This window comes from Leguminivora glycinivorella, chromosome 3 (assembly GCF_023078275.1).
Source record: "Leguminivora glycinivorella isolate SPB_JAAS2020 chromosome 3, LegGlyc_1.1, whole genome shotgun sequence".
Classification (NCBI taxonomy): domain Eukaryota; kingdom Metazoa; phylum Arthropoda; class Insecta; order Lepidoptera; family Tortricidae; genus Leguminivora; species Leguminivora glycinivorella.
In genome coordinates this window covers 22,711,396-22,830,437 of record NC_062973.1, presented here as the reverse complement: position 1 = coordinate 22,830,437, position 119,042 = coordinate 22,711,396, and the positions used below count along the sequence as shown (strand labels likewise).

The following is a 119,042-nucleotide window of genomic DNA, read 5'->3' as shown; positions in this document are numbered from 1 at the left end:
GCGAATGAGCTTTCAAACAGTACAGAAACTATGTAAATATAAACATATAGTACAGTCGAGTTCATAAATATGTGAACATTTCTTCACCTTAACTCATTGCAATAAATTAAATAATGTATACACATAATTTATGAACTCGACTCTAAGTAAACTTTCTTAAAAACGCGCACATTCTGTGGCTAAAAGTATGGAAACTTTTTTCAATGTGTTTTAATTTGTTCCATAATTAATATTACTATCACTGCACCTTATAAAACAAAAAGTCCCCCGCCGCATCTTTTTGCGTGTATGTGTTCGCAATAAACTGAAAAACCACTGAACGGATTTTAATGCGGTTTTCACTTATCACGGATAATGTACTATAACCATTTTTACGCTTTTCTCCACGTGCGAAGCCGAGGCGGGTCGCTAGTATGATATAAATATAAAGTAATAAAGGTATCTTGTGTAATCTACTGAATCTGCTGTTGCACGATATTGCCATATTATGGCGGCACGTAGGAAAATACCATAGCTACTATAAATAAATAGGTACATTCTCTACTATTGTAAATATTAAACTTTTAGGAATGAATACGCCATACTCTGCCTGAAACAGATCAATCTTCGTATCCACTCCGGCGTATAATAATAGACGTGGCCATGACTTTATAAATGGTATTAAAAGGTTGAAAAATTGCCATTGGGCGTTTGGGCATGACGTGAGTTATACATAGGTACATGGACTGTTGTCTGGTCAATTGTGGTGTGGCGCGGAAAATTAGGCGTTTAAGCTACATATGAAATCTCCTTCTTCTTCCTCCTACCCTTATCCCACGTTATGTGGGGTCGGTACAACACGTCTTCCTCTTCCATTCTCCTCTATCTCTCGTCATCTCATCACTCCTTTCTTTCTCATGTCCTCTTTCACACAATCCATCCATCGTTGTTTGGGTTTACCCCTCCCTCTCCATCCATCAACATTCATCTCCAACATTTTTTTGCCTATATGACACTCATCCCTCCTCATTACATATATTAACCCTTAAATGCATGATTTTGGCTTTTAACGCGAAATTTAAATATATGAAATATATATTTGATAGACAATGGTTTTCTGACTCTGGGAAAGAAATTAACATCGATTTTAATACTGAGTCACTGTTAGAAGTTAAATAGGCTAAAGCATATTTATACAAATATGTAATTGGTAAATTTTATATGAAAAGTTTTACTACTACATATTAGAAAGGTACCTACACTATTTGTGAAACCCCTATGGTAAAATATTCAAACTTAAAATAATTACTAACTCTGAAAAAATCAGCCTAAATCACATACTCAAAATCGCCATAATCCTGTTTTTTACACTTTTCCGCCATTTCATCTTAATACTTAAATTATAAATCATAATACTATTAAGTTTTTTCATTATTTATTAAATACTGATAAACAATGAACAATAATTAAGTAATAAATGTGATTTTGGATACCAATTTTTTTTTAAATGTATGATGTATTTGCATCATTATATCTTTGATGACGCTTGATAGCTACATATTAAACCAAGGGCCATCAAAGATATGATGCATATACATATACATCATCATGCATTTAAGGGTTGAGTGGTGACGAGTCAAGAATTTCACGTCCCTCCCTCCAGTGGATGTCGACTGGTGTGAATGAACTAGCAAACGATCAATGTAATATCACAATTTCGTTTTTTTTTTCAACCAGTTTAAGAGTGGCACTGAAACCTAATTAGTCTCGTGCTCTGCCTACCCATTTTGGAAATAAAGGAGTGAGACATTGAACTGACTTCAACAGACTACTGAAAAAAAATAAAAAATAAAAATATAAATATTGGGGACACCTTACACAGATCAACTTAGCCCCAAACTAAGCAAAGCTTGTACTATGGGTGCTAAGCGACGATATACATACTTAAATAGATAAATACATACTTATATACATTGAAAACATCCATGACTCAGGAACAAATATCAGTGCTCATCACACAAATAAATGCCCTTACCGGGATTCGAACCCAGGACCGCGGCTTAGCAGGCAGGGTCACTACCGACTGAGCCAGACCGGTCGTCACTGAGCCAGACCGGTCGTCAAAAAATGAATGAATGATGGAAAAGTTTTTTCAGAAGATTTGTGAAATCATTTCTCACGTTTATTTGACATATATTAGTTCGCTGGATATACTGGAGTTGTAATTAGTTCATACTGAAACCAGGTGTATGCAAAACGTAGCTGAAATTGGAATTTGTAATAGGTAATTGCTTAATAATTCAGAAGTTAAAAACCTCAGAACTAATTTAAATCTGGTTGCAATCAGAAAAATGTTTGGTTTTGTGAATCGAGAACTTAATAACGAATAATTTGGATAGTTTTGACACTTACGATTAGTATTGCTATTATGAATGTTTTATTTTAAGCATTGTTCGAATCGGACGGTAAGATTCGGATTGGATTGAAATAAAACATAGGCCTTAACGATTAGTGTCCTATCGGAATGCTATCTTATTTTAAGTGTTGTTTGAATCGGACGGTAAGATTCGGATCGGATTGGATTGAAATAGAACACAGGCCTTATTTACCATCAATGTCTAATAAATCCCAATGTTTTATATTTCTTGGTCTAAGGCAGTTTTCTTGTTTTACGACGTTATAAAATAAACGAGGCGTTTCTTTCAAATAACTAACTTCATCTCTGTGCTATCAGAGCCCATACCATGACCTGACGTTTTCGTATACTACTCGAACACGAATGGCGAAACAGCGGCGGCATAAATGTCATAATAAAATTACCTACATTATTTTATCATGACATTTTTTGGTTTTAGTACGAGTATCATACAGAGTATGCAACGGCTTGAAGCGCTGTTCATTGTCTCATACAATTAATGTAATTTTCGGTAACGTTTACACTATCGAGAGACGTACTCTAAATTTAAAACTTGTGGTAGAGACTTAATTGTTATTGTATAATGATTTAGGAGAGATATTATTGGGAGTACTTTGTTTTTATTAACTATAAAAAAGTTTCGCTGTAAATCTGTGTTTTATTGTAGAAATCATTTTTGAACCGATGTACCTTTCTATGCCGATTTTTATGTTTGATGAAATTAGAAAAGATTGTGCGTAGGTATGTAGCGACTTAAGCCTTTATTAGGACTATTAATCATTTATTAGATAAAACTTTTAGTGTACAAAGATGGATGTCACATTCTTAGTGACCATAGAATAACACAAGAAAATATTAGGTGTCTTATGAATTTGGTAAAAATAATACCTTTTGGGTCAACCTAACAAAAAGTAGGTTTATTTATTTAGTATGTAGATTTGAAATCTGCTTGCGTCCTAGCTGCCGCAATATTCAAATTAAAAAAAATATGAAAACGCAACCGCCGAATTTTCCGAGAGCTGTGGGAAACCAGTAAAATTTTAATCTTAGTCCTGAACGACATCAATTCAGTGCGACACAAAAATATCGCGTCGCGCGTCATCGCCGAAAGTGAAACAAAACATTTATGTTGGAAACTATCGTCTAAAATTGTTTGCTTTGGTAGTTAACTGTTTTTAATTGCTTTAGAACTGGGGCACAGATTTGTCAGCAGAGTCAGCACTCAGCAGCACTGATTTGTGACAGCATGTTTAACATTGTGTAATTTCGCGTGTAAGAGAATTTGAGGTAAGTGCGTCATTTGGCATAAATGCCTCTTTTCAAGATATTTTATAAACAGAACCAGAACATTATAAAAATATTTATAACAACCAACTATGTTCAATATATTCAATTTATAATCACCGAACTTTTAAAGCTACAACCTACGAGTAGTTATTATTATTTATTTATTTACATACATGTTTGCTAGAAATTTTCAAAGAACATCTCTCACCTGACCTTATAAAAATGCCTGAATATATGCGAACCAAAATTAAGTTAACAATTTACACGTGACACAAATAGCTATAACTTCCTTTGACAAGGGAATTATGAAATACAGTTGACGAAGGACCCTCGGGTCAATAGGTGGATCATGAACCCCAACCTGACCCTTTAGCACAACTTGACGTGTCGCGCACAACTTGATAGATCGAGTATAGACGCGCGCGACAAGACAAGTTGGTTAGAAAGTGACAGGTACATAAGGAAATATCGTCCTCGAAACAGCCTAAGTTTCTAAGCCTTGAAAGAGCTTCTTTGAAAATTACCACAAACATCAAATATTATTGTCTTCGGCTACCGTGATATTTGCTCATGAAATTCAAACTTGGGAAACTGATCTTATCGCTGATAATAAATTTTTCTACTTTAAGATTATAGGTAGGTAAAGTAATATTATAAAGTACTAACGATATAGATCGAGTCATTCATGGTGACATTGGTGACGCGCTGATGTCAAATTTCACCTTATATTACACGATAAGACCAGCACGGGAAGCATGGTCGCGCGATAGACGATGAAATATCAGGCCGTCCCTATCGCACTTACAAATAGTGCGATAGGGCGTCCTACCCGTCATGACGTACGGGGCCGACGACGCCTGCTATCGCTTATCGTCTATCGCGCGCGGGATCGAATCAGAAATGAGGTTATCCGGCAGAGAACCAGTGATCGACATAGCCCACCGTATAAGTATTAGTATTTAGTAGTAATAAGAGTAATATTAAGTTGGTAATAATTATTAATGACTATACCAGTAGACTTCATCCCGTTGTAGTAAGGACTACTATGCTTTCATTATGGTAGAACTACGAACACATAAAATATCTCCGGGATTTCGCTGAAAGCTGAAGTTGAAATACGACTTTTTGAACAAACATCCACGATGAGCAACAAACGCCAGTGTGTTTGCTTTGAGAATTGAGATTTTTCATTTCCACGACGTCAAAAGGATTAGATACTATAAAAATAAAAGAGTGAAAATAATTGACTAGACATAAATATACGAGTATCCCATATCATTCCTCGGGAATTAAAACAAAAACTATATCCAATAAGAGTTTTGAATGATTCACGGTTATTTTCATTAGACTTATACTGACCGGGATATAGACCGTGATTACCTTTGCAACTGCGTCGAAATATCGGGAGCTCGACAAAAATCAAATAGGTAATCATGCACGGTCTAAGTATATCCCAGTCAGTATAAGTCTAATGAAAAACTATAATTATCCATTTTAAAATTATCCATTTCGGCTCGGAATTTTAAGTATGAAAAGCTACAATGAAACTTTTTAAAGGAAAAACATGGCAGCTCAGCTGTTTGGAATTTAGCCATTTAATATTCATTCGAGAGGTTTTGCTCCAACGATTTTGAATATTTCAAATTCTCCGATACAATTTTTTTGTCAATAAAATGGACCTGATATTTTAATACGTAATGAATTTTTATATTAAATTACCGGAGCTCGTTCGATTCAAGGTTTGTCGGTTTCTGAAGATAATTCAATTTAGTTAAAGGAACGTATTTATATTTAAGTTAAATATCTTCTTTAATGTTTAAATCAAGTTATTATTTATTTTGAACGTCAAATTTATTCGGCTTATTTTACATCCAACTTTCAATTTCGAAGTTGCGGCTTATATCACGACTAAAAAACAACACATACCTACATAATAATTATTAGGGGACATACCTTACAGAAATCGCTCTCTTTGCATAAAAAACCGGCCAAGAGCGTGTCGGGCCACGCTCAGTGTAGGGTTCCGTAGTTTTTCGTATTTTTATCAAAAACTACTGAACCTATCAAGTTCAAAACAATTTTCCTAGAAAGTCTTTATAAAGTTCTACTTTTGTGATTTTTTTTATATTTTTTAAACATATGGTTCAAAAGTTAGAGGGGGGGGGGGGACGCACTTTTTTTTCCTTTAGGAGTGATTATTTCCAAAAATATTGATATTATCAAAAAACGATCTTAGTAAACCCTTATTCATTTTTAAATACCTATCCAACAATATATCACACGTTGGGGTTGGAATGAAAAAAAAATATCAGCCCCCACTTTACATGTATGGGGGGTATCCTAATAAAACATTTTTTTCCATTTTTTATTTTTGCACTTTGTTGGCGTGATTGATATACATATTGGTACCAAATTTTAGCTTTCTAGTGTTTACGGTTACTGAGATTATCCGCGGACGGACGGACGGACGGACGGACAGACAGACATGGCGAAACTATAAGGGTTCCTAGTTGACTACGGAACCCTAAAAACAGTTATGTACAGTACATATGACTCGGAAACAAATATCTGTGGAGTTCATAAATATATTTATGAACACATATTTATGAACTCGACTGTACATAAACTGTGTCTGTCTGTCTGTCTGTGTGTGTGTCTGTCTGTGGTATCGTAGCTCCCGAACGGATGAACAGACTTAGATTTAGTTTTTTTTGTCTGAAAGCTGAGGTAGTCGGGAGTGTTCTTAGCCATGTTTCATGAAAATCGGTCTACTAAAATTAAAAAAAATAAATAAATAAATCGTTTATTCTCAAAATAAACCCTTTTTTAATTACATTAAATCTTCTGCCAAACTGCAGGACAGTTTGTTGGCAGAGGGGACTCCCTTACATAATCTAAGTGGGTAGAACTATCTAAGTAAGTTTACGCTAGGTACAGTTTTGATGTATTGCTTACAGAAAGTTTTAACTTCAAATTATCTATGAAAATAACTATCTAAGTGGATAAATTCTAGGTACAGCTTTGATTTACATTTTACAGTAATTTCAACTTTAGTTTTTCTAAGAGAAAGTTTTTCATTTTAATTTTAAACATACGCAGTGACTTACATTCCTTTATATTATTAGGCAACTCATTATACAATTTGGGGATTAAGTACTTCCTACTTCTTTTTCCATAATAATTATAACCACACGACGGGATTAGCAATACGTTTTTAGTACTATTTCTTGTTAATATAGAATTATTTTTGTAGATTTTAAATTCATCATTGTTGAACTGATCTAAGGCCAGCAACATCCCTACCTCCTCATGAACCGGCAGCATACGACACTCCACAAATAATTCCTCATAGTCACCTTTTTTACACCGCATTTTAGTTTTGCTATCCACTAATAGCTTCATAAAGCGTATCTGTAATGATTTAACCCTGTCGAGATAGGTTTTAAATGTCCTTCCATAGCATGCCAGTCCATAAGAAAGCAGGGAGTTAGCCAGCGCGTAATATACTGTGTACATTGTGGCCCTATCCAATACATATTTTAACTGTGTAAGTTTTACTAGCACTAGTCTTAATTTTTCACATAATTTATTTATATGATTGCTCCAAGAAAAGTTGTGATCTATTAATAAACCCAAATACTTGTACTCTAATACAACCTCAATGTTCTCACACTGGCAGTTGTAATACTCACTATGCAGACATTCATATGAGTGGCCTATTATGCGGGGCGGTCGGCTTACTTGCCTACTGTATGGAGATCGCACGTGCATACATTTAGTTTTGCTTATGTTGATGACAATCCCATTATCGTGCGCCCACTTAATAATGTTAGTAAAATCCTCCTGTATTTTATTTTCTATTGCAGACAAATCTTTATCCGCATACAGTAGACAAGTATCGTCCGCGTACATATATATATTACAGTTTTGTACCACATTACACATGCTGTTTACATGCATGGTATAGCCGACGGGACCGAACACTGAGCCGGTCGGGACGCCACAAGCGACGCGCGCGGGCGCCCCGCGCACGCCGTCAACCACCGTCTGGAGGGTTCTGTCCGCGAGGTATGCGCGCAGCCACCTGTTTAACGGCCCCGCGACACCACACTCCTCTATAGCTTGAAGCAGTTGGTGGTGCCCTAAAGTGTCAAATGCTTTTTTGAAGTCTATGTACACCACCACCACCTGCTTCCGCTGTCCCAGACACTCGTTGACGTCGTCCGCGAACTGCGCCAGCGCCGTCGCCGTGCTCCGCCCTCGCCGGAAACCATGCTGCGAGTTACTTATAATATTATTTCGTTCTAAGAAAGTACTTATTTGCCCAACTATATATTTTTCAACAATCTTATTAACTACGGAGAGTATCGCTATGGGCCTATAATTAGAGTATTCACAATGAGATCCATGTTTATATATAGGACGTATTAACGCAGCTTTTAGAGTACTCGGATATACCCCCTTCTCCACACACAGATTAATAAATAACGCTAATACCTTACTTAACTCTTGTTTTACTGATTTAATATCCTTTAATCGTATTTTATCCAGTCCAGGTGACTTATCAGTACTTAAGCTATTTATAATTTTTATTATGGCCTCTGGACAGGCTTTTTTATATCTTAGTGATACCTCACTACATTTAGTATATTGCGATCTAGTCAAAAACTTATAATCACACTCATGTTTAATATTTAGGATTTCTTCCGTGAAGGTTTCAGAGAATTTATTACATATTACATCAGTTGCCTCTATTCTGCCTAAATACCTTAAGATAATCGAATCTACACTAACTTTATCTCGCCCCGTCCATGCATTTATTTTTGACCAGATCTTTCTTATGTTCTTATTACATTTTAAAATTTCTTCTTTTCTGTACTTATTCTTAGCTTTGAATATATATTTATTAACCCTGTTTCTATATTTATTGTACTGTAATCTTAAATTCATATCATTTGGCTTTAATTTCCATTTTTTGAACAATTTATCTCTTAAACTAATCATACATTTAATTTTTTTAGTTATCCAAGGTTTGTTCTGCCTTTTTTTGCGAACGGGAATCTTAACTTCAGATTTATTATAAATACTGGAAAAAAGTCCACACATTTTGTCGTATAGTTCTAGAGGGCATTTACAGTTCAGTAGGTCTATCCACGGTACACTGGCTAGCTCCTCCGCCACTGTGTCCTCACACAATCGAGTAATATAAGGCTGCTTACCAGTTCTGTCACACTCCGAGGTGTTCACGAGACTTAGTCCTATCGGGTAGTGGTCCGATAACTTACTTGTGATCACATACGAACTTGTAGCACGTAGGGTACGGACCCATGCGTGGTCAATGCACGTTCGCGTTACACTATTTCCGTAAACTTCCTCTCGCGTTACGTCCTTAATAGCACATTGCATACCTAACTCACTCATGTTATTACAATAGACACTGACAGCACTTCCTAAACCGGTTTCACTTATCAGGTTAATATTCGTATCGCCTAAAAACAGCACTTCACTGGTTGCGGGCAGACTAGACAAGAATTGATGTATTTCCTCGAGGAACCCCATTTTATTTGTTTTCGGCGGTCTGTAGATAATAACTATGTGTATCACTTTTCCATTTTGAGTGAGCTGCCCGTGCAGGCCTTCACAGTAATTGTTTTTTATTAGCTGAGCTGTGAAACTGTATTTTTTCTTCACATATAGCAGCACTCCGCCGCCTCTGGTATTTTCCCGTGTGCTTATGTATGAGTCATAACCCTCTAGTCTATACATGGATAGTTCATTCTCCTTTATATTTATCTCTGTTAGTGCAATTATATCCATTTTCTCGCTATACATATTCTGCAGGAACTCATCAAAATTTTTCCTTAGGGATCGTATGTTTAGGTGAAAAACATTTAGGTTATTTTCCAGTAGCTCTCTCTGCCACTGGTAAACACTTTCATATTTTGTGTATATTATTCCACTCTCAATATGATTTGTTTGGTCTTCGAATAGGAATGTTATGGGTAACCTGATAATATCAATCGTTGGAAGCGGTAGGTATTATTCAGCTTCCTCATTTTGCGCCGTGTACTTGCCTATGTCAGAAAGCGAGCGTATAACACGTATTCTGGTGTCGTGAGGTCCTCCCTCCTCATCAATACCCTTCCGTTTTGAACCCATATATATTTAAATTGCGGCTTTAACTCGTTTTTTGCGGTCCACAGTAGGTTTCGAGTGTAGTTTGTTAGGTCCTCATTGACATAAATACGACGGCCATCTCCATTTCCAAACACATCATCATTTTTTAGCGTGTGGGTTTTCCTTGTTGCTAACCACTGGTTGCGGGCATCGTGCGTTGCCAGCTTGATCACGATCGGGCGCGGCTTCTCCGTGCTCGCAACGTCGCGTTGTTTGTTAGCGACCGCCTTAGCGTGTTTTGCGCCTACCCATTTTATTTCACAAATTTTTCCGTGATCCATGCCCAGCTGGTCTGCTATCTTTTTTACAGAACTATCCAGATTTCTATCCTCAATCCCATGCAGTCCGTACAGCTCAACATTGTTTTCCTTCTCTTTCGTTTCTAAATAAGCCACTCTTTCTTCCAGCGCCCTGTTGCAAATAGAGTTTGCATTATCCGACGGGTTTTTAATATTCGAATAATTCGGATAATACAATTTTTATTATTCGAATATTCGAATAATCGGATAATTTCGGATAATTTATGAAATGGAACAAAATTAATGTTCCAGGTGCGTATAAGCGTGGAATTGATAACGACTGAGATAGATGAGTGCCATAATGCGAAATTGACCTACATATTTTATTTATTTTTTGCGTAAATCAGCAAACTGTAGAAATTAAAACACACCTAGCTCTCTATGTTTAGTTCTATGACTAGAATCTTGCAATCAGATAGTGAGCTGTTGATATACGACAGTTAGTAGTAGTGATTAGTTAGGTGTTAGGTATAAGGAGAAGTTTTTCTGACAACACCTTTACCTTGGAAATGGATGGTAGAGAGGATGGCTGGTATAGAGTGGAACGTGAAACAACATCATTGGATATGATGATGGTTATAGGGCTATACAGCGTTGTCATATTATCCGAACCGATATCGGATGTAGGAAGGATGTCAAAGGAAAAAATCAAAGATGGCGCCTTGAATGATTTCGAGAATGTATAGGAGTCAGTCCTTCACTCGATATCGGATCAGATACTTATCTTAAATCTGCGGGGGCCCTTCCGGATACATTTCGACCCATCGGGATCTTTTGTGCAATTACCCCCTTCGATCCTAAGATGAAGGCAGCTATTCAGGAGCTTTTCGACCATCTCCACGTATCGGATGATGAGGCTCATGGGTAGCTCTCTGAAGTCCTTTGGTACTAGGTAGCCTGCTCCAAAGTTCTTCATTCTTTGTCTGGCGAGGGCGTGACATTCACACATTAGATGTCTGACGGTCTCTTCCTCTTCGCCACACATGCGACAATCAGTGTTGTCAGCGTGTCCCATCTTGGCCAAAATTCCTTTGATCCCGTAATGGCCTGTGAACACCCCCGTTATAATTTGCAGTTGTCTGTTGTCTAGCTTTCCTAGCTTTTTGCTCCACCCAGAGTCTACCCTCTGCATAAAGAGCTTTGAATGCTTCAGGCCTACCAGGGCATCCCACTCTTTTTGGTGATTAGATAGATAGCCGTTTTAATGGTTCCTCGTGAAAGGCCCACAAAAGGTTCCGGACCTATGAAGTTATCTTCAGATCCGGCCTTGGCAAGTTCATCAGCATTTTCATTGCCAATGAAGCCTTCGTGCCCCGGTATCCATACCAGTTGCACCCTGTTTTGCCTTCCAAGCTTGTTAAGAGCTCGGATGCCGTTTAATACCAGTCTAGAGTCAACTCTGGGCGATGTGAAGGGTTTGACTGCCGCCTGACTGTCGCTGAGTATATAGATATTCTTCCCTTGGGTTTGTCTAACTATATTCTCATGTACACAGGCAATTATTGCATATGTCTCGGCTTGGAAGACAGTGCCATAATTGCCCATGCTGATACTACCACTGTAGTCATTTGCATAAATGCCTACGCCCGTACCAGATGCTACCTTGGACCGGATCGGATACTTAATATAAAAAGTTGAAAACTCTCTTCGTAGGCTCTAAACAAAAGCGTACTGGTTAGGGTCTTAGAACAGGAATGAGCAAAGATATAGGTACTCGTGCAAAACAGACTAATCAAAAAAAAAAGAGAAGACCAATTAGTCGAAGACACTTCTTATCCAGGGGTGGATCATTTTAGACCTTAGTTGCACAGTGGCTGGTACCAAAGAGTAAGTAAATTCTTTATTGTAGTACCAACATAAAATATACAAGACATCAAATTTAAAAGAATGAAGAAGGAGGAGGAACAAAGGCGAACTTATTTAAAAATTCAAATCCAAAACGCCTCAAATTGCTTGGCAGCGATTTGATGGGTTTTAGTTTCCAAGCTGATCAGTAGATCGACTAAGATTTCGAAGTATAAGTAGTAATTAGACCGATTTTTGTGTATGCATGTAACATGTAACTAAGGACTTAAAAGGAAAATACCTTATATTTCTTGTGAAGTGGAGGGAATTCTGGCGTACTAAATTGCTATGGAACTGATAACAGCTAAATTCGGAGTAAGGCGCTAAATTTCAATTTCAAAAAAACAAGGGACCAGGAAATCTAGGTATAAATCTCCCTTATTAAGTACGGTTTTACAGATAACTTCACGTTAGCTATTAGCAGTAATGAAAGTAGATTGGGGTAACGTTTTCATATAAAAAAAATAATAATAAATATTTGCCTAGAAAAGCTAGAATGAAATAATATTAGTTTGATTTTTTTTTTTTTTTTTTTTTTATTTATTTATTTAGAACACAAACAGTCACATAAACAAATGAGTTGGTGTACTACAATGTAGGTACTAAGTAATTTGGATAAAAAAAGACCTGGAGGTTCATTACTGAATATAAAGATTGTTAACATACTAACAAAATTAGGTATGTAAGCTAATAGGTAAGCAAAAGAAATCATGAACAGTAGGTAATACTTAAGAAGTTTTACAGTCATTAGACTAAATACATTTTCTTTACTACGATCGGATACAATTATAATTAATTTAGTTAGAGGAGGTAAATATTAGTTACTCATATTAAACCGAACAAAAATGTACACTTAGGTTTTTTATTTGTAATACTAGTGTTAAGTCTAAATCTAAAACACTTTTCGCTTGAGTAAACTTTCAAACTACACAAAGAAGTGTTAAAAGGATAAAAAAGAAGTAATGAAGTGATGTAAGAAGTGTTAAAGGATTTTGAAGATAAATAGGTGTTAACTTGTTAGCAATAACATTATCCGTATTAAGAATTGATCGAAATTGGTTTCAGTGACGTCTATCTATTAAATATATTACTTATAAATAAAAAGTAATGTTTATAGAAATTACCCGTTTATCCGGATAATTTCACTTGGATTATTCGAATATTTTCGGATAAAAATATTGGCGGATATTCGAATAATTCGGATATTCGAATATCCGGATTGCAAACCCTAGTTGCAAACCTCCAGGTGCACGTTTTGATGCTCCAGAGCCTTTATCTTTTTGTCGCTTATCACCTTCCCTTCGATTAACTCCTGGTACTTGGCAGCATAGAAGCTGACGTCGTCTGAGATCTCTTCCAGTGTTTTCTTCATGTTAAATACTACTTCAAGTTTCTCGTTGACCGCTGCAAGTAACTTCTCCGGTGTAGCCTTTGCCATCTCTAGGCTTATAGAATGGCTGGCCTTAGGAGTCTGCGTCTGCGAGTCTTGGCATTCATCACAAAACTGCGTTTTCAGGAATCCCTTTATTTTCTCGGCACATTTCTTGTGATAAGCTCCTTCACAGGGTCCTTTGCACTTCGCCGAGGCCAGGCGACCTATAGACACCTCACAGAGTTTACACAAAACCATTGCGTTGTACCGAGACGATTTAATAACACGGAAGTACTGATAACGTAAACAATGCACCGTTATATGCGCTAGCGCACACGTGGACGCGTCCGCTCGGCGGGAGCTCGACCGGCTGACTGATACTACTATGTCGCGGTCGGGGGTTTTTTCAAAATTTTAATTTTGTAGTTAGATTATTTTTACCGGGATTTGAAGTCAGGACAATCGGCCTCGCAGTCACTACACTGACTGGTAACCCCTGCGAAGTAAATCAGACCGGTCGTAGAACTCGTAGAATAATATATACCTACCTACACATGGCTGATCGTATGTGTCGTTTCAACCAAATAATATAATTGAATTACTACTTTTAAGCATAATAAAGACAATCCCACTAATAGTAATTCTAGATCGATAGGCATTCTATAGTAACTATAACTTAGTAACTTAGGTTATCTGTACACGTATTCACAATGTCCGGCAATTGGCAACCGTCTTGCAATTTCCTCCAGAATCTACAGAGACCATACTGCAATACGTCATGTGGTCATCTAAATATTCCATGTGTGCTTCAATCATAAAATAGGTTATATTTTAGTAATATCCAGTTTGTTTATTTAGTCACCTACAAAATTTTGCGATTGGAATATACAGGTCCTATTGAAGAACCTATACCTACTATGGGCATACCTAAATCCCTAAAGCGCAAAAATATCTTCACTGTCCTATAGAAACTGTCAAGGTCAGACCCCCAAAATGTATGTAATGAATTGACACAGAAGTGGAAGCACGTCAGCTACGTTCTTGACGCAATTCAGACGAAAGTCGCATTTTTGCTTCGGCTCATTCGTCCGAACTTAATAGGCACTTTCAGGCGTTCGGAGACAAAGTGCCGGTGTAATTGCATTTGTCCCCTCGACTTATGGGCCAATTCAAACGTGCACTGACATCAGAACGATATCTCAATGATATTGTGGCGACCACTTACATTTGCCTTTATAAAATGCAACAACAACACTGAAGTTGGATTTACATCACACTTGGCTAAGAACTATCCCGACAAATTCAGTTTTCAAACAAAAGAAATGAAATCTGAATCGGTTCATCCGTTCGAAAGCTATGATGCCACAGACAGACAGACACGTCAAACTTATAACTCCCCGTCGTTTTTGCGTCGGGGCTTAAAAACTAGAGATAAAGAAAAACACGTGTAATATAAAAATTGTCCAACCAGCAATGTAGACATAAACAGTAATATGTAAATAAGTTCTTATTTCATACACGGTTGTTACTAATAGTGCTCCTACAATGTCAATGCCATCGCGCTGTCCCTGTCACACAATGTTATATAACATTTATAACAGCCAGTGTGGGAACACCATTAATGTTCCTGTCACCATTTCATCGCACTCCCAAAATGTCATTTAGTAGTGCGTCTCACTTGTGTCACAAGCAAGCACGAGCGAAATGCGCGATATTTGAATGATATCATTTTGATGTCATAATGACATCATATATATTCGAACTGGCCTGTTAGTAGCGGTAGGGGGTACCACGCGTAATGTGTGGAATCTGTTGCGGAATTTCCAGCAGAAACTATTGTTGCTATTTATTTGATTTTGGGCCTCAAGTATCGCGAAAAACAAAGTTGGCATCTTTCTTCTACAACATTTATTACGCATAGTTTGACGACCGGTCTGGCCTAGTCGGTATTGTCGGTAGTGACCCCGCCTGCCGATGGTCGGGTGTGGTCCGAATCCCGGTAAAGACATATATATGTCTGTTGAACACAGATATTTTGTTTCTGGGTCATATAATCATGGATGTTATCATTCGCTTAACCTCTGAGACTATCACAGCCTTTTTTTTTTTATACGACGTCGGTGGCAAACAGGTATACGGCCCGCCTGATGGAAAGCGGTCACCGCAACCTATGGACGCCCGCAACTCAAGGGGTGTCACGTGCGCGTTGCCGACCCATTAGAAACTTGTACACTCCTTTTTTGAAGGACCCCATACTGTAGTTCATCGGGAATAGGTACCTCGACAGGGAGCTCATTCCACAGCCGGAGCGTTCGTGGCTTCGCCTTTGGCTTGACTGCAAACAATTTCACTTGAATGCCAATGTTTGCTATACGAGTAATCTAAGACTTCGAGCTCAGTTCTTAGAAAATGTATCTCTCCTAATCGTTCCCTCGTGTAAGGATCTTGAACACAATCACAGTTAAAAGCCGTAACACAGTAACAGCCTTTGGAAAATCTATTCATGTTTACGGTATTTGTAGTTCAGTAAAGTTGAAATTAAATCTGCTAGTGACACGTTACTCTGCTCTTCGTCTGCTATAATTAAGTGAAACAAACACCTAAGTACTTGTAAAGTAATCAAATCAGAAGCAGAATGTTATGGCTTATCTGTTTACAATTTTGAATACATTGCCGGCGTAACCGGATGGCAATCGTCGACACCAAGGGCCGAAATGCAGTCTGGCTCTGTCGCGCCTAGAGATGGGTAGTGAGTAAATACTCAAGAGTAAATATCGAGTAAATACTCAGTATTTACTCAAAATACCCGTATTTACTCAAATTGGTGGGTATAAACTATTTCGCGTGCTGAAATGGAAATACAAATTAGAAATATTGGTGTATTTTGTTATCGGCTACTAAGTTAAGTAATCAAATTTATATGAATTTTATTTTAAAGACGTGCTCTCCATACATGTAACTATTTTTCACAAAAATAAAATTCAGAAATTACCAGTGTATTATATATCATCTGATAGGTCTTTAAAAATTAATTGAATGTTTCTAAAAAAGTTTTTTAATAATATGAACAGTTTTGGAATAAAACGATAATTAAGGCCGAAATAATGTTTATACCTTTATAACTTTCGAATTCTTTGTTGGAAAAATATCCAGAAACCGTCAAATTATTGGCCATATAATACAAAATACAAAACTAGTACTTTAAACTTCACCAGCTGAGCCATTTTTGAGTTTTCTTTAGAAAACCCTTAATAAAAGGTCGTAAGTGCCACATTAACAATCACTTCCGAACGTCATGCTGTTATCTAGAACATCAATTTCATTTAAGTCTCATACTTTTACTGTAAATACCTGCTTTTTTAAAACAAAACTGCTAACTAAACATTATCACTATTTTTTTCTTACAATGATTACCTCTTTTTCGACAAACTAAGACTCCCATAAGCTTCTAATAATATAAATCTCATTTAAACATGTCCACACAGTTAAAATAAACACGACTAAGTACTTAAATCTCATTTTTTAAATTATTTTTAGGTAACAGTTTCTACTCACCCAAATGAGTAAATACGAGTATTTACTCGGTGCTTTGAGTAAATTACGGGTAAATACTCAGTATTTACTCACCCCTACCCATCTCTAGTCGCGCCAATACGCAAGAGCGGTAGGGATAGATATCTACGAAGCAGATATTATCGTGAGCGTTTGTGCATTTGGCTACGTACCCTGTAGTTCTACCATCATTTTGAAGTTTTAGAATACGTTACTCTATAGCTTAAACGTCATGAAACATCTATGTAACTTTAGGTTCTAGTAAACAACCGTTTGGGGCGCTGTTCACTTTCTCCATACCATTAGTTATGTAATTTTCCTTCCTATCGAGTAACGTACTAGAATCAGCGATTGTGAATACTAAAATATAATATCAAAGCACTCACAAGTCAAGTACCTATTCTAAAATGTCAAAAACGCACATTCTCTAGATTCTGTTTTTTTTATTGTGATTTTCGCCCGTAAATCTGTCACACCCACGTCACAAAGGCCTGACTCATTAAATTTTATGTACGTTCCTAATTTCATTCTGTAATCAGCCGTCGTTGTGTCAACGCTGTGGCATTTATATAAAAACAGCCAGAAAAGCACGTAAACATAATGATAATAACACCTGTGGCATATTTCACAACAGTGACAATTGTCACCCGACAGTGACACTTCCCGTACGTTGCCTGTCCAACAAGGAAATATTGATGCTGAGTAAGGCCAGCACGGGAAGCATGGTCCCGCGATAGACGATAAAATATCAGGCCGTCCCTATCGCACTTACAAATAGTGCGATAGGGACGGCTTGCTATTTTATCACTTATCGCGCGGCCATAATTGCCTGCCTGATTTAGACGACGTGCGAACTGGCATGCGATTTTAGTTACATTGCGGGCTGTTGAGGTAACATACAATTTTGCACAGCCATTTGTACCGCAATGTAATAAAACTCGTATGCGAGTTCTCGTACCGTCTAAATGGGCCCTAAGGCCTGATTTAGACGACGTGCGAACTCGCATGCGATCTTAGTTACATTGCGGGCTGTTGAGGTTTCATAAAATTTTGGACAGCGATCAAAAAGCGCAATGTAATAAAACTCATATGCGAGTTCTCGTGCCATCTAAATGGGCCCTAACAATGTTACTTACTCTTATCAAACCAGAAATAAGCACAGAATTGTCATTGTCAAATGCCAATGTCACTATGGTGAAGTAGCCCACTTACAATGAAGTATTTGTAAGAATTTTTATTTCGTTTCATACACAAATTTTATCAAAAAATTGCGGTAACGTAATTAGTTATTTGTTATACAAGGGGGCAAAGTTGTATTTTAACGCCGAGTGTGGAATTGAAAAACGAGCAAGTGAAAGGATTCTATAGTTGAACCACGAGCGAAGCGAGTGGTTCGAGAATAAAATCCTGAACTTGCCAGTTTTTTAACACACGAGAAGTAAAATATATTTGCACCCGAGTGTAACACAAAACTTTTCCCCTCACTGTAGCGAGGAAACTACAACGCAAAAAATGCGTTTATCACTGCTTCCAGTAGTTCCACAGGTGGTAAATCATCTTTATTACGAGATTCACCTAATTTTATCAATTTTACAGCAGTTAATTTGACTTTATTCAAGGTCAAATTACTTTACCCACTAGTGGATAAAATGCGTTTTTACCCGCTGGTATTAAAGGACAAAACACGTGTTTCCGGGCTAGTGAGGGGAAAAATAACTTTCTATCTTTATGGCTTTGAAATCCTTTGAATTCAAATTCACGTGGTTGCTGGCCCCGGCTAATTTTTCATCTCATTTTCATATGACCTGCAGGTCATGAGTTCTTGTCATTAGGCTTTTTACGCTCATCAATATGTGATACCAAAATTCCTGAGACTCCAAGAAGTTCCAGCCATTGTGCCAACTATCCGTCGTTATGTACGAAATAATTTCTCTTTACCAGCATATATGTAGGTATTCATCTTTAACCCCCGACGCAAAAACGACGGGGTGTTATAAGTTTGACGTGTCTGTCTGTCTGTCTATCTGTCTGTCTGTTTGTCTGTCTGTCTGTCTGTGTGTGTGTCTGTCTGTGGCACCGTAGCTCCCGAACGGATGAACCGATTTAGATTTAGTTTTTTTTGTCTGAAAGCTGAGTTAGTCGGGAGTGTTCTTAGCCATGTTTCATGAAAATCGGTCAACTATGTCGCGGTCGGGGGTTTTTTCAAAATTTCAATTTTTTAAATTCACAGACACGTGGTACTCGGAAGGGTGCAAACGATTGGTATCTTGCCTCGCACCTCAATTGTCTTTAATCAACGCATCAGCATCAACCAGATTGAGCTAGCGTTAGCTGACAGGCGCTCAAGCTCACGGTCAAGGTCGTATCAAAACACAAAATATCAAACCATAAACAGAATCAGTCTAATGTAACCCTTTCATCGCAAGTTCAATAACAGTAGTTATAAAGTATACAGTGCGAAGATTAAAGCAGTGCGCGTCGGAAAACTTCGTCTATCTTTGGCACAGGCGGCGTAAGAAAAACAAACTACTGCTATAGCTTTCCGGTGAAGGAAAATTAATAGGAATTTTAATTTTGTATTATTTCTACCTAAGGTACAATACAATATAAATGGTTTATTCGCAGTAATATGGTTACAAAATGGTCTTATATACTAGACTAGCTTTTACCCGCGGCTTCGCCCGCGTAATAAAAGTATTCTTATTGAAACGTTTACAAAAAAATAAGATTTTCATTTGGATCCGTAGGTTTCTTTGTAGGTACATCTGTCCGCGATTATTTCGATTAAGGTAAAACGGGGCAATTCTCGACTGGGGGGGCATTGTAACTGATCTATTTGCTGTATTTACACTGCTTTTTGGCTGACTGTACCTTACACATATTGTACTATTGTTTTAAAAGAAATTCTTGCAATGATTGTAGAATTGTTACACAGCGACCACAGCGTAGGTAGTAGGTACGAATATGTATGTATTTTACCTATATAAATATTATAAAGCCAGTATCTCGACGCTATGGTCGGTAGGGTAAAAAGTACTTCCTTGCATTATCGCTTACAATTTTTTCCATTTTGCTTATACTTATTGCAAATGTAAACATATAAAAGGCAAGAAAACAACGATCTTCTTACAGCACATTGGTTATCACGGATGCAGGATACGCCGATGCCTACTTACTAATCCCTTCCCGCTGAGCCACCTGCATTTTACACTGCCTAGATAGCGATTGCCGTAATTTCTTATATATCTCTATCCTTGTCCCCGTCCCCATCCCCGTCCCGTCCCTGTCCCCGTCCCTCCCCTATCCCTATCCCTATCCCTATCCCTATCCCTATCCCTATCCCTATCGCTATCGCTAGAAATTATCATGCTAGGAGGTGAACTTTGAAAAATCCTTCCTGTAAGGAACTTCCGTGTCAAAATCTTGAACCAGAAGTAAAATTCTTTATATTTTCCACGTTCTACAATATAATTCTTCTTACAACTTTCAGGCGTGTTTTCTTCTTTTATATATATTTTTGATATTTAAACGAATTTTTATACGTCGCGTGTCTCGGGGCGCGCAAAGGGCGTCCGCGCCACGCCACCTGAGTGTAAACAGTCAAGAATCCAAAATTCTTTTACGTCTTATACTTAACATGCAACTTACTAACTAATGTCTTAATAATAAGAGTCTTCATTGTAAGCGAAGAACTCGTTTACTGAGTAAAATACTCTAAGCTCTTTGTATTGTAAGGTATTCATGAAATAGTGACGATGGTAACGCAGTTTTTTTTTGTACATATTTTTTTGACATTAAAATTTGTATGTTGCAAAATAAATGAAGTTCTTGTATGATTGTACCTACCCTTCTTCTTCTTCTTCCTCCTACCCTTATCCCACGTTATGTGGGGTCGGTACAACACGTCTTCCTCATCCATTCTCCTCACATCTTTCTTTCTCATATCCTCTCTTACACAATCCATCCATCCATCCATTGTATGATGTTATCCATACTAATATTATAAATGCGAAAGTAACTCTGTCTGTCTGTCTGTCTGTCTGTCTGTCTGTTACGCTTTCCCGCTTGAACCACGCAACCGATTTTGATGAAATGACAATCTTTAGACCCTGAGACAGAACATAGGCTACTTTTTATTTCGAAAAAAAGGGATGAAGGGGTTGAAAAAGTGGTTGAAAGTTTGTATGGGATTTCTTAATTTTAAATGATAAAACCATGAAACTTTATATTTTAGCACTTGATAAGAAATCATTAAACATATATTTAAAGTCACATACAGGTCGAACGCGATTAATTAACATTATTTTCACCTTTAAAATAAACATGGTGGGAAATAAACATTAACTAAAAGCGGGTAGATTATATTTATTTGTCTACCCCGAACATTTATATAAATTAATATCGGGTAGTTTTGTGTTGTTTACATGTCCGGTGACATTTTGCTGGGACGTCAGTCTTCCGCGACCACGGCCAGTGCAACCTGGCCGAAACGTTGGGAAAAAAGGTAAAAATTATGTTAATTAATCGCGTTCGACCTGTATGTGACTTTAAATATGTGTACAAAGCGCGAGAACTTAAAGTGTTATATCATTAAACATCTTGATAAGGGATAGAGATAGGGATAGGGATAGCGATAGGGATAGCGATAGGGAAAGCGATAGGGATAGCGATAGGGATAGGGATAGCGATAGCGATAGCGTTAGCGATACGGATACGGATACGGATAATATGGGTATCGTTAGAGGGATACGGATAATCGGTCGGCGGTCTCTTACAATCAAAGTGCTCTAAGACGATCGTTGTTTGCTTGCTTGAAGATTACGTTTGCGATAAGTATAAGCAAAATGTAAAAAATTGTAAGGGATAATAGAAAAAAGTACTTTTTACCCACCGATCATAGTGTCGAAATACGGGCTATGTGGGATGTTTATAAAGGTTTCCCCAGCGTATATAGAATTACCTACGCTGTGGTCGATGTGTAATATTTCTACAATCATTGCAAGCAAAAGTATTATGTGCAATCGAAATAATCGCAGATAAATATACCTACAGAGAAACCTACGGTCCCTACGGATCCAAATGAAAATCTTAATGAATACTTTTATTACGCGGGCGAAGCCGCGGGTAAAAGCTAGTGTATGATATAAAAAAAAAAAATTAGTATAAAGAAACTGAACTATGTAATTACGACAAAGACCTGAGTTAACTATTCGAACGGTATTGGATTACTCCTCTTTCCTTCTATTTATTCTTAGATTATTATCAAACGGTACGAGTATTAGGATATTGGTTTTCTTTGTATAGGTTACCATGACAATGACAACACACTGATAATATCCAGAGAATAATTTTTCGAGTTGTCCTCTTGCATCAGTTGATCAAAGTTAGAGATAAATAGAACAGTCCCTTTAGCTTTCTTTTGGAAATTATTAACTTTTAAGTTGAATTACTAACATAGTTTTAAGGTTTAGTTGTTGGGTTTTTAATGATTCGAAATAAAACATGTCGGAGACAGACCGGATATTGGCACGGACAGTCAATTGTAGCGCAGCGCGCGAAGAGTTGCAGCTGGACAGCTGACGTCACAACCAACCAGTTGTCCACCCAACGAGTTGTCCCCACTTCGTGCGCTAGGACGGAGCCGGGATACCTGAGACCCAGCACTCTCTGGCGGACCACGCTAGAGACAAGAAATCTTAGAGCTACCTCGGAACTGTCCACGCTATAATTGTTCTAAATCAAGTGGTTTACCTATCAGTTAGTGTAAAATTGAAAGTGTGTAAAATAAATCGTTGATTACTATCGTCGTCGTCTTAATCCTCGATGACCCAGCAACACCCTGATGTCTGAAAATGGTGCCAATCCTGACCAAAGCCTAAAGTAAATGGCGATAACTACCAACCAACTACAGATTTCGTTAGTGATAGTTTTATAAGACCAGAAATTATAGTTTGATAGTTAACATAAAGCACAGACCAACCCCTATAGACATCCATTACAAGACGACTCGCGGTCGCCAGCCTTCCTAGTATTTGCACTGATATAAGCGCGGGCGCTCGCCGTGCCCGATCAGTAGCGACCAAGTAACAGACCCGAAAGCAGCGCGTGTTTTTCGCAGTAAAAAAATTGAAAAAGGGTATTTTGATGTCTTAAAGATGTCCACTTGTAGTGTGAAATGGTTTGGAAAGGTAACAAGAAGCTCAAATTTAAAAACAGACGTCATTACATTCCACATAAAAGTCATATTTATAATTTATTCAGAGCCGGCATAGGTCAACTTACATTGGCCACTTACGCGTCAGTAGAGGGACAGTCCCTTTCATCTGGCGCGACTGCCCGCCGTCCTTGAAACAGCCAATCACAGCGCGCTTAACACATTCCCCGCCCGCTCCTCACACCCCTGGCACTGGTGACTCGTATCGCGAACAAAATATACAAGATTGCTACTCTATAGGAGGTTCTCTGTGACATAAAGATAAAAAAACTGTAGGTATAAAAGTATGAACTACCTTGCAAATTTTAATATTTCGTACTTTAGAAAACAAACATATTCCAGAAAAAAAAATTCTGTGACAGACGGACAGACAGACGCTCGAGTGATCCTATAAGGATTCCGTTTTCCCTTTTTGAGGTACGGTAAAACTACAAGTTAAAATATTTTCTATGAAAGTAATTTAATTTGTTCTTAGAGCGGTAAAAACTTATTTTTTTCAGTTTTTTTTTTTCAAGACAAAAGAAAACTTTTTTTTTGCAACTCTAAGCAAAAGTGGTAATAGTTGAATGAAAACTTGGTCAGGGAAATTTTCTTAAATGGTCATGGAAAGTCAGGGAAAAGTCAGGGATTTTTTTTTGGGTTTAGTAGTGGACACCCTGACTACAACTCGCTCACTAATAATATAAGAAAAACTCAAGCATCTTTTTTCTTGATCCCACATTTGCACGGGCTATCTTGTGAGCGTTTTTATGGACGGATGAACCTATTCCACGCCAAAAGGCGAATGATCGTTTTACTATGTTTACCTTCGTCGTAAACATATGTTTATGAAACGCGCCTGACCGACTTTCAACTCGGAGAAACATAGGATTGAGATTTAGTCTAAACTTTTTCAAGACCGTGTGAAAACATTTTGAAATATTTAATATAACATTGTTAGTTTCAGGTCAGTTGGGTTTCCAGTTTCACATTGTTTTCGGTGTTTTTCTATCATCCTAAAATATGATTGAGCGATGTTTAGTAACGGAACAAAGTAGGGGAAAATCTCACACATTTTATAGATTATAAAAATACAGGATTATACTATACCTACATATATTTAACTACCTTTTTCCCGCGGCTTCGCCCGCGTACTAAAAGTAGTCTTATTCAAACGTTGAACTTTTGATACCCATTTCACCCCCTTAGGATGTGAATTTAAAAAAATATTTCTTAGTGCTCCTCTACACCTTATAAGGAACCTACGTGCCAAATTTGGAATCTCTAGGACCAGAGGTTTTCGCTGTGCGTTGATATGTCATTCAGTCAGTCATTAAGTCTGAGTGGTAAAATAAAACCGCTTCTTGTGCGCATTTTCTTGAGATTATCTTTTAGAACTAGTTTTACATTTTTAAGCTGAAAGGAGGAAAAATATTCAAGAAAATGTCATAATTTGGAAAATTGGGTTGATCCGCTTATTAAAAGCCTTACATAAAAGGAGATGAAAGCTAAATTGATTTAATAGCTTAAGCTATCCTTAGAGATGAGCAAAAAGTGGACCGGACCGCAAAGGCATGCATTTCCTTGTGTATTTTGAAGAGCCCTATTTATATCAAAAAATACTTTTTACAATTGTAATCATATTTTACTACGACGTTGAAAATAACTCATACTTTTTATGACATGGTGGCAAACAAGCAAGCGGTCTGCCTGTTGATTAACAGTCACCGTAGCCTATAGACGCTATGGATGTGAAACTAAATGATTATCGTACTTGAGATGATATTAGTGATGCGCCGTTCCCTATAAAATTCTCCAAGTAGTAAATATTTCCTATCAAGGGAAATTTCCTTCCATGAGGAATATATTTGGAGAACTTTCCCGGGAACAGCACAACGGTCAGCGATGCATCTCATTCACCAAGATGATCTTCAGTGTCGTATCAAAATAATTTCAAAGCATTATTATTAATTTGTTTTTTATCATGCAGAAACGTCTGTGAGGGATGCATTACAAATTGCTTTTCTGAATGTCCAAAACCGACCTGCAGGAATTCAAGGCTAAATGATTATTGCTAACCATTTCTTTTCTTACGCTTCAATACCGTTATCATAACTGTCAAGAAAATGCCCATACCTATACCATATATATATATAATATATATATATATTTATTTTATATAGGAAACTAGCCTAATGGCTAGTTTCGAAAAATAAAGCACCCCGTAATTAGAAGAAAAACATGGACAGTAGTTATGGTTAAACATAATTTATATTTAATAAGTCAAAGAGAAAGATATAAAGTAAATGAACTGACCGTGACGTTACTCCTCAGTATTTCATAGTAATTCCATATTAGCAAATCGTTTTGACATTTCTTAAAAAGAAGCTGATTTGACTAGTAGGAAACTAGCCTATACAACCCTTTGTACTTGCACGTATTAGTTCCACCCCAGTCCCCCTGTTTCTACTATACGTCATCTCCAATATGTTTTATTGCATCACTTGATACGTCTTGCGACCCGATACTTTCATTACTGGAGTTGTGAACTCAAGGACCTTATTCAGAAACGAAAATTGAATTTCAATTCGTATGCGTAGGTACACAATCATGATATGTTTGTCATTATGAATAATTGGTTCAGTCTAGTAAATAAATAACCACTATAGAAAAAATGACATGGATGATATTTTTATTCCCAAATCAAAATGCTAATCAAGATGCATACTCGGTACGTAATTGGCTGGTTGAGTTATTAAAGGACCTCGCTAAAAATTGTTTGTTCAATACTTACGTTATGGAATGTCAAATTTATCTATTAAATACTCAATGAACTTTATTTACATGAACATATTTACATAATTATATAAGAAACTAAGACTAAACTTAAAAGCTAGCTAATGTCTAAAATAGGCCCTTGAGGCATTGTACCAAGGATACTGGCGACATTTCCTCGCTGTATCGCAATGCTGATACGTTGAGCGAGGAAGTCGCCAGCTCTTCGGTCACCAGTTACCTCAACCAGACGCTTCGCGATTTCTGTGAACAACTTGTTCGCGCTGGGGCCCCATGGACCTAGAGTTTCTACACCAAAGGGTACAAAAAGGTATTCTTTGCCAAGACTTTTGTATTTATTACGTTTCAAAATTTCGGCACTTTCTGCCGCTGCGCCCGCTTTTATCTTGGTCCGTTGGAGGTGAGACGGTGCCAATGTGTCTACGCTGGTAGCATCCCACACTAACATTCGTCCCATACTCCAAGGGACCAAGGACACTCCATCAGGCCTCTTGCCATCATCTCTGATTATGCCAGTCGGCTCAAGGAGAGCAGGCACATTGATGGTTGCAAGGGACCGACGGATAATATCATTAAGCGACGCATGTCTCGAAAAATACTTATATGTGCCATAATCTGGGTAAAGGGACCTTACTGTCGATGGCACTTACGGCGTTATGGATGTTCATAACTAGCTTTTACCCGCGGCTTCGCCCGCGTAATAAAAGTATTCTTATTGAAACGTTTACAAAAATAAGATTTTCATTTGGATCCGTGTACAAATACGACGCCGCGGGACGTAAAGGCCGGTTCACACGTATTAAGTTGTCAAGTAATTAACTAAATTTTAACTTAATTTTAAGCGACTTAAAGCGTGTAAACAATCAATTTAGTAATAAGTTACAAGTTAATATTTAGCGTGCACTTAAGCAAGTAAATTAGAATTTTGTCTATTTTTCGGTTAAGTAGGTGGGCGTGAACTACCACTTGATACGTTTGGACAGGCACGACTTAGTTAAATATTAGTTAATTGTATAAGTTTGGCGAAGTGGTTGCGATCTTATGTTCGTGAGTTATCTTTTTTGAAAAATGTCGAAGTGGTCGGAAGACACTACGTACAGTGAAGTTTATTGAAGAATAATTATGTTAAAGAAAGTTGCACTAGCGCCATATTAATTCCTTCTGATTATCCAGTTTCTCACCCAGTATCGTGGGTGCTCTCGTTTCCCTGTCTATTTCATCCTTCAGTTCGTCTAAAACCTCGCTGAATACGAATTTAATTACTGAATGAATGACTTGAAAGCGCTGTTGATCGTCCATTTCGAGATGACTAAAGAGCTTAGCTGTTTACGACGTGTAAACGCTTACTTAAAAACGCTTACTTAAGTCGCTTAAAATTAAGTTAAAATTTAGTTAATTACTTGACAACTTAATACGTGTGAACCGGCCTTAAGCGCCATCGACAATAAATATTATCTACGCATAATACAGAAATACGCATTATGCTGCAAACATATCTGACCCCTTCTGGGTACAAAACATAGTCATAGAATCGTGTAAATAAATTAAAGTCTCTCAAATGAGAATAAGCTAGAGACGCACACTAGAGAATAAGCCCCCGAGGCATCATAAGAACCCACAGGAAACATCCGCCCTTGAAGCAGTAAGCGATCAGTAACGATATCTAATTAAAAGTTGTCAAAGGACTTACCATATTTGCTCCACCGCCTAATCTTCCAGATTAAACACTAAGATACTTAATAAATATTTTAATCACTAACAACCTTGTAACTTTTCAAAGTTCGTTAAAATAGTTGGACTTGACTTCAAAGTTCATAATTGATCCATTTTAATTTAATAATTTTCTGTTGCATCTATAATATAGTAAATTCAGATATATCTCAAGCTTCAGCGTAGTGAAGCGAGCGTTCTCGGCCGCAGCTGAAATAACACTGAACGGGCCGCTACTACAATCTATATTAATTCAATATCTACAGTGTTTCCATTTCCGCTTGAGGCTGGAAACATAATGGAAATGTCTGTAAATAACCGGTAATGGAATAAAAGCATGGCTCTAGGTTAGGATGCCGACATGTTCAATGGAAAGCAATGTTTTCCGAATCTGAGATAAGACGAGCTTTTAGATTATAATGCAATGTGCGCATCAAATCAAAACTAGGTAGGGCATTTAGTAATGGTGAATACTGATTGATTGGTATAATAATATGCTTCTGTCCAAGACTTCTGGCCCGATTCGAACTTTATTGTACAACAAATATTATATTTGGATACGAAGTGGATTGGATAGTCAGTGACAAAAATTACATTTTTGTTTGAAAAAAAAAACGTCAGTTTGGACTGTGACAGATCGGTATTACCTAAGTATATCCCAATGCCAGTCGACCTAAAAATATCAACATCCTTTAATTTAGCGAGATAAGAAAAGAAAAGCAATTTGGTTCAATAAGATAAAAGAAGCCAAAATTTAATCCAGGAATAATCTTTGTAGAATTTCATTTCTATTGCGCTGTAAAGAAAAATTCTATCGTTATCTTTTAAATAAATGTAATTCTAGTCCGTGTTTGTAATTTTATAAAGTAACTACTTAGCTGTTGCCCACGAAGTCGTTCGCGTGGATCCATTTCCCAAAATAAGGTTATTTCCCGATACTTAAGAGGTAACAGGAGCGATAATGCTAAAGTGGAAAAGTGATTTTAATTCCTACTCTTGATACTGACTGACAAATGTGCGTTAAGGACATCTCAGATGAAAAATATTGCGAAATAGTACATTACATCAGAGGCCGGGAAAATGAGGATTTCCGGCCAAGTGGGTATATACGGATAGGGATACGAGGCCGGGAATCCGTTTTCACGCCGAGGCATGTATAGTGCTTTTCTCAAACATACAATGAAATAAAAAAAAATGCTCTAAAGGACAATATTTTATAAAAAAAAGTTACTTTGCAGGCCTAGGCCTAAAAAATAATATGAAATCCCTTTACAGTCCTCTCGAGTTGTTGCGCCCAAAAAGCGATACTTCCCAGCCCATTTTAAGGAACGTAAAGACAATATTTCATTGCATGTTTCGTTTTCTTTCAACCCCTTATTTGCCAAGAGTGGCACTGAAGCTTTAGTAGTTTCATGTGTTCTGCCTACCCCTTTATGGGATACAGGCGTGATTGTATGTATGTATGTATGTATGTTTGAGAAATAGTACATTACATCAGAGGCCGGGAAAATGAGGATTTCCGGCCAAGTGGGTATATACCGGATAGGGATACGAGGCCGGGAATCCGTTTTCACGCCGAGGCATGTATAGTGCTTTTCTCAAACATACAATGAAATTTAAAAAAATGCTCTAAAGGACAATATTTTACTTATTAAGTGACAAAATACAAATACACTCAAACGTCAAGTGTGACAAGTATCCAGGTCACACAAACATTAAAAAAAAGTGACATGACAGTACTGACAGCTTACTTAAAAAAGTTACTTTGCAGGCCTAGGCCTAAAAAATAATATGAAATCCCTTTACAGTCCTCTCGAGTTGTTGCGCCCAAAAAGCGATACTTCCCAGCCCATTTTAAGGAACGTAAAGACAATATTTCATTGCATGTTTCGTTTTCTTTCAACCCCTTATTTGCCAAGAGTGGCACTGAAGCTTTAGTAGTTTCATGTGTTCTGCCTACCCCTTTATGGGATACAGGCGTGATTGTATGTATGTATGTATGTATGTATGTTTGAGAAAAAATATTTTCCGTGCAGATGGTGCTTTTTACGAACTACTGCGAGAAGTGGTCCATTTCTTGTATGGTCGAAACTTCGGAGGGCCACTTGCACTGAAAAACGCCGTACGATACACGTGCAAAAAGAAAATTCGTCACTCGTGTGATTTAAAATACTCCCTTCGGTCGTGTTTTAATTTATTGCCACTCGTTTCGAACTGTTTATTTTCCGCACTTGTATATTAAAACCGAGGTGCCGCTCTCGACTGTTTCAAAACAATAACAAGAATTCACTCGAGGCATCAACTGAGATTGTAATAAGTAATAACCCCCCAAAGAGTAATTTAAGAGGATACGGTAGCGAAAATGCTAAAATGGAAAGGAGCTCCCCTTTCAACTTGGGAATATCAGTTAAATATACAAGAGTTATTAACTAGATTTATCGAAAAAAAATTGTCCATTAACAACAACTCAGTCAAAAGATATTTCAAAAAAATCTTTAAAATCGAGGTTCCGCTCTCGACTCTTTCCTCCTTCAAAACTTAATCAATCAGAACGAAATTTGAGAACCTGGATAACAATGAAATAATCTATGTCGGACCGTTTAGTTTTTTTGGTTAATTGTTACCAATGAAAAAGGCCGTTTTTGGAAATTTTTGATTGGCTCTAGAGTCTTTAAAAAGCAGTATATCAAAAAAATCAAAACGGTCCGACACAGATAAAAATAATAACAATCTGTGTTGAAAAAATCATTCCTCTATCTTCAAAAACCAGGGAGGAAATAGTCGAGAGCGTTTGTATGGAGAATTGACCCCTACCGTATCGTCTTAACGCAGCTATTTGATTGTTGCCTTTAAATATTGTTGGTATTTCGTTCCCTTTGCGAAGGCATGTAATTAAATTTTCCTTTTTTGCGCAAATGCCAGGAGAGTTGATGAATTGTACGTTAGCCAAAGGTTGTGTTTTTAGGAAATGAGATGATTTAAAATTCAGGAAAACTAAACGGACCGACCTTCTTACAAATCCGGATAAATTAATAAGTGACGAATGACGAATAACAAAGTATTTGCTAATACTATTTCAAAAGGCGCTGCCAGTGCGTTACTTTATTACATACTAGCTTTTACCGCGTAATAAAAGTATTCATTAAGATTTTCATTTGGATCCTTAGGTTTCTCTGTAGGTATATTTATCTGCGATTATTTCGATTGCACATAATACTTTTGCTTGCAATGATTGTAGAAATATTACACATCGACCACAGCGTAGGTAATTCTATATACGCTGGGGAAACCTTTATAAACATCCCACATAGCCCGTATTTCGACACTATGATCGGTGGGTAAAAAGTACTTTTTTCTATTATCCCTTAAAAAATTTTACATTTTGCTTATACTTATCGCAAACGTAATCGAATCTTCAAGCAAGCAAACAACGATCGTCTTAGAGCACATTGATTGTAAGAGACCGCCGACCGATTATCCGTATCCCTCTAACGATACCCATATTAGCCGTATCCGTATCGCTGTCGCTATCGCTATCCCTATCGCTATCCCTATCGCTATCCCTATCCCTATCCCAATCCCTATCCCTATCCCTATCCATTATCAAGATGTTCAATGATTTCTTATCAAGTGCTAAAATATAAAGTTTCATGGTTTTATCTTTTAAAATTAAGAAATCCCATACAAACTTTCAACCTCTTTTTCAACCCCTTCATCCCTTTTTTTCGAAATAAAAAGTAGCCTATGTTCTGTCTCAGGGTCTAAAGATTGTCTGTTCCAAATTTCATCAAAATCGGTTGCGTGGTTTAAGCGGGAAAGCGTAACAGACAGACAGACAGACAGACAGACAGACAGAATTACTTTCGCATTTATAATACAGTAAGTACAGTAAGTATGGAATATGGATATGGATGGAGTATGGAAGTATGGATGGATTAGCAAAGACGATATAATACGGGACAGACAAAGCTCATACAAAAAAGCGTAGTACCCCTGAAATGTATGTACCTTTTAGGGTTAAAACTAGATGTCGCTGTTCGCAGCCTGGCAGTGGCCAAAATCATATTTTCCCCAAATATTTTTGCGTGTTTTTATTTTTTATAAGAACAAAATAATGACATATTTTTTTATTTTAATATCATGACATCACGTCAATACACGTTTTGGAAAAAATATTGTAGACATCATCAGTGTACCTAGTTGTGATAGTATTTAAAAGGTGGCGCTAAAAATCGAGGTACGATTCTTAGTATGAAGTATGTAAATCCTATATAAATAATCCTTGTTATTAGGAATCGCTTAGGAATAATTTTGAATAGTTAACGTAATGAGAAAACGTAGGTTTGAAAGTAAAATCATACTTCTGATGATAGTAGGTACTGTTAGATAAAAAACACTAGATAACCACTTAATTATACAGCTTACACAATCTACTCATTTCATTTGAGTTGACATGTCAAAGGTTTTACTTACCACATTGAGTTATTACAACTCGGAGAGATTTGGCTTATGGTGCTTAAATCTTGGATTAAAAAATAACAATCATATGACATACTTATAGGTATGTCATCTTCGGGGCAAGCAATGCGCCATTGAAAAAGTATATTGTCTGGCAAATCCCCAATCCAAGATCAAGTTATTCGTGTCATAAATTTCGCTAATTCAGGCACAAATAAGAACCAAAAAATATATTACAAGACGTTAGCGATATGATCTCTCTGTCAGTGTTCAAAGTGACGTTTTTGGCTGAAGAAATAATGACATTTCATCATTCAGATCATCACCATCAGACTTGGTCTTTAAAATACCTAAAAATTGATTGATATTGACACGGACCACTGACAGATTGTAGCTCAGTGGAATCTTATAAGCATTCCTCCAATGAGGAGGCACACTCAAAGGTTATGACAGATCGCGCCACCCTATTAGTCCATTGCACATATAAAGAATTTCATACGTAAGAGTGAGAAGATAATATATTTTTTCTCTCTCACACATATGAATGACAGTGCATGCCTGGGCTCTTGCACAGGCGCCGTCTGGCGGGATAAAATGTCAGTGTGCCTCTTCATTGGTCCGGAATATGATTTCAATATCATTCTAACGGTTGTCTATTGTTTGCCCGACAGTCATTTAACATAATATTCATTTGCCCGAATCTAACTTGCCTGAATTTCATTTGCCCGAATGATTTGTTTACCATAAAAATCATATGACATACTCGTTGTTTATCCGAATATTACCTTCCATAATCATACAATGCCATACTATTTGTTAGCCATATTATTAAGTGCAATAATATGGTTTCATAGAATATTCAAACGCCATAAGTAATTATTGCCATATTAATTGTTGCCCATATTATTACCTAACCTAACCTACTTTCTGATAGCAGTTTCATTTTCCAGGGGTCACAGTTCTAACCTAACCTAACCTACTTTTCCAGCAGTTTCATTCTCCAGGGGTCACAGTTCTAACCTAACCTAACCTACTTTCTGATAGCAGTTTCATTTTCCAGGGGGTCGCAGTTCTAACCTAACCTAACCTACTCTCTGATAGTATTTTCATTTTCCGGGGGGTCACAGTTCTAACCTAACTTAACCTACTTTTCAAGCAGTTTCCTTTTCCAGAGGTTCACAGTTCTAACCTAACCTAACCTACTTTCTGATAGCAGTTTCATTTTCCAGGGGGTCACAGTTCTAACCTAACCTAACCTACTTTCTGATAGCAGTTTCATTCTCTAGTCCTTTTAGTACCTATTATAGTAGGTAGTTTTCGATTCTGCCAAAGCACATTATGGAAATTGACTTTTCTGGACGCTAATTTGTATGACAAATGATGGTATGGAATGTGGTACTTACGGATTTCGATGATTCTGACAAATGACATTATGGAAACTGACTTTATGGGAAACAAAGTTTCTGGCACTAGATTAATATAGTAAACAATGATTATGGCATAAGATGTTATGAGAAACAATATTATGATTGTTGAATAGGATGGCAAATAAAATTATGGCAAATGAAATTCTGGCAAATGGGGGTATCCCCATTCTAACATCACATTACATAATATTGTATTCGGTTAATACCGCGATAGTTACTCATGAAATAAAACTATGGAAACGGATTAAACACGACGAAGGCTGTGAGGCATTTGTGTTATATGGTGTTGGACATTTGCAGTTTGTTCTTTGTCAATTTTGTGTAAATTAATTGGTTAATTATTTTTTTAACATAGTAATGGTAATTTTTTTGAATATTGTATAACTAGCTTTATTAATAGTGTGTGAACCTGCCTTAGAAATCTATATTATTTGTGGTCATGGTTCGTTAATATTTCTTGTATGTGGGTAGCTTTTGCACATTTTAATTTTTCCTCAGTCACCCGTTGACCACGAACGCTGTAAAGAGTTCGAAACGTCGGGATGTATTTTAAATTCATTATACGCGATTTAATCCGTTTCCATAGTTTTATTTCATGATCACATTACATCACAACATTCTGTTTGATATCATTAGTTTACACGTCCAAACTGGCCTGTAAGAAACCTCTGTAAGTTTGTAAGTTCATCGAAAGTTCCTTCGAACAAAAGAAGCCTATTCTCATATAAGAAATTTTAATAAGTTCGTACTGATTATGATACTAGAGGTTTTAACTACTTGTACGGTCGGTTTAATTCAAGGCAACTGCAGTCTGTTAACATTTTCTAAGATAAATGTGTAAACTGTACACTGGCATATCCACGTTGTCACTTTGTCAGTAAAGAAATTCGTAGAATATAAATATCGTTATTAATTGTCCGTGGAAGATCGACATTCTGCAATGTTTTAATTTGCCAAAGTTATTCACTGACTGATCATTTATTTGTCTTAATTATACTTTGTTATCTTATATGAAACGATAGTTTCATTTTTTTAAAAATCTTAAAAGAAAACACTCAGTCGTTTTCACAAAGCCAACAGTTTATTTTGATTGTTAGTAATACATAAAGCGTCTCATTTCAGACCAACCAAACTGAAATAGACTCGTCATTTCATATATTTATGTTGTAAAAATATCTAGGGAAATAATAGAACAACTTAAGTTGATTGGAGATTTTTTATATTGTTACAAAATAACAGCAATAAATAAATAATATAAAAAGCACAATACATTTTTGTATTTTATTCCTATTCACATTGGGTAAATTTACCTAAAGTTGTCTACCAAATTAATGACATAATAGGTAAAGATATCATACACTTATGGACATGTCAAACATCAAATCATTCCTTGTCAGATATTAATAGACTTGATAATCTAAATATTTTGATTAAATTACCTACCTACTTTTTATGCTTCACAGCTTTACCCTAGTAAAACCAATATAAAATGGACTCCTCTCAAATCTTTTATTTCAAATGTAAGCGTCAAAGTGGTTCAATTCCCTTTATTTTTTTTGGATAGCCATTACACACCATTACCACAGATATATGTAGAAAAACATTGTTTTATACAGAAAATAACCAGTATTTTTATGTTACATAGATAATAATGAAAATTTTGCGTGACTTTCATGTAAAGTTATATAGTTAGCTTCAATGCATTTTTAAATGTACATAAAGTAAAGTAAGCATAAATATAGCGCAATTGTTTTTTGTATGGAAATTGAATCATATTAACTGTAGGTAAGGTCAATTCGGATATTTCGGATAAGTGTGTCATAAGGGGAAGGGTATATGGCCTTCACATTTGGCCTTATTAGTCATTGTCACAGGTGGTTTTGCGAGTTCATACTTTTACTACTTGCTACTCACAATTAGTGGTAAAAATATTGAACTCTCAATAAACACTGATCATTGTTTAAACAGGCTAAATATGAAGGCCAGACACATTTCCCCTTATGGCACGGATAGTATTGACCTTACCTATTTACTACCACATCTGAGTTGTAAATTCATTATAAATTGGTTTTACCTTACTTATTTAATTGTTATATTCACAATATTAAATTATATTTAACTTGTTGTGCTTTTCAAAGTCATTGTTGAACAGTTCAGTTTCTGTTTTTAAAACTAAACTGCTTGTATGGCAACCTTATGGCATTATATTATTGTCAAAATATTAGTTAAAGCTTTCAGAGTTACCTGCTAAGTATATTCTTATTAAGTATATGAATAAATCTATTGTATAAATCCTTTTAGGCCATGTCTAGGAACAGTACATTCAGAAAAATGGAACCTAGGCGTTTATATCGGGAAACCGAGGTAAGTTGAAACAACGGTAGACGAAAATGTGGTAAAATATAGATTTTTTCAGCTCGTTAATATTTGTAGACGTTTCAAAATGTATGTCGTTTCAACCTCTGTTTTAACTAACCTCAGTCTCTCCTTTAACATCGCTAAGCCATACATCAAATTGCTTCATACTGGCCTAAAAACTATTTCATTTGGTTGACTGTACTATGAAGTAATCATTATGCTAATTGTATAAGTTTTAAACTGCAGAATTTGGAAGCAAGTTTACATTTCTAAACAGTGTTGCCAGTCAACGAACAACATTTTACTAAATCAAACTATAGGAACCCAAACATCAGTTCACGATCATTGATACGATCTGAAGCCATTGGCAGCACTTGACGAGTTTGCAACATCAGTTGGCAACGGCTGACTTACACAAAGGAAGCTAATGCTAAAAATACACCCCTAAGTTAATATTTCAAAGTTTTGACAAGCTTGAACTTCTACCACAATAAACGTTAAATGTATAAAATAAGGCACAGTCAAACATTTCATTTGAAACGATAAATAAACTTTTTAACAAAAAATAAAACCGCCTTCAAAAATAAGCGTGTTACAAAACACGGAGAAACTAAAAAGCCAAAAATAATAAACCTTTGAATTCAGATTTCTTATCGGACTGCAATAATCTAAACATCCAAATTATAAACAAATCAATTATTTTGGAGTCGGTACCAGACCTGTTCGTCGCCTTGCTATTTCATGTTTGCCCCACCCAACCATACACAGGCTGGCCCCGACTCCAAAAATAATTGATTTGTTTATAATTTGGATGTTTAGATTATTGCAGTCCGATAAGAAATCTGAATTCAAAGGTTTATTATTTTTGGCTTTTTAGTTTCTCCGTGTTTTGTAACACGCTTATTTTTGAAGGCGGTTTTATTTTTTGTTAAAAAGTTTATTTATTTGTTGATTTTTAGTGGTTCCTGGTGATATTATATGTATCAGTCCGAATATATGTACAGTAGTGAAAGAATTATCCTTTAACTCCTAACCATTGAGGAGTTGACCTTCCATCATCAGCTCAGCCACATAAAATTAATACCATCAGGCGTAAATACTGGTGTACCTTTGAAAAATACACTAAAAACGTTACATGTGCCTATAACATTTGAAGAGTTCCCTCGATTTCTCCAAGATCCCATCATCAGACCCCGACTTGGTGCCAATGGGACCATCTCGGGGTTATACCCGTTCGATCAAAAAAAAAATTTTGAAAATCGGTCCATGATTCTCGGAGATATCGAGTAACATACATACAAAAAAAAAATAAAAAAAAAAATTCAGTCGAATTGAGAACCTCCTCCTTTTTTGAAGTCGGTTAAAAAGTATATAAACAAGAAGCCATAAATTAATGAAGAATCGAAAGAAAAATAAATTAAGAAAGGAAGCGGGAGACATGTCATGCGAAAATAAGTTAAGGTGGATAGGCTTTAGTTAAATCTATTAGTTATCGTCAATTTATAAATAAGAAGCTTATAAATAACAATAAATAAATCTTAAGGCACTGTTTTAGGTACCAAGATCACAATTTTATCATTTTCTAATGATGTTCGTGCATAAGGGTCATACACTAAATAACGTTCAACTTCCATTCAGTTTTCGAAAGCTAAGGAAACTGAAACTTATCCGTTACCTAGCTATCATATTCGCAAATGATGCCCAGTGTGCGTAGCCGAATGCAAAAACGTTTCACGAAACGCTCACAAATCGTGAATGAATTGTGAGCGAATCGTGAGCGAATCGTCGTAGCGTTTGGGCGTTCGGCTACGCACACTGGACGTATTTATGGGTTGTTAAAGTAAACGGACTTTCAGTGATTCCAATTTCTCAATTTACAGGCGCGGTGTGTCAAAACGAAATAAATTTTAATTATTTTACTAAATTATGGGAGTTTTGACTAATTCAAATAATAAATTCAAAGTTTTAACTCAAAATTAATATGTAATTGACCCATTTATGTTAGTAAGCCAAACGATTAGACGCGTGGAATGTTCACTAACAAAATACAGACGCAAAATAACATCATAACTGTGAGGATCAGACGGCCGACTGAACAAGCCATACTATTACCGGAATCGCTACAAAAAATAACTTTAGTCCGCACCCTACATCTCTAACTCGTTCACTTACAGTTATCTGGTAAATACTTAAAAAGACATAAGCGCATACATTTAATTATTTCTGCATTGTGCAGAATAACAATACCGACACAATTTACAAATATTCAAAACTTTGAACTAAATAATACCTATGCGATCTCAACTTACGTCCTAAGACTACTTAATAAATTAATTCCTATCGGATACATATATAAATCGTTGTCGAACATTTATATAGTCGAATATATTTACAATGGCGGGGTATTTACACTGGGTTCTATTTACATTCGTCCGAGCGGTGCACGACCCGCGTGCGACGCGGCAAGTTCCACTTTCACTTAACAATATCAATGGTAGGAGTACGAGGACGGTAGCACGGCGTCCCCGACATAGTATAGAGCGCTGGCGTACCAGTGCACGCCGCGCGGGCTCTCGGCCGAGCTCCAGCCGGCGGCCCAGCGCAGCGGCGCCATGGCCGCGTGCGCCAGCGAGTGGCTCGACACCACGGCGTAGCAAGACGCCAGCGCGTCGTCGACGATCACCGTGCCCGTTTTGGTCAGCGGCGCGTACACGCCGCGCTTGTGCACAGGCCTCGTGTGTGTGACGCGGGACGGCCGCATGACAACTCCAGTCCCTCGCGTGAGGAGTACGTCTCCGGGCCGCACATCGCCCGCGAACGCCTCCCGCCAGCCGTCCGCGGCCGCCAGCAGGATCAGATGCGACGGAGTAGCCGTGATCGCTACGCCGTTCTCTGCTGTTATTTCTATGAATCTTCGAGTCGCGTTTGGATCTCGGTCGATGAATGTTACAACCTGAAAATTGAAAACAGGCTTTAGTAGGTATCTAATATAATATATCCTTGGATTAGTTAGACATCATCTAAATATCTAGGCGTCGCAATAATACTACCGCAGCTATCGAAGTGAAACCAATTATCCGTTAGCATCCCGTTTCAGTATCACGTTTCTTAGCGTAAATGATTCTCTGAGGCTTTAGCGGTCGTGGGACAAAATGATTGAGGGAGAACTAATCAATTCCCTTGACGATTGAGTCAATCTCATTAAGTTATCTATTTTAAATAAAGTACCTACGTATTCTGCTGCGATGAGTACTTAATTGTTTTGATTTATTAAGACAAAATTAAAACAAATAAATATATTTAATGAAAATTGAAAAAAGGTACAGCGGGATCAATAAATCTTGGGATTAGTTGTCAAAGCGGACCCCAGGTTCCCATGAGCCGAGGCAAATCCCGGGATAACGCAAGGAGGATGATGATGATAAGGTACAGCGGGACAAATCTCGGCTGGGGGCAAATGTAACTGGTGCATTTTTCCATGTTTTACAATGTTTTGCATTATTAAATAGAGTGTCCACCGGTTATATATATGGTAGGCGTGTTCAGTAGATACATGGTAGAACTCAACATCATACTGTTGGAAAAAATGGATTATTTACAGTTGCCCCCCAGTCGAGATTTGTCCCGCTGTACATTTAAATAAAAATCTGGCCAGTGGCTAAATGTAGATTAAGCAATCCTTACCTCTGAGTACACCATCTTGCCGCTATCATCGGCAGCCAGCACTCGGTCGCCTATCCTCAGCGTGCCGATGTCGCGCGCGCCCTCTGGCGTGTGCACCACCGCATCGCCGGGGAAACAGCCGGCGCCCATGCCGCTGGACGATTCTGGAATTGAGACAGTTTTGCTGTTAGAATTGATTTATAATAGTCTAAAGATTTTTACTGACAGATACATACACAGATATTTTTTTTTAATTATAAGTTTCAGTTTCAGTATTTATTCAGTAGGTACACAGCAATGATGTAGAATCGAATCGAGTGTCGTCTCTTGCATAGATACACGCATTTTTCGTTCATAAGCATATCCATTATTTACTTTGTAGGCAACTATTAAAAAAATGTTACAATTTATATACATTTTGAATCTACCAAACGAATATTATTCAAGTTTTGTCCTAACGTCTTTGAAGACGACATTTTTTATTAAACTGTGTCCTTTGTGTTCCAATTTATAAGCCGCATCCTAAAACTGATAAACACAGACTTTAAAGCCACAAACTGGCTTAGTTAACTGAAATCTTACAGAAATTGTGGTAAGATTATTCAATACCCTTTGTCTGTTTCAAGACAAAAACAAAACACTGTTTATTCGGGTAACAATTAGTCATCTCCTTCAAAGTTATCTGCTCGCTACATTAAAATTAGCACTTCAAAGGGATTCATTCGACCGAGAAAACGAGGTAAATTCTAACTTAATTCGCTTTATATGAACCTAAGTACATAAGTATCGATCTCTTAAATAACTCTTTTTATGTTTCAGCGATCCAATGAATCAGATTAAATTAAAATAAAATACAGCGTTGGTGCCTACAGCAAATAGCTTCGGTAGATCGGTTTATTTTTAATCTCAATAATTTTCACATATCCTCTTTGATCCTTAATACATTACGCATTGATATTCGACGTGGCTTATTCAATTTCACGCCAACCATAAAGCATTAATATGAAACGAACATGCAACGCGCTCGCGTGTCCCGTACACGGCGCGACTAAAGGCAATAAAATAAACTCGCGAACATAAAATCGTGCAGAGGACGATAGTAAATTAGCTCGGAGCAGTCATATCCCTTTAAGGAATAATACCCCGGTAATTAAAATCCGATAAGACGCGAAACAAAGCGAATGTGACCGAACGGGCTATCGTCTGGAGCAGGTAAGCTGCCGCCGCGCCTTGTTACCGAGCTTCCCACGGAATTCCAAACCCCTAATCACTAACACGAATTTAGTAAACTCCAATCCGTTTTACTAAATCTTTTTACCATTGTACTTTAAAAAAACTAATCAAAAAACTTTACCTAGCTCAGGTTAACTCCGTTAACATATTTGTTTATAATCTAATATTATTTACCTAAATCTTTATCCAGCTTTACTGTACAGTTTAACTGTACCTGTCCGTAATCTCGGATTCCAAGGTTTTGCAAAAAGTGTTTACGTGAAGCTAAATGGTATTCCGAAGATTAGGGGAAACTTTTCGGTAAGCTGCCGCATGTTTCGCCTCGCACTCGCACAGGCTACTAAACAGTAAGGTTGCAGACTGGTCACTACTGGCAAAAGGGTCTAAGACCAAAAGAAGTGGAAGCGCGCCCGGTCCTTATTCATTATCGGCAATACTACAGAGAGTGTGCAATTACATGCGCAAATGAACACGAAGAAACCAATACGTCACTGCGTGGAAAAGCCGCTGGCGTCGTTTGCGTGAGCTCGTTAAATTTTGATTTGTTGTGTAACCGAGCGATAAATCCAGGCGATCTCCGCGGACAAAGCCTCGCCCCTCCGGACGCGTTATACAATAACCGCACAAATTAGATTTCGTTCAAAGTCAAGCGCTTATTGTCGATATTTGTTTGTTGTTCAACGCATCACACGAATCATTGAATAGGCGTCGGCCACCTTTGCGTTTTTTTTTCGCATCGGGATGCAATTCATCTTATGGATAATATATTAACAGACACCATGAACGCTAAAGAACTTGGTAATAGATGTGGGATTCAAAAATATTTTTGACATTTATTTTTTGAACCCCACATCTTTACTATTTATTTATATAGAAATTATTATAGGTACATATGGTAGGTAAGGTGCAAAAACAATCTGCCTACACCTACACCTAAATGTAAAAACTGTCTAAAAATAGAATGAGGATGTATAAATATCCGTCCAAATTAGATATAATTTTCCGTGATCCGGTCGAGAGTCAAAGTACGGTATGACGTGAGACGAGCATCGTTTGACGGCTAAAGATATTGCGATAAGGATGGTTCAACGGTCTCAGAAGGTTGCGCATTACAAGATAACACCAAAACAAACCAGCATCTTGCCTATTTGTTACTAATTTTGAAATCAAATGTTTGCTCTGAAGAAGCATGGGCGTGATATGCCGTTTTCTTAATCGAGTAATGTATTAACTAGGTATAAGGAGCGTGTTAAGTAGTCTAATCATCGTTTACTTAATCAATTTACAAGTAGGTATTTGACATTGAAAATCTAACTTAGATAAGAGTAACAAAAGCGGAAATCATATTACATAATTGAATGCAAGAGCTAATTGGTAGAAACATATAAGCATATATGTACCTTACAAGAGGTATACCTATGGACCCTACTGAAATAATTTAAATGTAAGTTACATGTAAACATTACTTTTAATTTTTGTTTATCCCTAAATGTCTTGCAGTTCCATCACATGAATCTACTTGTAACGTATAATTATTAGTATAAGTATGTATTATTACCTTCGTGTACCTAAATTAAAACTGAAATAAATTACACATATGAAAGAAAAAGTGACCAAGTTCGTGTACCTATTTCACATTGTATAATATACCTATATTCGAAGAGCTTTATAAGTTACGCCTATTTTCACTCAAAAATCCCCTAGAAAGCACCTATGTACTCATAAAATTTCCCACCAAACTCCATACGTGCCCATAAAGTGCGTGAAGATAACATACTCCACAGATGTGGCGATAAGTGGCGCCCCCCTCCGCGGGGCGGCGCGGGCGCCGACTGGCCGAACAGACCCCGCCCCCCGCGGACCACCGGGAGAGCGGGCGGACCTTAGCAAGGAACACGTGACATACTTAGCTCATCTATGGTTTGGTTGTGTGAAAGTTTATAATTGGTTGATTTTTATAAGGTCAGATTTTTCATAAAATGAAAAATTATATACTTACGTATATACAACTGGTTATATTACAGGATTTTTTTGTTAATTTTCTATATTTTACTCAATGAAAGAACTTTATAATTCATCAACGTTTTTGTTTTCCATGCTCATGAGTCTTTATAATTGATTGAAAATTTATTGAGTTCACGTGTCGATTACCTATATTATGTCACAGCACATATTTTTCCTTGTTAAGTATATTTTACAAGGTAAACAAGCGTGATGGTAAACACTTCATAATTCATCTATGTTTTTTTCCTTACACTTGCGCGTGAAAGTTATTGGTCGTAATTTGTTATAGGGTCAGGACTTTAGATTTTAATACGGACTATCTATTAACTGCACCTATTATTTATGGAAACGAGTTATCCAGTGAACACCTTTTTTACTTTCATTGTTTTATGGTCGTAGGTTTTTATAAGGACAAGGAGGTACCTACTCATAGGTACGGACTCTATTACCTACTTATATAAAATAGACTCCTTCAGCCCCCATCCAATGAAGGCATAGGGCCTGCCTATAAAATAATCTACCATTAATTTCAGAATAAAACCGCCTCGTATATTTTTTTTGCTATAGCTAATATAGATAATTAACTTAAAATTATGTTTTAACTCTGAACTGTCACGAGCGCTAAAACCTAACCTAATGAATCATCCAACATGATCCCTATAACTATTAGGTAAATGGGTGAATACCTACGTAATTTACTACCCACAGAATTCATGATCTTACAATGTACTACTTACATCTATAGGTACCTAATTAATGGAGCGTAGGTACTTAATAACATACTAAATATCTTCAGACAAACCATGAAAGTTAACGTGCACATACTTAGGTTCATTTATAATACCTATCTATCCTACTAATATTATTTACGAATCAGCCATTGAATAGCAAAAACTTAAAGGTTGCAAAGATATTTGATATGCCTTTGTTGACGTGTTTTATCAAATCACAGCGTAAAATTACAGATAGACACTAATAGGTAGTTCTAGTTAAACCTATCAACAGTATCGAATTACTATCAATATTTAATCAACTCATTCCATCTGATTAAACCAGGTGATTCATATCGCTGCAACAGATTATGAATGGCGAAATGTAAGTAAGATAAGCGACGACTTTTCAATAAAATATGTTAATCATGTCAACTTCTATTACCATAAATTCTAAGCTATTGCACCGAGAACTCATTATAACTTTATATCGAAGACTAGTCACTGCTAGTTACTGATATATGGTGACTTCGTATAAAATACAAATAAATTGAGATTACTCGAAGCAATAGCCGGTATCCAATTATGCAGAAGTTTAACTTGATTGTAAATTATTTGAAGCAACTTTTGCTTTTCTTGCGCCTACACAATGCCATTCTGTTGCCAAGTCCGCTGGCATCAGAATTAGCATAGCGGATAGATGGTTTCAAACGCTTAAGTTCATTGCCGAGGTCATACTTATGTCATTCTTTGTTCATTTTTCAAGTAGCACTTGTGAGTCAACGTTTATGTTAAGCTATTGGCGATAAATAGCCTAATTTAAAGATAAAATTATAGAGTTATAGTAACATAGTACATACTAGTTAAAGTAGTAAAGTTGACGAAATATAAAAAGATCTGGGTGCGTAGCCGAATGGCACAAACGCTCACGAAACGCTCACGAAACAAAACGCTAGTAGCTATCTATCTCTATCGCTCTTGCGTATTGGCGCGACAGAGCCAGACTAACTTTCGCGGCGTTTCGTTTTCGTTTGGCGTCGGAGAAATGCCATTCGGCTACGAGGCCTGGGTGCGTAGCCGAATGGCACAAACGCTCCCGAAACACTCACGAAACGAAACGCTAGTAGATATCTATCTGTATCGCTCTTGCGCATTGTGCATTGGCAGGACTGAGCCAAACTAACTTTCGAGAAATGCCATTCGGCTACGGGGCCAGCTCACTTTATATTTAACTTTATCAACCAACAATATCAATCAACAGGTATGTAAATACATATTTCGTTTAAAAAGGGACCAAAATGAAGTAGACTTTTCCTCTTTGGATATTTTCCCTTTGAGGATTCAACTTTCAGCATCGCTATATTTGCAGAAAACATTTCAAACTGGCCATTCATCAATTGACGAAGAATCTTTAACTACATAATTATGAGCCGATTTTGTTCGAACTTGTTCAAGAGCTCACTTTATATTTCGTCCTTGTCACGTCTTTTATCCTTAGCGAATTGTTGTTGTCTTCCTGATTAGCCCCGTCATTTCCAATCCCCAATACCCTCGATAAAAAGTCGACGTTAAGAATCCTTCACACCAGCCGTTAGTGTGGGAACTTGGGAACCGCAACCTCCGGGATGTGGGGTATCGGGTGTCTTTGCACGCATGCCGACCGCCTGCTTCCTACTAGTAACGTGGCTTGGGAACTGATTTGCAGTGATAGCTGGTTTTAAAGGTACTTAATACCTACTAAATGCATTGTTAATTTAAGTCATAAACAGCTAACATAGTATTAAATTGAATTGAATTGAAAAATAGTAGTCTAGGCATCTTTTATTGGTTTTGTAACCCGATGGTTTTGTAGGCCTTTGCGTCTATTGCAGACGATTTACTCATTGCTGTTTGGACAACGGGTTTGGTGACTGTGGAGGCAGATTCGCGAGCGGCTTTGGTTTTGTAATGTAATATAAAGTATATATAATTTAATGAAATTATATACCAATGTTTGGAAGCTATTATCCAAAATAACTTCTAATTCTTGGCAATGATAAGTTTTTAATGCATCCGCGCAATTCATTAGTCTATGCCCTAAAATACTAAGAATACCTACGTATCTGAATACTTATATTTATTTCCTATCCGATAATGTCTAAACAGTGAAGTTTTGAAGTTTAAATAAAACTAGCTAATCCTAGTTCAATTTGTATTTATTGTCTACAGTCACGTCTATAAATATCTATACCTACATATCGAAAATTATCGAAATGTATAAGTTTGTGTTTGTGTAATATGTAAGTTTATCTATTCATATTTAAATGATTTAAAATCTAAATATTTAAGGAATGACTGTTCACTTACCATTATTACGAATTAATGTACATAAGTAAGTAAAGTCAACATAAAATCTTAGTACGAGTAAATGGCTGATCACCATGCCCAAGCCCTCTTGGTCCCGACTGAAGGGCATAAACGGCATTCGGCGTAACCTCACAACCGGTTGTAATACGGTTACCGGCATTCCACATTTGAATATCCTAACGTGTTCTGGATTCGAAATTAATAAAAATCATTATGACTCGTCTTGTTGAGTGGTTCTGATTACTTAAATGGGAGATGTACCTATCCGTTGAAGTTTAGTCGTTTATAAATTACTTAATAACAAAATCAGCGAACGTACTGCCAGAAAATAATCAGCCAGCAATCAATATAAGCGCCTTTAGTAGTATAGTTACCTGTATCTGTACTTATCTAGGCCTAGTTACCCTTTGGGTTGGAAGGTTAGATGGTAGTCGCTTTCGTAAAACTAGTGGTAAGTTTCGTAAATCTTGGGATTACGTAGTTGTCAAAGCGGACCCCAGGCTCCCATGAGCCGTGGCAATATGCCGAGATAACGCAAGGAGGATGATGATCTGCGGGCCGATTTTTGAGTCTCACGCGTTCGAATTCAGAAAATTGTCACTGAAAATAATAAGCAAGTCACCGTTTTCAACCGGTATTTTAGTGACAAAATCCGACCTGGGGGCCGATTTTTGAGTCTCACTGTCAGTAAAATACCGGTTGAAAACGGTAAATTGCGTGACAATTCTCTGAATTCGAACGCCGTGAGATTCAAAAATCGGCCCCCTGTACTTATGTAAAAAATACGACAATATATTTCGTCTATTAGAGAAAGGACAATGCCATGAGAGAAACAATGACCGAAACCTAAATAATTATTAAAAATAAATTCAATTTAACGATTCAAAATTAGCTACAACGATCACACTAAAAGGTCTTTCAAAAGCGCATTCAATACAGCTTTTAAAATGCATTTTTGGTGTATATTTAAGGTCTGTAGCCTTAATTTATAGCAATGCGGACCCTAAACGACACTGAATGGCGGCTAATGTCAATTCAAATTCAAAGGTTGTTTATCTTTTATATTGTCCGCGTCACTGGTGCAACATGCACTTTAAAACTTGTCTCATAATCGGTACAAAAATGTCAAGTAAATGTCATTAGATCAATGAAAACTTGCGACATGAAAAAAGAAGAGGATTAAAGGTACAACAAGCTTTATAGTGTATTATACCTATACATTCAAAGATCATATTTTTAAACTTGGCAATGTTTTCAACACAAACAATTTCTACCTCTTGAACGGTAGTTTGAGGAGGCCGCTTGACATACCTGACCTAAAATCTTTTTATTATATACCTATCAGCAGTAATAAAAAGTAATAAAGCTTATTGTTAACTACTAGCAAAGAGGATCAAGTATTATAGAGAGTTACTGTCAAAGTAAAATATGTAATCACAGTGCATAGACTGCCATCTCTCGACACAAGCTTAAAACCTTTTAAACCTCATTTTTGTCAATTTGGCCCATATTGTTAGCTTAATATGTGTTAAAATGCCAAATGTTAATATATAGCGCCATCTAGCCGAGCGTTCCCCAAAGGTGTAACGCCATCTAGCCCACCGTACCTTTTTCTCTATGGTTGCGAGGTACGTTTTTTTCTTAGACTTTATCTGTCTATACGGAGCTACATATCGTCACTACTTTTAAAAATCTCGTATCTCACGCTGTTCCTCAAAGTTAAAACGCAGTAAGTCTATATGCGTTCCATACATACTTACTACAATTTTCTTTTCATTGACAGACGAAGATACAAGTTTTTTTTTAAAGTAGTGACGATATGTCTTTGCTACTAAGTATCTACAATTTTATGGAAACGTCAACTATAAATTTTTCATATGCTGCTATATTATAAAAAAAGTAAAATCATTTTGTTTTTTTTTTTAATCAGAGACGTCAGCGATCGATACTACATATTTTTAAATTAAAGGAAAAATTGAAAAATTCACACCTCCGGCAGGAATCGAACCTGCGACCTACGGCTTTGCCGGAGCCGTCGCTATAACACACTTAGCTAAGTTGATTAACATTTTTGATTGATTTTGACACTTTGTCTTACTTTTTCAAATATAATTATTCGATCTCCATGTCACAACCTATTATTAAAACACCTAGCACAGCCCCTGAGTCCCCTGCACCTAATGACACTCGTCCTTGGGTCGTCGTGACCAGTCACGCGTCACGCCCCATTTACCAGCCGTGTCAATCCTTAACCCTTTAAACAACTATTTTATATTCCACACCATAGTGAACCTTAGTCAAATACATACATGGTGTATATTATGGAACTGAGTATTATGGATGTCTGACGGTCAAACTATAACTGACCGTCTCGTTCTCAGAATCACTTATAAAAGACATACCTTCCCTAGCTATATTGAACTAATTGACATTAAGATTATTTAGTATTTTGTGTATAAAACATTCAATTATAAACAACGTAAAGTCAGTACTTTTGCGGTTTGAACAACTAGGTAAGGTGCATTAGGGTAATTCCGAAAGTCTTCTAATTACGAAATTCGCATAAAAATCACCATTATTTCCATCATATCAAGATTCCCCTTTCGGAATTAACCGAGCATTTCTGTCATTCGGAATTACCCTAATGCACCTTACCTACATATTAACATACCTAAAAAAATATAGACAAAATGACACAAAAAGAAGCGACACAGATGAATGGTTATTTAATATACCCGAAAAGGTAAACACTATTTGGCTAAACGATCTTGTTACACTATTTTGAATAATTTAGAACACTTGTCAAGCCTAATATGAAAATTTTACGATATACAAAACTACTAGTGGTAATACATATAGTAGGTAAGGTCAGTCAAGAAAGTGGTTTACCACTTTTCGACTCTATTTTTAAACACAAGGTCGAAAAGTGGTACACCACTATTTTGGCTGACTGTACCCATGTCTATCGAGAATCAGTATCTATGATTTCATGATTATTTCTAATGGTTTTTCTCAGTAGAAAACTCGGTTACGTCCTTCAACGCCTAGGGCGTAATGACATGAGACTATATTCAGTAAACATAATCATAGCTAGTAACATATAGTATGATAAAATACGGATAAAACATCAATATTCATAGCATCATAGACTGTAGGTAAATAGATCAATTTAAATTTTAAAATACATAGCCAATTAGTGTTCATTTTTTAAAACATCCAAACAAAAAAGTTATAAACAATAGAAATTCAAAATCAGTTAAGAAAAAATAAGAACAAGTGCAGTAAATAGTTTTGAATATAAATTTTATTTGCAATGCACAATAGGCGAGACGGCTAAAAAAAAATTTTTTCCCCTCACTAGCTCGGAAACACGTGTTTTGTCCTTTAATACCAGCGGGTAAAAACGCATTTTATCCACTAGTGGGTAAAGTAATTTGACCTTGAATAAAGTCAAATAAACTGCTATAAAATTGATAAAATTAGGTGAATCTAGTAATAAAGATGATTTACCACCTGTGGAACTACTTGGAAGCAGTGATAAACGCATTTTTTGCGTTTTCCTCGCTATAGTGAGGGGAAAAGTTTTGTGTTACACTCGGGTGCAAATGTATTTTACTTCTCGTGTATTAAAAAACTCGCAAGTTCAGGATTCTATTCTCGCACCACTCGCTTCGCTCGTGGTTCAACTATAGAATCCTTTCACTTGCTCGTTTTTCAATTCCACACTCGGCGTTAAAATACAACTTTGCCCCCTTGTATAACAAATAACTATTAGTCCGTCAGTTAGATCATCAAAAAATTTTGAACACATATTTTTTCTTTTTTCTCGTAAACGAAAAATGACGACGGTACAGTGCGTTGAAGTTTTGCGTGACGTCACGCCTAGGTACAATTTTTACCTAACAGTGACATCACAAGCCCTCACTCCGGAACTTTGATGCCCTGTATCTTTGTATTTTTCCATTCATTAGATAAAGCGAAAAATATGTAAGTATTCAGTATTTTTAGACCATCTAACTGACGGACTAAACAGAATGCCATTTTCTTAATGTAGTCGTCATCCCTATAGTCGCAAGTTCGTATCATTTTTTTCCAATGTCATTAAATTAGCAATATCTCAACCCACAATTAACCCGTCTCGAATAGCGCCCATGATCTCTTTTTAAGGAGCGGCCAGCAAGAAACTAAACTAGACACATAACGCCATGTGCGCTGAACACTTTTTATTGCATTACACATACAAGGAGGGACAATTTTTTATCGCCGACGAGTTTTTCTAGACAAATTGATGCCGGTTAATAAGTTTTTTTTTAAGGATGCGACACACTGGGCTATAAATATTTATCTTTAAGACAAATATAGGTAGAATGTAGGTAGGGAATTATCATTTGGTACCTATCGTTATTTATGTAAAAATAGTGTGTAATTGTATGTACGTTAATATATTATATGTCTAAGCTTTTGACTAATATTTCAAAATTGGTCTCTTAATGCACCACCTACAATCTTCTCTGCGTTGCCCAAATGTTGACTGGTAGAGAATGCCTCATGGCATTAAGTTCTACTTTTGTACATTAAGTAGTTCTTTTGTGCAATAAAGTTTAAATAAATAAATAAATAAATACATTAAGGACCAATTGCGAAATGTCATTTGATATTTGCCAGTCGCTTTTCGGTGAAGGAAAACATCGTGAGGAAACCGGACTAATTCCAATAAGGCCTAGTTACCCTTTGGGTTGGAAGGTTAGATGGCAGTCGCTTTCGTAAAACTAGTGCCTACGCCAACCTTGGGATTGATTGTCAAAATGGACTCCAGGCTCCCATGAGCCGTGGCAAATGCCGGGATAACGCAAGGAGGATGACATTAGTGGGCTGTCACCTGTCAAATTCCATATAAAATTGTGGGTTAACCTCGGGTTAACCCTCCATTTTCTTTGGTGCAAGTGACCCTTAAAGATTTATGTGTCTACACAATTCGAGGAAATTAAATTATAGAAAAACGATTTCAGGACATTAAATGAAGTAAATTCAGTATAAAAATAAGTTTTTCAGTACAGATGGTGTTTTTTTTACGCACTAGTACGAGAAGTGGTTCATTATATGGCAGGTCGAAACTTCGGATGACCATTTTTACTGAAAAACGTCGTACGATACACGTGCGAAACGGAAATTCGTAACTCGTGTAGATTTAAAACGGTCGTGTTTTAATTAATCGCCACTCGTTTCGGACTTCCTTTTTTACGCACTTGTGTCGTAAAGTACTATTTTTTTATCCGTCAATATTTTCTTTATAAAAGAAATCTGAGCTTCATGTACAGGATCTACAATCAGCAAAAAATAAGTTGCATTATTGGTTAACAACAAAAAAAAACAATTAAAATGTCCTTACGTCCATACGTCAAAAACAACATCATAAAAAAAACAAATGAAATGCGTTTTGCGAATAACAGCCGCTTAAACTCGAAACGATATCAATAAAAGATGACGGCAAAAAAACAATCGACAGTCAATGGACATTAATTATTCAATTAATTGCTGCATAAAACTGGCGGCGACTTCTGTATAGCCACGCGACAAATATTAACTACACTTTGTCTGTTTTACCAGAGACAAATTTAATGTCATATCATTTTGTTTACTCTCTAGATAGTATTTTTTTATTTATGTAATAGTTTTTTGCCAGTCTCATAGAATGGATCAAGAGCCCAGGCCCGCCAGACCTTCCTCAAATTCTCAAGGATGAAACTTTGGGACAATGTAGAGTTCACATCGGCGTTTAATGTGTGCATATTTTCCCCATCGGCCAATTTTTTGCTATCAAGTGATGAAGGTGAAAAAAAAAGTGCTTACTTTCCTTAAATTCTCAAGGCTGATTTTTATATATGTGTTAGAGCACGTTGTTAGAAATTGGTTATCATCAATGCCAGACCGTTTCCGCCGGCCATAACTTTTGCCAGACGCGACAAAGTTGGCAAAAAACGACTCTAACTTACCTCATTTTCTCAAGCCTGATTTTGATATATGATACGCAGGGACCTATAACTAGACCGTTTGTAAGCAGCCAGACCAATCGGATGGACCCAACCATCCGCCAGACCGACTTAAAGTTTCGATATGAGCATTAGTAGAATTGAAATATTCCGGGTCTATAAAAGCTAAAAACTTGAATTTTCTACATTAAGCTACGTGTATATTGTATACTTGACGTTATAAGCGACTTTCAAAAATTTTACTTCTAAGGAAATAAAAAAATGAAAGTTTATATGTGGTGCAAGATTAATTTTAAGCTATGAATTTTATTTACACTGCGTAAGTACATGTGTATTTTATTATAAATATAACTTTTACCAGACGCGACAAAGTTGGCAAAAAACGACTCTAACTTACCTCATTTTCTCAAGCCTGATTTTGATATATGATACGCAGGGTCCTGTAACTAGACCATTTGTAAGCAGCCAGACCAATCGGATGGACCCAACCATCCGCCAGACCGACTTAAAGTTTCGATATGAGCATTAGTAGAATTGAAATATTCCGGGTCTATAAAAGCTAAAAACTTGAATTTTCTACATTAAGCTACGTGTATATTGTATACTTGACGTTATAAGCGACTTTCAAAAATTTTACTTCTAAGGAAATAAAAAAATGAAAGTTTATATGTGGTGCAAGATTAATTTTAAGCTATGAATTTTATTTACACTGCGTAAGTACATGTGTATTTTATTATAAATATAACTTTTACCAGACGCGACAAAGTTGGCAAAAAACGACTCTAACTTACCTCATTTTCTCAAGCCTGATTTTGATATATGATACGCAGGGACCTATAACTAGACCGTTTGTAAGCAGCCAGACCAATCGGATGGACCCAACCATCCGCCAGACCGACTTAAAGTTTCGATATGAGCATTAGTAGAATTGAAATATTCCGGGTCTATAAAAGCTAAAAACTTGAATTTTCTACATTAAGCTACGTGTATATTGTATACTTGACGTTATAAGCGACTTTCAAAAATTTTACTTCTAAGGAAATAAAAAAATGAAAGTTTATATGTGGTGCAAGATTAATTTTAAGCTATGAATTTTATTTACACTGCGTAAGTACATGTGTATTTTATTATAAATATAACTTTTACCAGACGCGACAAAGTTGGCAAAAAACGACTCTAACTTACCTCATTTTCTCAAGCCTGATTTTGATATATGATACGCAGGGACCTGTAACTAGACCATTTGTAAGCAGCCAGACCAATCGGATGGACCCAACCATCCGCCAGACCGACTTAAAGTTTCGATATGAGCATTAGTAGAATTGAAATATTCCGGGTCTATAAAAGCTAAAAACTTGAATTTTCTACATTAAGCTACGTGTATATTGTATACTTGACTTAATAAGCGACTTTCAAAAATTTTACTTCTAAGGAAATAAAAAAATGAAAGTTTATATTATGTGGTGCAAGATTAATTTTAAGCTATGAATTTTATTTACACTGCGTAAGTACATGTGTATTTTATTATAAAATATAACTTTTACCAGACGCGACAAAGTTGGCAAAAAACGACTCTAACTTACCTCATTTTCTCAAGCCTGATTTTGATATATGATACGCAGGGACCTGTAACTAGACCATTTGTAAGCAGCCAGACCAATCGGATGGACCCAACCATCCGCCAGACCGACTTAAAGTTTCGATATGAGCATTAGTAGAATTGAAATATTCCGGGTCTATAAAAGCTAAAAACTTGAATAACGAATTGAATTTTATATTATAAATAACGTAAACAAGGAAAAAACAAATTGGTGCAGTGCATTATAAATTAAATATTCAATTCAAAGAAGTAAACAATCAATGTTACAACGGTATATAACTAAACGAATTTCCTTTCTCCTACAAAACATGGTAACATACCTAAGTGACGAACTTTAGAATTACAAGTTTAGGAAGTTTAAACATTTGTACTCAATACGAACATCATCAACCCCGTTATAACCCATGTCGGAGATGCTGAATTTTCAGACACGAATAAATTTTTGGCATTCTTCAAATACATGTATGCCGTTATAAAAAGTTTAGAATACTTTACGTGTGTACACAACATATACACTTATACTTTCCACCTCATTTTAACTGAACTTATATAAATGCTTAAATAACTTTTGTAGTATGCGAGGGATTTGACATTATATGCAACATACACATAGTGCCTTTATACATAGTGTGACGTCCCTCGCCCACAAATTAAAAAGGATTTATCTTAAAACTAATTTTAAACCACCTTGTTCGACGACCGAAAAAAAAGTTTAATTTACTTTTCTTCTTTAAATTTATAATAAAATACACATGTACTTACGCAGTGTAAATAAAATTCATAGCTTAAAATTAATCTTGCACCACATATAAACTTTCATTTTTTTATTTCCTTAGAAGTAAAATTTTTGAAAGTCGCTTATAACGTCAAGTATACAATATACACGTAGCTTAATGTAGAAAATTCAAGTTTTTAGCTTTTATAGACCCGGAATATTTCAATTCTACTAATGCTCATATCGAAACTTTAAGTCGGTCTGGCGGATGGTTGGGTCCATCCGATTGGTCTGGCTGCTTACAAACGGTCTAGTTATAGGTCTCTGCGTATCATATATCAAAATCAGGCTTGAGAAAATGAGGTAAGTTAGAGTCGTTTTTTGCCAACTTTGTCGCATCTGGCAAAAGTTATGGCCGGCGGAAACGGTCTGGCATTGATGATAACCAATTTCTAACAACGTGCTCTAACACATATATAAAAATCAGCCTTGAGAATTTAAGGAAAGTAAGCACTTTTTTTTTTCACCTTCATCACTTGATAGCAAAAAATTGGCCGATGGGCCGAACTAGAAAATATGCACACATTAACCGCCGATATGAACTCTACATTGTCCCAAAGTTTCATCCTTGAGAATTTGAGGAAGGTCTGGCGGGCCTGGGCTCTGGGTCTAGAATACCCTCTTCCACTTGAGCTTTTGATCGTTGTCATTATCATGCAGCTATCTGTATATTTCATCAGGTTTTTTTTTACTGTGTAATCTTATTTTTACAAGTAGGTAGTTATTTTCTTGCTCTATTACGAAAGTTTACGGACTGTTACGAGTAGGGTGCATTGGGGTAATTTCGAAAGTCACATAAACATCACCATTATATCTATCATATCATTCATATCAATATTCCCCTTTCGAAATTACCCGAGCATTTCTGTGCTTCGCAATCACCCCAATGCATCCTATTACACATTTTACATATTTTAAATTGAAGACACTTTTGTTAAAAATCGTAACGATTTGACGAAATCCCTTTAGTCATTAGGTACTTAAAATACTGTAAATATTGTAAAATTGAAAAACATTAAAATTATGTTTCTGTCCCAAAGTCCTTATTACCACTAACTATATATTATTAATCTTTTAAATATCACAATTCAATTAAACCAGTACATTTTAAGTTTGACATTTTTTTTTTTATCCTCATAAAGGAAATAAAGCTACATTTTATCGTCACCAAAGTAAAGGGCACATTCGAAGTTCACCAGCGCGTTGAAGTCTTTAATACGGCGCCGCGCTTCCTACGTCATTTCACTGAATTAGCCTTCAATGGCGATTTTAATAGTGATATAATATTATTTTTGAGGTAAATTGGGATGTATTTTATATTTTGTACTGTCGGTGATTTTTAGTTAAAAATTCTGTTTTTTTATCAGCTGTTTAGTGTAGAAATTATTGCTTAAAATTATTGTCACGAAAGACTTGAAATTCTCCTTTACTGGCACTTTTATCGATAAAATAAAATCAGTTTCGAGGTAAGTTGTAATAACAAGTATACATTTCATACAAAAGTCCTTAGTTTAATACTCAAACACATGTTTTTATCACCTGTTTAGAGTAGAAATCATTTTATCAAGGCACGTTACTATAATCGTGATTTTTGATTATTATTTTTAACTTATCGTCTCTATCATTAAGTAAGGCTTAATTCTACACTAAAATGTCTACTAAACCTTAAAAATAACTACACAGTCAGTCAAAAACCGCGACCACGCTTTACATAACTGTATCGACGCTCAAATATATAGTTGAACTTTACAAGAAGAATGCACCGGCCCCCGCGGCGTCGATCAAACGAGCCTCTTGTTACCTCCGTCCCTCTCGCACACACGCCACCACCCTATACCCGTCTCTCTCCCACCGGCCGCATCGCAACCAATCCCCCACTTCTATAATTACGTGATTCAATGGCTACTTGGGCCTTTACGTAAAAACGATATCGAAATATTGCTTGTACTCTCTCGCTTACTCTTAAGCGCTAACAAATGTGTCAGAGCGTGAAAGGTTGATATTATTTTATTATTTTTTGTAGATGAATTATTTTTTATGCTTAGTTGTGTCTTATGTCTAATTTTACTAGTCACCTAATAAAAAAGTATTGCTTAGTTTCTCGCTTACTCTTAAGCGCTAGCAAATCGGTTAGTTTATGACAGATTGATATTATTTTATTGTTTTTTGTAGATACATTAATTTTTATGCATAATTGTGTCTTATGTTATGTCTAATTTTACTAGTCACCTACCTAATAATAGTACATTGTGCAACAAGGGCAGGAAGTTGAATATTACTAACGAGAGTAAGTTAAATCGCGACGGCTTGCCGGAGCGATTTAAAGACTCGAGTTAGTAATATTCATACTCCCCGAGTTACACACAATGTTTTTCATCACACTCGCAATGTAAAAAATATGTAGAACGATTTTTCTATAACTCACGGTCCACCTGCGTGCAATAGCACATTTAAAGTGCGGGTGTGATGAAAAAAGTGTTTTGCTTTCTTTTCCGCTTACTATATAGTATAGCACAACACATTCATATTATATTTACCTACCTAATTGAATATTTTGTATATATGGATTAATCAATTTTTAATTTTTTATGCATAGTTGTACATATAAAACGTTGTATGTATAAAAGACCTAAGAAAAAAATGTATTACCTTCTTTCTCGCTTACTCTTAAGCGCTGGCAAATAAGTTAGAGTATAACACATCCATATTATATTTTGTTCAATATTTTGTATGTGTAGATGAATTATTTATTATGCATAGTTTAATTTTGCGAGTCACCTAATAAATTCAATTCATGAATATTATTGGAATATTATAAAACCAGTTGTGAATAGATTTGATTGGTCAAGTCTCGGGTGAACGATCGGATATTATGTAAGTTGTAACATTCTGAATTATTGTTTATTGTCTAAATAGATTATTTAAATTTTATTGATTGTTGATGGCTGGAATTGGCATATATGTTTGGGTATTTATATTTAGGCTGTAAGACCAAAAATATACTTCTATGAGACTACATAATAATAACATTAATAATAATAATATAATAATATTAATATAATGTAATGTAATGTAATGTAGTAATATGTGTAATATTTATAATATTATTAATAAAATGTCTATGTCTATGTCTATGTCATATACTTTTATGCTAATTTGTTTATTGTTATTTCGGCAACATAACAATATTTACGACAGAATGTTTTATTTTGAAGATCTATATAATATAAACCAAGTTCTTATCTAGTTAACTATTAGAAGACTTTTTTTATACCACGTCGGTGGCTAACAAGTATAGGGCCCGCCTGATGAAAAGGTCAAATGGAGGGTCAAAAACTAATTTTAGACTAATTATTAAAAATATGTACCTAGTTTCATATACTTAGATTTTTGGTTTTACAACCAAAATATAAATACCCAAATATATATAATCGACTTACACCATACAAGTACAATAATGCATGATAATACAACCAATGTTACCTATAATAATTAAAAATTAAACGTCAATAGATATTTGTAGACTTTCGTAGTCAACATTCTACAATTATATTATGTCAAGAGGATCAAAATTATACTGCATAATTAATGTCACTAGCTATCAAAAAAACAACGTGGAATAAGGCTCATAGTGCGCGTCTTACATACAAGTACAATAATGCATGATAATACAACCAATGTTACCTATAATAATTAAAAATTAAACGTCAATAGATATTTGTAGACTTTCGTAGTCAACATTCTACAATTATATTATGTCATTATTGAAAATGAGAGGATCATCTTAATTATACTGCATAATTAATGTCACTAGCTATCAAAAAAACAACGTGGAATAAGGCTCATAGTGCGCGTCGCTAAGAAGCAGGTTTCTTGGGCATTGTTTCGCGATGTTCAATTTGTATCCATCTTTATTCATTTATGCCAATCAGGGCCATTCGGACACATTGATATCAGAATGACATTTTAGTTTTTTTACTACAGTGTTGCAAACAAGCAGTCAACGTACAGTATGGGCGCCTGCAACTTCAGAAATTAGATACCTAATACGTGCCGTTACCGATCTTAACAATCCTAAGACACCGTGCCTTCGTTGAGCTCTGACAACCTCCACTAATCGGCAGCCACTAATAGTTTTATTTAGTTGCGGTTTTCTGCAAGATGGAGGTACTTATGTGACCTACCACACAACACGAGATGGCATTTACAGTTATCATATTATGTCTTTTTAAGGCAGTATTAAGAACTTCGGGTATGTCCAAAACTCTAGGCTTTTGGTCAGAATCCAACTAATCAAATCCCATTTTGCTGAAACTTGTCAGTGGGGCGATAACTCACACGATAGGTTCATGATTCAAATATCATTCTGATATCCGGATTCCTTCGAATTGGCCTGAATGTTTTGTTGGTCGGTTTTAGCATTAATTTGCCGCATGAATGTTTGCCCGTGACTTCGTTTGGGTATTTTAAACCTAGTTTTGCATTTTATAGTAAGAATATTCTATGGCAGTTTTGCAAAGTTTTTTTTTTGTGGTAAAATCTTGTGATTCGTTTATCTATTTGATAAACTTAGATTTTAGAATGTTGTAGGTTTCATAATAACTATTATCTTCCTACCTTAGTGTTTCCTTTTTCAGTTTACAAAACTACCCTTAATTTTGTAATTACCATGTACTTATTTACATGAATCATTTTATAATTGATTGGCAGTTATTAAACTAGGATTGAAAACAATCTAGTATCCATTTAGTTAAGATGCAACTATTTTGCATTGTGTCTTAAGTGTGAATAAAATGCAGAAAAAGCTTGATGATTAATAAAAAAAAATTTCATTAAAAAGAGGCTGATATATTGATAAAGAAATATTTCTTTAATAACCTAACCACAAAATAAAATTTTTAAAAACCCCCGACCGCGACACAGCGGACCGATTTTCATGAAACATGGCTAAGAACACTCCCGTCTTACTCAGCTTTCAGACACAAAAAACTAAATCCAAATCGGTTCATCCGTTCGGGAGCTACGATGCCACACAGACACACACACAGACAGACAGACACACACACAGACAGACACGTCAAACTTATAACACCCCGTCGTTTTTGCGTCGGGGGTTAAAAAGAGGCTGATTCTGCAGTCTAGCTTAGTACGTACCTGTTCGCACGGAGCAGTGTATATACGACCGGCTCTCATAGAACACCCAGTCGAACCCCGCCTCGTACGCGAGCCGGGCCAGCATGCCATATTTGCTCCTGTCACGGTCGCTAGTCGTCACGTCGACCGCTCGGCCCTCGTAGTGCAGCGAGTGCTCCAAGTGCGAGCCCTCCTCGTCCCAGCCCTCGATGACGCGCAGGCGCACGCCCGGCCACTGGTTCATCACGCTGATCGCGAGCGTGTTTAGCTTCTCTTTGCACCTCTGAAACATTTTGAAAGTTGTCGTTAAGACGATACAGGAGGGGTCAATTCTCCATACAAACGCTCTCGACTATTACCTCCCTGGTTTTTGAAGATAGATCAATGACTTTTTCAACACATATTATTATTATTTCTATCTGTATCGGAACGTTTTGATTTTTTTGATATCTTTATTTTTAAAGCCGCTAGAGCCCATCAAAAATTTCCAAAAACGACGTTATTGATTATGACGTAAAAAAGGTGTATTCAAAATTGGTGATAATTAGCCAAAAAAACTAAACATTCCGACACAGATAATTTCATTATTATTCAGTTTGTCAAATTTCTTTACGATTGATAAAGTTTTGAAGGAGGAAACAGCGGTCGAGAGCGGAACCTCTATTTTAATGGTTTTTTTCTAATATCTTTTAACTGAGTTGTTCTTAATGGGCAATTTTTTTTTCAATAAATCTAGTTAATAACAATTATATATTAAACTAGAATTCCCAAATCGAAAGGCGGGCTCCTTTCCATTTTAGCATTTTCGCTCCTGTAGCGTCTTAAGGTTGCGCATATATAAAACTGACTGCAGTGGACATGTAGTTGTCATGCAGAATAGTAAGTATTGTCATGTAGAACATAAAGGCAGAAAAAATAATATGATATATCTACGAGTTTTTGTAAATTGTCCATATTCTAAAAGTATTTTACGAATACGAACGTGTTTGATATAACAACTGTAAATGGAAAATATTGAAGACTACTTATATCTTATTTTGTGTTGGGAAATACCATGCTATACGTCCGAGTATTTAAATATGTTGTTAACATGTATTCCGGTTAAGGTGATGTTTAACATAGAATTCAGCTATTGCAAATTGTAATAACTCAGTGGGCCCTCGCTAATGGCGAGCACACACATCGTGATAGTATTTGCTCAACAATTCGCGGCGGTGGCCTAAAATGCTCTTATGTCGGTCGCTTTCAATGAACCCCAGAGACAATCCGATGCTCTAAACTCTAAAGACATGCGGTGCGTTTTGTTTGCACCTACTAAAGAAAACACCAATAGACGCGCTAACAAATCAACAAACGCAGCCGCCGGCACAGGATGTCTCACATTTTGTCGTCAAAGAATAAATCAAATTAAAACACGCCTCACAAAGGAATCGACACAATTTGTTTGTGAAATAACTCCGCGAGCTGAATAAAGGAAATGTCACAATATTTATAAAGAGGAGCGCACAATGGCGCGCCGCAAGGAGGCTTTGTGCCGCGGTGTCAACTCACTCCATGCGGATTTCAGGGTGGAAGAGACGGAGATTGACGTAACGAATCAGCCGTGCGGCGCCCCGCGCAGCCCAGGGCTCACAACGCTGCTTTGGGCTCCGAGCACCGTAGATAATTACTTCTACGAATATTTGGACATTTCCACTCAGTTAATAGAGTTGCGAGAACTTACATACGTCTCGGTACAGTTATTGTGCTCCGCTCTAAATCGATTTCACTATTAACACAATTCCTGTTTTTTCATACCTTCAACAAGCTTTTAAACCATCAACTGTAAGTAAATATTGTTCGCCATTTCATACATTTGTAGGAATATTCCGTTTGAACCCTCGGCTGGAGTGGCGGGACGGGCAGCGGTGTTTGCCGGCGGACTCTCCACTAAAACAATCGAATGCTAACCGTTTGGCCAAACACTGCGCGCACTTTAACGTGGGAATACATCGGTGGCGCAATTAACCTTCTCGCACCTATATTGCATCCACATTCCTTGGAAACGTTAACATTATTATTATTGTCTATTTTTTTTACTAATAGATTTAAACAGCGCAACTTTTTAAGACTCGAATGTCTCGTTCACGATTTGAATCAATTACAAGTAATAACCTATTCAGGATTTGGTTACGATCATGATGCAAGAAGCATTTAAAGATTTACCTTCCGAACATAATGTCATCGGCGTGGGAGGAATTAGGTTCTTTTTTCAATTTCAGCCGGTAGGTATATCGATAAGTGAGCTCCGATCGGCGCAAGGGCCGCGGCGACACGCCCGTCGGTCCATTATAAATTCATTATGCATATTTTTGGTAAACAAGCTGTCGATCACAATGGGGCGCGCGGCGGGGCGCCTGCCTCCGACACCTCGCGCATCCTGCACCACGATTATCATCACTCAGGTATGTAACTGCAGCCACAACCAGTCCACCATCAAACCAGTCCACACAAACACGATTTACACTAATCCGTTTTCGCAAATTATCAAATTACAACACATCAAAAGCTCGTATGTGTTGAACAAAAAATGAAACGCGTATCGAATACCTAAGGTCAAGTTTTGATGTGGCTGCGGTATCGCTACCTGCACGAGCACTTGCGGACGCATAATCAAGCTCGCTGGTTGAGGTAAAAACGGAATAAAAACGCGAAGGATCATCGCACCGAGCAGCACCGCGCGGCGGCAGGAGCATCGTGAGAGCGCGCCTCTCCCGGCTTGTGTTACCCTAGTACCCACGACACCGCGACGACACAACTTGTCCTAACAGAAGTTTGAAACGTGCGTCATTCACCACCTAGTCCTAGCTGTATCTCTTATAATTTATTATCGCCTCCCTCAGCGACCATAACAATATATTAGGATAATTAAATGGCTCTTTACATTCCTTAACACATCGTTTTTTGTCCAAGGCCAGGAGTCGAAAAGCACCGATCAATGCTGACTGGTTTTTGATGTTTAATTTTTTTGTCTTTTGTGGAAACCACTACAAATAGTTTAAGGGCAGTTTTTTGTATCGCCGCTCATTTTGTTAACGCGAACCACCGGTCCCGGCCATGTTAGCTTTTAAATATATAAGTGTACTTAATGTACAGACAAAAAAAAATCTACCGATACAAAACTGTTCAAATAATTTACGGTAATTCTGAAGTCGTATATTTATGTATCTAACGAAACTTAACCCTAGCAAAATTTTAATGTACTCTAATAGATACATAACGAATAACTAGATGATTGAGTAGATTTTAATCATTTCGATAAGTTAATTCTTTTATTTTTCTTTTCAAGACATGAGAACACAAGAGATACCATGATTTTAAAATATGAAATACCTACCATAAATCGAGTTAAAAAAAAGTTTCGACAAGTGACTCAACTGACAACTTTAAGACACCCTATAACTATGTATCCACACCTTTTTTGGGCGGTTTCAAGTGACTCAAAGGCAATTTAGTAAATTAGGAGTTCACAAATCAGAACGAGGAGCGACTGTTCACTAAATAGTTCGGCAAACCGCAAAATATGACTCACTCTTTCCGGCCGCCATTTTGAATTTACTTTTTATCATTTTTTTAAATTTATTTGGTTGGTATTTTGTAATTTGCGTCCGGAGGAGCTTAAAATCATACCTTGGAACTTTTTACGGCGCAAAGGCCAAGTTTCGGTTACTATATCTTTGATAATACTGTTTTTACGGTATCTTTGTGAAGATCAAAATGTAGATTAATACAATTAATCTTAAATGTTAATATATTTTATTTCAAAACATATCTAAGTATTCAAAAATTAGTAAAGTTACATATTCCAAGGACGGTCCAACTCCTAAGATTCGGTAATAAAACTTTTATACCTATACTCAGCGCATGTAAATTATTTTGCGGCCATATGTGTTGGTATCATGAACGAAAATGCTAGAAAACAGTAAACCTAAAAATAAATATGGCTCTTCTTTGTTCTAGTGAAAATCCGCCTAACCAAACAAACCTCAAAACGCGCGTATCTAATTAGTAAGGAACAGCCACTCAATTATACATTCGGCGACTAAATACTAACCAAATATTGGGGGTCCACAGACAGCTAGTGTCGCACAACTTGTCGGACATCATGAATATGTACGCGCGTGTGTACACACCCTTCGGTGTTTGTCCACGAAAAATATCTTTGTCTATGCCGCTGTCGACGCGACCGCTGTGTTCATTTGCTTACTACTTACTTTTATAGATAGGATTTAGGAACGCTCTTTGGATTAGGTTTATTGCTAAGTTATTAAGAGGTGTTAGAGATTTAAGGGAAACATTTGGCTTAGATAAATAATAAAACATTCCTACTTCAAATTATTCTGTTAGATGATAAAAATTTACGCAATGTAATTTTGTGAGTCTGAAGAAGATATTGGTGACATGGCATATTCTCTACTTATAATAATTTCGAGCAAACGACAGGTAGGTATACTACTGATTCTGTGAACTTGAAATAAAAAAAAATCTATTTTTTATCTTCGCTGTTAATAGCGTAACCAGTAAAATCTTTGCAAGCACTAACAGTGTGTAATTTTTTGAATGAACACGAAACTGCATTTCAAGGGGCGCTAACAAAAATAACCAACAAGGCTTTTAAGGAGACGCGGAGCCTTTCACTCTGTTTAAAAAACCTTTTGAAACAAGACACCGATGTTTGCCCGGGGTCTGTTAATGAAACGATACACTTCATTCATTCTGGAGCAAAGATTTCAAAAATAAAGATAAGGCAATATTATTTTGACTGAACATTCTCGTTTGCACCATGGTGGAACGCTACAACGCGACTGGTTCGCACGCGCCGATCTGTTGCATAGACTACATGCTTGGCTCGCATTAACGCACAGCACTGTTACCGACATCATTTGGGTGTGTGTTTGCCATATCCTTAGGAAGTAATATATAAGTCAATGTTTTAGAGCATGTGTCTTTCAATAATGGAGTTTACTCGGGTACATGTGAGAGAAAGAAGCTGTAGCTCGTGTTAGATCAATAGTAGAATTAGTAGAACATGCTTCGGAAGTTGTCGCGTTCAAACTTAGGACTGAGATAAGTTACTAACACCAAATGCCTAAGAGACAAGTAATTAAGTTACTTAGTTTAGGTATTGGTGTAAATTAATATTATGTTGACTTGCTTACAATTTTTGATTACAAGATTTATTTGTTATGTCTTTTCTAAACCTTAACATATATTTATAGTTTTTAAGCATTATTTAAGAGATTTCTGATGATTGTTTTAATTTTAGACATTTTTCTATGAAATAAATTTAGGTTATCTTATCTTATCTAAAGGTATTTTGTGAGGATTTGAATACGAATTTTTCCGTCTTGCTATAAACTACTAAGTAAGGAGGCCTTACAGTAGGAAAATATAAATAGCTCAGTAGCTTGCGTCGGCGAAGTAAAATGTACCAAATAATAAAATTCGTCTTTATCTTATTCATTTTTTCTCCAAATTAACGATTTCTACAATCAATTTTACTTCATGCATTCCTACATTATGGTACTCGTCAAAAAAGTTATCAATGTTGTCCATAAACGTAAACACAATATCGGTACTCGGTAAGACCAGGTGCGAAGTCACAAACACCTTCCATTCACAAACAGCGTCCCTTGAGACCGATCTGTTATATTACTTGCCTTTATAGGGCTTCCATGTTCTCAATATTGTGGTTTTCGCTCAATGCCCAGAGGATGTAAGCCCATTATTTATATTATTGTGACGGCCGACAGGGTCAATGGTGGAGTCAATGAGAGCATGCACTTGCAAGTCATCCGAGCTATGGAATCTTCGCTTCCGACAGAACGTATTTATCTTTTGTTTTTTACCGTTTGGATCTTTACTGATCGGTTTGATCGGCTTCTAGAAACTTTAGTAGGATCATGTTATATCATGAGAAGGAGGAATCCAGCGGGCCTAGCACACTAATGTGATTGTGATAATTTGGTGGAAATTTCGTGGTAAAATGACAGTTATTTTCGATATGGATCGTTTAGAACATGGTGTCAGACTATAGGGAGGGACCACATTTAACTTCCGTAGGATGACAAACGTCAATTTGCATAACTTGGTCGTTGGACAAATTTGACAGATCGTCCCATTTTGACAGTTCAGTTAGTACCTAATTTATGTATGTACATATTTACATTGAAATTTGTTTTTAATTTGTTAGTTTGGAAACATAAGTTAATTAAGATGCGATACAAATTTGCATTTGTAATTTACCTACTAAACGGGTGAATTAAATAGTTTTTTTTTTTACTTTATAAAAACGTCTATAAAAAATATGTAACTAAAACAAAATATCAAGAAAGCGTCAAAAAACTCGTGCTTGCGATGTCCTTAGAAAACAAACTTGTCGCTTTAAAACTAACGATTTTCACAGCACACCTACTTAGCGCATAATTTACGCACCGCACGTAATACACCCCGTTTGAAGTATCCAGTGGCCATAAACATAAAGCGGTGTATCACTCAACTCGTCGATAACTGGCGATCAATTTGCATCCATAATCACGTTACTTTTGCGGGCAGGTGATGAAAACGCGACAAGTGCCGAGATTGCGAGTTGCGACGCGACGCCCTTTCCTCCCGACCGGTCGCGCTTTTACTTGAACGTGTGCCGCCCCGTGTCCATGATAAAGATAGTACCTACATTACGATACACACGCGGAAAAGCGAAATATTAAAACACAATCGCACCCTTTAATTCAACCCTTTTATTGTCGTGGATTGGATTGGAGTGGTGAACTAGTTCTTCTATTTTTAAACTACACGCGAATATTGGGACGCCGGATGTCCAACTGCTGAGTATAACAAGTGTTGGACAATTGGCGGATATATAGCCACTTTTAACAAGCTGTTTATAAATAGGAACATGGCCGCCTACCTATCAAATATTCTCAAAACAGATCAAATTTGTCACATCGCGACAACAATGAGCATTTTGAGTGATGCATCAAGGTTTAATGCATTGTTATGTATAGTAGAACGCATTTCATAATGCTAATCTGTAGCTACAACTGCGAAAGAGCGTTTGAATAATAACATACCCGTTAGTTAAATAATCGTCGGCAAAAACGTTAAAGATCACTACGATATAATCGAGAATGTTAACTGAAAAACTCTTTAACTATTCCGCTTGACGGACAAAAAGCAAATGAGCTGTACTAGCATGAGTTATTGATTTATCATCGTATCAGAAGTTCACGATTCCGGCTGTCGCATCGCGTTGCGTCCGCGCCAGCGCGCCAGCGCGCGGCTGGCGGTACGGTCCGCGCTCGCTAGTCGCTTCACACCTCGCCAGCCGCTCTCATCCAAAACTCATCTCCACACAAAAAATAAGACACGTAATCGACGCTATTATTGTTTATCCCCGGCTCAAAGCCAAGTGATCACATCGCATCACGTGGGTGTAAAATAAACAGTCGCACACGTATCACACTAAAGGTCCTCTTTTGCTGACGGTCCCGGAGAGCCTCTTGATAATATTTTATAAGACAAATAACCTGATAAAGATGTTTTGACGTGAACCCGTGTTCATCGCTCACACTAAAATGCGTCCAGTGAACACGTTTAATAAAATATTTATTTACAATGCCGTGCTTTCAGGGAGAAAAGGAAAAAAGCTCTAATTTAATGTCAACTTTATTGGTGGCGAGCGAAGCGTTAAGTCGATGCGGCGGGCGCGGGCGCGGCGCTGACAGGACTTAGGGCGGCTCGCTTTGCGCACATCCATTAGCATTGTTTCAAAGGATTAAACACTGTTCGAGGCGCTTTGTGGGGCGACGTGTCGCTTGACACGCATATTTTTATGACACATGTCTTTTATTTTCAAATAATCAGTGTGAAACGACTACCGTGTCGAGAAGCGGCGATAAGTCGCGCCTGTTTTGTTTTTGTTTACATATTTATACTTTTTGTCAAGTTTATCGCTCATTTTAAAGGTTAAGATAATGTCGAACTGGGCTATATGGAATTTCACTTCGGTAAGGTCCGGGTATGCGTGCGACGAGTCGACGACGCGCCGGCGCAGCGCAGGCGCGCCCGCGGCCGCTATCGGGTTACATAAAAGGTTCCAAATTTCAAGATCGCTTTCGGTGCTCAAATCAAAATCGATATCTTCAGCAACTTGACAAAATCAACCGATGACAGAGGCCAGGATTTTTTGCGAGCGCCAAACTTATCTAAAGCCAAATTTTAGAGAATTTTGGTGAATTTAGGACCGTAAGGCTTCGTAATAATTCCTACTGATTAAATTTCGGGTGCTCAGTTAAGTTGGCGAAAGAGTACAAAATATTGTTTTTTATTAGCAACGCTAACGCGCTTCGAACATCCCGATATGTTATCGAGAGTATTTGATACAGGATACGCTGCGGTCGCTTCCACTTGGCTAAGTTCGTCTCGAATACCTATTTGACAGTGTTTTAAAAAAAACATGTGTTGCACTAATGTCATTAACCTATATGTAACTTTATGATTTATAAGAATGACGAAAACTAAATCATTAATTGTTAGAAATATTGTCAACTATCGTTTCTTCACGTATGAGTCATTTAAATTACGTAATATAATATAATTTACTTAAATATGTAACTACGTCATATACTTCATTAGTAATAAATAGATCATGTAAGTATTTATTTACAAGGGAAATCCCGCAGAGCCATTAAACTTTAAAGGGTGTCTAACCTATCTCCAGAAACCTGTATAAAATTAGTTTTGATACGTAAATCTCGGAGGTAGTAACTGTTTTTATCAATGGGCGTCCATTAGGTGAAGTCTTTGTCTGAACGCGCGGCCGTGGGAAAACCGCTCGCCCCCGCCGCACATAACTCTTTGATTACGCATCACTTTCCACGACATTTATCTTTATTGCTTTCATTTAATTGAATGCGGAAAACAATATGTTATAGGACGATAAAATCAGAGAAAACTGACGCGCAATGATCATGACGCAAAACAATATAACCTCCTTCAATTTGCGAAACAAAAATGCTAGGATACCTCAGTATGTACATTAAAACACAAAAGCTCATTGTAAGAGACGAATGAGTTAGCCGCGGTTGTCCCAAGGAAATAGACAATAATTCTTGAAGAAGCTCCGGCCCACGGCGTCCATCAGTTGGAGGAGACGATTATTTATACCGCTTATCGGGGAACAATGCATAGCTTCTCTCACTCGAAGCCAAAAAGGAGTATAAACTTCGCAGCGACGACCCGTCATGGTTCGTCTGGGAGCGGCTCCCAACTACACATCACTCACGGACTATTGTTGCAGCCTGTTCTACGGACAGTGCAAAATTTAAATATTCAAATCGATCAAGGATTTAATTAAATGATAAATTTATTAGGATTTTTGCTTTATACGCCCGTTTAACGGTAGTCACGGAGCTTGCAAACATCGGGTCGATCAAAGGAATCGGTCGAAAATTAATTATCAATTTGTCGTGGGTGCCAACTGGCAGGACGACATAAATCGATCGGGTGTATCTGCGCGCGGGCACATTAGCCACGCTCCGCCGCGATAAGGATAACAAATGCTCAGTTTAGGGTTATCTCGGCATCGCGGACACGAGAGAGCTTTTTGCCACCGGGTCTCTTGGGCATTCTTGTTTCATTTTAGGAAGGATATCGCTCTCCAATAAATTTAATTCGAACGTATAAGTAACGCAACATGAAAAGCTTTTTATGAATTAGTGCGAAGAATAAATATTTACTGTACACTTTATTCTAGATTTTGTTGCATTTGTAAGTTTTACGACAAACGATGTTCTAAAATTGCCAAATATTTAATAACCTATTCTATTACTCATCCTAAAAAACTGTGCCTGTACGAAGGTAATATAGAAAATTTACGGTTACCGACCGCGGTCTGCATAATTTCAAACATCTTCTGACTACACATACATATGCGTGCTCGGCTAGATGGCAGATAACATCAGCGATAAATAGAACATATTAATATGCATGATTCGCGACAGGCGATTACCCGACGCATTATACAGGAATATTACCGACCTATACAAGGTTGTCGCTAACTCCTTATAAAACAAGTGCAACAGCAAAAAATCTGTATGCACAGCATGTCGAATACATTTTAGTAACTTGTAATAGCCCTAATTTTGCATACGTAAGGCTCGTTTTGCAAACGAGCCCGCATACGATTTCAGTTACATTGCGGATCACTGAGTTTACACTTCAGGCGACATTTAAACACGCAGTGTATTGAAACTCGCATGCGAGTTCTCGTGCCGTGTAAAGCCCGTTCGAGCCCAAGGACGGCTGCGAGGTTAAATTGAATATAAAATGGCGTCCTTTTTCAGCCGTGGCTAGGGTATAATTATCGAGCCACAGGCGTATGCGAAATTGGGGTCTCACCTCGGCTCGGCGGCCATAAATAAAACAAAATGAGCGGCGGCGGTGGGAGGAACACCGCGCTAATGAATAAGCCGGCTGACCCGCGCAGCGGGACCCCGGCCTGCGCCGGCGCAGCCTCCATTGGCCACACGTCACACGCACGCAGCAGCAGAGCAAACACATGATAGCCGCGACTCGAGAGATAAAACCCGTCCTTGTCTAACTATATCAATGAATGTGGGATAGACTAGCTATCTCGCGGGCGAGATACGAGATACAGTTGAGCCCATGTGGTTGCCCTGCAGCTCCGCGATGCCTCGTTAGATCACGCTAACTGGACCACTTCGCATAATCGCAGTTCAATCTCTATCTACTCAATCTCAACTGACGACCGGTATGGCCTAATAGTGGGTATGTAGTTGGCCCTGCCTCCTAAGCTGATGATCCTGAGTTTTAATCCCAGTAAGGGCAATTATTTGTATGTTGAACAAAGATATTTTTCTTGAATAGCGTTTCCTCGGTAAGGTACAGCGGGGCAAATCTCTACTGGGGGGCAAATATTACTGGTCCATTTTTTCCATGGTTTACAATGTTAAATAGAGTGTCCATCGGTTATACATGGTAGGCGTGTTCAGTGGATACATGTAGAACTCAACATCATACTGTAATAATGGAAAAAAATGGATTAGTTACAATTGCCCCCCAGTCGAGACTTGTCCCGCTGTACCTTACGTGTTTATCGTTGTCTGAGTACCCACAACACAAACCTTCTTGATCTTAACATGGGACTCAATATGTGTAAAGAATAAGAATGTCCTAAAATTATTTGTTATTGATTTTTTTATCGACTAGTCAAACACCGATTAATCTCACTTACCATTCATATCGACTCGGAATCGATTCAATCTTACACAATTGTATATAAATGTTAGGAATTACGACACGGTCGAATTTGAATATGAATAGTTAGGCGCCATGTAGACAGGTACATGAAAAAACCGGCCCCGAAATGATAATGGTAGACAAATGTCCGGGATACACAATGAGCGACCTCTGGGTGCCTAGCCAACGTCTCAATCGCTTCGTAAGCGCGTCGTAGCTTTCCTATCACTCTGTAGTGGCTTGACAGAGCCAGACTGCGCTACGGAGTTTAAATGATTGTACGCTTGGTTAGCGGGCCTACCAGCGTAGCCCAAGTGAGAATCGTTGAATTCGTAGACGCTCTGTGACTGTGACAATCGAATCGCAGTCTGGCTCTGCCACACTACTACAGGAGAGCGATAGGGACAACTATTATAGCTATAATACGCTTACAACAAAGCGTAAGAGATTGTGACGCTGAGTTACTAATAGCAGTTTCATTTTTGAGAAACGCTAATTTATTTATTCACGTGTATGTCGAGCATCATCTAAATGACAAATAGCGAGTGATAAATAAAACCGGTGAATTATCTGACATGTTTTATCATACCAAAGAGGATCGAGTATTATAGAGAGTTACTCTCGAAGTAAAATGTGTATTCACAGTGCATAGACTGCCATCTCTTGACACAGGCTTAAAACTTTTGAATCTCAGTTTTGACAATTTGGCCCATATTCTTAGTATATGTGTTAAAATGTCAATAGGTAGGTACCTAACTCAAAATTTAGATTCATTCTATTAGACCCAAATATTTAGGCCTTCAATTGTTTTCGATCTGTCCAGCCGTGTCCGGTAATTTTTTTACGTATTTTAAAGTTCGAATTGCAGTCGTTCTCGAAAATTTTGTACAAAAATTAAGGAAAAAGTTAAATTTGTTTTTATTATTCCTATTTTGTTACCAAGATTTTTTTGAAGAATTGAGATTTTAGTAAGTTTTATTTGGTCATTAAGGTTCTTTAGTATCTATATTTTCTTAATTATAACAATTATCCTGTATATATCTTATGAAAGTCGACTATGTAGGTACCTACAACGTTTTCGGGAACTGCTCATTGGGTGGATTAATCTTTCTGTCACTAGGTTCGAAATTCTGTCCGGTTTTATTAGGTAGCTCAAAATTCTGACTCATTCTAGTAGATCCAAATAGCCTTTCATTGTTGTCAGCATTGTTTTGATAACCGATCCGAGCGGCGACATCGGACGCAGGCGACACGCTCTCGTGTTCGCCACTTCTCGTTTTATGTCCAATTAATTTAAATAATAGCCCCCCGACCTACCTGCGAAACCACGATCCTTCCTTTTATCGTCACGGGGGCTATTCTTGTATCATTCGAAATCTTGTCCTATGAACATTTAGATTTTTTTATTATTTTATTCTACGTCGGTGGAGACAAGGGGCCGCCTGATGGTGAGCAGCCTTCGTAGCTTATGGATACCTGCAACTCTCGAGTTCAATTTATAAATGCGGTTTAGGATTATATAAATAATGTAAACCTTTTAGCGTTTTATGACGATCGTCTAAGTATTAAATAATTTTATTACGACTTCGCTAGTTGTTGTGAATTTTCTTATGTCAATATAAATAATTATTGCTGTATAAAGGTCGCGCTAGTGTGAAACAGGGCACGGTCGCCCAGGCTATGTGCGAAAATGTTGCAATTTGTCAAAGTGTTATTTACTAAAATAATGTAATAAACTTAGTTGAAATGTCTCTTTACTTTGAGTTGCTCCAGCCTCTTTGAGATTTTGATCATTCAGAATACGTTACTCTGGTTTCAATTGTGGCGTACATGCGAGAGGCTGGCAACCTCACAATTTCGTTTTTTTTCAACGCCTCATAATTGCTAAGAGTGCCATCAGCGGTTTGAAGTGCTCTGCCTACCCCTTTTTGGAATACAGGCGTGATTATATGTACTATATCTATGTGCGGAAAATGACATTCATTGTAATACGTATGGAGAAAGTCAACAGCGCCCCTAAACACTTCCTAGAACCAAAAATAACTCACTATCGAGTAACGTATTAAAAATTAATATTATGATACCTATTATTATTATTATTATTATTAAAGCCTTTCTTTTCACGAACTAGTTTCATTTGTTTTTATTCTTTTTTTTGTGTATATTCTTCTGTTTATGTTCGTAATGGTCTTTTGACCTAGGCCTCTTCCGAATCTAATATGGATAGATAGTTATCTAGCATTTCTTTCCATTTTTGCCTGTCTGTAGCTATTTCTGTCCAGGTTTTTCCTATTTTTTCTATGATGTCTTTTTCCCATCTCGTTTTGGGTTTCCCCTTCTTTCTCTTGCCAATTTTTGGGTTCCAGTATGTTGCAATTTTTGTCCATCTGTTGTTCCTCATTCTGGCTATGTGCCCTGCCCAGTTGTATTTTTGTTTTAATATATGTCTTGCCGCGTCTATAAAGTTTGTTCTTTTTCTAATCTCTGTGTTTTTGACTCTGTCAACTAATTTTATGTTTAGGACACTTCTCTCTATGGATCTTTGACATACTTGAATTTGCTTAATGTAGTCTCTTGTTATTGACCATGTTTGACTACCATATGTAAGGCAGGGTAAAATGCATGTGTCGAAGGCCAGTTTTTTTAGTTTCATCGGTATTCTGTTTTTGAATATATCCTTCATTGACCAGTACTTCTTCCATGTCTGTCCAATTCTTCTTGCTATTTCTTTCTTTGTGCAGTCAGTGAAAGATACCAATTTGCCGAGATAGATATATTCCTCTATATATTCCAGTGGTGTGTTCTCTATTTGTATTGTCACTTGTTTTGAGTTAGTCATAACTTTTGTTTTTTCCTCGTTCATTTCCAATCCCACTTGTTGACTTTGTGTATTCAGTTCTTGTAGTAGTGTCCTGAGCTCAGACGCACTGTGGGCAAGTATTACCAGGTCATCTGCAAATCTTAGATTTGATAAATATTTGTTGTTTATCCTGATGCCTTTTCTTCTCCCTTCCCAGTTTAAATTTTTGAAGATTTCTTCTAAGACTGCAAGGAACAGTTTTGGTGACATTGGGTCTCCCTGCCTGACTCCTCTGTTGATCTTTATTTGTCTGCCGATTTTATCTGTTTTGACTCTAGCTGTACTTTTTTCATAGATCTTTTTTATGACTTGTATGTAGGTTTCTGGGATGTCTTGGTTCTCTAGCGCCTGCCATATCGATGTGTGTGCAATTGAGTCGAAAGCTTTCTTAAAGTCAACAAATCCTATATAAAGCGGTGTCTGGAACTCTGTGTGTTTCTCTATTATTTGACTAAGGGTCTGGAGATGATCCGTTGTGGAAAATCCCTTCATAAATCCAGCTTGTTCTGCTGGTTGTTTCATGTCTAAAATTGGTGTAAGGCGTTGTAGTAATGTCATCGAAAAGATTTTGTAGACATTAGACATTAGACTGATTGGTCGGTAGTTCGATATATTATGTGGGTCTCCTTTCTTGTATAGTAAGGATATATGTGCCTCTGTCCATTGAGTCGGTATTTCTTGATCAGTAAGGATTTTATTAAATATTTTTTCTAGTGGAGCTGCTATTATAGATTTTACTACTGATATGCTTTCATTTTTAATGTTGTCTGGTCCTGGACTTTTATCTTTCTTAAGTTTGTGTATTGATTTTACGATTTCTTCAACTGTAAACACGTCTACATTCTGCTTTTCTTTTTGGTATTTCGTTATCTGGTGTGTATGTTTTAATGAGTATAACTCTTCATAGAAAACTGTGGCAATTTCGTTGATATCTTTTCTGTTAGTTTTTTCTTCGCCTTTTCCATCTTTCAGTTTTGGCATGATTGGTTTTCCCGTGTTAAGGGTCTTCTGTGCCTTTTTTATGGTTCCTGACCGTTCTAGATTTTCTTCCGGTGGCGCAACTGTCAAAGTATAACCGCTGCAAGTGTTGTTGAGTGATTTTAATTAAAAAATCAGAGAAAAAGTAATACTTGAGCTATAAAAACAAGAGTAATTTTGAAAGTGTAGTCAAACATATGTGATTTGCTAAAAATTTGCGCAGAAAAGTGCCGATTAAAAGTGAAAACAGTGCCAAAAATAAATCGCGATCTATATACATAGCAAAAAATATAAACGCCACATAACCTAAAAACACGAGCACTTCCGCCCAGTGACAGTAAAACAAGTGGTTGCCAGCGTAAAAAACCTAGATACCAGTAAATGTTCTAACAGATACACCAAACAAGGGATACCAACCTTAATAGTAATACCAGAAAAAAAATAAACTTACCAATTTAGTAGAATTATTGCAAACCGTAAACAATGGAAACTATTCTTAAAAAAATGGAAGAGAACATGACGGCTATACAGAAAGACTTTGAAAGACACACGAATTCCATAACAGAAAGTGTAAAAACAAGTTTAGCATCAACGATAGAAGAAAAATTAACTCCTCTAGTGGAAGATAATTTGAACCTGAAAAACGAAGTGACAGTACTGAAAAATAAAGTTCGAAATTTAGAAAAAGAAGTGAGGAAAAACAATTTCATAATCCACGGTGTAGAAGAATCTGAAAATAACCACTCGGAACTATTAGAACTAGTACTGAAGACTCTGAATACTATCGCGAACAAGGGAGACATTGAAACCTTCGACATATGGGAAGTAAGCGAAGTTCGCCGACTAGGATTCAAGGGTGGGAGAAAATGTAGACCAATACTAGTCAAAGTAACATTAGAATGGAGAAAATGGCAAGTACTACAGAACAATAAAAAGCTACCAACAAACACCTATGTGACAGAAGACTACCCCAAAGATGTACTAGAAATAAGAAAGGACCTTAATATCAAGAAAAAGAAGAAATAAATAATGGTAAAATTGCAGTAATCAAGTATGATAGACTGGTAATAAAGGAAAAGTCCAGCCTGGAGAAAAACAATGAAAAAAGAAAAAGGTCACCAACAAAGTCACCAACACCTAATAACAGCAACAAGGAAGATTGCCAAAAAGCCCCTGCCAAGTTAAACAAAACAAATGCTTACATATTCATGAACCGCGCAAAGCCCAACACGGAACCCTCAACAAGTAACCAATAGCAACTAAAGAAAACTAAAACCCACCGGAAACAGAAACAGAATCAGAAGCGAAACAAAAAAACTATAGCAACTCAAAACATAACACTCCCTAACCCGGCTGGTCCCCGTGGGGAGATAGACCAAAACCTTCCGAAATCGCAAGATAGAACTAATAGAACTAATAGAACAAACAACATATATATCAACACGTATAATACTAGGACACTTTGTAAAGAAGAACAGCTAGTAGAATTAGAATCTGCCTTAAAAAACATAAAATGGGACATAGTAGGTATATCAGAAATAAGAAGAATGGGTTACAACATACTCGACAGGAAAGACTACATACTATACAGCTATGGAGAAAATAAAGGTATGAGAGGTGTGGGCTTTATGGTCAAAAAGTACATAAACCGCTATGTAGAAAATTTCCGAAATACCTCAGAGAGAGTCTGCTCGCTCGACCTGGAAATCAACAAATTCAAATTCTCCATAATTCAAGTGTATGCCCCGATGGAAAAAGCAAGCGACAATGAGATCAAGGTCTTTTATGAAAATTTAGATGAAGCAATGAGTAACAGCCACAAAAACATTATTTTACAAGGAGATTTCAATGCTCAGATTGGGCAACCAGATCCGGAAGAAAGCACAGCTCTTGGAAAATATGGATATGGTACTCGGAGTAACAGAGGAGAAAAACTTGTCCACTATGCAATGGAAAACCGACTTAAAATCCTAAATACCGTATACAAAAAGTCAAATAATAAACGCTGGACATGGATATCACCCGGAGGCGACGTAAAAAACGAGATTGACTACATTATGACAAATTTCCAACAAAATTTCACAAACTTCGAAGTCATATCCAACTTACAACATAACAGTGATCACAGAATGCTGAGAGCAACCTTAAGCATGGGAACACTTCGCAAATGCAGGAAAAACTTTAGTAAAAACCTAATAACATCACCACCTGACAATATAGAAGAACTTCGGGAAAAGATACATCAAAAATTAAAAAATGTATTCTCAGACAGAAACTCCGACACGGTGCAAGAACTTTACAACAAATTTGAAAAAATATTGAAAGAAAACTTAGCGGGGAAACCCAATACAGAAAAACCGGATAGAAATATTTTGTCAAAAGATACATTATCCCTATTAGATAAACGCCAAAAATTAAGAACAAAATCGCAAAAACGAGAGCTTTCTAACCTTTACAAGATCACAAAAAATAAAGTAAAACAGGATATCAAAGCTTACAAATTGAATGTAATCCATGATACCTATTAGTATGATCAAAGTCATATATAACTCCGTACAGACAGATAAAGTCTAAAAAAAAACGTACCTCATTACCATACAGAAAAAGGTACGGTGACCTAGATGGCATTACACCTTTGGGTTACGCTCAGCTAGATGGCGCTAATATTAATAATGGACAACCGACATTGACATTTAAATGCTTTATTTCACTTAAAGGATGTCTCACGGTAGCACGGAAAACATGTCATTGTCTAATATAATGTGAGTCATTCGTAAACTGAGGTACCTACAAAAATCTTTGATATGACAATCCTAACTAAATAAAAGAATATCGCCAGTATACTAGCCCCGATGCATATGTTTTCGTCTAGTCAGACCATTTTTTAAGGTTCTCCTGTTTGTACAAAACTAATGTCTTAGTTCAAAAATCATTAATGTTTAATGCTAATACTAATCTAGTTATTTTTTTATGGCAGTATTTAATTGTACAATAACTAAATCTAAATACAAGAAATGTCATTGATACTGAAAGGAAAAAAATGTCGATTTTTATTTCATCTTTTATGGATGTAAGGGGGCCCAAAGGAAGTAACTAAGTTCTGCTAATAAACTAAAAACTAATTTTCAAGCCTATGCATGCAGAACTGCTATAGGAGAGGAGAACGTGATTAAGACAACATTTTTTTTAAAGTAATTTTTTTTACAATATAAAGTCACATGCAATTTTATTTTACAATCAAAAACTATATTATAGTACTTTTACAATTCTCATTACTGTGACCTGATATACGTAGATGTGTAAACGTTATTAGAATAAACAAAATATTTCTGTAATACTAGACGAACTCTTTTGCATCGGGGCTAGTATGAAGGCTGAATCTACCGATTCCGATGACGGTGCGTCGATGAGCTAAAATTGAATTTATTCAGCAAAAGCTATTTCGACGGTAAGCCGATTCGTTACAATACGAGTAATATTTGTTTCTGCTCACAAGAGCTCTAATAGTATTTCATAGCGACCCGATTGTTATTTACAATTGCGTAACTAATTCGACTATGTGGCTTACCGCAGATCGGAGTAGGACAATGGAGCGTAAAATTACAAGTGGTTATTGTCTCATGCTATGTCAAGTGTAATTTTAAAGAGCTGTTCGGATTCGGACGACAGGACCATTAATTTCATCGCGATATTACTGCCGTCTGCAAGGTTGCGGTTTATCTCAAAAATCTTCGTAGAAATATATATTTCGACATTATATCCATGTCAAAATCATAGGAAATGCCTCAAGAATAGAAATGACAAACCAGTAGGTAAATAAAAAAAATGTCCCAGTCGATGTTCCTACGCACGTACACTTATGACATTAATCGGCGTATTAATGCCATAAAAGTGGCACGACTCGATCGGGTCCTAATCCTAAGAATTGGTTAGAACACTTTGAACCCCGGGGGTTCTATAGGGAAGGGCTATATTCATTCCAATTGGGACATGACAATTTATCAAGAAAAAAATTTGACGTTTCCCTCATATCGCGCTGCAATGCTGGTGCAGTCTGTTTCTAAATGTCACCTTTAGGATTAGCTCGGTAGTGTCGCGGCCGGTCGCTAGATCGTTATCGGCCGTCGCCGTGTGCCACAATGCCATCTTTTGTGTTCCGACACGATAATTTATTGCCAAACACTGCTTACAAACTCACCCAGATAACTCTCCAATTTTATCCGATACCGTGCAAGCGAGTTTGAAACTTAAATCCTGCGAAATTCCACGACGGGGGCAAAAAGTCGATTCGATATTTGAGTGGATCTCCCCATCTGTTTAGACAATGCCGATACATTCCATTAGAGGAACATTGTTGAGATATGATAGGTTTGAATTAATAAATGTAATCCTTTATCGAGAATGAAAATAAATGAAGGTAAATATAGGTTAATGCATTTCATGACTAACACTTTGTTATCTACGTTATTTGTTTTCTCGCATTGTAATCCATACTAATATAATTACAAAACGGAGCGACAAATTGACGTGATTTTTTAAGTAGAGATATTTGGAGAGTGACATAGGCTATTACTAACGACGATGAAAAGCAAGTCGTATTATTGTTAGTGTGAAATCAACTGTCAATTACCTACCTACTTATTAAAGTTATTTATTGATGGTTAAAGAAAATTTAAATATATTGAATAGATTTTAAACTGAAATTGAATAGGTAAGGTACCTTATATTTATAGGTAAGTCCCACTTAGTCACTGCAGTACCTGCCCACATTTTTAAACTGTTGTATTTAAGAACGTAGGTACTTGACGTCCGTTAATTAATTATTCGCGCAAGCTGACCTTATACGGGACAACTAATGGGTATGTGGTTACTGAAAAATGCAAGTCAAATATATGCGTTGGGAATTTGCAAGTCTAGAGGGACTGAGAAGTGGCCGCATCTCTGTGTAGGTACCTACTTTAACTAACTTGGTAACTTTGGCGTGCTAGTCGTAAATAGACTTGACAAATTGGAATATAACAGGACAACGACAGAAGAACGATTCTATCGGCCAACCAGCTCTAAATACGGAAGCCCGACTTTCCCGCGACATTTAATAACAATAAGTGCACAATGAAACAAAATCACGACCGCGAGCGTGTGCCTTATCGGAGGCACGAAGTCGATCGCTCATAGTCAAAATAATGACGCGAACGCACCGAGCGCTCGCAGAAACAATCACACACATTAGTTTATTAATCGCGGCTGTCGCCCTCATTGTTCTCCTCCGGACAATCGTTTCTAGACCAAATAACCGCGGCTCCTACCGCGTAATAACGAGAAAAAACTAAACCCAGTGTCACGTTACTTGGGCTCTGTCGCCGGCGCTCTCAAGGCGGTTCGGTTCAAAACGGTGACCGATTTGACATTTCTTTATACCGTCCCGCCAACAATCGGATATTTTAATTACAGGGCATTAACGATTTGTAACAGGAGCCTTGTGTTTATGGTGACCTTTTCAATGTGTGCAATAAAATTTTCAGGTATACGCCTTAAAGAGAGAAGTACTTAACATTCTTGGCCTGGAAAGTCGTGAGCAGAATCATAAATAACGTTGGGCAGATTCATAAACATGTGTTAGCAGCTATTGCTTTTGGGTATGTATGTAGGTAAATGAGTTCTATAACTAGAGAACATTACGAGAAACCGGTGATGGATAGTTGTTACTGACTGTATTTACAAATACGACGTTGTTTTCTGTCGTCATTGGTAGTTTATTATTCGTCCCTTACTAAACTTCGAGAAAATGGGAGATGCAACGTGAGTACGTATGTAGTGTTTCTAACCGCGGCCAGGCCGTCGCGGTCGGATGCCATTCCATATTGCCAACACTCCCATAAAGAAAACCAATTATATGCTCATGAGGCCATGTTAACAACAATGAAAATTCAATGTAAATATTTTTATTTGGTTAATGCAGTTTGATTAAAACCCAGCGATTTCTGCAAACCTATGATGTTATTTATTAATTGTAGACTAAAAGCAAACGCACACATCATGAATACTGTTCGTCATTTATAAATAGATGCCTATGACATGGATATTTATGCCACCGACCAAATAATACTTAGTCGAGAGTTATTGAAAACATTACATTTATTGAATTAAAAATTAACTGTAAATCAGTTGGATGAATTTTTTTATTGGAAACACACAAAGAAAAGCAACTAAGTGAGTACTACTGATGAAACCAAAATCTATTAACGTAAATGATCATAAGCCTAACATAAGCTAAGCTTTATGATTGTTTCATATTTGCTAACAGAGTTGTAACGACCCAAAAATTAGGAAACGACTGACTACAACGTACCCACTTTTTTTTCAATAACAAAATTGATTCGACATTTGACAATAGTATACTTAACCTTAATTTAGCTAATAAACCTAATAGGTATTTGTATTATATTTTAAGTTCCTTGTTAAAGGAATACCGTCTACGGTAAGTACCCATTGTAAAAAAATCGCAGTGGGAATTTAACAGCTGGATTTAATCCGACACGAACATCAGTCAGAAAAAGGAACAATTCATTATCATCCAAGAACCGGTATCCCGTGTTTAGATAACGCGAGGCAAGCCTAGGTTTTCCTTGAACCTGGCCGAACGTCCGAGTCGTTACTCGGATAAATTTACACGCGTAAGTGTGGATACATTTAGCTGTTGCTGAGATTTAGACAATGTAACGGATAGGGAACCACTGCTATTTTAGACGTAATGTGATGTGATAAAATAATACTGATTGTATAAATAGAATTTGCATAACAATAGTTATTTGTTATACAAGGGGGCAAAGTTGTATTTTAACGCCGAGTGTGGAATTGAAAAACGAGCAAGTGAAAGGATTCTATAGTTGAACCACGAGCGAAGCGAGTGGTTCGATACGAATAGAATCTGAACTTGCGAGTTTTTTAACACACGAGAAGTAAAATACATTTGCACCCGAGTGTAACACAAAAAGGATTTTCCCACGACTATAGCGAGGAAACTACAACGCAAAAAATGCGTTTATCACTGCTTCCAGTAGTTCCACAGGTGGTAAATCATCTTTATTACTAGATTCACCTACTTTTATCAATTTTAAAGCAGTTAATTTAACTTTATTCAAGGTCAAATTACTTTACCCACTAGTGGATAAAAAGCGTTTTTACCCGCTGGTATTAAAGGACAAAACACGTGTTTCCGAGCTAGTGAGGGGAAAAATAAATAAATATTATAGGACATTCTTACACAGATTGACTGAGTCCCACGGTAAGCTCAAGAAGGCCTGTGTTGTGGGTACTCAGACAACGATATATTACAAATACTTATACATAGAACAGCCACAAGACTACAATTGCGTACGTAATAACCGTATGGCTCAAAACAAATTACAATTTAATACCTAGACCAAGAATGAGAAAAGAAAATTAAATAGGTCTGACATACGAAAAAATAATGATCGTTTCCAAATCAAAACATGCTAGGATTTCTATTACTTAAGACAATAAAAAAAAAAGAAATTCGAAGAAGAGATGAAACGTTTTGATTTTCACGTTTAGAGTGTAGAAAAATTATTTGAAGGAAAGTATATGCGAAAGTTTCCGTTTTATGGAGCTTCATTTTCTCAAATAGCGCCGAAGCAATGAAGTAGCGATTTAAACGGTTTAAATGTTTACTAGCCGTTTACGACTAGGCACTTCTTGCCTACGCGAATGCTAGTCTAGTTAGGACACACACAGCTACTGTAGACACAAATATCTGTCTGTCTAATCCTGTATCTTATGGGGCAACGAAATATAACAATGCTAACTAAAATAGAGAAAATCAAGACTAAATTGATCTTCAAATACATCATCTGCGCAATTCTAAAGATTCTTAAACAGTTGTTAGTCGGCTAAAGATAACATATAATAATATACACTTTAAAAATTGTAAGAGAAACGAAACATATGGTTCAAAATTGATGGTCATATCAAAGTAAACAATTGAATCATGCCGGCGCCCACATATCGTTCAACAAACGCCAAAACGCACATCTTTGTCTTTACAACGATAAAAATCGTATAAAGAGTATATTTCAATGTTATGATGGTTATTTTATATTTATTTTCCATCTCGTAAAACCGAGTGTCACCATAATGCATTGACTGACTCATTGACAAGGTGCTTTTTGTGCATTTTTGTGTTTGACCCTTCTGTGAACTTCGAGAAGTGAAGAAGCGAAGACGCGCGGCGTCAGTGATGAGACCAAATGTCATATTCAACCTGATTCTTCGCTTTAAAGAGAACTCTTACGATTGTGAAATATGTAAATAGGTACATTGGTTACTAGGTATTACTTCTCCATAGAGATTTTTGTCGCTCTTAATCAAAGACAACAAATTTCTGGCAATTTGAATTTTTGATTAGGTGTCTTTTTCACTGTTAAAATAATGGTTTGGTTAGTATGTGATTGTGTGTGATTAGTAAAAGTAACTATGTAGGTGTCTTCAATAAGTGGCTACTAGTGAAATGCCAAATCCATGGCCATGAGGCATCGACGGTTAATCACCGCGCAGGCAGCATTCATTCGCACATCCTCGCGAATTGACTGCAAGCAAACTTACACAAGAATGCACTTTATGCACCAAGGTCTCAATCTGCAATTTTTATACGCTAACGAACGAGCATATTCACAACGGAGATTAATTTCCGAGATGGCAGTTATTTATGATCCGCCATTGTCTTTCATGTGACGTATGCAAGCGGCCCGATATTGTCACCCGATCGAATTACACACGTTCTGTTATAAATGGTAAACGTACGGCGATGAGGAATGGTAATGATAGCCGATGATGACTTTATCGTCTCGTCTTTGGGATCGTGTGTTTCTCACTCATCAATTTGAAGGAGAGATGGAGTATTATTAGCCGTGGCACCTTCGGTCCGGCGCGGGCGCGGGCGCGGCGGCGGCGCGCCGCGGTTGCGCCACGAGGCCGCGAGAAACTCCTGCGATCTTCTTGTGTTTCAGCGACCGCAACCGCCCGGGCAGCCTCAGTCATCGACCTCCCGTCTATCGCCATACATATACACTAAATGACAACTTTATAGGCGTTGAATCGACCCTTAAAATAGTCCTATAAAGCAGATGTTAAGCGACCATAAAATCGTCGAAGCACTTTGCGGAATGGTCGCATTTGAATTCTTGAGCATTCGGCCCGTAGTGACAGAAAACAATGTTCGAGAAATCTTCGATTGAATCTTTCAAGAGTAAAGTGCACGTATTAAATACAAAATTGCTAATAAAGTATGTGATTAATGACTCGACATGACAAAACAGCACGTTTTCGACCGCTGCGAGCGTCAGACCGGTATCTAGACAGCCATCCACGTCACTCAAAAGACAATTATTAGTGTTGAGATTTATAGAAAAACGCTAACCAATACCGCGTTTTAGATAAAGATAAACATAAATCCAGCACTCACGTTACGAGCTTTGCGGCATTCTCAACAGTAATATTTGAAAGTTAAGTATGCGTGTCTCTGAGGGCTGTCACGTTACAAAGGTCTGTCGGGCAGAACGCCGCTGGGTGGAGCTAATAAACTATTTGAGTAGAGGCCACGTGTTGACACTGTCGTTTCACACCTGAACAATGCTCCTCGTTTGCATTAATGTAAATTAGGTTAGCTCGCCGCCCGCTGCCGCGCCTACATTCAATTAGACGTACCCTAAACTAGCCCATGTGTGCACTGTGAGCGTAACTAATTACATACATACTAAACTTTTACACGTGTAAAGAGGTACAGCAAAGTTCCTATTTCATTGATTGTGAGCAACCGTTGAATCAGCCGAAATGTCGTAAGCCGCCGCGCCTATAAAAGATATCAACGAGCCCAATCTAATAACAATAAAAAAGGACTTTCGGTTTATACTTAAACTCTAATACCTCATCATTTTGATAATGATATAGATACGCACATGTTTACAGCCTTATTTTTTGCCCATTAAAATGTATCTAGTACATAAAGATTACTTATATAATCGCTGAAGATATTAAAAAAGTGACACCGCAATAAGTGAAATTAAAGCAGTATAAACAATATAAAAACAATAGCATGTTCGAGGTCGAATATAGCTCGGGGCTGAGCGGTGTCAAAGACTGCGCGGTTGGTCTTCGTCCGTCAGCGCCCGCCGCGTAAACAACGCGCCGCGCCGGCTCACAGCAATTTGCGTTTTTACGGGAATCTGCCCGCCATTTGCTACCTTGCTTCTAGAAGCTCACGTGACTTGATACATCACGTGTACGCTCTCAATTCAACTATCTACCTTAGTCCAACAACTCGCACGCATGCGAAACATCTGTCCTTTAAGTTTGTTGTGAGAATTTTATCTAGCCGAGATCTCCAACGCGAAATGGATGAGGGGATTAATAAAGGTAAGCTCTCCAAACATTTAAAGCAGATAAGCACACTTCCGCGACAAAAGCCAAAACCCAGCAAAAACGGAAATCTACCCACAAATGTTTCCGAACGTCACAAATCACACCACCGTCGTAAATACTAAACGATAGGTCGCCAAAATGCAAGATCTATAACAAAAAAAGATCTAAGAGATGTTGGGAATGATTTTTTTATTGTGCACGCGGGAGTCGCACGCGCGGCCTCGATTGTGGCTGTGTGGTCCTCGCTAGCCACTTTGTAAATAGCGCGGTTTACCTTTTTCAACTTTTGTGTTTTGTTACCTTTTGTGCTGTTGTAGGACCAATATTACCATAGCTATTTAGGCCCGTCGGATATATAAATACGCCATTTATCATGATGCGCGCGAACGTCACCGGGCCCCGATGGGGTGTAGATGTGATGGTTAGCCCTGATAAATCGTAGCGATTTACCTTCGCATTGTGTCTTCTGTATGAATAACAGGCTATGAAATGATACTACCTACTTACTTACTCATTGTGTCAAATCTGAGCGCACGGGTTAACGTTTAACTTTCACAATGGATTATTAGGAGCATTATACTAGGGTTGTAATCATTTATAAAGAATTGTGAGTATTTCGTACGACATAATGAATTAGGTTTTTTGACATTAAATTTACTGAGAAATATAGAAATAACAAAGGAAGTTGCCGAAGTTATTTAAATCAAAAATTATGGACTAATACAAAATGCACATATTGCATTCCGCAGTTAACATAAAATTGATTTATTCCAACAACATGTAAGGCATCGCTTGCAATATTCTAACAAAAACTGCGATCCGGAATGCGGCCGTCATCGGAGTCAAAACATCAATTGTAGCGCTATAAATTCACTCAAACCGCAGGCTCTTTCACAATATTTGTATCGGGTCGGGCCTATTACGGGGCGACAAAAAGGTCCGAAAGGGCGGTCGCTGAATGAAGGGAAGGCAAATAAATATAAATAAAGGTGAGGGGTGCGAGGGGGGGCGACGTCCCGCGGCGCCTGCGCAGGCGCGAGCCCTGGCCCCGTAGCCGAATGGCATTTCTCCGACGCCAAACGAAAGCGATACGCCGCTGGCTCTGTCGCGCCAATACGCAAGCGCGATAGAGATAGATATCTACTAGCGCTTCGTTTCGTGAGCGTTTCGTGAGCGATTGTGCCATTCGGATAGCCACCCTGTGCGGCTCGGAATATCTTCCTATGCCGTGATCGAATACCATAAAGTGGTACTGTTGGATTTTTATAAGATGGGCTAGAGATGCTGAAGAATAAAGGAATAGGATCGTTAAGACAACTTCTATAATTCGTAGTTTTGAAACAAAGGGATCAAAATCTTACAGGCTATACTGATTTAAATAACAGTCGCTTGTGAATTCAGTTCTGGGGGCCGATTTTTTAGTCTCACTGTCACTAAAATACCGATTGAAAACGGTGACTTGACAATTTTCTGAATTCGAACGCGTGAGACTCAAAAATCGGCCCGCTGAATTTGATTTGTGAAAAATGACCAGTTTTCTTAAGAAATGGCAGACTTATTGAATAAATATTGTCAACCGATGTCACATTTTCATTTAAACTTACGTGGTCATATTGTCATGATTGAGAAAGATGACTGACATGACCTCGTCATCATTTTGATATAGGGATAATTATTAGTCGCTTCACCATTAAGAAAAGCTGAATGTCAACCAAATAGTTTATAAAATACTTAAGGTCTACTAACTGCCAACATACATTGCCAATGAAATTTATAGTGCAACGGAGTTCAGACAAAATGTGCTATTCCATGCCCAGAGGTTTCTATGCGGACTATGATACGTCATGTGCATTAAGGGCCATTTCAGAAAATCTGAGACCTACACCCTGAAGACCCTTTAGACGTAGAGAGTCACAAATAGTTTCATATAAAGGCTAAGTGGCCGTAAAAATCGGGCAGAACGTACTCTCCGTGTCCATTGGCACTTAAATCTTGCACCCAATAAAAGTGCACCTCGCACCGCCGTGGCCCGTAATTGGTCCCGAACACGATTATACTTGGACGTGGACATACTTTTACGAGTCTCATTGGGCCGTTTAATGATGTGTGACAACTGGAGAACAATGCACGTAATTGGATTTTGACTGGGTAGAAAATTTTTACAACGTTTTTGTACATGGTTGATGCTTGACGGGATACGGTGGTTGCTTACATGGTAAGGGCTTAACGGTATAATGTGGGGCTTAAGTAGATACCTAATTAAAGTTTTAGTAACAAGACTTCCATTAGACATTTTAAATGTTAATTCGCGAATTTTAAGTTTAAGATTGTTTAACTCGCTATTTATCTTCTCATTTGAAGCTTTGTGCCCTTTGTGGAGCGAAATATGTCAAGCATATTCGACTTAGGGCAGATACAGACAGACGGACAAATATTTTGAGAAGTGCACGCTAGCTGCGCGCCTACTGCATTGTCAGCTGTCCCAAAACAATTTGCAGTTTAGTTGCAGTCTCTCTGTATCGATCTTTAGATACCAAGATTACTGAGAATCACAATCTTACTACAGTTTAAACTCTATATAACGGCACTGAAGGGACTGTGCATTTTATGGCGTTATAGAGAGTTGCCGTTAAGTGGAGAGAAGAAAAATCGGAACTAGAAAAAGAAAAAGTTTATTTCAGAATAGTGTTAGTATTAATATACGTTAGTCATGGTCAAAAACAGCCTACACATGGAAGCAATCCCAATTTGTAAACAAAAGAACCAATTGTTTAGAAAGTTCGGGTTGCTTGATGCCGACGTCGAGTTTATTGCCGGCTAGGATAACAAAGCGACAAAAGAACGTACACAGCTGCGCAGTTTTTACTAATTTTAGCAACTTAAAAGGTACTTTTTATTACTTAATTGTTGCCGTTATTGCCGTTATTGAGAGTGGGTGTGATGCTATGTAGAGTGTATCATTGTATGGTAGACAAGCTAAACCAACCAAAGTCAATTGGTTTCGACGCTTTAGAGAGTGTGCCGTTAAATCGAGAGACGTTACATGGAGTTTACACTGTATTTCATCAATGAACTTTATTTACGATATCTATAAAAAGCTAAAAAGAGATGACGACAGACTAGCACTTTGGTTATTTTGCTATTACTATTACTTATGTTTTCTTATTATCCATGTTCATCCACGTCAAACAAAGTCCATAAGCTATTCGAAAAACAGAGTTTATACGCTCGCCCTATTCGAACGCTACATATAAACGCTGGATTGGATAAGGGGACTTATCATCCATTCATCGATTCACATATCCTATTAGTAGTAAACGTTACGCAGTATTTACAATTTTACACGCACTTCAAAAGCGATAGATCATCTTGCGAAAGTAAGGAAGAGAATGCATAGCTATAAATTATAAATAGCCATCAATAACCGAAATTGAGAACACTTTGAAACGCATAAACACCGCGTCATTTAGTATCGGGAAGTACGATTCCCTGAATAGATTGCAAATTGAATTTCCAGGTAACTTGCGAGATATTTATTACTGATTCGAACAAACTAATCTTATTAAATCAATTTAAGTTAAACTTGTCATGGAAAATATTTTTGTATGTTGGTGCTTTGCAGAAAAAATACTTGGCAAATGTTTATTCACTCGTACCAAATTATTTTATATTTTAAGTTTTCTATAAATACTTAACACAATATATTCTTTATCTAATTAAATACGTAGCTTAATTGTACTGTAGTTTTGTATTTATTCAATCTTGCTAGTTGCTACTTATTAACAAAAGTGTATCTTCATTCATAATTTCTGCCTAATAAAGATTTAATTTAATGTTAACTCATTGCATTACAATTACATACATAAATACTCAGGATAATAGGATACTTCTCAATAGCAAAATAATTCCTACATTTAAATGCAATCGTAAATCCCATATTTGCATAATCAAGAACTGAAACAGAGATTTGTAAAGTAGTATAGTCAGCATAAAAAGTAGCGGGTCATACAAGTCATACAACGCTTCGGAACTGTCTTAACAAAAATATATGTGTGTCTATAGAAAGAATAATTACCACCGACGTGGTATAAAAAAAAATTAAACCTTAACATTTTACAGGTCCTTAGATAAGTTATACAGGATGTGGAGACTTTTGATGCGTTGTTTCATCCGCTACTATTTACGCTGACTGTACCTGTTTTTCCGTAAGCGCTGGTAGCCTAGCGGTAAGTACGTGCGACTTTCGTTCCGGAGGTCGGGGGTTCGAACACTTCGAACCCCGGCTCGTACCAATGAGTTTTTCGGAATTTATGTGCGAAATGTCATTTGATATTGTCGCTTTTCGGTGAAGGAAAACATCGTAAGGAAACCGGAATAATTCCAATAAGGTCTAGTTTAACCCTTCGGGTTGGAAGGTCAGATGGCAGTCGCTTTCGTAAAAACTAGTGCCTACGCCGAATCTTGGGATTTGTTGTCAAAGCGGACCCCAGGCTCCCATGAGCCGTGGCAAATGCCGGGATAACGCACGGAGGATGATGATGTACCTGTTCTTCCGTGGCCCGTGCCTCAGCATTGACTGAGTTTGACAGATAACACGCAGATAAGAACAGCTGAACATCAAATATTTGCACGTGTAATTAAAACAGACGAGTCAACGCTTTTTGCGGCGGTGTGGTTTACGTTATCTACATTTTGTTGGGCTGTCGTTACGTGTAAAACTGTATATTTACATTAACTTATCCGTGAAAGATGGAATTCTGGAATTTACTCAGTATCTTGTGCGGTTTCATTGATGTTTATTACATTACACTATGTATAAGTAAAGTCTGCGAAAACGGCGAAAATTAATGACAATACATAACAACTTTATAATCCGCAAACTAATCCAATAAACTTGTAGTAGGATTTATTAAAGATACTCAACTTATCACAAATCACAACATACCTACATAATACATGCTCCTAATTTAATGCTCTAGGCGCATTTATGAAAAGATTTTTCAAATTATTACTGTTTACCTGTCACAAACTCTGTACCAATTTCAGACTTTTCCGTTTTTAAACAGTTTTGACTTATTGATTATTGCGAAAATGAGCACAACAATTTTATTGGGCAAACCCTATAGTTACTTATGTCTTCCGCAACATATTGAGGACACCCCAGACTCGTGTTTACGCTACCGTTGAGATGCAAATCGTTAGTTTATCGCCACCTTCAGCAAACTATATAAACCATACACGCACTGGGTTCAAAGACCTATCACTGTGTTTGCCGCGTATTTGAACAAGTGTTTGAAGTTCCTTTCAACGATCGTAAAAGGTATTGCACACTGCAACGCAGGTGGATTGTCAATGCTAGAAATAAAGTTTTTGTCCTACCCTACTCCTACCTATTGATAAAACAGATACTTTATTGTCAAAACAAAAGTGCAAGTGTTGCAATCTAAGCGCACGATAGTGCGCAGGCCAAGTTCCATCAGCAACAGGCCGCGTCGATTTTTCTCAGACCTTTTCAGCAAAGTAGAAAAAATAATTCAAAGAGTAATCGATGAGGTCGAAAACTTGTGGAAGACTGGTGTTAGCAGAAAACTGGACTCGGGTAAAGGTTCGGCGATTGCATTATATTATACCTATAAGACCCACTTGCACCAACCGCTTAACTCTGGGTTAGTTAGCCGTCAAGTGTCAAATTCCATATAAAAAGGGGTGCAAGTGACCCTAATAGGTACTAGAAAGCGACAAACAAGTGGTAGAATACATATAATGTAACAGTGTTGTAAGATTTACGCACAAAATGCGTAAGAGTCAAAAGTTCATTCCAGACGTCACTTGTGCACGTCACTATTTAGAAATTATACAAAAAATGTCTTTTTTTTCTGTAAGAGGGACGGAGTATGAACATTTTCATAAACTGTTTTTTTGCATTAAAATGACGTAATTTCAGCATAAATAAATAAATTACATAATATACTTACTTACAATTTTTATTGTTTTTTTTTTCTGATGAAATTGCATAACAAATATCAATTTAGTGAGCATGCTCCTTTAGCCCCATTTGCACAAGACACAAGACCCTCGCTTAGGTATCGACGGACAATAATTATCCTATAGCTCTTAGTCGAACAATAGCATATAAATAAATATTGAGGGTATTTTGAAAACCTTGTGCTCAAAGCAAATTTATTTCATGACCTATTGTTCCGTAAATGTAGGTGCGGGTGGGGAAAGTGTTTAGACTTATATTTAATGATCTGGCCCGTTATCATTAAAACCGCAAGTGTCAATAACATACATAAACTTAGTTGCCTTTTATCCTATTTTAGCTTTTTCGTAGCAACACATTTTATTTTTGCGCACCTTGTATTATTTTAATATGTTATTCTTATTTTTCAGATGGGTTATCTACAATCTACAACGAATCATTCCGTGGAATTTTTGTTGATAATAAAGTCTTGTAAATATCTTTCCATTCATAGTCCTTAAATAATCATCGTCTCAGGCAATACTTAAAAAGATTCATCACTGAATTTATGATCTGACAGGTAAGCAATGAAATTATTTTCATAAAAATCTTATACTTTTAATATACTTATCGCTTACGAGTATATTTACTATAAGCACATTGTTACGGATGACTCACATGAGACCGAGCCGGATCCGGGCCGAAATGTCCTGCACTTAATTATCTACAACAGGTGACCGGTGTAGTGTTGCTAAACATAGAAAACGAAGCGCCGGATCTTCAGCCCAGACCAATGAGTCATACTAACTAGATATTTTCTATATAATAAACAGCCCATTAATATTTTTCAGGAGTTTTCCAGTCGACCCCGACTCTGACCGCCAATGTTATTAAATCTCGCGAGTAAAACTTTATCTCCTTGGAAGTGTTTATTTTACTTCATACGCCGGCCACAGATGTTATTTTAGGTGAGGTATCAACAAGTGTAATGCGTGTTTAGTACCGGATCAGCATAGATTACACGCCATTTATATGAATAATCTAAACATAGCTGACATTTTTACAATTTAATCTGAAAATAAAATTAGTATTTTTATCTAGAGGTGTAATTTTGAATTTGTTTAATTTTCTCGTGTAGTGATGGGTTTACAATTTCACCAGTCCCTCCCGTGGGTGTCGTAGAAGTTGACTGTGGAATATGGGTTCAATTCCGTCACTGAAATATCACAATTTGTTTTTTATAACCTCTAAATTGCCAAGGATGGCACTGGAATTTAAGCAGTTTCATATGCTGTGCGTACCCCTAATGTATGAATATAATAATACAAGTATGTACAATCAAACAACGTTACAAAGTTAACTATTTCTTGTCAATAATTTGCAGAAAATAGTCTTTCTTTTATCTCTAATCAAGGGACTATTGATAATTTGTTTACTTAGTTGCGTTTATAAGATTGCTGCAGCGGCCGTTTAGAGGTCTTTATTGCATTTTACAGCGTTATAAACCCACCGTAGTATTTTAGGATTAATTTCATTATGGTCAATTATTCACAACGATCTTTCTGTTTTTTATCCATCGCTAATAAGCCGAAAAGTATCTAATTTGGGTGGCGGCCTCTTTGCTGCTAACAAATTAAACCACTTTAGCGTATCGGTATATTGACTTAATGAAATCTGTATTAACAATCGATAATTAAGTGCCTTTATAACAGTTTGTTTTGACTTGTTGATTTAAACATTCTGATTTTAAACATTATTCAGAACGGTTTAAACTTTAAAGTGGTTGTTTGGATGGGAAGATATAATTTTAAACTAATACTATAATACTTAATACCTCGTATAATACTAATATTATAAATGGGAAAATGTGTGTGCCTGTTTGTTTGTCCGTCTTTCACGGCAAAACGGAGCGACGAATTGACGTGATTTTTTTAGGCGAATATAGTTGAAGGGATGGAGAGTGACATAGGCTACTTTTTGTCTCTTTCTAATACGAGCGAAGCCGCGGGCAAAAGCTAGTTTTAAATAAATATTACAAGACATTATTACACAGGCTGACTGAGCCCCACGGTAAGTTCAAGAAGGCTTGTGTTTTGGGTACTCAGGCATCGATATAACTTAATATAGATAGAGGCATTCATGACTCAGGAACAAATATCCGTACTCATCAGACATATAATGCCTTCACCGATATTCGAACCCAGGACCTGCATCGGCTAAGCAGGCAAGGTCACTACACTACCCAAAATCAGACCGGTCGTCAAAGGTAAAAAAAGTAGTGCATGGAGGACTCCGCTTAGAAGAAGTGAAACTTCGTAATGTGTAAATAAGAATAGGAAGGGGTATTTCAAAATTCGAGTTGGCAACACTGAGCATCAAACAGCGATAAACGTTTAAATGCTGTCAGTTGGAAGTCGCATTAGAAATTTCGTTTCACTTCAAAAATATTGACAATACGAACAATTTTTTGAATGGGCTCTGGCTGGCGTGCCTCGGTTGGTAACGACTGGTCGTGCTATCTGCGCGGCAGTAAAAGCTCATTGTAACCCGAGCCTCAAATACGAATTTGAATAATGTTGACCTATCCCGCGACCGCCTCCGTCATAAATCACCGAGATATTTATGTCCCGCGCCCCCCACCGCTCCCCGCTTATTCGCGTCGGGATATTGAATATTAAATAAAAACATACATAAAAAGGTAATTCCGATTCCTTGTGTGGTTATGATTAAAGAAAAAAGAAATATAATGAAGGCAATAGAAAACAGAAGAGTACTGTGTGCGTAGCCGAATGGAACAAACGCTCACGAAACGCTCACGAAACGAAACGCTAGTAGATATCTCTACGATAAGACATCTGCTAAGACACGACCAGCGGGCCGATTTTTGAGTCTCACGCGTTTGAATTCAGAAAATTGTCACTGAAAATAATAGGAAAGTCACCGTTTTCAACCGGTATTTTAGTGACAGTGAGACTCAAAAATCGGCCCCCAGGACCGATTTTTGAATCTCGAACGCATGAATTCGCCATTCGAAAGTCATAGCATTACGTCGTTTTCCACAGACTTTCGAACGGTGCACTCTAAAAAAAATTTGATTGCTCCTATCAATATTTTGATAGTCGTAGTCAAGCATCTTGATTCCATACGAGCCTGATAAGATCTTAGACAAATCGAATAAGGTAATTTTGATTGCTCTTACTTTTGCAACGTAACTGAATCGATTAAGATCTTGTTCAATAATTCCATGAAAAATAATTATGTTAACTAAATTACCTTAGTAAGTTCAACTAAGGATTGAATCAACCTATGTTACATAGTTATGCCTAACAAGTTCATAATTGATTCAAGGTGTACAATGGTTAGGAATAACAAAACACCTAAGTTATTAGTTCAACCATACATTCCCTTGTTGTTTTTAGTAATCAGCTTTATTTGAATTATATAAGATCGTAATTGTAGTAATTAATTTAACGTCAACTAAGAGAAAATTGCTCTTAGTTGGTCTTCATTTTTTAGAGTGTGAATTCATGCGTTTGAGATTCAAAAATCGGTCCCCAGTTCCTTGAGAACATCGTAGAAGGAAGAATAAATAGAAGGAAAGTGGTGGAGAGGAAGACTGAAAGATAGAAACTATTTCAACCAAATAAAAGAAAATGATTAGGTCCTGTCCAGAAGGTTAAGGAATTGGCAGATGACCGGACGAGTTGGAGATTACTCCACCGATAAGAGTACAGCTCTTAACTTTGAAGAATAAAAAATGTGATGACGGGTTAAGAATTTCACCACCCCTTTTTCTACCATAAGGGTCACGAGTCGAAGACTGTGGGATACGATTGTGATGTGCACGAGGGGCTAGCGACCTGTCACTGAAATATCACTATTTCGGTTTCTTTCAACCGGGTTTTAGCAAATGCTGCACTGAAACATAAGCCGTTTCATGTGCTCTGTCTACCCCATTTGGAAATATAAGAGTAATTTACGTATGTATGTAGTAGTAATCAATTCATTGTGTGCAAAATGTTTACAGAATTTACAGGAAATTTATATAGAGGCGAAATTATCCCTGCAAAGGTTCCAACTAACCTTTATGTGTTTGTGTAGATGTGTAAAAACTAAAAAGGTAGGTATAAGTAATTCTGATGGGAGTCGGAGGTGCGGTTGCGCCTACTTGCCGTCTGCGGCGTTGCGGTCGCGGCGCGCGATGCTAGCGTTTCACAATTGAAAAAGGTAAATATGAGTGTTCTTTGAAATCGTAAAACATGGACAGTTGAAACGTGTGGTTATGTATCGCTGAATAAGTTTCTATAAACGGGGGTAGTAGCTGGTCTTACATGTCTGTGAATTCGTAGCTAATAATAGGTAGGTATTATTAATCTTTAATTTAGCTTCATGTGTCCATATTTGATTTATTTTCAGATTGCGTTATCCATATATTGAAATATAATACATACATACAATCACGTCTGTGTCCCATGAAGGGGTAGGCAGAGCACATGAAACTACTCAAGTTTCAGTGCCACTCTTGGCAAATAAGGGGTTGAAAGAAAACGAAACTGTGACATTGCAGTGACAGGTTGCCAACCTTTCGCCTACGCCACAATTTAACCCGTATCCCACAGTCGACTTCTACGACACCCACGGGAAGAAAGGGGGTGGTGAAATTCTTAACCCGTCACCACACGGGCAATATAAATAAATAAAAAAATATAATAGTTATGGAATAGTCTTAAACGCTGCTTGTTCATATGATAAATATCTAATCATATTCAGTTTCAGACCATGACTAACGAATCCGAATCGCCGACACACGTCACATTTAACTACCTGTCGATTCAAAATATGTTTTCCACACCGAGTCGTTTAGGATAAATAGATGCCATAGTAACTCAAGAGTCAGCATCAGGACCTAATCGTTAGTAAATAGTATGTTTTCCTTACGCGACGAGGCTTTATAAATCCAGCTGTCACCAACCCACGAGTTACGCAATCCAACATTCAACGGAAAGAGCATAATGCATTTATCTTCGTAGCATCTGGCATTGTAACGTACCGCTTCCCGTGCGCATTAACTTTACTCATACCTATTCCCTCTTATTTATGAGAAATAAATAATACTATTAGACGGAGATACCGATTGCTGATAAAAAGTGAGCCCGAGTTAAATGGGAGGTGGAAGCAGAAAGAAAGTAATGGAGGCATTGGAGGCGCATCGAACCGGTTTGGAGATTTTTACGAATGCAAGCCTGGCCGGGAGCGGCGGGGCTATGTGCGGTGCGCAGGCGCAGGCACATAACATAACCCGCGGCGGATTCGCGCCGCGGCGCGGCTCGGCCCTGCACGCACACCGCCGACTCTGTACCCAGCGATACACCGATTATTATCTGCACGTTGACTTATATATTACTTCTTGAGGACGAGGTGAGCACCAATAATGGTGCCAGTAACACGAGTGATAGCCAAGCGTACAGTCTCTGCAAGCTATACCAAACGCGCGCGTGATGCGAACTTACAAACCAATGAAACCAATCACATAATAGCGTTCCATCAAGGGCCCAATTCTCAAACGATATTTGACTAATATTATTAGTCTACGAACTGTCAAATAGTATGGGTTACCACGGCAACACACTCATATTATTAGACTAATATCTTTCGAGAAATGGGCCCCAAGGCGCATCAAACGAGAAATGTTCAGTCAAAATTAAGGTGGGGCAAGATGAAAAGCTGCCTTAATGCTTCGTTAAACGGACTAGTTTTTATCTTATCCTCCTTATGAAAACCCCTCCAGTCACACACGAATATGTATTGTCTTATCCTTACTTCTGAAATCTTTGTCTGCACATAACTGGATTCCACGTATACCTCTGTCCTTTTAAAATATTTGCCGTGTAATCTGCATATGCATTGAAGCAATTATTTGCAGGTTACCGTCAAACAATAGCTTCCTAGAATCGTTATTTCAAGATTTAGGTTGACTTTGATTGAATTGTACGGTCTCGACAGTTCGCCGAGCAAATTGATCGTTGAGGAAAATGTAAACACTATAGCTAATGGACGTACATTATGACCTAGTAAATTGGCGACTGAATTGACATTGCGAATTGGAAGCTGAAATACCTAACTCTGATGGTAAACATGATTCCAACACCAGATTTCTGACGCACTTCTGTGATTGTTTGTTTATTGTTTTTGAATAATTGGCTTTATTTCTAACATTTATTTGACATAATTACTTGTATAATACAATTTTGTTTTTGATACCGCCCATATACCGGCGTACCTATAGCTATAATTATGTTCTGATCTTATCTTTTGAATTTAATGAAGCGTAGGTAATACTTAAACATTTTTTGAAACCAAAAACGTTTTAATTAAATCTGCAGCTGAGTAGCCCTAGAAAATCACAACATAACCTAGTTCTATTCTAAGCCTGCACACTAAACGTGGTCTATCAGATTCCAAACTGACCCAGTTCAGCAGAAGCCGACGACGACTGTTTGTGTCCACGTTTGTTTGTTTGTCAACGCGAGTGTGTTTGCGGACCCATTACAGCGGGTTTCAGATGCTGAAACACTTATTTCTGCCGCCGCGTTACTTGTAAAGTATCTACTCTGATATATGTCACAATATTGATATCAATTACCTTTTCTTCTAGGCGTATACATTTTTGGACATATCCCAAAAATATTTTTTTCTCAAACATGGTATGAAATATTGATGTTATGTGCCTTATAATTGGCAGCGAAGTATGACGTTGCAGGTGCGGCTAGGACGATTGATAGATAATGGAATTTCATACAAACCTTGCAGGCCAAGGCCGGCAAAGTCTTCTTTTTTAATTTCCAAACACCGATAATTGTGACATAACATCCAGGTATTTAGCCAATTAAAAAAAAACTATAAGGGGCTTTATAGACGTGCCGACTGCAACTGGTACGGGCCCTAGACAATATTTGATTTTGGGTGCGTTTTCATACAAAAAATAATTTCTATATGTCTTCGGCCGGCAACCCCATTTGTCCCGGCCTCTGTAGTAATGTACTATTTCAACTTTTATAGAATAACTGAGTGTTTATAGTTTCATACCTACCTAATTTACAAAACAAAACTGTTAGAGGCAACTGTTAGAGGTATTACAACAATTATTTCTTTAGATACCTACGTATAGTAAGATTACTTTGCGTTTATAATGGCATAAATATTGATATGATTAGAACCGAAATGCAAGAGCATAAAATAGGTAGCAAATTAAATAGGTACATCAATCAAATTTAATATATTATGTATGTCATTTTGATTCTAACTGATTATTACCTATCCATAACTGTGCAGATCGTACTTGCCGTGATTAAACATTTGAACGCATAAATTAGCGAAAACCAAACACCATATTAACAGGTAAAGATTTTATGCAATGCTAATAAAATCTTATTAAAATTCTCACAATGGCCGGCTGTGTGCTGTGATAACATTGCGAGCGGCGAAATCAGGCGGTCGCTTTGACGATACGCACGTCAGGAATAAACATATTTGCCTATTACTTACGTAAACTCAACTATTATGTACGGGAAAAACTATGCAAATATTGTATTTTATGATCAATAGGTGAAAATAAGTCCATTAGTACTTAGTACTTATATGGCACAACGGTCAACAGGGATGTTGATCCGCAATAATATCCCACATGCATTTTGCAATGAGGTGTCAACTCAAAAATTTGACGATTAAAGTTAAAATTTTATTGCAATAGGTATTCATAACACATCATTGCGTATCAGCATCCAGTTCAATGTCTACAGTCGAATCTACACTATTCAGATTATGTATTCTCTCTCTATTATGTATTCAGATTATGTATAATCTGAATAGGTTAGGTACTTAGTAGATTATGTATAATCTGAATACTTATAAATATTCAGGCGAACTGTTTGCCTCCTATATCTTAAAACAAAAATGAAATAAATGGCAGATACCTACTTAATGTTAAATTACATCAGTAGGACTAAATCGAACCAGCGGTCCCTCCTATCCTCTACATACCTCCTATCTACTAAGTACCTAACCTACTTAGGTTTTATTACTTTAGGCATAACTTTATAATAGGGGTGAAGTGAACAAGGACGAAGAGCAGATAACAAGTAATTTGAAAATAAGTAAGAATTATAGTTATGGACTAGTAAAAACAATACAAATAAAAAAATATTTACATAAAAGTCTAGATTTTTATGAATGAGTTCCAGAGCGTATAAGTACCAAAAAAATCATAAACAATATTAACCGCTCCTTCTGATGAGTAAAATCTGTCTAGGATCAATCACAGGGGTATAAAATATCAATTTCAGGAAACGGTAACTACTAAAATAATTGGGACAGTATTGAAATTAATCAGAGAATAATTTTCAGCTACACAGAGAAAATTTACACAGCCTCAACTGTCACGCATACTGCTTGCAATTCCTTCTAGGTTAAATAAAATATAAAGGAATAATTTAAGTATTTACTTCAATAAAAAAATAGGAAAATTTATTTTATTTCAGCCCTGTTGGGTTATTTTACACCCTGTAACGAATTTAACAATACCTACCTACTTGAATTTTAGGTTATTTTATTATTTTTATGAAGTAAATAATTTCAGCGAGATTTTATCTTCACTAAAAAGTAGAACTTTTTATCTTTGAAAAAGTTTAATTATATTAATTAAATTAATGATTTGTAGTAATAAAAAAACATGTATGATTTTTTTTTATATTTTCTAACAAAACCATATCAGTGGAAAAATAAAAATATTACCTACTACTAACTAAACTGTGTCAAAGCAAAAGCATAACACCTTCTGCTGTTGACAAATGACATAATCTCTTACCTACCTTCAAAATAATTTAGAACAAAAGTGTAACAACAGTTCTCATAAACAGATGGTCAGTTTTGTTTTCCAAAGGTTTTTGTTGTTTTCTGCTACTTATTACGGTTATGACAAAACGTTTTTTTCGCAGCCTACTGCATTTGTGCTTTTAGCTTTAATAATATAAATAATGCAATAGACTATATCAAATGTACTACAATAAAGTAACCGTCAACAATGAGTAAGTTTCCCGTTGTCCGCATGTTTTCACAAAACATCGTGAATGACAAGGCACGAGTTTGAAAGCCCTCGACACCAACTTTTATGACTGTCGTATATTTCTCCCAACCCGGCATCAAGATTGAAAAGACATCATCATTCATCAATTAGTCACAGAGTCAAAATATTTGTTGACAAAGCCTGCGTAATTGCAGAGTTACAATCGTAACACTCGCTTCGAAGCTACCGTAACGCCCGCAATTTGTATCCATTGTTCATGTTTACAGCGGGTCGTCTCGCGCCGCCGGCCGGCGGCCCAGCGCCCGCGCATTCACATGTTTTCAAAACAGACACTTCAGGAAACTCACTCGTTATTTCAGTGACAACCTCCCACTACCAAAACAAGTTTTCACTCCGGAATGTTCGACAACGCTCCAATCGAAACACGGTACGCGCATCACCCTAAGCATCCGTACATAACCGGCAACGAGATCCGCTCACTAGAAGGAAGATCCGCCAATGGGAATCGACTCACCTGGGTCATGAGGCGATCGGCGCCCGTACCCTCGTCATCCTTGAAATCGATGTCCGGATTATAATTAGGTACTAAGTCTTTGAACTTTTCATCGTCTCTGATGATGCGACCCTCGGGGGGGCCGCTGGCGCGGCCGTTGTCCTCGCTGATGTTGGGCACGTGCTGACCGAAGACGAGGGGGTAGAGACGGTGCCGCGGCCCCGGGCGGTTGGTGAAGCCTCGGCCCGGGCCGCAGGCGGCCGCCGCGCCCAGCCACAGTAACACCAGAGCCAGCCTCATCTCGTAGACATGACGCGCGCTCGACGCACGACCACCGCGCGCCGCGAACTGAGCGACACTGAGAGCGCCGGCCGCTGGCCACCGCCACCACCGCCGCTCGCCGGTCCGGGCTGCATCCCTTGCGTCGCACGCACCACCCGACTCGAACTATTCGCCGCGCCTGTCGAGCCCCGCTACCGCCTCCATATTAACAACCACCTTATTAGCAATCAACGTTTCTCTTAACAATAATCAGAGGGCTGATAAGTTGATGACGAAGTTTAATTGTTAATTGCATATAAATAGTCACCGGATCAATCAAATAGGATCAAATCTGTGTAAATTCAGATTCACATCACTGAATTTCAGATTGATTAATAAAAGAATATTGCTGAAAATATATCTTTAATTTTAATTTATAATACCTAGTACCCAACATCATGTAAGAAAATGAATCATTCTCAAGTCATGGGAAGTGGAAATCGTGGAAAAGCACTCAAATTGAAAACTATTTTAAGCCAGAATATTTAAATATGTTTTACGCACTGAATCATTCTCTAGTCATGGGAAGTGGAAATCGTGGAAAAGCACTCAAATTGTAAATTGTTCATAAATCACGCTAAAACTATTTTAAGCCAGAATATTTAAATATGTTTTACGCACTAAATACTACACGGTGGCACCTATAATACACGGTGCTCGTGAGCATAGCAAGAGGTTTTACCCACGCCTTTCTGAGGCCAAAAGAAATATTTTTCTTAAATATACATGAGGAAATTTTCGCAAAAAAAAAAATATTATTAATTAATGTATTTTTACATAAAAAGTAAATATTATTCATAAAACTGGCACTTCAAATGAGTATTTAGGGTTTTTTTCTGAAAGCCTCATTTTTGAAAGGTTTTACTTCTCACTTTTTGACAATTTTATCAATGAGGATAGTGAGACTATTCTCCATAATGGCATCAACGTCGGTAAAAAACCCTTTTGTACTGAGTAACAATAAGATTTTTTTTTCAATTTGTAATAACTCTGAAACTAGGCGAAATCCAGAAAAGTATATATATGACATTTTAGTCTCAAAATGCTCTCGAGCATGTATATCTTATATCTTTAAACGAGCAATTCTTGTATATTTATTTATTTATATATATGTGGGCGTTTTCGGGGGTGAAAAATCGATCTAGCTTAGTCTTAGATCCCGGAAAACGCCAATTATCGAGTTTTCATGCGTTTTTCTTTCGCGTTAGTAAACGCAAAATATGGTAGCGTAGCTCAGTCGTAAGAGGTCGGTCTAATGTTCGCAGGCACATCGCGGGTGTCAGGATTTCGAATCCCGGCCAGAAATGAAGTTTTTTTTTTATATTTATAAGAGGTTTTTTTTCTTTTTTCAAAAAACGTGATATGATATAATAAAATAGAACCGAGCGAAGCTCTGTCGCCCAGATATTAGGATAGTAATATGTGCAACAATCACTGAAAACCAAGACGATTATAAAATGTCGTGTCGAAACCAGATCTAATATATAACCAACTCTGTAATCTTATTGTACTGGCCTACGTATGTAATATTCTGTTTCAGGGCTCAGTATCACCTGTCTCTGCACCTGACAATACATCTCGCTCGTATCAATTAATAAATACACGTAGAAGTTAGCATGTATGTCACTGATGACACTGCCAGTGACTCGTGCTAAGTACATGTGATGAGCTAACTTAACGAGTTATTGTCTCATGAGTGCGGCTGTCCTGAACTGTGGACGATATCATTGCCACGAGGTAATGGGGACTAAGCTAGGACATTTCATATACGTCATTGCTACTACTATCTGCTAGGTATTCCTATTCAGTCATTGGAACCAATACTGGCGACTGAGTTAAAACATATAACCTAACGACCGGTCTGGCGCAGTCGGTAGTGACCCTGCCTGCTGCGCCGGCTTGGAATCCCGGTAAGGGCTTTAATAAGACCTATTTGTTCCTGTCATGTTTTCTATGTATATAAATATTTATATATTATATATATCGTTGTCTGAGTACCCACAATACAGCCTTCTTGAGCTTACCGTGGGCCTCAGTCAATCTGTGTAAGATTGTCCTATAATATTTATTTATTTAATTTATTTATTTGCTGGTCTAAGATCCAATGCAACGTACTATATAAAGTAAGGTACAGCGAGGCAAATCTGCACTGAGGGGAAATTGTAACTGATCCCTTTTTTTCTATTATTACACTATGATGTTGAGTTCTACATGTATCCACTGAACACGCCTACCATATAAAACCGGTGGACACTCTATTTTATAATGCAAACATTGTAAAACATGGAAAAAATGGACCAGTTACATTTGCCCTCAGTCGAAATTTGCCCCGCTGTACCTACCTTACTTATATACAAACAATGTCATTATCACTACATAGTATAAAACAAAGTCGCTTTCCCTGTACCTATGCTATGTCCCTATGTATGCTTAAATCTTTAAAACTACGCAACGGATTTTGATGCGTTTTTTTTTTAAATAGATAGAGTGATTCTAGAGCAATGTTTACATGTAGGTATAGTATAGTACCCGTGCGAAGCCGGGGCGGGTCGCTAGTCAATTATATTATGTTGTCAAACCTTCCTTTTATGTGCCTATAATTTACCTATAAAATTATCTTAAACAGTTCAACAAGTCTGAAATGAAAATTAAAATAATTACAATTCACGTCTATCCAATCAATATGTTATATCCACTGCATATAATATCAATAAGAACTAACACTCGACGAAACTGATTAAAAATCAGGACAATCTTTTTCGATTCTCATGATTCATAATTTGCCTTATAAATTCTGTCGCTATGTCACTAAGATTATAATTATATCTCTTACAGTAATTAATACGTTACTAGCAAACTTGCAACTGAACTGGGCGCGTAGCCAAGTAACCAATCGTTCACACAGGTAGCGTAGTCGAAACTACACCTGCAAGTTATTGCAGCAAGTTTTGAAACAAAGGTAGGTTGAGGTGAGGACAAGAAAGAGATGCCGATATTTGCCACTCACTCTTACCCATAGTTGCGTCAAACTTGCAGCAATAACTTGCAGGTGTAAATTCCGCTTTATACCGGGATATAGACCGTGATTACTTTTTTTTCGAGCTCCCGATATTTCAATGCACTATGCAGTTATATGCATCATGATCATTAGTAACTGAAGATGGCTGCCAAAGTTGTGTAGACAGCGCAAGATCTACCCTCATTCGCTCGCTTTGCCTGCGTTCGCTTCAACGTTACCACTGTGTACGTAGCCGAATGGCACAAACGCTTACGAAACTCTCGTAGATATCTATCTCTATCGCTCTTGCGTATTGGCGCGACAGAGCCAGACTACCTTTCGCGGCGTTTCGTTTTCGTTTCGCATCGGAGAAATGCCATTCGGCTACGGGGCCAGGTCGCATACTTCGGTCTATCCAAATACCTACACACTACATTCACACATGTTTGTTCGATTCGAATTTTGACTGGTTTTTACACGGTTTTATCTCTGTCACACAAATACAGACGAGAGAAAGAGATAACTACGGTACCCGGTACGCTGCGAAGCGTGACCGATTGACCACTTGTCTAAGCGCCCTGATGCGTCACCATCGAAACTCGACACCGAACTTGTAATTAGACATTGATGACGATCGACACTGAAGATTAAAGAGGACGGTATCGCTGTCATGTTGTTGTGCTTTTGCCTTTTATGAAGCTCAATTAGCAACTTTAATTGCTATACTCTGTCAAACAAGTCTGTCAGTAAATAAGAATAAAGAAAATTATAGGTATCCTTTTCTCTAGCACCCTAAAGAAAAGGATGCATATAGTTTTCTGTGTTCTTACAGACTTGTTTGACAGAGTATATTATGTTTGCACTGACTTCATTCACTTTTGCATAGAACTTTCCATGAGAACATTCGCAATTTAAGAAACTTCTCTTCGGTGCATTGTGCATTGCTATAGACCGAAACATAGTAATTAACTTAACCCTTAACCATTTACAATAGTGCATCACATACATAGGTACACATACATACATAATCACGCCTGTATCCCATAAAGGGGTAAGCAGAGCATATGAACTTGTCAAAAAGGGGTTGAAAAAAAAACGAAATTGTGACATTGCAGTGACAGCTCGCCTACGCCACAATTTAACCCATATCCCACATTCGACTTCTACGACACCCACGGGAAGAAAGGGGGTGGTGAAATTCTTAACCCGTCACCACACGGGGCTATAGCGCATCAATTTAATCGATTACTTTCTATATTTTTAATTCATAATACATAGTACATTACGCTACAGGTGCGGAAAAGTGTCGTGTGGATATAGAACACTCCTCTCGGTCGTGTTTTAATTTATCGCCACTCGATTCGCATTCCCTATTCGCACGTACATCGTTTTACAGTAGGTACATATCGTCACTACTTTTAAAAAAACTTGTATCTTCGTCTGTCAATGAAAAGAAAATTGTAATAAGTATGTATGGAATGCATATAGACTTACTGCGTTTTAACTTTGAGAAGCAGCGTGAGATACGAGATTTTTTCAAAGTAATAACGATATGGCAATTTCAGTTTTTTACTTAGTTACGTAATGAGCTCATAAGTTAACTAGTGCGGTAATATAGAGCCATATGTACTGTAAAAATAAGTTTAAAAAATCAATCTTGCGTCTTGCATTTACTTTTGTAGACAGGCAGGCATTTTGGTTTACCGCATTCCTATTAAACTACTACAAAGAACATTTACTAAACATGCTCACCCATGTTGCAACTAGCTAATCCAATCCCTATCACAACGCACGGGCCAAAAATCTACCTCAAAGGTGCCGTATCCAAATTGCATTTCTGCGAGGCGGAACGTAAACGAAACGCCGCGAAAGGTAGTCTGGCTCTGTCGCGCCAATACGCAAGAGCGATAGAGATAGACATCTACGAGCGTTTCGTTTCGTGAGCGTTTGTGCCATTCGGCTACGTACCCTTATCTCAGTCGTGTGAAACGCAAAGTCGTCCCGTTGCATTCGCACCCTTTTGTTCAGGCCCGAGAGGTTCGCACTTCGCAGGGTTCCAAGTAAGCCCGATAAGGTTGTGTGAACACTGGGCAGGTTTGGAAGTTCCCACTGTGTTATCTAATTATGTGAGATAAGGTTACAAAAGAAAGGGCCCGTGGACTGTGGTCGAGTTAAAAACAAGGACTACGTCATAATGTAATAAGTGTAGGTATACTGTAGATTCATATTCGTGCGTTTTTTTTGTCAGGTTCAAATTCAAATACGAAACGCATTTTCAATCAAGGAGTTTAAAAAAAATTAAAGTTTAATTAGTCCTATTTATCTGTGTCATAATTTGCAGGATCATAAGTGGCGTTTAAAAGATCCTCTTTGGATCACAGTGCCATACTAGTTAGTTAGTTAGTCCTATTTAAGCTACTGTATAGGTACCCATTCTAAAAAATATTGAATTGTAGCTAATTAAAGTAACTAAACTAATATAGCTCCCCGTTACCCCGTGGTTAGGTTTTCCCGTGTGGTGACGGGTGAATTTTACCATCCCCTTTCTTCCCGTGGGTGCCGTAGAAGTCGACTGTGGGATATGGGTTAAATTGTGACGTAGGCGATAGGCTGGGAACCTGTCACTGCAATGTCACGATTTGGATTTCTTTCAACCCCTTTTTGCCAAGAGTAGCACTGAAACTTGGTAGTTCATGTGCTCTGCCTACCCCTTTATAGGTATGTAAACTATAGGTATACTTATGGCTAACTATACCGAGAAATAGGTATACTAAGTGTATCAATCTCCTTTATATTGTAATCTCAATTAATTACTTTTCGCTACTCCATAAATAAATGGGACGAGACATACTTGAATATGGATATTCATTTGTCCATCCAGATATTCATTTGTTTCGTACCTAACACACCATAACTACATCGAAGTGATGCGTCCTCACTATATTGCGTCACATTTCATCACATCTCAAGTGTGATGTGGTGTTATGTTAATAGCCTTGGTCCCGTTACCCCACCAGGAAGAAAACAAACAATCATTGCACACTATGACTTATGAGCTGATTATACGTTCCCGCATTTATTGTACTTCGCAATGCGTACAAATTATCCTCAAGAAGCACTTCTCTTATGTAAATGAGTCATAAATCCTCTAAAACAATCCCTTTCTAGGTCAAAATTGAAAGAACCTTCGCGTTGTTTTGTCCGAGAGAGTAAATTAATGAAATGGGTATCTTGACCTCATCCGTGACTAGATGCGCTCGCCATCGCCTCTACTATAAGTTTGATGTTTTAGATTTTGTTACTCGATATCGTACCGAAAATGATGTTCATTGTATGGAGAAAGTGTAAAACGCTCCCAAACTTTTACTTGAACCAATAACCTAACCACAAAATTAAAATTTTGAAAAAGCCTCCGACATAGTGGACCGATTTTCATGAAACATGGCTAAGAACACTCCCGACTAACTCAGCTTTCAAACAAAAAACTAAATCGAAATCGGTTCATCCGTTCGGGAGCTACGATGCCACAGACAGACACACACACAGACAGACAGACAGACACGTCAATCTTATAACACTCCGTCGTTTTTGCATCGGGGGTGAAAAAATTCTAATTAGTTATTTGTTTTACACAAGGGAGCAAAGTGATTGTTTAACCGCACGTGCCAATATTGGTACCCGAGCAAGCGAAATGTTTCAATATTCAACTGAGAGCGTAGCGAGTGGTTCATAATGTGGAAACTTGAGCGTTGTGAGTAACTTATGAGGGTAGACAAGAAACGTACCTACACAAATTCTTTCTGAGTAACGTCAACGTCAAACAAATTTTGCCACCGAGAGAAACACAACCTTTTTCACCACACGAAAATATTAACTGTAAAACATTAAATTAAATCAAATTCATCAATTTTATTAACATCTATGACATGACTCAAAAATCATCGTTTAAACGTCAATTCTACCAGCCAGCTTTGGAACTCATGTAAAATTTGTATGAAATTACTTTTGCACACTTGTGGATAAAATGCAATTTTGCTATCTGTTTTCGAATAACAAACAAAGCCTTTACCAGTTGGTGTGGTGCTGGTGAAAATATATTTTCCGTGGCGTACTCGAAGACGCTTCTGAGTAACGTCTTCGAAATCGTGAAAAACTAACAATAGTAGCGGCTCTGCCTCGCTATTGAACTTCGAGTCGAGTCCACGTGTTATGACTGGTATTCACTTTTGAAGCGCAGTGTTTTAGCATATTCAATACTGGATTCGGACAAAGGGACATTATTGATTTTCATTGAAACAGGAATGTTTGTATGCTGAATTAAAGTAGACAAAAGTTCCTTTGTTAGAAGTTGCATTGTTTGATTTTGACATTTCTGGAATAGGCGATAGGTGTTAGTGATGATTTGATGAAGTTAGATGTTCTTTACTTGCACGCTCGCCTGTTCAATAGTAGCGTATCGCGAGCGTACCGTCGGGCCAACTGTATGGAAAAAGACGACGCGGCGTCGGGCTTTGCCATACAGTTCGGGCTTTGCCATACAGTTGGCCCGACGCTACGCTCGCGAGACGCTAGATGTGGGGGCCCTAAATACTTCGCCTTGTAATCAAGAAATTCCGAATAACCAACACTCGAAGTACCTAATTAATCCTTACTAATATTATAAATGGGAAAGTGTGTGTGTCTGTTTGTTTGTCCGTCTTTCACGGCAAAACGGAGCGACGAATTGACGTGGTTTTTTAAGTGGAGTAGTTGAAGATGGATAGTGACATAGGCTACTTTTTGGCTCTTTTAACCCCCCACTTACCTAAAATGGGGTGTGGAAGTATGTATGGAACATTCCGGAATTTTCGAATTTAACGCGAGCGAAGCTGCGGGCAAATACTAGTACTAAATAAAAAAAATGTTTAGCGGTTTAGGTATGCTTAAAGATGTTACTAACTGAGAGGCAAATATACCTACTTTCGAAATTATACTATGTGTGAGGAAGTTGGAATTTATATACGGTAAGAAAGCCTCAAATAATTACAGTAAAAGCATTTTTTTTCTGTAACACTCATAAGATAACAAATTTGGGAAAAAATCTAGCACCCATTGACAACACAAATCTATTTTTATTGCCTCATTGTTAGGCAAATTGTAGTTGAGGAAGTGGCCACGCAACTTTTATTGCCGAGGATGGCGCCTATGGGTACAATTCAAACGTACTAGTTCCCACAGGCTAAACCAATAATTATTGCCCTAAACAAGTTCATTCATAACTTTACTGGCGTCAGGGAAGGAAACTTTACAGTTCTAGAATCATTGACGGCGTTAAAGATAACTAAGGGTCTTGGTATTTGAATATTTGTGTCGTTTACAAAAAGTCCCACTTTGAAGATTGCCATAACGACGTTTTAACAGGTTATATTATTACACAGACAAGCAAATTTCTTCCTTATGGTGAGCGACAAATACTTTTGACTAGAATTCGACATGTTTTTGTTTATTTTGTGACTAATCTAAGTAATCTAAAACTCAGATAAAGATCGTCTGAAAGTGGACGTGAATGGTTAAACGATAATACCTACGTATGAAATAACTGTAAGTAGGTCAACTATTTTTAAGGCAGTTTACCGACTTTTTTATAGGCTTTTTTGTATATATTTTAAGCTGTAATGTCGATTCTGATTTTAATTTCTTATTACTAAATGGGTATCGTATCCATAACCGTTTCCTAAAATTGGAATCGGATTCCTACCATATTCGTTTTGTTGCTGCGTAGTCAAAAGTCGTCTTGTCGAATTGTGTGGTCTCTTGCGCCAAAAAAAATTTTTTTTTTTTTTTTATTTTTTGGACGTAACTTCAAAAAAGTTGGCAGGATAAATTCATATTAATCATAATACAACTTATATACTGAGTAACAATACGGAAATGTTTTTTTTAATTTTGGTAACTCTGAAACTAGACGAAGGTTTATACGACATTTTAGTCTTAAAATGTGACCAAGAATATAAAGTATACATATGTTTCAATTTTGGTGTGTGTTAGTAAAACGTCCCACTTTGTCGGTTACCAATTACCATTAAGGCGAGATTTACTAGTATCTTTATATGAATAAAGTGACAAAGCGGCTTTATAGAAATTGACAAAGTGGGACGTTTTCCCGTGCACACTCACATAATATGTATTAGGATTAGATTTGACCAAGTTTGAAATTAAGCAACTGCATTATGATGTACCGATACTACCGATTGACATATTTATTTTAAACATAATACAGAGTGGGGCCTGTAACAAAAGCAAAAAATTAAACTGTAAGCTATTCTCCTTATACTGATCAACATTTGTTCAGCGACTTTTAAAAATAACTTGTATTTTGATTTTTATTACCATTGAAAGTTTTTTCTAAGAGGTAATGTTGGCACAAATTTTGTTAAGTCTAAAGTGTGACAGACAACGTCAATGACAACAATAATGGCGTACATTGAAGCTAATATTTATTTTATGAAAAATAAAAAAATTAAAGACTTCATAATATTTAAAAGTCACTGAACAAATGTTGGTCAGTTTAAGGAGTTAGAAGTTTAATCTTTTGCTTAGTGATATCATTCATGTTACAGTTCATGTAATGAATATATAGCAACAAATTATACTAAAAAGTACCTGTTATTAAAAGGTGTTTATTCTAATTAGACCAATATTGTATATTAGAAGACTATAGTGACATAGGTAGAATAGACTAATTAGTGACATTATTTTTATGCAGTTTCGGCTTCCTTAAAAATTCTTTCAAGTATTCCGGCAAAAACTCACGGCACCTAAAATAAAACATATTAAATTTCCAATCCGATTTGGGTAGCCAAAGTAAACTCGGACCGGCCGAGTGTCACGGCAGCACCGAACAAACATCATTGGAGCCCGAGGTGTCGGCCGCGGCGGCCTAATGGATGAGAGTGCTGGGCCAACATCGGCTATAGTGTTTTAAACTGTTTGCTCTTCCATAAAGCGAGACCGGACACGGTAGGTTCCGAATAACTTAAGGGTTTAGGGTCCCTGGGGAAGTGAGCGACAGGTTTCTAAGTGGGGTTAGATTTTGACTTGTCTGTTCCGAATCTTTCTTAGGCATAATAGTTATTTGTTTTACAAGGGGGCAAAGTTAGTTTTTTCTACTCCACGTGTTGTTATATTGATTTACAGTGTCGTGCATAGTTCGAAAGATTCCAATATTGAACCTCGAGCGTAGCGAGTGGTTCAAAAAGTGGAATCTTGAGCGTTACGAGGGTTTCAAGGCACATTTTTTCAAGAAACAATTTTTCTTTCATACAAGAAACAAACTTTTTCACCACACCAACACGAACAAAATACTGACTATAAAACATCAAACTAAATGAAATCCATCGATTTATTCAATATTTATGATTTAAAATAATCACTTATAGGTAAATTCTATCAGCTAGCTTGGCATCAAGTTAAAATTTGTATGAAATTACTTTAATTGCACTCTTGTGGATAAAATGCGATTTTGCTATCTGTTTTCGAATAGCAAAATAAGCCTTTACCCGTTGGTGTGGTGAAAATATAATTATGTAAATATTGTTTTCCTTACTTATTCATTAAGAGTCTTAACTTACTTATTAATTAATAAACGAACTAAATAACCTTGAATTATACTTTTTTCCCACTGCTGGCCATATCTGTCCGCTATGTCAGCATTTTAATTATACAAACTTATTTTTGCATGATAGGTACTCGTACCTACTGATACATATTGAAGCAGAATAGATTCTTAGGTAATCACCTCGTCACTAATAACAGGATAATATTACATTTAGCTATGATATTACGATAACATGAGGAAAACCATATGTCAATGGACAATGCCAACACATATTACCAGGTACTTATCTAGAAATTTGCTTAAGAATAACGCGTGACTGTATCAACTTTAGGTTTACCGCCGGCCCGTATAAATATTTAAATACATAACCCCGTATTCATAAACATTCACTAAAGTTATCAAGCCGATAAAGTTCGTTTGACCCTTTCTGGCGTATTGGTGTGATAGAAAGGGACAAACGAATTTTATCGGCTTGATAACTTTAGTGAACATTTATGAATAAGGGGGTTAGAGTTTAGAGTATACTTAAAGTAATGGGACGAAACGACTAGTGACGTTTCTGGGATTCCAACTATGTAAGCAGGCCGTCGTCGAAAAATGCTTAATGATAAGGAAAAATAACATCGGGATGACTGATACTCAATGAAAACATGATGAAAACTTACCTACTGTGAAAAATCACGTGACTATTCCATTTACTTATCTTAAGTTTCGATGACCTTCTATCCCCGGCAGTCATTTTGGGGCTTTCCTTCTCTTTTATCTGCAAGCAATTGTTTAGTAAAGGCGCTAAGTAAGTAGTCATCATTCGCCTGGTCGGACCCCAGTTGGAACCATAATCTATCACCGGTCATCTCATCATTCACTTGTTTCCATTTCATATCATCTTTCACACAGTTCATCCACCTTTTCCTCGATTTTTCGCTCCTTCTTCATTAAATTTCGCTAAGTAGGTTACTAATTTGTAAAAATCTTCCATATCTATCACTCACAGACCATGTGCTAATTGCACTTTTACCGCGAACTATTAACGCTTTATTGCTTTATTGCATCTCTTTGTGTCCTTTATGCTCTAAGTGTCGAATGGCCGATCTTTTGTTTCATTACAATGCGATTACAAAAACTCGCATAATACCATTGTAAATAGAAATTAAATTTATTTTTAACTTCACAACTTTCCGCTTTTTTCTATTAAATGAGTCAGTTTGCGGTCAGGTGTAGTGTGTACGCAACTAGTAAACAATGTGTTAATATCCTATGGTACGTGACGCATCTTCGATAAGACGGATTTGCCCGATGCCATAATCTTTCAGAAAACAGTTCGGAACCCTTCCAGTGCCTGGTGGCGAAAGGTCTTATGACCTATGGATATTCTTGCTTGTTTGCTCTTCTTTGAATTGGATTGAGTGAGCAGGTTACAATAGGTAGGTAAAAGTAAGTAGGTAAGTACTTTTCTTAAATGGTATAATTAGCTAAAATCTTTAGATTAGATACCTACTTAATCCTAGAAACATCTTTCTGAATTAAATTCTGTCTAGGTATACACTTTATTAAAATTTATTGACTTCACACTTTTTCTACCAGTACCATATGCATAAGCAATCTTTAGGGTCGACTCGAGTATTGGGAGTCGAGTCACAGTCGAGTTGTACCACGTCCGTAGGAATTGAATTACCCACCGCTACCCTACACGTGACACGTCACCCTTGGGTGGGTGCTGGAACAACCCACGAACCGTACTGTATTATGACCTTACTGTTCTACACTCCATACGATAAATAAAAATATTTTACATGTCAAAACCAAAACACCTCTAAAACAAATTGTTAAAGCAGAATTGACCTCGGCTGACGGAGCGGAAAAAGCTTGTAGCTTGTCGAATAAATATAAATGGAACAAAAACAAATAACTGTCAAAATACTTCTACTTACATGTTATTATTTTAGGTAGGTTACCTTAAATAACTACCTACTTATTGTAGATAGGTATATTCCTATAGGACCACTACTCATTACTTAATCTCTTGTGATTTCAAATAAGATGCGAATCCTACTCAGATTTGTTTCAAATGGGTTTCAGTCCTTAGTTTGGAAGCTGCATAAAGGAGTCAAACCAGTTCCCATGCGTTGCCCCCTAATTGATAAATTGGAATCTTATTAAAGGCCGTCTGAACAGCCTGGGGTATTCCAATCGCCAACGAAGCCAATAACCCAGTCTTGGAGGTGGAATTATTTCTTGACCCCCCTGACGAGATTTGTCTCGACCACTTTATCTTATTAAGTACCTCTCCCCTCTCCTCTCTCCCTATGAGATCTTTTTAGTTTTATCAATGGCTACCTTTTGCCCTCGGCTTCGCTCGCGTTAAATTTGCGAAAATTGCGGAATGGTCCATAAAAACGTCCAACCCCCCTTTTACTTTTAGGTAAGTGGGGGGTCAGAATCAGAAAGAGGCAAAAATTAGCCTATGCCACTTTCGATCCCTTCAACTATCTCCACATAAAAAATCACGTCAAATCGTCGCTGCGTTTTGCCGTGAAAGACGGACAAATAAACAGACACACACACTTTTTCCCAATTATAATATTAGTATGGATTAGTATCATTTTATTAAGTTTTAGCATTAGCTTGACAGAGATTTAGACTCTCATCACATATCGGTTGGAACCAACGATCCGGCAAAGTTTGGATGCCTTTTGTCCAGAACTCTGATGGCTGTGCCTCGAAAAAATTGTTCAACTCCACCTGTACATCATGGAAATCATTGAATTGTTTACCCCGCAAATGTCGTTTCAGGGCTCTAAACAAATGAAAGTCTGATGGTGCGAGGTCTGGAGAATAAGGTGGGTGGGGTATCGTCTCCCAGCCCAAGTTCTGCAGCTGTTGGCGAACGGTAGATGTGCGATGAGGTCGAGAGTTATCATGTAGTAAAATTACAGTGGCTCGTCTTCGTCGTTTTTTCTTGATAGCAGAAGATAGTTCGGTGAGCTGTGTTGAATATTTGTTAGCGTTTACAGTTTCATTTTGTAATAGTTCATGAAACAGCATGCCTTGCGAGTCCCAGAAACAACAAAGCAAAACTTTTAAGCGGTTCTTTTGACTCAGCTTCGGTTGAGTTGGTGGCGTTTCTTCTCGAGGCAGCCAAAAAGCACGACGTGTATCGTTCTCATAATAAATCCATGATTCATCTCCCGTAACCAGATCAGTCAAAAACTCTTTACGTCGGGGTCGCAGCAAAAGTGATTGACAGATGGCGACACGGACTGCACGACTGGCGTCGGTAAGGACGTGCGGTACCCATCGAGCCAAAACTTTTCTATACCCAAGCTCATGCAGATGGTATTCCACAGCGTGGTGACTGCAGTTAAGTGCTTCCGCTAATTCACGAGTAGTAGCAACAGGATTCGACTGTAGTTCGCGGCGTAAATCGTCATCATTGAATGCAGGTGGTCGCCCTGAGTGTGACTGACTTTCAAGGCTCCTGTCTCCTGATTTAAAACGGTCAAACCATCTGGACACCGTGGCATGGCTTGTACTTCCAGCGCCCAATGCAGTGTTGATATTGTCAGCCGCAGCCCGCGCACTGTGGCCTAACAAGTAGGTACTCGTATAAGTAAAGTGTTCGAACTTGTCGCTCGTCCATTTTATTTCAATCTAACTAAACCAATCACGAGGGCGGCTTTATATACCCTCACATTAGAAGTACCTAGAATGTTCTACAACATACTAGAATATTATCGAAAACAATTAACTTAAGAAAGGAAATGTATAGAGTTTTGTAGAGTGTGTCATTACTTTTGTGCCAACCCAATACTTAAAATAAGAAGCATGAAATCTTTTATATGAGACATTTTTTGCGCCCGCTGTCACTGTATCTTAGACATTTAAACAAATTACTCCATTGTTTTCTACACTAAATTTATAAGTGTGTTTTTTGATATTTGTAGGTATATAAATAATACAAATCTATACATTTAATTAGGAAATAGTTGTTACAGTCTGTGTTGTTTAAAAAAAATTAATTTAGTTCTGGGAAGTTTGCATGTTAAAAAACCTAAAATATACATATAAATAACCTAACATTGTTAATACTTATATTTAAACATCATCTCGCGAAAAAAAAACATTGGACTGGCAACATTTATAAGAAATGGCGGGCGGCGAAAATTTCAATTTTAGTATTTATAATTTCGTAAAAATATCACATTAAACTCTGTACTTACGCGTGGAATGTAATGTCGGGCGGTTTCTTATTATTATTTGTTGTGTTATAACATCCATTCACTGCACAACCTATCATATTTCTAGCAAATTTAATTTTTTCAGATGTTTTTAGAACGACTTGAAATTGAGTACTGCGAGGGCCGTTCGGATACAATCACTCAAGTGCGAAAAAAATTCGCACTTGGCATGGCTGCACTAGGACGTTCGGAAACACTATCTGGTGTTATAATTAATCTGAGGGTTGGAACATTTACCGTGATTCTGAGCGCGATGTTCACAAATACGGCCTCGCTGACTCTTTCCATTCTTATATGGTTGATGGTTTAGATGAAGGAGACGGAATATTCGAGATCCACGTAGGTAGCCCAAGTCAGTATTATTTAGTAGTCCCCTGTTTTAATAGGACTATTCTGAATGGTAACTATTGTTTTATATTCTGAATGGTAATGGAGGCGTGATTGTATGTATGTATGTATGTAACTATTGTTTTATTTGACGTAGAATTTATATTTATAACATATTTATAGAATTTATATTTACTTTAAATTAGTTTCTAAAGTCAGTAAGCTAATTTTGTTTGACCCTTTTCTTGAGAAATAAAATAGTGTGAACCATTATTTCTTATTGGTCTAAAAAAACTACCTAATCCACCTACTCTGAACCTACAACTAGAAATAGGTATTTGAAAATATTAATTTGAATTTCAAATTTCAATTCAAATACATTGGTTTTACCGAATTCATTTTTTTTTACACTCAAATAAAAATACCTAACACAAAAATACTCAAAGCTTATTGACTATTTCTAAATTTTAAATCCATCTATGACATCTATCATAATCATTAAAAAGTAAAATGGATACAAACTTACAGCAGCAGAATAGCCCTCAAACCCCGTCGCAGGCGCATCAGACTCATGACGTCACCGTCGGAGCCTCCAATCAGCGCGCGGAAACCGCCGAGCGCGCCCGAGCGGCCGGCGCGACGCAATAAAAACCTCGGGGGCATTCGGAGCGCGTGCATCGACGTGTGTGGTCCTCTGCGGCGGTCGCTTGATTTATTGACTCTGATTTTCTCACTCTTTATCGGTTAATTTGTATGATATGATTGGATTTAATTAATTAGGGTGAAGGTATATGATAAGTAGTTATTGTGGATTATTGTAACTTTATAATTAGAGGGGTTTTTGTGTTATGTTAATTTTGTAAAGGTATAACATTATCGAGTAGGTATTGTTACTTAGTTAGTATTTTTTTATTTTATTTATTCAATGTGAATAATTTTTGTTACATTTTTTTTGTATTACCTATATTAAATCCCAATTTCATAGATGTTTCCATTATCTGGATTTTAATGTACCTACATAGGAATACAGCTACTTTAATAAAAGTATAACTACTTACTATGTACAAAATTAAAACATTCAATAAAATAAATCGTTTTTTTTATTCCCATAAGGAAGCTCCTTATCATTTTTTTTTATCTCATATTGCAATTTCGTTGTTTAGCTATTATACATATGTACAGTCACAGACTTTAATTGTTGATCCACTTCTAGCTCATTTTATACTGGAACGTCATAGCTTAACTATGATGTGTCCAGTATAAAATGAACTAAAAGTGGATCAACATGCAATTAAAATCCGTGACCGTACGTATACCTACATAATTAATTCTTTATTGCATTTTAAAGGAGTCATGATTTTTTTTTAAGTCAGTTTTCCGAAGTAGCCTGTCAGCCTGTGGTTAAAAATTAATTTAAAATTTGACTGCTTAAAATTAATTCGAACTACCTATTCGGCTACCATTGCATTATTTTGGTAAAATAAACTTGATAGGATCAATAAAATTTCCTATCAGGTAACATTTTCAGAGGCCAAATGGTCACTATATTGCATAGACAGACATAGGTTTAGACCTGCAGTGCAAGAATTTCAGCTTTCTTAATGACAAACGTGTTGCACTCTACCCAATACAACTCATCAAAACCATTTTGATCTGATGTTGACCGTAAGTCGAGTCAAACTCCTTGGAGGCTTGCCTGGAAAGTCGAGCTAACGCATAACTTAGAGCTCGCAAATTTCATTATCTGCCTACGAGCCACTTGCACCAGTGAAAATGTAGGGTTAACCCCACCATTTTATATGGAATTTGACAGATGACAGCCCAAAAACCCCGAGTTAAATGATTGGTGAAAGTGGTCCTTAAAGCATTACGATATTTGAATACCTGAATCTCTCTCTATCGGGATTAAAATTTTTTCTTCGTTGGCCGTAGATCCTGTTTTGACAATCAAACAAAAAGAAAACACCTGTATTCTATATTTATAAGCAGTAATATTACAGTCATAATTTAAAAACGTTACTCGTGTCATATCTATATGGTATTGTCTAAAGGGCAATCGGATTTATCAAAACCAATTTCGTTATCTGCTCTTACGGCATTTACATCGCTTCCAGATGTTGCTTTCAACTCAGGATATCTCGGCATCAGAACAAAGTTGTTAGCATCATAAGTATTGTCTTCCACGGTATTCTTCCATTGATTTACAATCATCTTCAGAGGCTCCAAGCATTGTAAACTTTGCTTTACTCTAAGCAATTCGATGTTACATTGATTTTCTACCTCAAGCAGTTTTAACTTGAAAGCCTTAGCCAACATCTGCTTTCTGATGGCATTCTTCTTTTCCATCTGAGCCATGTTAAGAGTAGTCTGATACTTTTGTAATTGCTTTTCGTACTCTATGAGATTCTCATCGTAGTTCAATTTGGAGTCGACACAGGTTACATACGGGTTTGGGCTGTTGAAACTTTCCTGGAGACATTGAGAAGTCGAGACACCCTCATGAATGTGTGAATATGCGGATCTGTTTTCTTCTACGATTGGGTTGAGGATCATTTTATTCTCCATCTCTAATTTTGACTTCTCTTCGCTTAGCTCAAATTTTAATGACTCTATTATGCTTCGGCATTGGGCAATACGTTCTTTGATTTGTGACTCGTTGTCATCAAGTTGAGGACTTGATTCTTTATCATCTTTAATTACTTGATCTTCGTCTGGCGTAGCATCGTGTTTATTGGCTACTTTTATTTTTGATGGAAGATCTTGAGTTATGTTGTCTCCTGAAGCTAAATTAGACGAATCCATATTTAAATACAAAATCAAGTAAATTTTTCACAAAGTGACAATTCGTTGTCAGTAACATGTCACAGACGTCAATAAACTTATAAGGAGTTCAAACTAACAACGGCCTATATGTAACAACAATAAACAGCCAGTAGGTTATAGTAAATGAGGAGGCACACACAAATGATAGATGGCGCCACCCTATTAGTCCAGGATACGTGAGAGCGAGAAGATGATATGTTTTTTTTTCTCTCTCACATATGAATGACAGTGACATGCCATGGGATAAAATGTCAGTGTGCCTCCTCATTGTGTCACAAGCAAGTCACAAGAGAGCAAAATGA

General features: G+C 37.2%; 1 protein-coding gene and 1 long non-coding RNA gene across 2 annotated transcripts; one reads left to right on the top strand and one right to left on the bottom strand.

The window, feature by feature from the left end:
- Positions 1–37,238: 37,238 nt before the first annotated feature.
- On the bottom strand, positions 37,239–101,005 carry LOC125224629 (tiggy-winkle hedgehog protein). The gene is made up of 4 exons (XM_048128052.1): positions 100,458–101,005; positions 59,345–59,606; positions 39,554–39,696; positions 37,239–38,822 (listed from the first exon to the last, which is right to left on the bottom strand). The coding sequence occupies exons 1-4, from the start codon at positions 100,734–100,736 to the stop codon at positions 38,358–38,360; spliced, it is 1,149 nt and encodes a 382-aa protein (XP_047984009.1). The 5' UTR covers positions 100,737–101,005; the 3' UTR covers positions 37,239–38,357.
- LOC125224630 lies at positions 84,696–91,866 on the top strand. Its single transcript, XR_007176897.1, has 3 exons — positions 84,696–84,893; positions 91,293–91,441; positions 91,713–91,866. It is a non-coding gene; the product is annotated as an uncharacterized LOC125224630 (long non-coding RNA).
- Positions 101,006–119,042: the final 18,037 nt, after the last annotated feature.

What these genes read in the sequence shown, in the direction of transcription:
- LOC125224629 (XM_048128052.1), bottom strand. Translation starts at nt 100,736, where the DNA reads ATGAGGCTGGCTCTGGTGTTACTGTGGCTGGGCGCGGCGGCCGCCTGC. An exon ending in ACACTGCTCCGTGCGAACAG is followed by an intron (nt 39,697 to 59,344) that starts GTACGTACTAAG and finishes TCTCAATTCCAG; the next exon opens with AATCGTCCAGCGGCATGGGC. An exon ending in GCAAGATGGTGTACTCAGAG is followed by an intron (nt 38,823 to 39,553) that starts GTAAGGATTGCT and finishes TTCAATTTTCAG; the next exon opens with GTTGTAACATTCATCGACCG.